Source organism: Oncorhynchus tshawytscha, linkage group LG30 (genome assembly GCF_018296145.1).
Source record: "Oncorhynchus tshawytscha isolate Ot180627B linkage group LG30, Otsh_v2.0, whole genome shotgun sequence".
NCBI classification, from domain to species: domain Eukaryota; kingdom Metazoa; phylum Chordata; class Actinopteri; order Salmoniformes; family Salmonidae; genus Oncorhynchus; species Oncorhynchus tshawytscha.
Genome location: NC_056458.1, coordinates 13,074,908 through 13,219,086, shown reverse-complemented (window position 1 = coordinate 13,219,086; position 144,179 = coordinate 13,074,908). Strand labels below are relative to the sequence as shown.

Below are 144,179 nucleotides of genomic sequence, written 5' to 3'. Positions count from 1 at the left end.
CAGTGAGATACACCTGCTGGAGCGTGTGCTACGGGTGGGTGTTGCCAGTGTGACCAGTGAACTGAGATAAGGCGGAGCTTTACCTAGCAAGGACTTGTAGATGACCTGGAGCCAGTGGGTCTGGCGACGAATATGTAGCGAGGACCAGCCGACTAGAGCATACAGGTCGCAGTGGTGGGTGGTATAAGGTGCTTTAGTAACAAAACGGATGGCACTGTGATAAACTGCATCCAGTTTGCTGAGTAGAGTATTGGAAGCTATTTTGTAGATGACATCGCCGAAGTCGAGGATCGGTAGGATAGTTTGGCGGCGTGAGTGAAGGAGGCTTTGTTGCGGAATAGAAAGTCCACTCTAGATTTGATTTTAGATTGGAGATGTTTGATATGAGTCTGGAAGGAGAGTTTACAGTCTAGCCAGACACCCAGGTACTTATAGATGTCCACATATTCTAGGTCGGAACCATCCAGGGTGGTGATGCTAGTCGGGTGTGCGGGTGCAGGCAGCGAACGGTTGAAAAGCATGCATTTGGTTTTACTAGCGTTTAAGAGCAGTTGGAGGCCACGGAAGGAGTGTTGTATGCCATTGAAGCTCGTTTGGAAGTTAGATAGCACAGTGTCCAAGGAAGGGCCAGAAGTATACAGAATGGTGACGTCTGCGTCGAGGTGGATCAGGCAATCACCCGCAGCAAGAGCAACATCATTGATATTTACAGAGAAAAGAGTCGGCCCGAGAATTGAACCCTGTTATAACCATTTTCAAAAACAAAACCGTTACATTGGGAAGGTCCATACTCTGCTTGCAGTGGAAAATAAAGTTCCTTTAAACTCTGAAATGTGGTTGAAAGGAGGAGCTAGGAAATTGGCTGGTAAAATCAGCATATTAAAGAACACGGTAAGTTAGCGTGTAGGCAGTGGCGGTTCTAGCTTGTCTGGCTCCCTGGGCGAACATATAGCCAATGTTAAGTAAGCTAGTTGGACAGAAAACTAAATATTGTCGCCCCATGTGTAATAACATAGCAAGCAACGTAGGCTAAAACACATAAGTGTTATACTACCCTATTTCATTACATGCATAATATTAATATTATTGCTATATCGTAACTACCTCACCACTATGGCCTATTTTATTGCCTTACCTCCCTTATCTTACCTCACTTGCACACACTGTATATATACTTTTTTCTAATATATTATTGATTGTATGTTTGTTTATTCCATGTGTAACTCTGTGTTGTCGTATATGTTGAACTGCTTTGCTTTATCTTGGCCAGGTCACAGATGCAAATGAGAACTTGTTCTCAACTAGCCTACCTGGTGAAATAAAGGTGAAATAAACAATTTGACTCATAAAGAGATGACATAGCTGCATTCCTTTTATCTTATGCACATTGCTCTTCTTCTTTACTCTTTTTCCTAAACTGGGCACCTGATGGCTTAGACCTTTTCTTATTCATTTGTGTTGATTTGGCACTTGAGCATCAATACATTACCCATCCCCCAATACTGTCAACCAAGAGTCAAGACCAGCAGACTGGTTTTATATTATTCTTAACGATTTCACACAAACCAGAAAAAAATGCAACAATATGGCTGTGAAAACTATATATTCACCGTATTATGAATGAATTGTGGTTTATTTGGTAGCATTTCATAGTGTGACTGATTTTACTAATTGCATTAGTACTGTACAAAGTTAGAGGTGCGCTATTTGATAGATTCCCCCGCTCCCTCTACATCGGGGTTCCAGTGGGGAGACCTGAGGTCAACCTACCCCCCACCCCATCTAGTACTTCTGAGTGGGAGACCTTCTTGCCTAGCTCACAAACTAGAATCAGGGCGCCCACTCCGACAAGGTTAATTGACCAACAGTCCCACACGGTGACGTGACGTTCAAATGGGCGATAGAAAACCGATCGCGCAAATGTCATCATTCCATTTTTTTGGTGCGTGCCATGTTACCTATACCTAAATCCGCCACCGTGTGCAGGTGTATATTTAGCAGCTGTAGGCGTTGATTTGACGTGTGCAGGACAGCTTACAGTCGTTTATTCAGCACGTTAGACCGCCTGCAAGCACATTTGCACGTGTTTATTTGACGCGGGTAGGCGTTAACTTAGTTGAACACGTTAATTTAGCGCCTGCACCTGCTTACTTTACACGCGTAGCATTAAAAAGATTGGTTCTTAAAGAACGTGGTCAAATCGCAAATGGCGTTCCATACATTTGACAGCTAACCTTTTTTGGACAGCCCTGGGTCTCCTCATCTAGCGATCCCACAAAGGATAGCTACAAACTAAAACAAAATGAAAAAGTAATTTGGAAAAAACATACTACACCAGTCTCTAGATATGTTAATACATTTAGATATTTCTTTTTATGGCCTTACTCCCCATCATATCCTTTGAACATATGGCATGGGCAGAGTGACCAGTGGCAGTAACTAAATATAACTGACTGTAAAAGCCCATAACATAACTGAAATACTTTATTGAATTCAGCTCAAACAAATTATGACATAAGCTTCATTTTATTTTTTCAAGGATGAAAACAGAAACTGTGTTCACAGAATGGTAACCACATGCAATACAAAAATATGAATTTTTACATGACATAAAAAACATGAATTGACCCATTCAAAAAGAAATGTACAGTATTTTTACAGTATTTGTACATGAAAAAATATAAAGATATATACATCTGTAATAGGGGAGCAGTACCTATTTCAAAATGCGATGTATTGTACATATAAAATGTTTGTACAAATATTAAAAGTTAATTAGCTGTACATTAAATAATGTATCTACATGTATATCTTACATACCATTGATATCATAAATACATTTACTGCAGTCTTTCACTAAATCAACCCTATATGTTCCAATACAATACAATCACTTACACTCACAAACACACTAATACAAGCACACCAACTGAAGCTGACCATCACTAACGGAATACACACAAGCACATGTGATCATGTTTAAGGAGTAAATTATACGACACTTTTGTGCCAGGTTCCTGGTCTATTTTTTGGGTGCTGTAAATGAATCTACTATACTACTTGACTTGATATACCTCTCTACAGCGCTCCCAGGCTGAGAGAAGGCATCCCTGCTTCTCTGTGGCTCCCTCTTATGCATTTTAATAATCAGGGCACTCGCTTCATTATCAAATACCTTCAGTCCTAAATAACCAACATGATTCCATTCCCAGTGTGTAGTGAGATGAGAGGAAGATCACATTGCATGCTGACACCTCTTAGCTGTGGTTTCAACAGATTCATTCTTCATATATGCAATGAGCTGTTTTCAAATGTATGGTTTCATCAGATTCTACTCAGACAAGCAACACAGAGACATGAGTCAATTCAATCATGCTCTCGCAACTCCTGAGACCTTTGTCCTTTCAAACTTCATGGAACAAAAACATAAACACTGAAAATTATTACTCAAAATAGGAACCAACAACTAAAAGTAAAAGTTTGTATCTTATCATTTTTTCTCCTGTTGAAATAATGTGTACAGGTCATGTGCAGGAGGCAGACAGAGGGCAGCACGGTGACAGTGTCGCAGTGCATGTCATCAAAAAACTGCAGAGAGCTGAAGGGTAAGAGTCAAGAGGCAGTTGGATTACATCACTCAAGCAGCCCGAAGCTTCGAGACCACAATGAGAAAAGAGGAGGGAGTGAATGCAGTGGTCCATTTAGGATAGGAGTTACAAACATTGTTTTGGTCCAGCAAGTGTCTGGGTTGCATCGTCTGGGAGCCCCCAGTAGGAAGAACCACATCACAGCAGCACAGAGAGGAGGCAGAGCAGGGCAGGCTGCAGATGGAGCAGAACACAGCAGAGCAGCCGTCAGCTACCGGGCTCATACCAGAGCACAGCAGAGCAGCCGTCAGCTACCGGGCTCATACCAGAGCACACCGGTCAGTCTCAGAACAGACACCACAAGCCAGTTATTCATAAGCCTCAGATAGTCCAAAAAGCAACAGTAGAAAAAAATGAAGGCAATATGTTTTGAGACGAAGGAAGGAAAGTTGAGGGGAGGTAGCGAAGCACTACCCGTGGCCTCCTCAGTCCAGCACCCTTCTCTCCCACACAACCAGACACTACAGTTTAATAGACATGGAAGATCAGGCTGTGGGTTAGTGGAAGCCATGTCTGTATCAGGCAGAGTCAATGCTTTGATCAATCCTAAAAGTTAAGGATTTCAGGAGCATGCAAGGCAGACCCAGGCTTTGTTTGTTTTGCATTGCTTATATTTCATAGTGACGGCTACAACCTATATTAGGAAGAGAGAAAACAGAGAGAGAGAGAACAAATGAAACATGGAGGTTAGAGGCTGTTAGTGAAAATATAATAACAGGTTAAAATTAAGAGAATGATTTGAGAAGAAGACCGGTGCAGTAGAAGAGACAGGTAAATACTTCAACATGAAACAAGGGCCCAGATTTCTGCACCACAGGAATCTCAAATGAGCCTTCTCATCACAAAAACCTCTTTCAGGATTTACAAGCCCATGCAGTGTCCCAACAGACCATTGCAAACACCATGCAAACTGGTAAGCTCTTCTCTTCCCATTCAAGCACTGGCATGCTATGCAGGCTCAATTTGTTGGGGCATCATTACTGATAGTGTTGGCAAAGGACAGCTTGTTTGAAAACAAACATAAGACCAGTAGCTAGCTCCACTAGCAGAGAGTTGTTAAACTGGTAGGGGCTGTTACTGGACAAGTAGTTCATGTGTAGAGAAGACTCCACCCATGAGCCTTTGAGTGACAGACGTGCAGTATGTAGCGAATGAGGAAGTTACAGAGCACGAGCAGGAGAGAGATGGCAGGAGATGAGTGAAGGTGCAGAGACAAATCTGGACCAGGTACTGTACACCTAACATATGAGAAGAAAGGTGTGGGGAGGTGTATGGGTACAGAGCAGGTCAGGAAAATGTCCAGGAAAGGGAGGGACAATGCTTTTAAACAGAAAAGTGCACTCACAGTCACATCCTGGAGGAGAAAGTTTGGGAAACAGAAGATAAAACAGAAAATTCCCTTAGCGTCACATATAATGGTTAATTTCTAAATGCTTCACCATTAGAAACCACAGTCACTCATATTACAGTGGTCAACATATCTGTAATGGACCGTCAAGAGGGTATGTGGCTCATGACAGTAACCTACGACCAAGAGTCAACTCGGTCATCCCCTGCCTAGTCCCCATCAGTTTGACATCAGTGGCCCTAAAACTGCACAGCAATCTGGGGGCCATCCTTTACATGCCTTCAGCTGAACCTCTTTGTTTCATACACAAGTCCATTCCAGATGAGTCAGAACCCAGTTAGGGGTCAGAGTGCATAGCAGGGCGGGCAGGCATGTCCTACACCTCTAGGATACGTACTCTGCAGACTTCCAGAAGTGTCCAGGGTGGGACAGTCTCCGGTTGAGTTTGGGCAGCTTCTCCAGCATGTCTGCCAGTTGGGTGAAGGTGGGCCGCTCCCTCAGGTCGTAGGCCCAGCAGGCAGACAGGATTTCCTGCACAGACAGGAAGGATTAACGTCATCACTTCATGCCAACACAATGTAGAGATGTATCCTGTAGTCAGCTTTAATTTCTTCTCTACTCTATCAAGGTCATCCCTTAAAAAGATAGCATTAGCATGAGCAAATACCCTCACTTACCCTGCTAGGATTAAGAAAGATGCAATTCCCCCTCCAAAAAAGTATGGGCATAGATTTCTGCATGATTACACCACAATGTGATCTGGCACCAGAGCATGTGAGCGGAGATAAGCGTTTGGAAATCCCGCTCATGCTTTCGGGATACGTGTCTTTTCAGATTCCACAATGATTCTTTAGTTGTGGACACTACATCACCACACTCCCTCTCTTGCTCTTTGTAAGTCACCTTGATTTAGCACCTGTGTGTTCTATCGGTTTCTTTATGAAAATATTTTGTTAACTCCATGACAGTAGCTAAAGCAAGGGGCTATAGCAGCACACAAGTAGACTACAAATGCATGCTGGGCCGGGCGTGCCCTGAGCTCGTGAAGTGAGCGCTACTGGAACGAAATTGGGGCGTGCGAGAAGGCCTATGTTCCAGCCATTGGGAATCTCGCACCGGGCTCCAGTCAAATTGGGCACGCTCCCCTCCAGCTCCGCTCACATAAGTGCTTCCCCCCTCCACTCACCGTGACCTCCTTGCCCAGGTTGATCTCTGCCAGGACCTTCTTGATGCCCTCACCGCTCCCCACCTGCCAGATGGTAGCCTCCACAGGCTGGTTGATGATAGGCCAGTCCCTGGCTTGGAGCTCGTACCAAATGGTGCTAAAAGGGGGCAACCAGCAATATGGTCATTCCCCAGAGCCAGTTAACTGTAAAGTGAAGCAGTCTCAAGGAGAAACTATTCTGCTATTAATGATAAAGAAAAGGTACTTCAGAATCTGCTTAGAGAGCGTACCCAAAGGCATAGACGTCTGCAGCGTTGGAGAAGGGCAGGCGGTCCTCGTTGTTTCCAGGGCTCATCCTGCGTACGATCTCTGGCGCCAGGTAACAGATCCAGCCATGTGGAAGCTTCAGCTCGTTGTCTCGCCTGTGAGAGAAAACACACACACACACAATAAGAAACCACTGTTAGGAGAACACAGACCCACCGAGCATCCACCAGCTGAGATGATAGCTGTAGGAACCAATATGCAGAGTCCATACCTCCCCTCCTGAACCACTCCAGAGATCCCAAACAGGCCGAAGTCTGTAATAATCACTTTATTGGTGTCATGAAAGACGTTCTTTGACTTCAAGTCCTTGTGGACAATGCCTTTGGCATGCAGGTAGCCCATTCCCTGTGTGGATTAAAGTAATAAGGACAAACAGTAAATACATATTACACATACTGTTTTTGTCAACATTACCCATCTACCTGTACAAATCTGAAAGGACCGAACAAGAGTAGAAGTTCACCTTTACAATTTCTTGAGCGATTTGCCTCGTCTTGTTTATATCCAGTGTGTTTTTGGTGTCCCGAACCACAGAGTATAGTGTCCTCCCTTTACAGAAACTGGAGAAAAACTTTTGAATGAACAAATGGAACTAAACAACAGCTATGGTGGACTGAACATGCCAAAGAGATATTCATTTTGGATGTAAGTTAACCCCTCCCCCTACCTGGTGATGATGGCGAGGTGGGGCGGGGCCATGCAGGCCCCCATGAAGAGGACCACGTTCTCGTGACGGGTCTGTCTGTAGTTCATCACCTCCTTCTTAAACAGCTTCAGGTGGTCCTGGTTGTTCCCATCTATCTCCAGCAGCCGGATAGCCACCTCGCCATGCCAACGCCCCTTATGCACCTTTCCCCAACGGCCCTGGAGTGAAGGAGGGAGTGATTTAATGACACTTTCAGAAACAGACATTCAATGGGTTTGAATAGAAAACACTGATAGTTTCATGCATATGTAGCTTGATCATTGAAAATGTTCTCTCCAGTGAAAACAGCGTGTTCTATTGCCCTCTCACCTTCCCAATGAGCTCTCCCAGGTCCAGCTGTTCGAAGGGAATGTCCCACTCCTGCAGGTAGACGCTGGTCTGGCTGGCCTTACGGGAGATGGGGCCTTTCCAGCGACCACCCCGTGAACTGGGCAGGTCATCCAACTCATCACCATCACACTCACCGTCCGAACCACCATTCATCCCACTCCCATCGTCATCGTCATCTTCCTCATCATCATCATCCTCCTCCTCCTCCTCTACTGGATCTGGGTCTATCTCAGGTTCAACCTCCTCTTCCTCCTGTAAGACATTCATGGCCAATGTTTTTGGTTTTGGGCATGTGTCTGCACATATGTTAGTTACTTTACACACACACACAGTTTCTACCTCTCCGTCCTCATCCTCAGCCAGTTCAGCGTGCATGTCATCTGCTGGTTCAGTCTCACTGTTGGGACGGGTCAAACCACAGTCACAATGTCAGAGTGTTCTGAGTGTTGCACCATTAAAACACTATTGATAAATGAAATAGACAGGCGAGCCTTACACTGTGTCTTGGAGGGCTTCAGAGTGCAAAGTAGTGGAACTGGACACATCTGGGAGAAAATAATACAAATATTCAGTATGCAATAAAACTGCTCTTTGCTCTTATAGCCAAACTTGCATCCCTCATGTAGTTTCTTTGCCCACTTATATTGGCCCCTTGCCTTAGCAATGTGTTGACAACCACAACCACTACAATATGATAAGACATGCAATTCTGAAACTCCCCAGCAGGTGGTACAGAGACCCATCTCCACATGAGATACTGCAGTCTAAATATCACACAGCAAAACACATTGTTCCAAGGCATTCACAAATGCACAACTTGGTCATATAATCCACTAAACCCATGAGTACATGCAGGAGATAGACAGAGCTGACAGGGTTGGTTGTGGCTGAGGATGTGGGCAGGAGTGAGTGCCGCCCAACAGTGTCTGGGACTGTACCGTAAACTCACCGGGGAAGATAAACTGCTGTCTATGCTGAAAGTAGCAGGCAGCTTAGGGGAAAGAGAGGGAAGAACCAACAAGCATGGAGAGGAGAGAAGGACTCTGGGTTAGAGTAGGCATTAAAACAACCCTAGTCACACCCACCCACCCACAGGAGTTCCTCTGTGTTAGTGGTATTAATGAAGAGAGGGAGAGAGAGGGAGGTCGACCACTGCTGCCCGGCCATTCCATTCCAAGTCTAGCATTCACTAAACAGAAAATGTGACTCAGGGAGTCATTCTGTGTAATGAAGAACACAATGCAAGCATGCACCTTGATAGTTGGAGAATGCTGGCTTAACTGTGTGCAGTGGACATGCTTCTGTGGCTGTTTATATAGCCGTGTGTGTTTGTGTGTGAGAGTGGTGATTGTGTGTATTCATATAAGGGTGTGAGTGACAGTCAGGGACCTACCTGGGAAGTGGAAGCGGTTTTCCCGGTGGACCTTGGGTGAGGGGTTGGGGGGCGGGGTGGCACTGGGAGGGTTCTGGAAGGGGGCAGGGGAGGAGGGTGTGGAGGAGGTGGTGGAGGACGGGTTACTGCTGGAGTCCAACTGGTTCAGCACAGGAGGGTGATCCTGAGAGAAGGAGAACAAATATACACTGATCAGAGTCAATAACACACTTGTCTGTCCTAACAGCATCATGCACATAATTATCATCAAAGCTGTGATGTAATATCTAAGCAGGTGTGATTGGTTGTACCTTTTTGGTGATGGCCTTTGGTAGTGTGCCAAACTGCGGTGCTTCCAAAGGCCGGTCCACAGGGTTGTTGATGTCAGACGGCACAGACTCAGTCCTCCGGATTTTGGTGACTGGAAAGAAGAAATTGGGGTCATAACCCTCATACTTGTTGAATCTATGTAGGCCCTTTAATAAACTATGGATGAACATTTAGCAGGTTGACGTTTATTGGGATGAGTCTTGTCCTGGTGGTAGAACTAAGTGATTTTCTGTTAGATGTGTCACCTGCAAAGTCAAAATTGTCTATATTGTAAAGATTTATGAAAACAAAATGTAGCTTTTTTTGAGCTTAATTTAAGGTTAGAGGTGGGCATTATTGTTATCATTGCAGTTAAGGTTAGGTTTAAAATCAGATTTATTGACCCGTCTGCAGAGCTGCCTCCAGTAAAGGTGTCATCCCAATAAATACTAACCTGCGAAAATGTGTGGTGTGGAAGGCTTACTTGGCAGAAAGGAGATTCTGCAGGAGGGAGATTCTTTAGTACACTTATTATGGCACTTTAACCTGCAGACAGGAAACAACCAATCAGAGAACAGCAACAGAAAAACGAACCACCAAAAGAGGATGAAGTTGTATTTTACTGCATTGTACAGACACTCAACCGAACTCCAGAACATCTCAGAGAGCCTCCCCCTCCCTATCCTCCTCTCCATGTCTCCTCACTTCACTCACCTGCAGTGTTTACACTTCACCCCAAACATCATGTTCTTCTGACACACCTGACACGTCTGGGACAGCCACGACTTGGTGGAAAACCTGCACACAGAATCATCAATTGCTTAAACCATCAATAGTGTTTTGCTATATCTACTGCAGATTGAAAGTATATTTCATATTTTCATGATGGCAGTCTGAGGCTTAAAAGTGTAGTCAGCAACCTGTGGGTGACGGCCAGGCCTATGTCTCTCCTCACTGCCTGCGGGGAGCCGCGGCGCAACCCCATGTTATCTGGAGAGAGACAGAGATGTCAAACACTAGGAGTGAAACGTAAACCTGACAGAGGAGGACGTGTCTAAACATTGAGTATTAGCGCAAAAACTGCAAATGTTCTATGAAGTTTAGAGGCTAGTATCAAAATGAAATGAGTGGTGGTCAGGGAAATGCTCAATTCTGGTTCTTTTTCCAAACTTTCCAACATTTCCAGAAATCCTGGTTGGAAGACTCCTGGAAGTTCCCAGAATTTTTCAACCCTACCACTTGCTACAGTATGTGCCAAAACCAATGAAAAACATTTACTGTTTATTTTACAAGTTAGAACAAATGTAAGTGAGACCTATTGACGTTGTTTCGGTAGGTGAATCCCCTACACATAAATCAATATGGAAAGATACTGACACAAAAGCACACACACACACTCACTCACCACACACACTGTCAACACACATACTCACTTGGTCAACAGACACACTCACACGGTCAACATACACACACTCACTCACTCACTCACTCACTCAACACCCAACACACTCGCTCAACACCAACACACTCGCTCAACACCAACACACTCGCTCAACACCCAACACACTCGCTCAACACCCAACACACTCGCTCAACACCCAACACACTCGCTCAACACACACACACACTCGCTCAACACACACACATTCACTCGCTCAACACTCACTCACTCACTCACTCACTCACTCACTCACTCACTCACTCACTCACTCACTCTCACTCACTCACTCACTCTCACTCACTCGCTCAACACACACACACAATCACTCACTCAGTCACTCTCAAAGACACAAATTTGTGGGAGTATTAGACTTATCTCTAAGCTGTGAAATGAAGTGGAGAAGTAATGTCATCATTCAGATGGAACAACCCCAGCAATCTACCGACTGAAACACACTGCCTCTGAGCCAAACTGGGACGGCTACTGTGGCCCTACAGCCAGTTACTGGAAAATAAATATATTTCTTTACAAAGAGCACACATAGACAAAGGGTCCATTCTATCAGAGTAGTTCACCATGCACTTACCAATCTACTCAAAGGAAGATTCCTTACATATAGCCTAAATGGAGAACGTAGACATGTGTGTGAACTCACTCTTGAGGTGGGATGAATGCTCCTCCATCAGGGTAGGGGTGCCAGGTAGGGTGTAGGGGGCAGTGGCGGGGGCAGGGGTTGAAGCCCCGGGAGTGCGGGCAGACAGGTGGGGGGAACGGGAGGGTGAGTCCTCACAGCCATTCCCATTGATCTGAACGTTGAGGAACAACTTATTCTGCTTTGCACACCTGAGGGGAAAAAAGAACACACTGGGACGTCAGTACAGTGGCCCACTGCTGCCCTCACACCCTCATCTCAACACAGTCAACACTGGATTACTCAATGACAATCCCAAATGGGCCACCATACAGATCACCAAAGACAATCATTTAATGGCTATCCTGTACCAGCCATGTTATGCAAGTGGCAGAGAGGAGAGGAGCGAGGCAGATGGGGAAGGAGGGCGACATTAGCAGCAGGTCTTGGCACATGGCAGACTCAGCCACAACCTCCACCACAGCAGAGCACAGGCCAAAGGGCTGAACGTCCTCTGCCTGGCACTGGGTCAGGAATGCAGAGTGCTGATCCAGCAGCAGGCAGCCCCACTGCCTTCCTGCCTGTTCTCTCTGGGCTCTATACACAGTGGAAAAGGCCTGTGCCTCGCTATGCCCCCGGTCACACTCATCAGTGTCCTCACATGATAGGTCGGTGGTCATACGGTCTACTTCTATATAAAGTATATAGTCTATGTATGTATCATTAAGCAATATTATCAGTCCTGTTTAAATACATCCATCTAGTCAGGTTCCATTCATTACGGCTGAGCTTTTCATCACTAATGCTACAGTGCCCTGCAAAAATATTCACCCCCTTTGGCATTTTTCCTATTTTGTTGCATTACAACCTGTAATTTATGTAACAGACATACACAAAATAGTCCAAATTGGTGAAGTGAATTTATTTTATTTATAACGAAAAAGTGGTGCGTGCATATGTAGTGGCCAGAAAAAAAGCCATTGCTTAAAGAAAAAAAGAAGCAAACACATTTGGTGTTCGCCAAAAGCATGTGGGAGACTCTCCAAACACATGGAAGAAGGTATTCTGGTTAGATGACACTAAAATGGAGCTTTTTGGCCATCAAGGAAAACTCTATGTCTGGCGCAAATCCAACACTTTTCATCACCCCGAGAACACCATCCCCACAGTGAAGCATGGTGGTGGCAGCATCATGCTGTGGGGATGTTTTTCATCAGCAGGGACTGGGAAAAGGGTCAGATTTGAAGAAATGACAGTTGGCGTTAAATACAGAGAAAGTCTTGAGGGAAACCCGTTTCAGTCTTTGAGACTGGGATGGAGGTTCACCTTCCAGTAGGACAATGACCCTAAGCATACTGCTAAAGCAAAAACTCGAGTGGTTTAAGGGGAAGCATTTCAATGTTTTGCAATGGCCTAGTCAAAGCCCAGACCTCAATCCAATTGAGAATCTGTGTTATAACTTAAAGATTGCAGTACACCAGCGGAACCCATCCAACTTGAAGGAGCTGCAGCAGTTTTGCCTTGAAGAATGGGCAAAACTCCAAGTGGCTAGATGTGCCAAGAGACATACCCCAAGAGACTTGCAGCTGTAATTGCTGCAAAAGGGGGGGGGAATAGTTATGCACGCTCAAGTTTTTTTTCTTTTGTCTTATTTGTTGTTTCTTTCACAATAAAAAATATTTTTCATCTTCAAAGTGGTAGGCATGTTGTGTATATCAAATGATACAACCACCCAAAAATCTATTTTAATTCCAGGTTGTAAGGCAACAAAATAGGAAAAATGCCAAATGGGGGTGAATACTTTCGCAAGCCACTGTACATTTACAAATTAACAGGATATTATGGATATGTGTTAGTACTGTATGCGTATCTATGTCTGTGTGGGAAAAGTGTGTGTGTGTTTCTGTGTCTTGTCCTCTGAGAATCATGCCTTAGAAATGACTTAATCTCAGGGAATCTGTGGGGGATTAGCTCTGGCCTTATACTGAACACATTAAGGCAGCAAGGGGCAGGATGTGGTGTGTGTGTGTGTGTGTGTGTGTGTGTGTGTGTGTGTGTGTGTGTGTGTGTGTGAAAAGCCCTGTGCTTCAGTTGTAACATCATAATAAGGAAGGACAGAAGTGTGTCCCATATACAAACCGGTTCCAAGATTTTGAGCATTGTGGAAAACTGCCCAGACACTGGTCATGATGACCTCACATGCGTTGCCAAGCAAAATAATCTTTCAGAAATCTCTTGTCGAGTGGGCCACTATGATTACTGTCAAATGGACTGGATCAGTTGAAATTCTGTGCCTCCAACAACACTGTCAGACAGCATAACCCTTTACTCTAGGTCATAATGGACTGGAACTCTCACAAAGCATGGGGGGCAGGAAGTGACCTACTTGTTGGTGGGCGGCTCCTCGATGCGGTTCCCCAGCTGGGACTCGTGACTCTTGCTGCGGGTCAGGGTGATGTTGGGCAGGAGGTGCATCACCTTGCGGGAGGGCGGCGGCGGAGTGCATGGGGGCTTCAGCCTGTGGCGCCTCTTGGAGGGCGGGGTGATGGGCGGGGTGGAGGTGTGGCCATAGAGTCGCCCCTGATGGGCAGCGGAGAGGGGGAAGGGGTCTGTGAAGGGGCTGTCAGCGTAAATGTACGCCCCATGGGCCTCGGGACCGGGCATTGCAGACACGGAGCCGAACCGGGTTTGGGCACAGGCGGTGCAGGGGGTGGGGGGAGTGGATGGGGTGGTGGGGGGCCGAGCTAGGGGAGAGGGGCTATGGGGGCGCATCGGACCCCCCATCCCCCCCATCAGCTGGTCGGCAGGCAGCAGCAGAGAGCCACTGTCTCGCCGGGTGGGCTCAGAGAACCAGAGTCCCCCATCCTCTCTCAGCTCCCCATCTGTAGGGGAGACACAGAACAGGGTTACAGACCATTAACACACGCCAATCAGTCTTCCACCCCTCAACCCTCAACCGAGTGTCTTCTGTCCTACAACATAACCTTACCCAGGGTGGCACCCTGTTGCTTCTGATGGGGCTAATAGACCAGAAACAGCCTGGCAGAAACAGCCGAGTCCAACAGTCAGTAAAACCCCACAGCGACCCCAGACTGACATGGCAGATCAGGCAGACTCTCCAGGGTACAGATAGACACCCACCTGATTCAGTGGCACTCTTCAGGCAGGAGAGGGCAGCGGTGAGCCTGGCACACTCCTCTGAAGTGGAGCCCAGTCTCCTCACAGTCTCCTGCACCTGAGAACCTGGCATCTGCAGCAAGGCATCCAGGGACAGTTTCAAGGGCACTGCCTGGAGAGAGGAGAAGAAAGAGACAAGGTCGGGGGGGGTTATTAGTACGTCCAAACAGTATCCAGTCACAACTCTCCATACAGTACAACATGTGACAGAGAAACATACAATCTGTATACATCTTACACGAGTATGCTAGAGTCCAACTCACCTATGCTAGACACAAAGGTCATCATTGTTCCTTCTCATAAACCAAAGCCAGCCAACCCATATGTCTAACTCCAGTTATGTCCACATAGCAGGACAGGCCAGGCCAGGCCAGGCCAGGCCAGGCCAGAACAAGCCAGGGCAGAACAAGTCAGGCCAGGCAATGAGCAGAGACCAGAAAGTACTGACTGACTGGCCAAATCCCCCTGGAGCCTCCCACCCAGAGAAGAGGTCAGACAACAAGCTGCACAATTGTGCTATTTCGCTATTTTTTTGCGTAGCTTATTTTAAAAAAACGTATTGTGTACATTATGTTGCTGCTACCGTCTCTTATGAGCAAAAATAACTTCTGGACATCAGAAAAACGCGGACCGAAAGAAACTTTTTCCTTTAACGTGTCCGACGAAAAGGATATCCTGCTTTCACTGGAACAGGCCCAGATCCACGCCTTTTGCGTTAAGAAAAGACACTGGAAAACGGGCTGCAGATCAGGCATCCTTCTGAAAATCCGGAGGCGAGCGAGTAAACTCCATTCATCTCGCGAATGTGCAATCATTGGACAATAAAATGGATTACCTACGATTAAGATTATCCTACCAACGGGACATTAAAAACTGTAACATCTTACGTTTCACCGAGACGTGGCTGAACGAAGATACGGCTAGCGGGATCTTCTATGCACCGGCAGAACCGAGACGCTACCTCTGGTAAGACGAGGGGTGGGGGTGTTAGTCTTTTTGTCAATAACAGCTGGCGCGCGATATCTAATATTAAAGAAGTCTCGAGGTATTGCTCGCCTGAGGTAGAGTACCTTATTTTTATTTATTTTTTACCTTTATTTAACTAGGCAAGTCAGTTGAGAACAAATTCTTATTTTCAATGATGGCCTAGGGGCAGGGGCAGTACAACAGATTTGTACCTTGCCAGTTCAGGGATTCGATCTTGCAACCTTCCGGTTACTAGTCTAACGCTCTAACCACAAGGCTTCTTAAGCCCCGCACTAGGCTATAAGCCTGCCGCTTATAATAAGATGTAGACCGCGTAGATATTCCAAGAGAGTTCTCATCTGTATTATTCGTAGCCGTCTATTTACCACCACAAAACTAAGCTGACACTAAGACCGCTCTCAAACAACTCTATAAGGCCATTAGCAAAGAAGGAAATGCTCACCCAGAAGCGGCGCTCCTAGTGGCCGGGGACTTTAATGCAGGCAAACTTAAATCCGTATCACCTCATTTCTACCAGCATGGCACATGTGCAACTAGGGAAATAAAATCCTAGACCACCTTTACTCCACACACAGAGATGCATACAAAGCTCTCCCCTGACCTCCATTTGGCAAATCAGACCATAATTACATCCTCCTGATTCCTGCTTACAAGCAAAAACTAAAGCAGGAAGTACCAGTGACTCGCTCAATACGGAAGTGGTCAGATGAAATGGATGCTACACTACAGGACTGTTTTGCTAGCACAGACTGAAATATGTTCTGGGATTCATCCAATGAAATTGAGGAATACACCACCTTAGTCATCGGCTTCATCAATAAGTGCATCGATGACGTCGTCCCCACAGTGACTGTACGTACATTTGCCAACCAGAAGCCATGGATTACATGCAACATCCGCATCAAGCTAAAGGCTAGAGCTGCCGCTGTCAAGGAGCGGGAGACTAATCTGGACGCTTACAAGAAATCCCGCTATGCCCTCAAACGAACCATCAAACAAGCAAAGCGTCAATACAGGATTAACCTCTAGCGTCGAGCAATCCCGTATCCGGGAGCGTAATTATAGCCTCAAGCTCATTACCATAACGCAACGTTAACTATTCATGAAAATCGCAAATGAAATGAAAGAAATATATTCACTCACAAGCTTAGCCTTTTGTTAACAACACTGTCATCTCAGATTTTCAAAATATGCTTTTCAACCATAGCTACACAAGCATTTGTGTAAGAGTATTGATAGCTAGCATAGCATTAAGCCTAGCATTCAGCAGGCAACATTTTCACAAAAACAAGAAAAGCGTTCAAATAAAATCATTTACCTTTGAAGAACTTCGTATGTTTTCAATGAGGAGACTCTCAGTTAGCAAATGTTCATTTTTTCCAAAAAGATTATTCGTGTAGGAGAAATCGCTCTGTTTTGTTCATCACGTTTGGCTAAGAAAAAAATCAGAAAATGCAGTCTCTACAACGCCAAACTTTTTACCAAATTAACTCCATAATATCGACAGAAACATGGCAAACGTTGTTTAGAATCAATCCTCAAGGTGTTTTTCACATATCTATTCGATGATAAATCATTCGTGGCAGCTGTGTTTCTCCTCGAAGCAAACGAAAAATACACGCAGCTGGAGATGACGCAATAATTGCAACGGAGGACACCAAGCGGCCACCTGGTAGATGTAGTCTCTTAAGGTCAATCTTCCAATGATTTGCCTACAAATACGTCACAATGCTGTCGACACCTTGGGGAAACGACAGAAAGTCTAAGCTCATTCGTGACCCATACACAGCCATATAAGGAGACATTGGAACACAGCGCATTCAAAATCTGGGGCACTTCCTGTATGAAATTTCATCTTGGTTTCACCTGTAGCATTAGTTCTGTGGCACTCACAGACAATATATTTGCAGTTTTGGAAACGTCAGAGTGTTTTCTTTCCAAAGCTGTCAATTATATGCATAGTCGAGCATCTTTTCGTGACAAAATATCTTGTTTAAAAACGGGAATGTTTTTTTTATCCATAAATTAAAAGAGCGCCCCCTATATCCAAGAAGTTAAGATTGAATCCATCTACACCGGCTCTGATGCTCGTCGGATGTGGCAGGGCTAGAAAACTATTACGGACTACAAAGGGAAACCCAGATGTGAGCTGCCAACTGACGTGAGCCTACCAGATGAGCTAAATGCCTTTTATGCTCGCTTTCGAGGCAAGCAACACTGAAGCATGCACGAGAGCACCAGCTGTTCTGGATGACTGTGTGATAACGCTCTCGGTAGCCGTGAACAAAACCTTTAAACAGGTTAACATTCACAAAGCCACTGGGCCAGACGGATTACCAGGACGTGTTTTCAAAGCATGCGCGGACCAACTGTCAAGTGTCTTCACTGACATTTTCAACCTCTCCCTGACCAAGTCTGCAATACCTTCATGTTTTAAGCAGACCACCATAGTCCCTGTGCCCAAGGAAGTGAAGGTAACCTGCCTAAATGATTACAGCCGCTTGGCACTCACGTCTGTAGCCATGAAGTGCTTTGAAAGGCTGGTCATGGCTCACATCAATAGCATCCTCCCGGACACCCTAGACCACTCCAATTCGCATACCGCCCCAACAGATCCACAGATGACACAATCACACTCCACACTGCCCTTTCTCACCTGGACAAAAGGAACACCTATGTGAGAATGCTGTTCATTGACTACAGCTCAGTGTTCAACACCATAGTGCCCACAAAGCTCATCACTAGCCTAAGGACTCTGGGACTAAACACCTCCCTCTGCAACTGGATCCTGGACTTCCTGACGGGCCACCCCCAGGTAGTAAGAGTAGGTAACAACACGTCTGCCACGCTGATCCTTAACACTGGGGCCCCTCAGGGGTGTGTACTTAATCCCCTCCTATATTCCCTGTTCACCCACAACTGCGTGGCCAAACACGACCACAACACCATCATTAAGTTTGCTGACGACACAAAAGTGGCCTGATCACAGACAATGATGAGACGGACTATAGGGAGGTGGTCAGAGAATGGGCAGTGTGGTGACAGGACAACAACCTCTCCCTCAATGTGAGAAAGACTAAGGAGCTGATCGTGGACTACAGGAAAAGGCTGGCCGAACAGGCCCCCATTAACATTGACGGGACTGTAGTGGAGCGGGGTCGAGAGTTTCAAGTTCCTTGGTGTCCATATCACCAACGAACTATCATGGTCCAAACATACCAAGACAGTTGTGAAGAGGGCACGACAAAACCTTTTCCCCCTCAGGAGACTGAAAAGACTTGGCATGGATCCCCAGATCCTCAAAAGGTTCTACAGCTGCACCATCGAGAGCATCCTGACCGTTTGCATCACCACCTGTTATGGGTAGTGTGAACAGCCCAATACATCACTGGGTTCAAGCTTCCTGCCATCCAGGACCTATTTAATAGGCGGTGTCAGAGGAAACCCCATAAAATTGTCAGAGACTCCAGTCACCCAAGATATAGACTGTTTTTTCTGCTACCGCACGGCAAGCGGTACCGGAGCGCCAAGTCTAGGACCAAAAGGCTCCTCAACAGCTTCTACCCCTAAGCCATAAGACTGCTGAACAAATCATAAAATCGCCCCCGGACAATTTACATTGACCCCCCTCCCCCCCTTTTGTACACTGTTTGTTTGTTACCTGTGCATAGTCAGTTTGCCCCCACCTACATGTACAGATTGCCTCGACTGACCTGTACCCCTGCACACTGACTCGGTACCGGTGCCCCCTGTATATAGCCTCGTTATTGTTATTCTTATTGTGTTACTTTTATCATTACTTTTCACTTTGGTCTCCTTGGTAAACATTTTCTTCTTCTTGAACTGCACTGTTGGTTAAGGGCTTGTAAGTAAACATTTCACGGTAAAGTCTACACTTGTTGTATTCGGCGCATTCGACAATTTTTTTATTTGATTTGACTTGACTTTTTCCACATTTTGTTACGTTACAGCCTTATTCTAAAAATTATTAAAGAGTATTTTTTTCCCATCAATATACACACAATACACCATAATGACACAGCAAAAACAGGGTTTTCTATTAATTTTTTTAATTAAATATCACATTTACATTAGTATTCAGACCCTTTACTCAGTACTTTGTTGAAGCACCTTTGGCAGCGATTACAGCCTCAAATCTTCTTGGGTATGACGCTACAAGCTTGGCACACCTGTATTTGGGGAGTTTCGCCCATTCTTCTCTGCAGATCCTCTCAAGCTCTGTCCGGTTGGATGGGGAGCATCGCTGCACAGCTATTTTCAGGTCTCGATCAAGTCCGGGCTCTGGCTGGGCCACTCAAGGACATTCAGAGAATTGTCCCGAAGCCACTCCTGTGTTGGCTTGGCTGTGTGCTTAGGGTCATCGTCCTGTTGGAAGGTGAACCTTCATCCCAGTCTGAAGTCCTGAGCGATCTGGTGCAGGTCCTCATCAAGGATCTGTTTGTATATTGCTCCATTCATCTTTCGGGGGGGGTGTATGCCTGCTCCCCGTAAAGTGCTGATGTCAGCCTGGCTAGCCCAGGACAGGTGACTCACTGGCCAGGTCTAACCCCCACTCACAGTTCAACACAGGTGTGATCACTGAGCCAAGAGGAGAGGAGCACCTTGTCCACCCCCTACTGGCCTGAAGCATGTTGTGTTGATGAGAATGAACCCTGTAACCTTAGAGCTTAAACCATTGTCTCACCATCCTCAACAAGCTGAGAAGATTTTTCTGGAAATACTGTATCTAAGTCAAGAACATACTCCAGAAAGCTTCCTTTTCGAGTAACAAAAAACATTCAGTTGCTTACAGATATGTTCGACTATCGTTCCGGTTAACATGCAGCTTGTAGGAGCAGGCTCACCCAGTTAGAAGGCTTGCAGGAGGGCTGTCACAAGGAGGCTTTTTGCATCACTTGCAATTAAGCCCATAAGATACACACAGACCTGCAAGAAGCTCTCAACCTAATATCCACAGATCGGCTGGTTATGTAATATTATGTACATAATGAATACAATGAGACAAGCTCCCTTCTTGGCTGAGTACACCCCCAAACAGTGAGTGTGCAGACATGCAGCACTGGTGGATTCTGGGTCAGCTGTGCCTTCATGGTTCACACCATAGAGATCCTAGTATTGTAAGTCCTAATTCTATGGTTCACACTGTCACTGAAGTGGGTTATAGCACCCAGGATGCAGCAGCAAAACTGCTTGAATGGCTGACTGATGGGAGTTGTACTGTAAAGGGAACTTGTTGGATGGAAGAGGGCATCATAAAGCTCCACTATAAGCACAAAAGCCCACTGGCATCCCTGGTATTTTGTAGGCTGCATTTCTGTCCTATCCTGCTTGCCGTTTGTTCACAGGGAACAGACAGACCACTGGCCAATGAGTAAAAATAGAGCAAATGATGGAGGGAGAGCATGAGAGAGACAACGTAAGAGAGATGAGAGAGAGAGACAACGTAAGAGAGATGAGAGAGACAACGTACGAGAGCATCAGAGAGACAACATGAGAGAGACAGCGTAAGAGAGATGAGAGAGACAACATGAGAGAGACGAGAGAGAGACAACGTAAGAGAGATGAGAGAGAGAGAGACAACGTAAGAGAGAGCATCAGAGAGACAACATGAGAGAGACAGCGTAAGAGAGATGAGAGCGACAACATGAGAGAGACGAGAGAGAGACAACGTAAGAGAGATGAGAGAGAGAGAGACAACGTAAGAGAGAGCACCAGAGATACAACATGAGAGAGACGAGAGAGAGACAACGTAAGAGAGATGAGAGAGAGACAACGTAAGAGATGAGACAACGTAAGAGAGAGCATCAGAGAGACAACATGAGAGAGACATCGTAAGAGAGATGAGAGAGCGAAAACGTAAGAGAGAGCATCAGAGAGACATCGTAAGAGAGATGAGAGAGAGAGACAACGTAAGAGAGAGCATCAGAGAGACATCGTAAGGGAGATGAGAGAGAGAGACAATGCAAGAGAGAGCATCAGAGAGACAACATGAGAGAGAGACTGCACATTATGTACTGGCTAGGCCCCAGCCTAGGCCCCAGCCTAGCCAGTACATAATGTGCGCGCCTGGGGAGACATGCAGATACAGTAAAGCGGCAGCCAACAGTGGTGTGGTTGAGAGAGAGAGAGAGAGTGAGAGCGAGAGAGAGCGCGAGAGAGCGAGAGAGAGAGGAGATGAGGTTGCACGTCCTGTTAAAACTAACACAGCTCAACAACTTAACTTCAACGAATCACGACCCGCCATAGGATATCAACAGTGACACTGGTTGGCTGCTATTTAAATTATCTCGGCCATTTGAGAAAGAAAATAATAGCTGCGTTCTGTGTACACATACTGTCCACATCATGGAAAGTAGCATAAATATAACTTAATTTATCTTAATTTAAGATGATAGTAAATGAAGCAGACTGATTTTTTTCAGTAATCACATACTTTCCACACACACACACACACTTCTAGGACTTACCTCAATGAGCTCAGGTCTCAGGTTGATGGTGCGCAGCCAGTCCCCCAGCCGTGGGTAACTGTCCAAGGCCTGAGGCCTCTCTGTCTCTGGCACTTTCTGCTTACACTGCAGCTGCTTACAGATGTACTTCATCAGCTTCACCTGCAGGGGGCAACAGAAAGGGCCACACAACAGATAAGGGAGGGAGGGGCAGGTTAGTGAGAAGAGAGGAGATGAGCCTGGATAAGCTAGCTGGGAGCAGGCCAGAGCCAGGGCCTGTAGGATATATACTACTCTTCCCTGTGTTGTTGTCGTCAACTGTGTAGTTTAGCGTGACAGGAAAATATAGGTGAATTGAAAAGACCCATGAGCCTAATGGACAGTCGAACATAGCTACAGCAATTATGGCCTGCACAATTTGTATGCGCACTCATTCTTTGCAGAAATAGTACATAGAAAACATTAAATACCAGGGATACATTAATTAGACATTTTAATTACGCTCTGATTATATGTTGCTGAATTCTTCTCTGTGCGTCATACTTCCATAAAAAATGTTCTTGCACATGCAAATAATTTAACAACTGATCAACTAAACAGAAAACCTACAATAGACACTATATTCACTGGTAAATGAAAGCCAGAATAAGACAGCCCCTGACAATGCCAAGCCATGTTTACAGTATGTCTATGCTGGAGTTTTAACAGATCCAAAGCCACTTATCAAATATTGGACAAGGCCAAAAAAATGTAAATCCTATAAAACAAACATGGCTGTCAAACAGACAACGAGGGAATGTGCTTAGGGCTGTTATGGTGATCGCATTACCGCCACACCAGTGGTCACGAGTCATGACGGCAGTCAAATTCCACACGACCGTTTAGTCACGGTAACTTGGCTTCTCAAAGCTGTGATGCTGTTGATGGCCATTAGTAGCCTACCAAACTTGCTAACTACCTGGTACTCAGCACTCTATTCTCATTCTAAATCACTTTGACATCAATGCAAATGTAATTGAAAATCCAATCAAACACTTCATGAGAGTCCATGAGCTCATGTTTTGCAACATTTCTATAGGCTATGCAATTGTATGAGAAAACAGAGTTGATGACCTCTATTAAAAGGAGGATGTTCCCATTAGCTTTTCCCTGGAAAAACGTCCTCCATTCGGTATTTAAGTGCATAGATGACATGTATTTCCCCCCCCCTGCCCCTGTTTTGAGACAGGTGCATGATAATGGTCCATTCTAAATCAAAACACATTTGACACATATTATTTAGTATATGTAAAGACCAGATTAAATCAAGAACATGTAATTGGGCTAATTGGCACAGCGGTCTAAGGCACTGCATCTCAGTGCTAGAGGCATCACTACAGACCCTGGTTCAATTCCAGGCTGTATCACAACCGGCCATGCTTGGGAGTCCCATAGAACACCACACAATTGGCACAGTGTCGTCAGGATTAGGGTTTGGCCGGAGTAGGCTGTCATTGTAAATAAGAATTTGTTCTTAACTGACTTGCCTAGTTAAATTAAAAGGTTCAAAAAAATTATAATCTGATGGGTGACAATATTAGCCTATCACTTGTGAATGATATATTATCACTTGTGAATGATATATTATCACTTGTGAATGATATATTATCACTTGTGAATGATATATTATCACTTGTGAATGATATATTATCACTTGTGAATGATATATTATCACTTGTGAATGATATATTATCACTTGGGAATGATATATTATCACTTGGGAATGATATATTATCACTTGGGAATGATATATTATCACTTGGGAATGATATATTATCACTTGGGAATGATATATTATCACTTGTGAATGATATATTATCACTTGTGAATGATATATTATCACTTGTGAATGATATATTATCACTTGTGAATGATATATTATCACTTGTGAATGATATATTATCACTTGTGAATGATATATTATCACTTGTGAATGATATATTATCACTTGTGAATGATATATTATCACTTGGGAATGATGCTTGTAAGTCAAGAAACAAAGCATGGCTTTTTTAGCGTCTTTTTCTAATCATAGCAGCACACCTCATGTAGCCTAGCCCATAGGCCTATATGTTTCGATAAGGTTTGTATTACAACTAATGTGGCCCAATAAAACTTCTTCAAATTAAGCACAATCCTGGTTTAGAGCACAACTGGCATACATAAGCAGCGGGTGAGTTTCAACTTTGGGGAAGATCATTTACACCATAAAAAATGCACCTTTATAAGAAAAGCATTATATGCATAATCTCATTTGCAGTCACTTTTGAGAATTGATAGCATTTTGGAACATTCGCGCTTATAGTCTACTGTCGTGTACGCATTGCTGCACTTAGGTGAAGAAATAGCCTAATGGTTCATCAACATTTTAAGCTAAGAGTTCTGATGTGTTGTATCAGACTAATTGCTTAAAGAATATTTTTTGATGCTAGCGGTTGTATTAATTTGAGATCTATCGCATTCCACAATCTCCTTGACTATGTTTGGAAGATTTATTTCTCGCACAGAATATGGCAACTTTTGTACTATGGGTGATAGTAAATTGACATAGGCTAGTGCTTTTGCTGTTTGTTAGTCCTGCTCATTTTGTTGGCTGACTTAAAGTAAATGTGGACAGGTCTTCCAACACCTTCAATATGCCCCTCGGAAATTGGATAAGGACGCGAGCAGTTGCGTCCCTGATGTGTCGGTCTTCACTTGTAATCTATGAGAAGGAGCCGATCACGAGACGGGCATTGGCTAATAAGAATTGAGCTAACTGGGAGTGCCATGTGAGTGAGAGGTGCTTCTGAGAACGCAGAAGGGGATTACAATTATTATATTCAGCCCAATGGTCACTGGCCGCAAAAGGCATGGATTTCTTTAGGGGGCATTACAGCATAACAAAGGGGATGACGCTGGGAAATTCGAGGCATTATCAAGTGCTTGTCAAATTGTGAATGAGAGACTGATGACGTGTGTGCAGCCTGCACAAAAAAAACAAAGTTTTACTTTTTGCAAATCATCATTAGTCGCACCATGCAGCCTTAGAAGTTATTAAAAATCTAAACATTTAGCCCAACGTATGTATTTCAACTAAAGTTGAAAGTTCAACACAGAGTAGCCGCATGTGCGCACTCAAATCGTTTGGAGAAAATATACTTTCGATTTTATTCAGCTATGTTCAATTGCATTCTTCCTACTATAAAATAATGCCACGGAATTCTAAGCAAATCTTGTCTGCTAAATGAACTAGTGTAGCCCACAGCCATATGGGATAGCCAGAACAGCACCTAACATAAGGATAACTCAGAGTATGCTATTCTGTTCTTCTGAAATAGACTACATTGTCTTCATATCATGTTTCTTTAGAACTGTCGAATATAATTAATGGATTTATTGTGATGGTGTAGGCTACATGGATATATTGTGATGGTGTCGGCTACATGGATTTATTGTGATGGTGTAGGCTACATGGATTTATTGTGATGGTGTAGGCTACATGGATTTATTGTGATGGTGTAGGCTACATGGATTTATTGTGATGGTGTAGGCTACATGGATTTATTGTGATGGTGTAGGCTACATGGATTTATTGTGATGGTGTAGGCTACATGGATTTTTTGTGATGGTATCGGCTACATGGATTTATTGTGATGGTGTAGGCTACATGGATTTATTGTGATGGTGTAGGCTACATGGATTTATTGTGATGGTGTAGGCTACATGGATTTATTGTGATGGTGTAGGCTACATGGATTTATTGTGATGGTGTAGGCTACATGGATTTATTGTGATGGTGTAGGCTACATGGATTTATTGTGATGGTGTAGGCTACATGGATTTATTGTGATGGTGTCGGCTACATGGATTTATTGTGATGGTGTAGGCTACATGGATTTATTGTGATGGTGTAGGCTACATGGATTTATTGTGATGGTGTAGGCTACATGGATTTATTGTGATGGTGTAGGCTACATGGATTTATTGTGATGGTGTAGGCTACATGGATTTTTTTAGACTTTTTAAACTGTAGATGTTCAAAAAGGTCTGCATCAGTGGCTTGGAGGCTGCGTGGAAGCCAGGAGATGCTAAACGTGTTTATGTTAATTAACGGTAAATTACAGTGAGAACGGCAGTTATTTGCTTGACACATCACCGGCTGACAAAATGTCATGACCGCCACAGCCCTAAGCGGGCTTTACAGTCTTTGATGTTTGGACTGTGGTAGAACACTGGGGAGATTAAGCAGTTTCAGACACATGTATGCACACGCACACACAATCCTTCTCCCATAATGTGAGGAGAGGCCAATCTGAAACATGAATTATTCCAATCACGCAGACACACAATTTATTAATTCTACAACATGGCGTTTCTCCTCCATATATGTTCTCACACAGGCAGTTATCTGACTGGATTTTATTTTACCCTCCCTCTCTCCTTTTTTTGCTTCGCCTCCAGCAAGCAGCGCTGTCAAGTAGATATAAATAGCTGTTATTATATGGAAGGGAACAGCGAGCTGGCCTTCTCATGAGGGTGTCTGCACCGCTGGCATGGCAACCAAGTGTCATTGGAACATTGCAGCCATTGAAGGCAGGGGCATAGTGACATCACAGTCCTGGAAGACGCAAAGTTCACAGCGAGGCTAGCAGACAACCTCACAGCCATCACTGGACTGGCCCCCGACTAAACATACCTCCCCCTCAGTGACCATGTATCAACATGTCAGCCCATGAGCTTTTGTTTTTCTAGGTGCTAACCCAGGTATCACATTGTTCTTTCATCTGTCAAGACCGTGGGATCCATTTTTTTCTATTAAAAGACGTCATAGGCTGTTCACATAATAAACAAAACAGTGAGGATGCTTACATTGCAGAATATGTGAAAGCACTCCACCATGATCGTCTACAAACAAACAGAGCACTGGCTACCACATTCATTTTCCAGCTCTGCAGAGAGGCTGGACACAGACAGGCGGCTAGGGGTGAGAGGATATGCCACCCCCCCCTCTCTCTCCTTCTCTGAGAACAGGTAGTGGCAGCACCTCTGTGTTGTGGTGGATGGTGATGACGCAGGGAGCAGGGCAGTCTAAGGGGAGAGGAGGCGAGGCCTGTACAGCTGACACCGGGGAGGAGGGCTCGCCCGCTGAGACGGCCCTTTCACCAGCACCCAGGGCAGCAGCTTGCTGACGCACAGCAAGCCATGTTACCATTGGGGCGCTGGCCATTAAGCCAGTCATCCTTTTCACCCCCCCAGCCGCCTGTATCTGCTAATCAGCACTTTAATAAGTGAAGCCTCAGTAACTGGCCTAGATGCCATTCAGGGATGCCAAGTCCATCAAGTCCACCTCATCCTTCACCACACACAAACAGACCCCCTCCCCCACACCTAGTGACTGCTAAGATTACATGCCACCCCCCCCTTCACCTGATATCTGATGTACTGATAGACATCACAACATCTCAGGCCCTGCTGTGTACCATCCAAACAGCACACCAGACACCACTGCCCTAATGGTGATTGTGCACATTAACACTGGGATATCAAGAGATGTTGTATGGAACATGACAGTGGAAAAATAAAACAGATGAGACGGAAGCAAAAAAAACTACGATCAGGCTGGACGCTCACGTGGCATGTTAATGACTGAACATAGTGGTCTATGTTAGTGATAGTGATATAAACACCTCAGAAGTTGTCCAGAGGATGTCTGAAACTCGAGCATTACCACTACTTACTGCTGTACTTTAATATAGCAACATTGAGGACCAGGCAGGCTCCACTCCTTGTTTCCGGCCTTCCCAGGTGACTACCGGATGAGTAACTCACAGCTAGCCTGGCCTTCTCAACTCCATGCAGTGCTGGGCTCCAGTATAGTGTGTCTCCTTATCTCCATCTGGGAGTGTCCATTACAGCAGGACGCCTTGGGCTGCAGGCCGCACCGCATGGCCATGAAATGAGCAGCCAGGTATCACTCTACTCCACCCACCAGCGTAGCCGCGGGAAGATGCATTTCACGGTCAAGTCTACACCTGTTGTATTCGGCACATGTAATAAATACAATGTGATGTTTTGAGTTGTGGGTGCTAGGAGGGGTGTGAGGGGGGAGAAAAATCCCCTTTATAGTAAAGCATTGCATGCATCGCAAATCGCATTTGAGTAGTGGCATACAATGGAGCATACATGTATTTGGGGATGTTTTATTTTTGCAGGGTCTGGGCGAAAAAAATAAAAAGGGCCATTGCATTTAATTTAGAAGACAGAGTATTTTTTAATACCACACAAATGCCCAAATGTAGGCTACTGTGCAACTGACTATTCAGATAGGATGCAATTGTGAAACTTTCTTAATTTTTTTGTATTTAGAATCATTTGTTTTATCATCATCATCATTATTATTATTCTAGGCCTACTTATTAATCTAAACCAGTTCTTTAATTATGCAAAAGGTGTTGTTTCATTATGTTGGGACATATTCATTGGTTAAATTAAGTTCGAGCTGTCTTTTTAATTTTGCTCAGCATTTAGTTTAAGACAGGTTATAAGTAGGCCTTTTGTAAAATAAGTAACATTTGCCTATTGCTGTCATTTGTTGGGTACGGTAGGCAATATCCTTCCTTCGTAGGTTTAAACCAGTTCCCAAGTGTTTTGTTTGCTTCTGTTGAGCCATTTTCTTTGGACAAATGAAGTTCCAGCTGTAATGTTGTGTTTGCTGTAATATAATATCTGCTCATATTTTCCAAATAAACGAATGGCTCGACTTACTTTTGATATTAACTTTTGTGATGGTTTGGTGTGGCTATTAGCCTATTATACTGCAGGCCTATGATATGAAGGCAGTGCGCACCTGCACTGCATCGGTCTCTGACAGATGATCTTGAGGTGAGGAAGAATGTTTTAAGCCTACCAGAGTTAATCCTATAATTTAACAATATAATACTTATCTTTATAAAAAATATTGTGATCGAAAAATTGCGAATTAGACTTTCTGTAGGCCTATATCTTTACACAGTAGCATATCTGACAAGGATAAAGAGATGTTGGTGTTGGTATCGTAGCATGCCGCTGGCATATCTCCATCTCTCGCTCTCTCTGGGGCTAGGCCTAAGATTCTCTTCCTTTATCTATATACTTAACAAAAATACAAACACGCAACAATTTCAAAGATTTCACTGAGTAACATTTCATAAGGAAATCGGTACACACACACACACAGTTAAAGTCGGAAGTTTACATACACTTAGGTTGGAGTCATTAAAACTTGTTTTTCAACCACTCCGCAAATTTATTTTTAACAAACTATAGTTTTGGCAAGTCGGTTAGGACATCTACTTTGTGCATGACACAAGTCATTATTCCAACAATTGTTTACAGACAGATTATTTCACTTCATCACAATTCCAGTGGGTCAGAGGTTTACATACTCTAAGTTGACTGTGCATTTAAACAGCTTGGAAAATTCCAGAAAATTATGTTACGGCTTTTTAAGCTTCTGATTCACATCTAATTCACATCATGAGTCAATTGGAGGTGTACCTGTGGATGTATTTCAAGGCCTACCTTCAAACGCAGTGCCTCTTTGCTTGACATCATGGGAAAATCAAAAGAAATCAGACACGACCTCGTAAAAAAAATTGTAGACCCCCACAAGTCTGGTTCATCCTTGGGAGCAATTTCCAAATGCTTGAAGGTACCACGTTCATCTGTACAAACAATAGTACGCAAGAATAAACATGGGACCACGCAGCCATCATACCGCTCAGGAAGGAGACGCGTTCTGTCCCCTAGAGATGAATGTATTTTGGTGCGAAAAGTGTAAATCAATCCCAAAACAACAGCAAAGGACCTTGTGAAGATGCTGGAGGAAACCAGTACAAAAGTATCTATATCCACAGTAAAACAAGTCCTATATCGACATAAGCTGAAAGGCCGCTCAGCAAGAAAGAAGCCACTGCTCCAAAACAGCCATAAAAAAGCCAGACTTCGGTTTGCAACTCCACATGGGGACAAAGATCATACTTTTTGGAGAAATGTCCTCTGGTCTGATGAAACAAAAATAAAACTGTTTGGCCACAATGACCATCATTACGTTTGGAGGAAAAAGGGGGAGGCTTGCAAGCTGAAGAACACCATCCCAATCGTGAAGCACGGGGATGGCAGCATCATGTTGTCAGGGTGCTTTGTTGCAGGAGGGACTGGTGCACTTCACGAAATAGATGGCATCATGAGGCAGGACAATTATGTGGATATATTGAAGAAACATCTCAAGACATCAGTCAGGAAGATAAAGCTTGGGTCTTCCAAATGGACAATGACCCCAAGCATACTTCCAAAGTTGTGGCAAAATGGAGAACAAAGTGAAGGTATTGGAGTGGCCATCACAAGCCCTGATCTCAATCCTATAGAAAATTTGTGGGCAGAACTGAAAAAGCGTGTGCGAGCAAGGAGGCCTACAAACCTGACTCAGTTACACCAGCTCTGTCAGGAGGAATAGGTCAAAATTCACCCAACTTATTGTGGGAATCTTGTGGAAGGCTACCCGAAACGTTTGACCCAAGTTAAACAATTTAAAGGCAATGCTACCAAATACTAACTGAGTGTATGTAAACTTCTGACCCACTGGGAATGTGATGAAATAAATAAAAGCTGAAATAAATCATTCTCTCTACTATTATTCTGACATTTCAAATTCTTAAAATAAAGTGGTGATCCTAACTGACCTAAGACAGGGAATATTTACTAGGATTAAATGTCAGGAATTGTGAAAAACTGAGTTTGAATGTATTTGGCTAAGGTGTATGTAAACTTCTGACTTCAACTGTACACACACACACTAAAAAGTGCGACATGTAAAGTGTTGGTCCCATATTTCATGATCTAAAATAAAAGATCCCAGAATTTTTCCACACACACAAAATGCTGTGCACAAATTTGTTTTACGCTTGAGGTGTCACTACAGACTCCCTGGTTTGGGGCGGTGCCCAATCGGCCCAGCATCGTCCGGGTTTGGAGGGGGTAGGCCGTCATTGTAAATAAGAATTTGTTCTTAACGGAATTGCCTAGTTAAATAAAAGGTTACATTTAAACGTTCAAAGTTAAAAACAGATGAAGTAGATCAACAGATGAAATAGGTCATGACAAACTTCACAGGGTGGTGAAAGTGCACGGTGATCTTGATGCTCCTTTCCAATAAATATCGAGGGTCTTATTCTGGTGACATGATGATCAATGCTTGACCGACGTTTGACAAATAAAAATATTCTCACTCTAATCCATTATAATCTCATCATGTAGACAAGCCTACCCACACAGCCTACCTGCACTGTACCCACACAGCCTACCTGCACTGTACCCACACAGCCTACCTGCACTGTACCCACACAGCCTACCTGCACTGTACCCACACAGCCTACCTGCACTGTACCCACACAGCCTACCTGCACTGTATCTGTGAGCTGTTGGCTAGAGCACACGTGCCAAGACCAGAGTAGACACGTTTGCTATTTAACACAACAGTTTCTGTGACAACTATCGGTACATGAAAACTTAAGCTAAAAAGTAAACTGTGTGCACCAAGTCATCACACAATTTGTTATCCCCAACAAGTCAGTTTGGTGGAAACATATCACTGGTGAAAAAAAAATCTGCATATTTTCTTAAAGTGGATTTTAGAATATTCACATGAAAACCTGTTGCCAATTGGATGGAAACCTAGTTAGTAACACTGACTCAACCAATGATGCAGAGGAAGCATAGGCTACTCATCAGTGATGGCCAATGCGCTCATGCCACTATCTCCAGATAAGCTACATTGAAAAACAGTGCCGTTTACTCAGAATCACTCAAAGGTTGAGAAAAGAAGTGGTTTGCTTCTACAGACAGATCAGTCTTCTCTTTTCAGAAGTAGGTATTTGCTTTCCAAACGGTAGGCCTACGTTTCTCTCGTGATTGTATTTAGATTTTTGTGAAAGGCAAACTGACCGCTGCATCCAAACAGAAAAAGAATCCATAGATGGCAGTTCCTATTCAAGTCAGGACGGGAAGCCATTGCAAGTGTAGCCATTAGTTTAACAGTAAAAGTGCCAGGGTTAGAGGTTCCAAAATCTGTCTATGATTATATCGATGGCCACAACGCAACAAGCTGTCCTATATTTGGTGTATTATTTGGAATAATTGTATTAATGTCTGTTCAGACAATTGTTCTTCTTCTTCGATTACTCCTAAGAACTTTTTTCCCCCTTCAATTTATCAGGGAAAGCACCCCAGCACCCGTACTTTTCACGGCTATGCCCACCAGTCACCTCTCGAGTGCTGGAGATACAATGAGCTAAGCATGCCTTTTCTCAGCTCATTCACTCACACACGTAGTACACACTGTAGAAACATAGACACACTTTGGGCGAGAGAAAGTGCGGCCTTGGGATGAAAGAGACAGCTTGGCTCTGCGGCAGCGGTTAACAAAGGCCTCTCCACTGCAGGCGAGAGGAAAGAGTAGGAGAGAGAGAAGGGAGCATAGAGGAAGAGAGGAAAGGAGAGAGGGCGTCTGGAGGAGGACCTGAGGAGGGGTCAGGTCAACAGCCTGGGCAAAGGGGCCCTCCATAGACCACTCCAGCTCCTCGGCTGCCAGACAAGTACTAATTGTACTGAGGGCATAGATCGCCCTCCTCAATAAAAGCTACATTTTTATTCTTCCCCTGGACGTGTGACTGGGAGAAAGAAACCCAGTCTATTTGAGAAGTGAATAAACTGAAAGTGGGCTAAAGAGAGTTGACTTGAAGAGAACTTGATATGATCTGACATTGCTCGTCCATATATTTATTTATTGTTAATTCCATTCCTTTACTTAGATGTGTGTGTGTGTATTGTTGTGAAATTGTTAGATATAACTGCACTAGAAACACAAGCATTTCACTACACCCGCAATAACAACTGCTAAACACATGGATGTGACAATACAATTTGATTTGAGCAACAAACTCAGACAGAAGGCCAAATATGAATGGGAAGCAGCATTTTCTTTTTGACTAGACCCATTGAAGCCTCAATGGTACGATGTCCACTGAAGGTAATAGTATATTACTGAATCACTTCAAATACAGACTGTCTGACAGGGCTGGTTAAAGGGAGCCCGATCCTATTCATTTAGGCTACCATGCCCACAACTCCTTATATTGACACAATGTGTCTGGACTTTAACCATTGTTCTGGGTGCAGGCATTTGACCTTTGAGGTTAGCCATTGAGAGGCCTCATGCTGTGGGTGGACAAGAGGGCCAGTAAGCTTCTTCTTGCCGACAACAAGCTGTCTTCACTGTATCTCTTCTCTTCTTTTAGTGGAGTGACAGGATGTGAGCTGAAATTGAGAAGATCTACATTACATTTCCCACAGAGCAGGAATGACACTAGATTCATTAGACTTCTGTCTGAAATTCTCTCTGTGTAGTTTAAAGGGTCAGGAGACATTTTAACTGTAAAAACTATTTAACATTTGTAGTAGGCCTACATAGTAACAGCCAACGTGACAATTTCCTCCTCATATTTTGCAACTGTGAGTTGCAGACTGAAAAATACTGTCTCATTTGTGGAACATAATGGTATTGTGTAGTTGGACACCAGAGACATCAGTCACAAGAACCACACACACACAGAGGTAGATGGGGATCATTCAGCAGCACAGTGAACAATACACTGGTGCAAGAGTGTTGTCAGGTTACCTAGCAACCTCACTCCAGAGTCGTCAGCAACATTGTTTAGAGTGGGATTTTCCCATAGACATGTAACAGAAAATCTGAGACCGTACACCTCGATATGGAATATCTGTTAAAAGTACACCTCAGACTAGACACAATTCTGCAGTTCTGCTAAATAAAACACATATCGAATTAGGTAACATTTGAATAACAGCACCTTTTCTATAGAAAGATCCAAATCTGGAGTAGCGTTGTACCATTCCACAGATCCCAGACATGACGTGTGTTTTAAAACACTGAAATCCTCAGTGGGCTTCAAAATGTAACAGAGTCAGATTCACAGATCGATAGATTCTTCAGTCAGCCCTGTGATGATCAGCTAACAACAGGTCTGTGTTAGGTAGAGGATGGAACTCATTGACTCATATAGATGGGAGCCTGGTAGAGGATGGAACTCATTGACTCATATAGATGGGAGCCTGGTAGAGGATGGAACTCATTGACTCATATAGATGGGAGCCTGGTAGAGGATGGAACTCATTGACTCATATAGATGGGAGCCTGGTAGAGGATGGAACTCATTGACTCATATAGATGGGAGCCTGGTAGAGGATGGAACTCATTGACTCATATAGACGGGAGCCTGGTAGAGGATGGAACTCATTGACTCATATAGACGGGAGCCTGGTGGGGGATGGAACTCATTGACTCATATAGATGGGAGCCTGGTGGGGGATGGAACTCATTGACTCATATAGATGGGAGCCTGGTAGAGGATGGAACTCATTGACTCATATAGATGGGAGCCTGGTAGAGGATGGAACTCATTGACTCATATAGACGGGAGCCTGGTAGAGGATGGAACTCATTGACTCATATAGATGGGAGCCTGGTGGGGGATGGAACTCATTGACTCATATAGATGGGAGCCTGGTGGGGGATGGAACTCATTGACTCATATAGATGGGAGCCTGGTAGAGGATGGAACTCATTGACTCATATAGATGGGAGCCTGGTAGAGGATGGAACTCATTGACTCATATAGACGGGAGCCTGGTGGGGGATGGAACTCATTGACTCATATAGATGGGAGCCTGGTGGGGGATGGAACTCATTGACTCATATAGATGGGAGCCTGGTAGAGGATGGAACTCATTGACTCATATAGACGGGAGCCTGGTAGAGGATGGAACTCATTGACTCATATAGATGGGAGCCTGGTAGAGGATGGAACTCATTGACTCATATAGACGGGAGCCTGGTGGGGGATGGAACTCATTGACTCATATAGATGGGAGCCTGGTAGAGGATGGAACTCATTGACTCATATAGACGGGAGCCTGGTGGGGGATGGAACTCATTGACTCATATAGATGGGAGCCTGGTAGAGGATGGAACTCATTGACTCATATAGACGGGAGCCTGGTGGGGGATGGAACTCATTGACTCATATAGATGGGAGCCTGGTAGAGGATGGAACTCATTGACTCATATAGATGGGAGCCTGGTGGGGGATGGAACTCATTGACTCATATAGATGGGAGCCTGGTAGAGGATGGAACTCATTGACTCATATAGATGGGAGCCTGGTGGGGGATGGAACTCATTGACTCATATAGATGGGAGCCTGGTAGAGGATGGAACTCATTGACTCATATAGATGGGAGCCTGGTGGGGGATGGAACTCATTGACTCATATAGATGGGAGCCTGGTAGAGGATGGAACTCATTGACTCATATAGATGGGAGCCTGGTGGGGGATGGAACTCATTGACTCATATAGATGGGAGCCTGGTAGAGGATGGAACTCATTGACTCATATAGATGGGAGCCTGGTAGAGGATGGAACTCATTGACTCATATAGATGGGAGCCTGGTAGAGGATGGAACTCATTGACTCATATAGATGGGAGCCTGGTGGGGGATGGAACTCATTGACTCATATAGATGGGAGCCTGGTGGGGGATGGAACTCATGGACACATATAGATGGGAGCCTGGTGGGGGATGGGGTAGCCTGACAAGCCTCAGATCCCACCTGTTAGTCTGAAAATGGGGGTTGAACAACACCATGGAAACGCTTTAGTGCCTTGAAGAGATGAGTGACAGCCAATACAAACCAAGTCACCAGAGAGGAGCCAGAGAGACACCAGAACGCCTGTCTGACACAAGGGACAAAGTCCTACTGTTCCATTTGTTTCCTCAAGATTCGGCAGAAATAACCGTCTTGTACTCTCAGAAACATTGGATGACAGCCTTACTTTGATGTCTTTGCCAATGACAGCATTGCCTCTCTGCAGGAGAATTATGCAAGACTTCTTTCCCAGGGAAACAGAACGTACACTATGAGGTAATATCAGATTTCTCAAAGATAAAACAATCTGTGGTAATAGAAGCCCCCTTCAAATGTACATGACTCTCTGCAGTTTCTATTGTCACATGTTATGTGCCATTATCCTTTGGTCCCCTCAGAATTGTACAGCAGTTTTTAAAGGCATCTGCCGTCTGTGGTCATATGACCCACATGGATTCTGAATCTGCCCCACAGAAGCCCACAAACTGCACCATTCCCATCTGGTATTATGTGCTGGCTTTTGTCTTCACAATTGTAAATCAAACCATGATCAATGCTCCATTTTCAAGAGCAAAATAAATGTGCCAGTTTGTCCATGAGTGTTTGATGGTTCTCTTCTAAAACATTGTTTTAGTCAGAAAAAAAATAAAGTATAAAAAAATACTACAGGTCTTCGTAACTGGAATAGGTACAAGAACTCATCAGTACACAATAGTATCACCATCAAGCAAACAGGACCCAAGTGACAAGCAGGCAGGACCCAAGTGACAAGCAGGCAGGACCCAAGTGACAAGCAGGCAGGACCCAAGTGACAAGCAGGCAGGACCCAAGTGACAAGCAGGCAGGACCCAAGTGACAAGCAGGCAGGACCAAGTGACAAGGAGGCAGGTGAAAGTGACAAGGAGGCAGGACCAAGTAACAAGGAGGCAGGACCAAGTAACAAGGAGGCAGGACCAAGTAACAAGGAGGCAGGACCAAGTAACAAGGAGGCAGGACCAAGTATACAAGCAGGCAGGACCAAGTATACAAGCAGGCAGGACCAAGTATACAAGCAGGCAGGACCAAGTGACAAGCAGGCAGGACCAAGTATACAAGGAGGCAGGACCAAGTATACAAGGAGGCAGGACCAAGTGACAAGGAGGCAGTACCAAGTGACAAGGATGCAGTACCAAGTGACAAGGATGCAGTACCAAGTGACAAGGATGCAGTACCAAGTGACAAGGAGGCAGGACCAAGTGACAAGCAGGCAGGACCAAGTGACAAGCAGGCAGGACCAAGTGACAAGCAGGCAGGACCATGTGACAAGCAGGCAGGACCAAGTGACAAGCAGGCAGGAGCAGGCAGGACCAAGTGACAAGGAGGCAGGACCAAGTGACAAGGAGGCAGGACCAAGTGACAAGGTGGCAGGACCAAGTGACAAGGAGGCAGGACCAAGTGACAAGGAGACAGGACCATGTGACAAGGAGACAGGACCATGTGACAAGGAGGCAGGACCATGTGACAAGGAGGCAGGACCATGTGACAAGGAGGCTTTGTTGCGTTTTGTCTTTTCGCCTATAGCTTCATCTGCCCTTATCCACTGGCCCCATGCGGTCCAAAGTAGCATTAATAAAATGTGGGCGGCCCCCGTCACAGTCACTGTGTGCACTGGTCTCAGGGCAGCACAGCACTGTGATCTGGCAGATAATGAACATGGCACATTAAGGCCTTTGTGATGGGCCTAAATGTTAACAAACGGCTGTGACGTGATGCTGCATATTAAGCAGCCCCAGGTAACAACATGAATATGCCACAAATCACCACAGCCCACCACCATTGTGGCACGATGTACGGAGGCACAGTGATGCATGGTGCAGGGAGGGAGGAAGGGTCACATGTGCCACGGGCTTTGTGGCAGGGCTGGGCGCCCATCGTCCGTGGGTGACTGTCAGAGACAATGGCCCACTGCACTGACCCCTCCGTCATCGCTGGCTGACCCCACAGGGAGGGGCTGGGGGATTGGCTGGCTGCTGCCACTAATCCTCTGTCCTTATGTTGTTTAAGGTTAGTCCCCGTCTGGTTTGTCCTAGCGACAGCCCCAGCAACACACAGCCCGGCCTTGCCGACACACCATACAAAGCTCAGAAATAGCTTGGAATTTTAAGTGTGTGAACATTACTGCTCATCTTGATAAGCAATAATGACTATGAAATTAATCATTTCAACACTGTTTTATTGTATGCTCAAAAAAAATATATCATACCACCAAGACATACTAACCTCCCGTTATTGGCAATGGTGAGAGGTTAGCATATCTTGGCGGTATGATCTTTGACTCTCTGTAACTTTCTCATTCATCATTAACCACAATTCATTCTGGGTTATCCGTAACCATGGTAGCATCCACATTAACGTAAGTGTTTAGAAACATATTATATTCTTATTTACAATAAAAGTGATTCCAAAATGACACATAACATTATTTACCAGTCATTTCTACTGGGCACAAAATCATTTTGAAACACTGCAAATGCATCCAACAAGTTTGTAGATTGACGAGCTTAATGTAGTAGGAATATGGGACCAAATACTACACTTTTAGCTACTTTATTTCTAAGAATCTTTAGGACTGTCAATTTTGACCCTACCTTTGAGATTTTTATTTATTTATTACGTGTTAAAGAAAATCTCTTTCTCTGAGCAACTATATTAGTATAAAATAATATTTGCCCATTTTTTTGGAGTGCAAAATATAGCTCAGTATTTTTAGTAATTATTTTCCACAGTTCTAATTGCTCATTTTTATCAAACGTGTCAATAATTTCGGACCCCACTTTACTGCTGCCTCAAGACATACAACACAATAGGACAATTTAAGGATTGCAATTGCATCAAGGCCCTGAATCAATTGGTAGATCATTGTTGAGTGTTTTGGGTTACACGTTGACATGAGTCAGAACAGCACGGGGGCAGGCTAATGCGTGTCTTCTCCTGAGTTACAGTTGAAACCAAACATGCATTATTATCTAACCAGGCAATTCCCATAGAACTTAAGAGTAGGTGTTCAAGCTGGTGTTGCATCATTCTCTGAATCTAAATGGTTCTCTAAATCTAAGGCGCTTTCTGTTAGAGAGCAACGCATCATTATTTAGGAATTTAGATTAAACTGAATTCAATTGAGAAACACAAAATGCCTCAAATACATTATTGTGTAACCATGCTGTATATAGAACCCTTCTAACAGGAATGAGGAATAGGCACTATTCCTTATTCCACTTCAGTAATAATAACAAAAAAATGCCCAATTCTGGTACTAAGCAATTACAAAGCTATTGCAGTTTTATTACACAGGTATAGAAGCAAATGTATGTAAAATGTTACCCAAATGTAATATATCCGACCTGGAAATGGAATTATGTCATGGTCCTTGAAGAAAGGAAGAAAAAACAGAAAGGAATGGGTAGGAAGGAAGCTTGCTTGAACAGGGCAACGGAACCTCTTGTTTTTTGCCATGTCATGCAAATCCTCCTTCCCCATTTCACAAATACTGCAGACCTCAAAATGACCAGATGCAGAGAAACACTACATCCTCAACATGTTTAAGAATAGCTCAAAAGCCGCCTGCTGGGGTAAAACGACCATGATTTCCACACAATGCAATCCGACTGCTGGATTGTACCGTTTGTTTTCCCGATACAAAAAGAGGAAACTGAAATAGTGTGGATAATGCTGCAATGATTTGCTTGTTTCTTCTCTGGTGATGGTCATATTCTCCCCAGTCGGTTTCCTCCTAGGCCTCAGACACAGCAGTTGCTATGTTGTAAGAAGCAGCCCAGCTGATTGGCTTTGATCCCCCCTTTCCGCCCTGCTCTCCCCTCTCAGCATAGCCTCTTTGCTCGTCATTTGATTTCCTTATTTAACAACCAACCCTGAAAATGCGTAGGAAGAAAGACGTCTAAATATAGACACAGCCACAATAGCTCACACCACGAGCGGCGCAGCAAAACTCTTTCCAACATCATGAGAAGACAAAACAGATGATGCATTTCTATCTGCTGATTATTAGGATAGGCTCAGGGATGGATTATCTGCACAGATAACATGGTGATGCATTAATCCAAAAGACTCACGGAAGAAAATGTATATCAAGAGACACCTACGCAAGCAAGATTCAAATGAGGAGTCAGAAGTCTGGTTGTTGTGACCGATATAATATAATCTTTATCATGTTATATGTCTATATAGGCTAGGCTACATACAGTGCATTCAGAAAGTATTCATATCCCTCGTCTTATTCCACATTTTGTTGTGTTACAGCCTCAAATTCTAAATGGAATGAATATTTTTTACTCTCTCCACACAATAGCCCAAATTGATGAAGTGAAAACATGATTTTAGACATTTCTGCATTTCTTTCATGAAATCTCATTTATGCCAATACACGATAGAATCACATTTGGCAGCGATTACAGCTGTGCATCTTTCTGGGTAAGTCTAAGAAATTTGCACATCTGGATTGTACAATATTTTGCACACTATTCTTTTAAAAAATTCTTCAAGCTCTGTCAAGTTGGTTGTTGATCATTGCTAGACAGCCATTTTCAAGTCTTGCCATAGATTTTCAAGACGATTCAAGTCAAAACTGTAACTAGGCCACTCGGGAACATTCCATTTCGTCTTGGTAAGCAACTCAAGTGTAAATTTGGCCTTGTGTTTTAGGTTATTGTCCTGCTGAAAAGTGAATGTCTCTGAGCATCTGTTGGAAAGCAGACAACCAGGTTTTCCTCTAGGATTTTTGCCTGTGCTTAGCTTCATTCTGTTTCTTTTTTTAAACAAAAAAAACCTCCCAAGTCCTTGCCGGTGACAAGCATACCCATAACATCATGCAGCCACCACCATGCTTGAAAGTATGGAGAGTGGTACTCAGTGAGGTGTTGGATTTGCCCCAAACATAACACTTTGTATTCAGGATGTAAAGTTAATTTCTTTGACACATTTGTTTCAGTTTTACTTTAGTGCCTTATTGTATACAGGATGCATGTTTTGGAACATCTGTCATTTAGGTTAGTATTGTGGAGTAACTACTAGGGTTGCGAAGGGTTGGAAACTTAACGGTCAATTTACAGAATTTTTCCATGAGAAGTTAAGCCCAGGAATTTGGGGAATTTAGCTTAAATTCATCAAAAAGGTTAGCTTATAACAGTGAACTTTTTTTTTGTGGGATACACATAAGGCAATTCTAGGTCTTGTGGCATATTTTGGTTAAACTATCCCCAATTCAATGGAATTGCAACCCTCTGCATGCACAGTGCATTCTTCCACCACATGTGAAGTTCACTCTTCCATGATATGTACAGCTGATTCTCAAGATCTTGCACACTAATGAGATGCTATTGAGCCCACACTACTACACTGTGAGCCAAGGACTACATGCTTTCTGGTAAGTTATGATTACAATACTGGGTGGTGTGAATATATTTTATGACATACATGATTTTTTGTTAATTAGTGAATAGTAGCCTACAGCAAAGTGTGTTTAAATTATTTCTAACTTGTGACAATTTCTGCTAGTTAATTTTTGCTACCATGTGGGATTTAGCTTGCTTGAGCTGTTAATTCACCTGTTTCCATACATGTTTAATTTTAAAACATATATCTTAAAAGGAGTTTAATCTAACTGCTTAACTATTTATCTGTACATGGAATTGTATATGTTTATTTTTTTATCATTTTTTCCTAATCTGTACAGGAAAATGCCACGGGCACTATCTGATGTGTGGAGACATTTCACTGCAGCTAATGTAGATGGAAAAGCTGTGTACATTTGCAAATACTGTGCCAAATAACTTGAAGAATGCAAAAAAGATGCAGAATCATCTGGACAAGCAGATAAAGTTCCCTCAGCGCTCAAAACAAGCAACCTCTGACAAAAGTCCCTCTACTTCTATTTGAGGTGAAAATGATGAATCAGACACCTTATCGATAGCAACAGGAATCAGAAGTTTTCTTGACTCAATGGAGGAACGGAGTCAGAGAAATGCTGATGAATGTCTTGCTTGAGCTGTGTATGCAACTGGTTCACCTCTGATGCTCACAGGTATTGGAAGAGATTTCTGAATGTTCCAAGCCCAGCATACACCCCTCCAACCAGAAATGCTTTATCTACTCATTTGCTGGATGCATAGTTCAACAGAGTTCAAGTGAAGGTCAAGCAAATCATAGAGAAAGCAGACTGTATTGCAATCATCTCTGATGGGTGGTCGAATGTTCATGAGCAAGGAATAATTGACGACATCATCTCAACCCCTGAACCATTATTCTACAAGAGCACAGACACAAGGGACAACAGACACACCAGTCTCTACATTGCAGATGAGCTGAAGGTTCATCAATGACCATGGACCACAGAAAGTATTTGAACTGGTGACAGACAATGCTGCGAACATGGAGGCAGGTTGGTCTAAGGTGGAGGAGTCCTACCCTCACATCACACCCATTGGCTGTGCTGCTCGTGCATTGAATCTGCTCCTCAAGGACATCATGGCACTGAAAACAATGGATACACTCTACAAGAGAGCCAAGGAAATTGTTAGGTATGTGAAGGGTCATCAAGTTATAGCAGCAAATCTACCTCACCAAGCAAAGTGAGAAGAATAAGAGCACCACATTGAAGCTGCCCAGTAACTCCTGTTGGGGTGGTGTTGTCATCATGTTTGACAGTCTCCTGGAGGGGGAGTCTCTCCAAGAAATGGCCATAACACAGTCTGCCGACATGGACAGCCCCATGAGGAGGATCCTGCTGGATGATGTAAACTCAGCAAAAAAAGAAACATCCTCTCACTGTCAACTGCGTTTATTTTCAGCAAATTTAACACGTGTAAATATTTGTATGAACATAACAAGATTCAACAACAGACATAAACGGAAACAAGTTCCACAGACATGTGACTAACAGAAATGGAATAATGTGTCCCGGAACAAAGGGACAGTCAGTATCTGGTGTGGCCACCAGCTGCATTAAGTACTGCAGTGCATCTCCTCCTCATGGACTGCACCAGATTTGCCAGTTCTTGCTGTGAGATGTTACCCCAATCTAAAACCACGGCACCTGCAAGTTCCCAGACATTTCTGGGGGAAATGGCCCTAGCCCTCACCCTCCGATCCAACAGGTCCCAGACATGCTCAATGGGATTGAGATCCGGGCTCTTCACTGGCCATGGCAGAACAATGACATTCCTGTCTTGCAGGAAATCACGCACAGAACGAGCAGTATGGCTGGTGGCATTGTCATGCTGGAGGGTCATGTCAGGATGAGCCTGCAGGAAGGGTACCACATGAGGGAGGAGGATGTCTTCCCTGTAACACACAGTGTTGAGATTGCCTGCAATGACAACAAGCTCAGTCTGATAATGCTGTGACACACCGCCCAGACCATGACAGACCCTCCACGTCCAAATCAATCTCGCTCCAGAGTACAGGCCTTGATGTAATGCTCACTCATTTGACGATAAATGCGAATCCGACCATCACCCCTGGTGAGACAAAACCACAACTCGTCAGTGAAGAGCACTTTTTGACAGTCCTGTCTGGTCCAGCGATGGTGGGGTTTAGCCCAGAGGAAACATTGTTGCTGGTGATGTGTGGTGAGGACCTGCCTTCCACCTGCCTACAAGCCCTCAGTCCAGCCTCTCTCAGCCTATTGCGGACAGTCTGAGCACTGATGATTGAGGCATTGTGCGTTCCTGGTGTAACTCAGGCAGTTGTTGTTGCCATCCTGTACCGCAGGTGTGATGTTCGAATGTACTGATCCTGTGCAGGTTTTGCTACACGTGGTCTGCCACTGTGAGGACGATCAGCTGTCAGTCCTGTCTCCCTGTAGTGCTGTCTTAGGCGGCTCACAGTATGGACATTGCAATTTATTGCCCTGGCCACATCTGCAGTCCTCATGCCTCCTTGCAGCATGCCTAAGGCAAGTTCAGCCAGATGTGCAGGGACCCTGGGCATCTTTCTTTTAGTGTTTTTCAGAGTCAGTAGAAAGGCCTCTTTAGTGTCCTAAGTCTTCATAACTGTGACCTAAATTGCCTACCGTCTGTAAGCTGTTAGTGTCTTAATGACCGTTCCAGAGGTGCATGTTCATGAATTGTTATTGTTCATTGAACAAGCATGGGAAACAGTGTTTAAACCCTTTACAATGAAGATCTGTGAAGTTATTTGGATTTTTATGAATTATCTTTGAAGGAGTTTATTTTAAGAAAGTGTGGTAAGCAACCTGAAACCTATAGCAGTAGCCATTACACGGATTGAGGGAGACAATGCCATCATGTCTGATGTTCAGACTCTGCTTGCAGATGTAAGAGAAGAAATCCGTACTGCCCTTCCCCCTTCACTGTTGCTCCAAGCAGAGGAAACTGCAGTTCTGAAATACATCAAAAGTGTGAAGACTTCTGCCTTAAGCCCATACACGCCCAGAGTACATGTTGGACACTAAGTATGCTGTCTCGCCACCTTGGCCTGGATTAGAGCAAAGTTCTTGGCAGTCTGGCGAAGTACACTTCCAAGCAAGAACTTTGGAATGGAGATGAAATATGGCAGTGGTGCCAACATATCTCATCAGCCACCTGGTGGAAGGGACCTTGTGTATCTGAGGCTCTTTCCCCTGTTGCTTCCATCATCCTCCAAATCCCACCAACATCAGCCGCCTCAGAGCGAAACTGGTCTTTGTTTGGGAACACAAACCAAAGCACACAACAGGCTGACCAATACAAGGGTTGAACAATTGGTGGCCATCCGGGCGAATGAGGCTTTTTGAGCCTGATAACGTGCCATCCTCAACAAGGTTGGAAAGTGACAGTGAAGATGAGGCCTCAAGAGTCTGATGTTCAAGAGGTGGACATTGTGGTCCAGGGAGAAGACATGGAAGCCTGAGAGGGAGACAACCAAAGCTTTAGTTTCTAGAGTCTCATTTTACAGATGTATGTTGAAATCTTTTTTGAGAGATGGAATGGATCATTGGGGATCATTCAATATTCCCTTTCTTTTGTTGTTCAGTGAAATCATCCTATGTGAAGAGTCAACTCATTTAATTAAAGTTCAATTCGTAAATAAAAAAGCTATTGGAAGGATTTACTCATTTGTAATTGTCTACTTATGATAAGGTAAAAGGTTTATGTTTCTGTCTCCATATATGGTAAATATATCCAATAAAAAAAACATATACATTTAAATTGTATTAATATTCATTTGCATACATTTCCATTGTTTCCCATATATTCCCACAGAAATTTTCCACCTCTGAATATTCCCCAAAATGCGCAACCCTAGACACTACAATGTTGATCCATCCTCAGTTCTACTGTAACAGCCATTAAACTCTGTAAATGTTTTAAAAAGTCACCATTGGCCTCATGGTGAAATCCCTGAGTGGTTTCCTTCCTCTCCGGCAACTTGAGTTACGAATGACGCCTGCATCTTTGTTGTGACTGGGTGTATTGATACACCATCCAAAGTGTAATTAATAACTTCACCATGCTCAAAGGGACATTCACTGTCTGTTTTTTATTTATTTTTCTTTTTTAAAACACATCTACCAATAGGTGCTGTTCTTTGCGAGGCATTGTAAAACCTCCTTGGTCTTTGTGGTTGAATTTGTGTTCAAAATTCACTGCGCGACTAAGGGACCTTACAGATAATTGTATGTGTGGGGTATAGCGATGAGGTTGTCATTCACAGAGTGAGTCCATGCAACTCATTATGCGAATTTGTACTCCTGAACTCTATAACAAAGGGGTTGAATACTTGTTGACTCATGACATTTCAGCTTTTCATGTTATTGAAAAATTCAAAAAGCATAATTCCACTTTGATATTATGTGGTATTGTGTGTAGGCCAGTGACACAAAAGCTCAACTGAATCAATTTTAAATTCAGGCTGTAATAAAATGTAGAAAAAGTCTAGGGGTGTGAACAATTTGAAGGCACTGTATAACCTGTAAGAAAAAAAAAGAAGATGTTCAAGCTCTTTTAGAGTAACCTTCCCTACAAAGTATTTAATCTGTCCCTAGAGGCTGTTTGAATTATTATTGGATATAATCTAGTGTCATTCATTGCTAAAGTGTAACAGACATACTGATTCACAGCCACAGAGACAACGACAGGGAGACATAACAAAGAACAGGCCAACATGGAGACAGAAAGACAGACAGAGGGGGTGTGTGAGAGATGTCAAGAGTCAGACAGGGATTAGTGTGTGAAAACTGAAGCACCACCTTGCAGTACTCCACTTGGAGAGCAAAGCACCATTATCTTTTCACCAGCAAGGCACACAGTAAAAAAACAGCCATGGATGGAGTGCCATAATAAAGCTCTTTCAGTAAGAATATAATGCGAGTTCAAGCCTCTCTTGATTGCGCTCAAGTGCGGGTCTCTGGGAGAGATGCCCCTGTTTTGCAACACAACTGTGACAGACACTATAACCCGTCGTTATTCACTTCTCTCATTCATCACACAAATTAACTGATCAGTTAGGCCATTTAGCTGGATTGACAATTGATATTTTCCACTCTGCTGTTATATATGGGACTCATGAGAACACTTGTGGAGCCCTATGGGAGTGTCAAGCTGACAGGCTTGTCAGATTTCTGCCAGTTAGGATTTTATGGCCAAGCCCAAGACAGATCTGGGCGACTTATGGTTAACATCTCTCTCTGCTCCAATTGTCACTACAATCTTCTCAAACAAACAGATGGGGGTGATTCAACCCAGATGGTTCGGGCTTTTGGACCTGTGAAATACTGTGACTAAAACTAGTGCTTCGGTTTGGTGCTGTAATACTAACTATATTCTTTCCAGCATGCCCACATTTGTCTGGTTCAGGGGGTGTGTGAAGATGGGATCAGGGTATACAGTGGGGCACAAAAGTATTTAGTCAGCCACCAATTGTGCAAGTTCTCCCACTTAAAAAGATGAGAGAGGCCTGTAATTTTCATCATAGGTACACTTCAACTATGACAGATAAAATGAGAAAAAAATCCAGCAAATCACATTGTAGGATTTTTAATGAATTTATTTGCAAATTATGGTGGAAAATAAGTATTTGGTCAATAACAAAAGTTAATCTCAATACTTTGTTATATACCCTTTGTTGGCAATGACAGAGGTCAAACGTTTTCTGTAAGTCTTCACAAGGTTTTCACACACTGTTGCTGGTACTTTGGCCCATTCCTCCATGCAGATCTCCTCTAGAGCAGTGATGTTTTGGGGCTGTTGCTGGGCAACACAGACTTTCAACTCCCTCCAAAGAGTTTCTATGGGGTTGAGATCTGGAGACTGGCTAGGCCACTCCAGGACCTTGAAATGCTTCTTACGAAGCCACTCCTTCGTTGCCCGGGCGGTGTGTTTGGGATCATTGTCATGCTGAAAGACCCAGCCACGTTTCATCTTCAATGCCCTTGCTGATGGAAGGAGTTTTTCACTCAAAATCTCAAGATACATGGCCCCGTTCATTCTTTCCTTTACACGAATCAGTTGTCCTGGTCCCTTTGCAGAAAAACAGCCCCAAAGCATGATGTTTCCACCCCCATGCTTCACAGTAGGTATGGTGTTCTTTGGATGCAACTCAGCATTCTTTGTCCTCCAAACACGACGAGTTGAGTTTTTACCAAAAAGTTATATCTTGGTTTCATCTGACCATATGACATTCTCCCAATCTTCTTCTGGATCATCCAAATGCTCTCTAGCAAACTTCAGACGGGCCTGGATATGTACTGGTTTAAGCAGGGGGACACGGCTGGCACTGCAGGATTTGAGTCCCTGGCGGTGTAGTGTGTTACTGATGGTAGACTTTGTTACTTTGGTCCCAGCTCTCTGCAGGTCATTCACTAGGTCCCCCCGTGTAGTTCTGGGATTTTTGCTCACCGTTCTTGTGATCATTTTGACCCCACGGGGTGAGATCTTGCGTGGAGCCCCAGATCGAGGGAGATTATCAGTGGTCTTGTATGTCTTCCATTTCCTAATAATTGCTCCCACAGTTGATTTCTTCAAACCAAGCTGCTTACCTATTGCAGATTCAGTCTTCCCAGCCTGGTGCAGGTCTACAATTTTGTTTCTGGTGTTCTTTGACAGCTCTTTGGTCTTGGCCATAGTGGAATTTGGAGTGTGACTGTTTGAGGTTGTGGACAGGTGTCTTTTATACTGACAACAAGTTCAAACAGGTGCCATTAATACAGGTAACGAGTGGAGGACAGAGGATCCTCTTAAAGAAGAAGTTACAGGTCTGTGAGAACCAGAAATCTTGCATGTTTGTAGGTGACCAAATACTTATTTTCCACCATAATTTGCAAATAAATTAATTTTCAAAATCCTTTCATTTAAAAAAAAAATCTGGATTTTTTTCCCCCTCATTTTGTCTGTCATAGTTGAAGTGTACCTATGATGAAAATTACAGGCCTCTCTCATATTTTTAAGTGGGAGAACTTGCACAATTGGTGGCTGACTAAATACTTTTTTGTCCCACTGTATGTGCGGCCTGGAGAAACGCAGCTTCTGATTGATCATTGCTGGTTGAATGTCTATAAGGCAGGGTGAGCAGACCATAACGATCCAGTTTTCCTCAGTGATGGACATCCTGAACTAACAAGAAAACCCAGTGTGAAGGAAGAAGTGAAAGTGGCAGTGTGTGTGGTGACGGTAAAAGGCGTAGAGTGAGCCTAGAGCACCCACTCATTGCGTTCTATTTCTGACACACACTTGAAGACTTTCTTTGTCCTGAAACAGGTTTACCATAACTAGTGTTGCAGTTTAATGACCACTCAAGAAGTTCAAACCTTTTCACAACTCAGATGTTGAAGATGCATGAAAGGTAAAGAAAATTCACTCTTCAAAAACCCCTGAAGGGAAGAGTAATAGCCTGTGCTTTCCTCAAATAGAAACCTGACAATCTCATTCAAATGTGATGAGCATGAAAGCATATCAGTAGTATCATTTAATTTGCATAAAGAGTAGGTTATTGATACATCTTTGTGGATGTTGGCGACTGAATGCAGGCTGGACAAATGTCATGACAGCTGAGAATATTCTGAACAAAAATATAAGTGTTGGTTCCAATGTTCATGAGCTGAAATAAAACATCTCAGAAATGTTCCACACACAAAAAAAAACTAAAATGTTGTTCACAAATTTGTTTACATTCATGTTAGTGAGCATTTCTCATTTACCAAAATAATCCATCCACCTGACAGGTGTGGCATATCAAGAAGCTGATTAAACAGCATGATCATTACACAGGTGCACAATAAAATGCCAGATGTCTCAAGTTGAAGGAGCATGCAATTGGCATGCTGACTGCAGGAATGTCCACCATAGCTGTTGCCAGAGAACTGAATGTTAATTTCTCTACCATAAGCCACCTCCAACATCATTTTAGAGAAGTTGGCAGTACATCCAACTGGCCTCATAACCGCAGACCATGCCAGCCCAGGCCTATGGCCCCCCAGGCCAACCCATGGCTGTGCCCCTGGCCCATCATGTGAAATCCATAGATTTGGGCCTAAAGAAATTATTTCAATTGACTGATTTCCTTATTAGGAACTGTAACTCCATAAAATCATCGAACTTGTTGCATACACACACATACATATATATATATATACACACACACACATATATACACACACACACACAAGCGGAGCGCCAAGTCTAGGGCCAAAAGGCTCCTCAACAGCTTCTATCCCCAAGCCATAAGACTGCTGAACAATTAATAAAAATCTCCACCGGACAATTTACATTGACCCCCCCCTCCCTTTTGTACACTGCTGCTACTCACTGTTTATTATCTATGCATAGTCACTTCACCCCCAACTACATGTACAAATGACCTCAACTAACCTGTACCCCTGCATACTGACTCGGTACGGGTGCCCCATGTATTTATATTCGTTATTCTAATGGTGTTACTTTGTTTTTTTTGTTTTTTTACTTTAGTCTGCTTGGTAAATATTTTCTTACCTCTTCTTGAACTGCACTGTTGGTTAAGGGCTTGTTATGTAAGGATTTCACAGTAAAGGTATACACTTGCTATATTTGGCACATGTGACAAAGTTTGATTTGGGATCTTGAGTGTAAAAAAACATTAGGAACACCTGCTCTTTCCATGACAGACTGACTAGGTGAAAGCTATGATTCCTTATTCAGGTCACTTGTTAAATCCACAACAATCAGTGAATATGAAGGGGAGACCAGTTATAGAATTATATTTTAGCTTTGAGACATGGATTGTATGTGTGCGCCATTCAGCATGTGAATTGGCAAGACAAAAGATGTAAGTGCCTTTGAACGGGGTATGGTAGTACGTGCCAGTTGCACCGGTTTGAGTGTGTCAAGAATGGCAACGCTGCCGTTTTTATTTGACGCTAAACAGTTCTCGGTGTATCAAGAATGGTCCACAGCCAAAGGACATCCAGACACCTTGACAACTGTGGGAAGCATTTGAGACATTGTCTAGAATTCTTGTGAAACGCTTTCAACACATGTCCAGACGAATTGAGGCTGTTCTGAGGGCAAAATGGGGTGCAACTCAATATTAGGAAGGTGGTCCTAATGTTCTGTACACGAAGTGTATATGCCCATGAGTATGTGATTGCTCTATAATAGGCTACATTTTCCGTATTATTTTATTACTTTGATATAATATTTTCCAACTAAACACTACCGTATTATGGGCCTAAAGACTGAAGCCGATATGTAGGCCATCACCCGTTGCGCAATTTAAACACTGGTTCCTCAGAACTGTTTGCACACGCTACTCAACTCATCGCAGACACGACTGACATTATTTTGTTCACACAGCCAGGTGCAGGGAACGCATTAAAAAACATATTGGCCTTAAATTGGCTCAGAAATATACTCAGGGAAATTATCAAGATTATTGGCATGAGGAGCATTTACCATTGCCGAGAAATGCTCTGCTATTTCATGTTGCATTTCGTTTTGTCTCCGAACTTGGCTTGTCTGATGCAGAAATGCGGAATCGTGAACAAGAACAGAATTAAAATGTGAGGAATTTGGCCCGTTCCATCAACACGCAATACATTGCTGCAAAAATTCCCGGGTTTCCAGCCAAATATTTCACCTCGAGAAAGAGGTCACAGTAACCAGATCAACGTCAGTGACAATGTCCATTTATAGCTATATCAATAGTAGACAATGTGGGAAGTCACCGTGCATGTTTAAATGTAGGCCTATTCTTTAAATAATCATGTATAGCATCGCGCAATACAGCAAACAACTGCAGTGTATTGTGCAAAACATGAGGAAATTGATGGAGCGCCTAGCTTAGCCACCAAAGAAATGCAGCCCAGGCAGACATACGTATAACCCCGCAGTTTGGACCGCCGTATTTATGCGTTTTCAAGAGTTAATTACCTCTAAAGTACGTATCTCTTGCTGTGTGAGGTCATTGGACGCGGCGCATTTGGTCCGGAGCCCCTGTAAACTGGAGATGGAGATTTCAATCATGTTCTGGATGAGTTCGCATTGGTGTAGCGCGGCCATCGCTGCGCCACCGCCACTACCCCTCTCCGACTGCTCATCACTCTCGACCATCTTTCCACCTTTATCAGACACACTATCCATTCCTCGGCATTGGGCACGGCTTTAGGGGGTAGATGCACTTTAAAATGCACATGCACCAGCTACGCAATGTTATGGAACTTAACAAATGTCCCAGAATTGAGCAGAAAAAAGCGCCAAATTCGGATATAGAAATACAAATGTTCGATATCAATATCCTGGTCCAAAGCAATCCAAAGTCCAACAGTGTTCGAGTTGTGTATTCTCCTTGCCGAGAGACTCTCTCCCCCTGCTGAAAGCTCTCGCCTAGGCTTTTATCATCTGTCAGCTGTTGGAGACATCACGGACCCGTTGCAGTTCGGGAAATGAAGTCTTTTAATATGGCTGGGCATCCGCTGATTTGGGGCTTAATAAATACGTGTCTCAGTTTGGGCATATTGTCCTGACTAAACGTCGCTGGTTCTCTAGCCTGTTTGAGAGGACCAATAAAATATTTTCTTATAAGGTCTTGCCAACAAATTATCCTCACCACACACACCTTGAGCTGAAGTATATTGCTCCATAGAACAAGAAGTGATGATGCCGAGATCTACTGCAGTATACTACCCAGTCATATTAGCACAATAATACTCCACAACCTGTGAACTTGACAATTGCTACTTGACATGCTATAATGTGCAGTATTAGACCCAATCACATTGTGGAGTGAATCAGTGTGAGGGCCAGCAATGTTCACTCTGGATCTGTAAGCACATGTGATGTGTCCCTGGAATTCTCCATCTACATCACTTACCCTCTCCTCTCTTATTTCTGACACAGGACTATAAACAATGCCTTGCTTTCCTTAAACACACTGCCTGCATCCCACCTTAAATGAAATGACCAGGGTACAGGGTTTCCCCATAATGTTAACTCTGAGAGGAACAAAACTGCACATGTATGAGAGTGGGAGGGTGATAGGATCACAAAGGCAATATTTGAGCTGCGAGTCTGGTGAATGAATGTAAGCCCTTATGAGTGAGCCCTGTCCTGGATAAGCACTTGTGGGTGCTGGCTTATGACTCCACACACTTAGACACTACATTGAGAGAGATCAGAGCACAAAATAAGCTATTTTAGTAGGCACTCATCCTAAATGCAGATTACAAGGTAATCCCTTATAAGGTCCCACTGTCACCTTCAGGGTATGTGACCGCTCTCCTCTTGCTTTCTCAGCCCCACATAGCAATGCTGACTAGAGACACACACTGACATCAACCTGTGTCCTGGCTTAGACTCCGGAGACTGCCACCTTTTACATCACCTACACACTCAAAGAGTAAGTCTCGTTTCCAGAAACGTGCTCTCCTTTTTTTGTGTATTGGACTGAGCTTGTTACATTCTTGCCAAGGGTAAGGCACAGAGAGCATCAAGGTAAGCAAAGCAATTTCTCAAAGTTAGAATTCCCCCAAATTCAGCAAGGCCTCATTTACAGAAAAGCTGACAATTTGGTCTGAAAGCAATAGGACGAGTGAGGAAAGGAGGCACTTGTCAGCTTGTTGACATGACTTGCTGAGCTGAGGGTAGACACACACATCCTTTGCCAGCCCACTCGGCCTGGCGGCCTTTTAGGCGGTTTGTACTGCAGCCCCATTGGCCAGCCAGGCTGCTGCATCTTAGCGTAGGGGCAAGCCTCCCAGGGAGCGTTGCATCAGATTCAATTGGATTGTGGACAATCTGATTGCCTGTCCTTTTGTGACGGGGATCTCCTGAGCCAACCCTGCAGGTCTGAGGAGAGAGGATGAGCCCAGGAAGGGCCACAGACACTGGGACTGCTGCTCCATAACAACACGGCCTGCTGCTCCATAACAACACTGCCTGTTGTACAATCTAAATTGTAAAGTCTTGAGTGTGAGGTTCACATGTCTAGTTTAGACACACCGCATATGTAAAAAGGGACATTAAACATCCCAATCCTAACCTCGGACAGGGAGGGGGACACCAGAACCAGGCATGATCTGAGGAGCAGGGTGGACAGTCAGGCTTAGATTAAAGCTCCATCTGCAGTTACCATGCAATTAGCAGCATAAAGGCCTGACAGGCTTAATGACACCAACATGCATGTCACTCAGCCATAGCCAGCCCTGCTTGCCCAGTTGCCACTACAACACATACAGGCTGGAGCCCCCTTCAGGACAGGGGTGGCAATGACTACCGCGGGAGGCCATGCAGAGACAAAGAAAGACTGATGGCAAGGGAGGAATAAAGAATAGAACTACAAAACAGAAGAGCAAGGACAATCAAGATACTGGGGGTAATATGGTAGAGATTAGCATGATAACAAAAGAGAAAAAACACTGATGTGTCATACAGTACTATCGGAAGAAATGCAATGAAAAAACTGCACATGGGATGCAGATGCAATGAAGTTAAATACATTTGTGTAGAGCACCATCTACTGGGCAAAGTAGGTTTGCCGTTAGAGCTCAGTGGGCAAACTCCAAAACCATTAAAGATCCAATGCAGCCGTTTTGATCTCAATATTAAATTATTTATGTAACATTTAAGTACTTTACTGTGATTGTTTTAAATGGAAATTGTAAAAAATAAACCAAAATAGCTTCGTAGCAAAGAGCATTTTCTCAAGGAATAATTTTGCTAGGACAGTCTGAGTGGGGAGAGGAAAACAGAAATCTAGCTGTTATTGGAAGAGAGGTTTGGAACTATTTCTTATTGGTTTATTATCTAATTAACCCCCTGGTGATGTCACCAGGCAGGCCAACACTCCATCCCACCAAAACAGGCAGAAATTTCAGGTGGTCATTTCAAATAGCTAGTACACTAAAAGGGCATTATGATAATTTTCACAATATTGTTCCAACCTCTGTGTGGTAATATATATAAAACACAGAAAAATCACACCTTCTGCACTGGGCCTTTAACTTAGTTGAAAAAGTAGAGGCAGTGAGATTGAATAATTTTACTGAGCAGCATTGATTACTATCACAAATAGTCCTTGTCAAGTCAGGAGATGCATTGGACATGAGAAACTGAATAAAATGGCAACAGTTTACATTAGGCTTATTCCAGAGAAATAACCTGTGTAATTACTTTGTACCAAGCATGAAAGGACAGGTATTTACATAAAACAGAAATAAAAGTGATATGTCTGACATACCATATTTAAAATGGTAAACACCATATTTTTAGGAATTAGAATACTAATTAATCCTAGAAATTTAATAGGATATCTATGGTAAATGCAGACTCAAATAGAGCACTTAGAAGTAAACCTGCAAAAAAAAAAAAAATCAGTGGCAGTTCTCAGTCAGTGTTGATGTCACTTACTTTAAATTAGGCATCTAGATACTTAGGCATGAGGCAACTCTGGCAGATCCTTCATTCACACTTAATGAGGAGCAACAGGAAACAGAGACAATAGAGGGAAGGGAAAGAATGTCCGCTCACAATGTTATATTCTGGGAACTCGTCTTTAAACTACAGAGCATGGGAGCACACACTGGCACATACAACATACATCAGATATAACATGCCCTACTATAGTTCTGTTGATTTAACATCTGTCACACAGAAAAAGACCAAGAACACAGGGTATAACACAACTGTATTATTCACGTAGCAAACAAAAGCAGTATAAGAAAATATTTGTTTATGAAAGTTATCTTGAAAATGCAAAAGAGAGAAGTGTATATTTTCCTATTTTTGAATTAGGTTGAGAAGTAAAGAGATTATACTATACTAGATTAGATCATTTCTCTAGATCTACACCAGCATGTCTCTCACAGATACAAATCAATTGTACAAGTCATAAAAAGCATTAACATCCATTTTTTCTTCAACCTGCATTTGATAACAGGAATTGTAATGTAATTGGCTGATAAGTTTCCAGCATATATGCTTTTTCAAATAGGAAAATAGAGGAATACAGTATAATGCGTACAATAAGAATCACAAATTAGCATTAAATACATTCTGTCTTCTGATTGGGTTGATGGTGAGTCATTCAGGATAACAAGCCCAAAGACCTGCACTCTAAATGGTTCATGTTTTAATCAACATTGGCTCTATACTGTACATTCATGTAACACACAATCCTTTGGAGGGAGCTACAGTAACATGGAAGAAAATATCATTATGCCAAGTCGCAGGTGCCCCCTGACCAACACACAGGACAATAGAATAATTAAACAATCACGCAAACCCAAATAAAAAAATGCTCAGACTGAAATTAAATCCTGGCTTACATAAGAACACGTAACCGTCTAGTTGTGGTATAGCTAGAACATATCCTATTTCAGTGTAACACAATCTATAAAGAGTTGCCAAGTAATCTAGAATTTATAAGTTCACCTTTGTTAAAGTAGAGGGAAGCTACAGCTAGACATGGTGATAATTAGGTTTGTGGTCTGATAAGAAGACATTGTCATCGAAATTGCATTTGCTAAAACAGTATTTTCTTCAGGGTAGGACTGATATTGAAAAGTCTTGCCATTTGTACTGAAATGTATTCCAGAAAAGGCCAACAGAGTTGTATCTTTTCTCTCTTGTATAGCTAGAGAATGCAATAACAAAACCAATTATAAATTGGTACAAAAAAATCCACCCACAAGGACTATACCATACTAGGCTATGGAACACATAGAATATCAGAACATATCAGAATATTTTCAGCTGTGTTTAATCAGTTGGGGTAAATAGCAGAGAAGAGGGTGAAACAAGAAAATTGCAGCGGAGTAAGATTCCCTGAGCATTGATTATTTTCTTGCTACCTACGGCATATCGACATAGTTTATGGTAGTGACATCCCCAAGATCATAAATCGTTTAAACCATTTCAATTTATACATATCTAGCTACATACAGTGCATTCAGAAAGTATTCAGACCCCTTCACTTTTTCCAGAATTTCTTACGTTACATCCTTATTCTAAAAGTGATTAAATACAAAAACTCTATCTACACACAATACCCCATAATGACAAAGCAAAAACGGCTATTTTTATGTATATATATATATATATATATATATATATACACACATACACACACACACACACACACACACACACACATATATATATATATAAATAAAAAGAACAAAGAAATACCTTATTTATATAAGTATTCAGACCCTTTGCTACAAGATTCAAAATTGAGCTCAGGTGCATCCTGTTTCCATTGATCATCCTTCAGATGTCTGTTCAACTTGACTTGACTTGAGTCCACCTGTGGTAAATTCAATTGATTGAACATGATTTGCAAAGGCACACACCTGTCTATATAATGCCCACAGTTGACAGTGTATGTCAGTGCCAAAAGCAAGCCATGAGGTTGAAGGAATTGTCCGTAGAGCTCAGATACAGGATTGTGTCGAGGCACAGATCTGGGGAAGGACACTAAAAACATGTACGCAGCATAGAAGATCCCGAAGAACCCAGTGGCCTCCATTATTCTTAAATGGAAGAAGTTTGTAACCACCAAGACTCTTACTAGAGCTAGCCGCCCGGCTAAACTGAGCAATCGCGGGAGAAGGGCCTTGGTCAGGGAGGTAACCAAGAACCCGATGGACACTGACAGAGCTCCAGAGTTCCTTTGTGAAGATGGGAGAACCTTCCAGAAGGACCACCATCTCTGCAGCACTCCACCAATCAAGCCTTTATGGGAGCCTGCAAGCTGACTACAGTCGCCAGTTGTACAGTGTTTCCTCAGACACATTGGTATGGCTGGCTTACGGGTTAAGCAAGCAGTATGTCAAGAATCAAGGTCAGGGTCAAGAATCAGGGTCGTGTTTCGGAGGACGCATGGCTCTCGACCTTCGCCACTCCCGAGTCCATACGAGAGTTGCAGCGATGGGACAAGACTAACTACCATGCTCCACCAACTGAGCAACATCGGACCTATCACAGCATATTGGAAGAATGTCATTCATATTCCATCCAAGAAAATGGTGCCATCTGGTTTGCTTAATATAAGGAACTTGAAATTATTTATACTTGTTCTTTTGATTACTTACAGTGGGGCAAAAAGGTATTTGGTCAGACACCAATTGTGCAAGTTCTCCCACTCAAAAAGACGAGAGAGGCCTGTAATTTTCATCATAGGTACACTTCAACTATGACAGACAAAATGAGAAAAAAAATCCAGAAAATCACATTGTAGGATTCTTTATGAATTTATTTGCAAATTATGGTGGAAAATAAGTATTTGGTCACCTACAAACAAGCAAGATTTCTGGCTCTCACAGACCTGTAACTTCTTCTTTAAGAGGCTCCTCTGCCCTCCACTCGTTACCTGTATTAATGGCACCTGTTTGAACTTGTTATCAGTATAAAAGACACCTGTCCACCACCTCAAACAGTCACACTCCAAACTCCACTATGGCCAAGACCAAAGAGCTGTCAAAGAACACCAGAAACAAAATTGTAGACCTGCACCAGGCTGGGAAGAATGAATCTGCAATAGGTAAGCAGCTTGGTTTGAAGAAATCAACTGTGGGAGCAATTATTAGGAAATGGAAGACATACAAGACCACTGATAACCTCCCTCGATCTGGGGCTCCATGCAAGATCTCACCCTGTGGGGTCAAAATGATCACAAGAACGGTGAGCAAAAATCCCAGAACCACACGGGGGGACCTAGTGAATGACCTGCAGAGAGCTGGGACTAAAGTAACAAAGCCTACCATCAGTAACACACTACGCCGCCAGGGACTCAAATCCTGCAGTGCCAGACGTGTCCCCCTGCATAAGCCAGTACATGTCCAGGCCCGTCTGAAGTTTGCTGGAGAGCATTTGGATGATCCAGAAGAAGATTGGGAGAATGTCATATGGTCAGATGAAACCAAAATATAACTTTTTGGTAAAAACTCAACTTGTCGTGTTTGGAGGACAAAGAATGCTGAGTTGCATCCAAAGAACACCATACATACTGTGAAGCATGGGGGTGGAAACATCATGCTTTGGGGCTGTTTTTCTGCAAAGGGACCAGGACGACTGATCCGTGTAAAGGAAAGAATGAACGGGGCCATGTATCTTGAGATTTTGAGTGAAAAACTCCTTCCATCAGCAAGGGCATTGAAGATGAAACGTGGCTGGGTCTTTCAGCATGACAATGATCCCAAACACACCGCCCGGGCAACGAAGGAGTGGCTTCGTAAGAAGCATTTCAAGGTCCTGGAGTGGCCTAGCCAGTCTCCAGATCTCAACCCCATAGAAAATCTTTGGAGGGAGTTGAAAGTCCATGTTTCCCAGCAACAGCCCCAAAACATCACTGCTCTAGAGGAGATCTGCATGGAGGAATGGGCCAAAATACCAGCAACAGTGTGTGAAAACCTTATGAAGACTTACAGAAAACGTTTGACCTCTGTCATTGCCAACAAAGGGTATATAACAAAGTATTGAGATAAACTTTTGTTATTGACCAAATACTTATTTTCCACCATAATTTGCAAATAAATTCATAAAAAATCCTACAATGTGATTTTCTGGATTTTTTTCTCCCTCATTTTATCTGTCATAGTTGAAGTGTACCTATGATGAAAATTACAGGCCTCTCTCATCTTTTTAAGTGGGAGAACTTGCACAATTGGTGGCTGACTAAATACTTTTTTGCCCCACTGTAAGTATATTTTAAACCAAATACTTTGAGACTTTTACTCAAGTAGAATTTTACTGGGTGACTGACTTCTACTTGAGTCATATTCTATTACGGTATCTTTACTTTTACTCAAGTATGACAGTTGGGTACTTTTTCCACAACTGCATGACAGCCAACTTGGAGTTTGCCAAAAGGCACCTAAAGGACTCTCAGACCATGAGAAATAAGATTTTCTGGTCTGATGAAACCAAGATTGAACTCTGGCCTGAATGCCAAGCATCACGTTTGGAGGAGACCTGACAACATCCCTACGGTGAAGCATGGTGGTGGTAGCATCATGCTGTGATGTTTTCAGAGGCAGGGACTGGGAGACCAGTCAGGGTCGAGGGAAAGATGAACGGAGCAAAGTACAGAGAGATCCTTGATGAAAACCTGCTCCAGAGTGCTCAGGACCTCAGACTGGGGAAAAAGATTCACCTTCCAACAGGACAATGACCCTAAGCACACAGCAAAGACAACGCAGGAGTGGATTCGGGACAAGTCTCTGAATGTCCTTGTGTGGCCCAGCCAGAGCCCAGACTTGAACCCTATCGAACATCTCTGGAGAGACCTGAAAAAAAGCTGTGCAGTGACACTCCCCATCCAACCTGACAGAACTTGAGCGGATCTGCAGAGAAGAATGGGAGAAACTCCCCAAATACAGGTGTGTCAAGCTCGTAGCGTCATACCCAAGAAAACTCGAGGCTGTAATCGCTGCAAAATGTGCTTCAAGTACTGAGTAAAGGGTCTGAATACTTGTCATATTTCCATTTTTAATTTTGTATAAATTTGCAGGAAAAAAATGTAAATAACTGTTTTTGCTTTGTCATTATGGGTTATTGTGTGTAGATTGATGAGGTGAAAAAAACACAATTTGATCAATTTTTAGATCTTTTAGATCTTTAGGCTACAATGTAACAATGTGGAAAAAAGTCAAGGGGTCTGACTAATTTCTAAATGCACTTAATGAGATGCAGATAAATACAAGTCTAAACCAGCATGAGCAATATCAGGAAGTACTGGTATTGTAAAAAATAAATAAATATGGAAGACAAAATATAAAAACTTCTATCAAGTCTTACTGGTCTCATTTACAGTAGGATCACATAAAGCCATTGGATCATTGTGATAGTCTCGAGCTTCCTTTCCTAAGTAGCTACAAGCAACACAGGAGTAAAACTGTTATCTTCAAATAATAGACATCATTTCTTCTTCTTTAAATAACAAAAACATACCACTTGAGTAAAAGTTCTGAGGTGCAAAAAGGTATACTCTGAGAGACATAGCAGTGATATTCACCAGCAAGAACACATGTGGTTGAAAAAGACAATTCATTAAGAATGAAAATGGTAGAATATGAAAATTGCAAGTAGATTTAACCGTGAAAGTTAAGCCTCAACTCACAATTGAAGGTCTAACTGCTCTTCTGTAAGCAAAACAAGATGTAGGGGCCACAAACAGAAGAAGGAACTTCATAGTGTTTCTAATAATGTACATGAGAAACAGTAAATTCATTATTTTCTAAACTTACTAAATAGGCATAGGCATGCTAAAAGGTGAAAACCCATGGATACTGTTACACTGAAGGTCCAGATTCAGATTCAAACCAGAGCTCGCTGGTTACACTGGAAACAGTATTCCCCTACATTAGTCATCTCTGGGAATATACAGTTAAAGTTGGAAGTTTACATACACCTTAGCCAAATACATTTCAACTCAGTTTTTCACAAATCCTGACATTTAATCCTCGTAAATATTCCCTGTCTTAAGTCAGTTAGGATCACCACTTTATTTTAAGAACATGAAATGTCAGAATAATAGTAGAGATAATGATTTATTTCAGCTTTTATTTATTTCATCACATTCCCAGTGGGTCAGAAGTTTACATTCACTCAATTAGTATTTGGTAGCATTGCATTTCAATTGTTTAACTTGGGTCCAACTTTTTGGGTAGCCTTCCACAAGCTTCCCACAATAACTTAGGTGAATTTTGGCCCATTCCTTCTGACAGAGCTGGTGTAACTGAGTCAGGTTTGGAGGCCTCCTTGCTCGCACACACTTTTTCAGTTCTGCCCACATATCTTCTTTAGGATTGAGGTCAGGGCTTTGTGATGGCCACTCCAATACCTTCACTTTGTTGTCCTTCAGCCATAACTTTGGAAGTATGCTGAGGGTGACTGTCCATTTGGAAGACCCATTTGCGACCAAGCTTTAACTTGGGTGAAAAACTGACTGATGTCTTGAGATGTTGCTTCAATATATCCACATATATCTTCCTCATGATGCCATCCATTTTGTGAAGTGCAACAGTCCCTCCTGCAGCAAAACACTTCCACAACATGATGCTGCCACCCCCGTGCTTCACGGTTGGGATGGTATTCTTCGGCTTGCAAGCCTCCCCATTTTTCCTCCAAACATAACAACGGTCATTATGGCCAAACAATTCTATTTTTGTTTCATCAGACCAGACGACATTTCTCCAAAAAGTATGATTTTTGTCCCCATGTGCAGTTGCAAACCGTAGTCTGGCTTTTTTATTTCAGTTTTGGAGCAGTGGCTTCTTCCTTGCTGAGCGGCCTTTCAGGTTATGTCGATATAGGATTCGTTTTTACTGTGGATATAACTACTTTTGTACCAATTTCCTCCAGCATGACAATTTGACAATTTCCTCCAGCATCTTCACAAGGTCCTTTGCTGTTGTTCTGGGATTGATTTGCACTTTTCGCACGAAAGTACGTTCATCTCTAGGAGACAGAACGCATCTCCACCCTGAGCGGTATGACGGCTGCGTGGTTCCATGGTGTTTATACTTGCGTACTATTGTTTGTACAGATGAACGTGGTATCTTCAGGCGTTTGGAAATTGCTCCCAAGAATGAACCAGACTTATGGAGTTCTACAATTGTTTTTCTGAGGTCTTGGCTGATTTCTTTTGATTTACACCTGATGTCAAGCAAAGAGGCACTGGGTTTGAAGGTAGGCCTTGAAATACATCCACACCTCCAATGGACTCAAATGATGTCAATTAGCCTATCAGAAGCTTCTAAAGCCATGACATAATTTTCTGGAATTTTCCAAGCTGTTTAAATGCACAGTCAACTTAGTGTATGTAAACTTCTGACCCACTGGAATTGTGATACAGTGAATTATAAGTGAAATAATCTCTCTGTAAACAATTGTTGGAAAAATTACTTGTGTCATGCACAAAGTAGATGTCCTAACCGACTTGCCAATACTATAATGTGTTAACAAGAAATTTGTGGAGTAGTTGAAAAACGAGTTTTAAATGACTCCAACCTAAATGTATGTAAACTTTCGACTTCAACTGTACCATTAGATCAATGGAAGGAAATGTTCCTATCTGGACCTTGTTGTTGAACCTTAAGGCAGACAACTTGGTAGAGAGTATAGTCTCAGATTGGGAGAATATAATTACATTGGGGGAAGCATAAACTAGAACATTCGCTGTTGCACACAGAGTAACTCACATGGGGCCAGAAATGAACTGTTTGAATGTTCCGGAGCTAGACATGTTCAAACCCATTCATATGAGAGTAAAATGCACTAGGGTCCTGAGTCCTATCAGAATTACAACTCCAGCTTTCACTGTGCCTTTACTGTATCACCCAGCAATTATCAGGAATAATTTCAATATTTTAAATATAGTTTTTCTAATCATAACATTTTTTAAATATTCACCATCAATAACAATACATTTGACATATAACTTAAATATTTTAAAAAGTACCTAACTAGCTAGTTTGATGATTTCTGAAACATTAAATCAAAAGAGCAATATGCTACCTTCAAATGCTACTCAAGTGGGAAATACGATGTTCCGACTGGGAAATAAGCACTTGAACAACCCTCCCATGTTGGAATTCCAAGAGTGAAAGTCAGAGAAGATAACCAATTTAAGAGTTGTGACGTTTCATCACTGACCTTTCATCAACCATAAGATGATAAAGCAAATTAATGTTTGACGCTGTCAAACTTATCAATGTGGATAATAGCTAGTTTACCATATTGTCAAAGTTAAGCAAGCTAGCTAACTTTATCATTAGCAATGTTAGCTAGCTCATCGCGCTAGATGAAATCTCATTGGTAGGAAGAATTGCTCTGACTTCTAAAACAGGACTTACGACTTCATTAACTGGGAAATTTCATCTGAAGGTAGTAATATTCCAAGGGACTTGGGACAGGCTGGTTCGGGTCAAGAAGAGGGTAGTGTGAGCCATATTGTTCTTCCATTGTCACAGACAAAACTATATGACAACTCTGTCAAATAAATAGTTAAGATAATGGTTAGTTGAGGAAATCCAAAAGATGAAAAATGTCTAGTTTTCAAGGTATAGTAATTAGTATGTTTTTTTGTGTGCAGTGTTACTGCTCTCTCACCATGATAACACTTCCTGTTGGGGCACCTCCTCTTCCTGAGGGCCTGGTCTCTTGAGCATGCTGTCCTCCTCTGTACAGACACATGAGTTAGGTTCATACAAACTAGCATGCGGACTAAATTCACCTCCCTGTTTACAGTTGGACTAGGCCTAAATGAAACAATCGAACAATCATGCCTCATATGATTCAATTAGGTTTCTTGATTAGAATGATATTAAAACAACATGGATAAATGTACCACTCAGGTGTCCAGCTTCTTCATCTTCCAAGAGGTTGGCAGTGGAGGCAGCATTACCCAGTCTGGTAGAGGATGTTAAGGAGAGAGGCAGACGTTTATACACAATACTATGAATGCAAGTTCAGAGTCAAGGCCATGAAAGGACCTCCTAATTCAGCACAGCCCTAACGGTATGAAAATGTATGCACTCACTACTGTAAGTCGCTCTGGATAAGAGCATCTGCTAAATTACTAAAATGTAAATATGATGAAGCCCAGCATATGACCCGCCAACTGGATACTAAATGAGACTTTCCCTGGAACTCAAACCAAATGACATCAACAGTAGAAACAAAGGCAGATATTACAGCCACTCATCAACATGCAGAGAAGTCTCTGAGGGATAGTTAATTACATCTGTACAATGCAAGCACATCTGTTCAGTTCATTTGAACCTCACTGTCACTTCTGGCAAGGACAAAAGATCCATTGGGCAATGACTCCTGAGCATGGAGGCCTGCCAGAGAGAGGATCGTCTTGTAAACCCGACCCTAGGCCAGGATCTGGTTTCAATGATCTACTCTTTTGGCAACTTCAATAAGGGGGGAAAAAATGTCTGGGGTGGGTCCTCTCAACAAATCACAATGCAGACATGCCAGAACGTCACAATTTGAAACCAAATTTTGCAGGCAAAACCTTTGCAAGGGCTTTAATGAAGGTTGTTGATGCAAACTAGCCACTTGCGAAATGCACTCATTAAAAATAACCTCTGTGATCTTTGACTTACTTGCTACTATTTAGCATTTTATTCAAGAAGATAGTATAGTGAGGTAGTTCCTCTATGCCAAAAGAGTCCGTAATTGAAACCAGACCCTAGTCACTATTGCCTAGGGTCGAGTTCTCGAGACTAGGGAAAGGAGGGGGAGGCGATGGGTGGTGGCAGGGACCACTGGTGAAGTGGAAGGATACGAATGATGTTTCATGAGGGCCCTTCTTTTTGTTTTTCTTCTTCGGGTGTTTTCAGAGAAAGCTCTAGCGATTTCAAAAAGCTTCTTTCGCGTAGCTGTGGAGGATTACAGGATCAAATAGAAAGTTTTTTTTAATTGAATATGATTGTTCTGATTTGAAAAAGCATATGTCCATGAATACATCATTATATATTTTAAAAAACATCTTATTAACATCTCATTCAAGTGCAGAGACGGTAGGAAAGTTGGTTTTCCTAGAGCTTTCTGGAGCACAGACTGTGAAAGGGTCATGTCCTTCAGCATCCATCATTTACAGTTCCACGTACTGCTAGAAGCACGTCATGCTAACTGGACATGCCCAATATGGAAAGTTCTAATTACATTTTGAATTTTGAAATGATAGAGACACACACATTGAGAAAATGATTTGGTTATGGCCCAGAGAGCGACAGATTGAGTGTTCTTACATTTGCCCATGTGCTTGAGTTTGTCACGGAACAAGGCGTCATCTGTAACATTGGTGCAGGCCTCCCCAGAGCCTGAGGCACAATTATCTCCTAGAACACAGACAAGCAGCGTGAAATAGACCACGCACAGAGACATGCGAGCACAAGAGAAAGACACACAGGGATGCACACAGAGACACACACAACAACTGAGATGCACAATAAGTCACACTTTCTCTGTGTGCCTTGAAAATAAGGCATTTCACTGCAGGAGCCCGCTGTACACAGGCCCCGCATGAAGAAACCTGGACAGTTTCAGACTGAGCCAGAACGAGAATGGAGCTAAATGCTATGGAGTGCAGATGAACGATATCTACCTGGAGTGGACGTCCCCATGAAAGCTGGTGAATGATGGGACTTGGATGCCTTTGACTCATACTGCAGCCGATCTAAAAACAGAGGGAGCCGATGTCTCAGCATCAATGGAGTTAAAAGCATGGAGGCATGTAGCAGGAGCTGAGAAGCTCTCCTTCATGCACTACTAGAGAAGAGGTGGAGGGAATGAGGAGAAAAGCACTGCCATGACAGAGACCTTCTTTTACTGACTCTTCATAGCTTGATTGCTGGGGATGAAAGCATAGTGATATCATCACTAAGTAGTGTATAAGACCTTTGCAAATGATGAAATTTAAAAAAAACATTTGTATGTGTATGCACACCTCTCTCAAGGGCGATGAGGAACTCGCGGTTGCGCTGCAGCTCCCTCATAAACTCCTCGTTCTGCAGGAAGAGGGCTATGCGCTCATCCTCCAAGTACTGCTTCAGCTTTCTCTCCTGGTCCGTCTCCATGCCAACCTGGCCTGCCCTGGCCGCCGCCCCAGCCCCAGGCTCAACCTGCTGCGTCATGGACAACAGGGAGGAAGAGCAGGAGGGCTGGGTCAGACTAGTCGGCGTTAGGCTGCTGTGAGAGCGCTGCAGGAAGGGAGGGACCAGAGAGAACAATGTTAGACGTGTCAAAGTCCTATGTGGAAATGCTTCAGCTTTGAATAAAATTGTACCATGAATTGTAAAATTATTTTTAAAAATTGGGGGGGTGTGTACCAGGGAATTGAATCTGTATAAATAGTTGAACTGTATTTTTCTTCATGTGCAGTCTGTTGCAAAGGCTGGTAATTATCCAGCCAGTTGGCTATGAGAGCAGAGCGCCCAGGCAGTGGTCTGTAAGTGATGGGAGTGTGGGTTAATGGTCCATTAGGGGCTGACCCATAAATCTACCTACTGGCAGACTGTCCAGCTGCTGAGGCAGGATCCGGAGGAAATCATCAGGGAGGTTGCCTAGTAACGGTGGGTTCCAGTTCCTGTAACTTCCAATCTGCCTTTGACTGGCAGGAGGGTGTGGACCAGGAGGGGGCTGGCAGGGACGGGATTGACTGGCATCAAAGCTGGCACAGAGATGGGAAAGGATATTGTTAGTCCCATCAATGCTATGTTCTATAAGTGTACATATCAATAATGACGTGTTTTGGTCATCTTCAAAGGATCGGTCTAGCATAAACCTGTCTGTTTCTCTTATTTCTTCTCACAGGTTCCCTCCTTGGCACACATAAGATTGTCTACATCTAACAAAAGTGTCACTAGCATTATGTCTACAGATCTACTCAAGTTAGGGCACAGTACAGAACATGGACTTCATAGCTAATGCAGTAGCATTCATTAGACAGCAGGTGGAGCATTCAATGTATCACAAACCTCTTGGCTTTCAAAGCACTCACAACATGAATTGCTGAGCAGCCATATCATGTATTAGATATTGAGAAAGCAACAACGAAGAATATATGCATCTCATCACTCATGTAAATGATGGTATAAGAGAAAATGCATTCATTCATTCACACTATCCCAGCCATCTATCATTCTCCTTTAAGTGATGAAATGAGGTCAGAGCCTCGCAGACAGCCCTGAGCCCTCTCTCCCTCCCTCCCTCCCTCCCTCCCTCCCCTTCTTCTCTTGCCTGGGTGGTGGTGATGCTGTGGGCAGGACCTGATCTGGGTACTTCCTGTCGTAGATGTGCATGTCATAGGAGGGCGGAGAGTAGACCGGCGGGGGCTCCTCGTCAGAGCTGTCCGGCTCCAACGTCCGCTCCAGGATCTACAGGGTCAGAGGTCAGGGGAACCATTGAGAATGTTCTAAAAGGTCTTGAAAATCCCATCAGATGGCACATGTGGACACTTCAAAGAGCAGATTAAATTAATTATGAATCTGTATTATAACTACTCATTGGCAATACAGCACAGCCTCTCTGCCCTAAATTAGAGGCATTGTGAGCGCTTGGTATTGAGCTGTTTATTCAACTAGACCAGCAGCACTCTTTAATCCTGTATTTAATAAACGGTTGATTGAAATTAACTTTACTTTTAAAACAGCCTAGCATGTTAGGTAGAATAGACTGACAGACTGACCAGGTGAATCCAGGTGAAAGCTATGGTCCCTTATTAATGTCATTTGTTCAATCCACTTCAGTCAGTGTAGATGAAGGGGAGGAGACATGTTAAAGAAGGATTTTTAAGCCCTGAGACAATTGAGACTTGGATTGTGTATGTGTGCCAATCAGAGCCTGAATGGGCAAGACAAAATATTGAAGTGCCTTTGAATGGGGTGTTTAGGTGCCAGGCGCACCGGTTTGAGTGTCAAGAACTGCAACGCTGCTGGGTTTTTCACGCTCAACAGTTTCCTGTGTGTATCAAGAATGGTCCACCACCCAAAGGACATCCAGCCAACTTAACACAACAATGGGAAGAATTGGAGTCAACATGGGCCAGCATCCCTGTGGAACACTTTCGACACCTTGGAGAGTCCATACCATGACAAATTGAGGCTGTTCTGAGGGCAAAATGGGAGGTGCAAGTCAATATTAGGAAGCATTCTTAATGTTTTGTACATTCAGTGTAATTTAAGTGCAGCTCTTAATCTTCTCTTTCTCCCTCAAGTCTTTCAGAATGATTGGGGGAAATAAACAAACAGTTCATAACCTGTGTGGTGCATGGTGGAATACAGCCAGAGTGGACAAAGGCTAATAAAAACACTCAATATGGCTGAAACTGAGAGACCTGCTGTAATTTAATCAAATACAAAGTGAACAGCTTGCCAGTCCAATATTGCACTTGATACAATCTTGTTACTACTCAGCAATAGTTTATGTATCAGCACCAAGGGAGTTCCAAAGGAATGGCTGGTCTTGGCTGTCCACAACAGTCACCCCATTGCACGAGAGACCACAAAGTGTGCACCTCTAGCTATTGTCAAGCTTTTGAAGATCGCTTTAGGCAGTTTATCAAAGCTTTCTATCCACAATAGCAGTGCATAATCACATGCCCTCCAGAGAAATGCATGTCACCCACGACAAAAGCATATTAAGAGCAACATTAAAAATACTTTTCCCTCCCCAAGAACAACCATCTGGTTTGAAGAGGCAAAACACAGGGAAATAAGGTGTGTGAATGAATAACTACTATTGGGTGAAAAAGTATCTGACAACCTTGACATACATTTCATGATATGCTATGGTCTCAGACTGTCTTAGGTTGTGTTCATTTAGTTTTATCTGGGCTACTCACAAGTTCTCATACCAGCACCCCTGCCCCCATGCAGACGTACCTCAGGGGGGATGTTGTCCTCTGAGTCGGAGCCGTCATCAGAGCCGTGTCCTTCCAGGCTCATCTGGAGCAGCTGGTCGATAGTGGAGTCCACGGCTCCGTGGTTGGCCCGCAGCACACACTCTATCACCTCCTGCTCCATGCTGGGGAACATAGTCCTGAAGTCCTCCATAGCCTGGTTGAACTCCAGACGCCGCACCGTTCGCCCACCCCCACTGGGATTACCGTTGTTGAGTTCAGCTGGGACTGGGCTGTCGCTGTGTGATGCCACGTCACCATGGTTACCACTGTTGCGGCGGCGGAACAGGCTGGTCATCATCCAGAGTGCCTCCAGCCTCCGCACGGCGCCCCTCCTCCGCGCCGGCCACACCACCCGAGAAATGGTGGCTCCTGGTCCCTGGACGGTGGGTGCCCACTGCCTGCCTGGCTCAACCCTGGCCTGCTGCTTCAACTGTGCCTGTCCACCTCAGGGCCCTCAGTGCTTGGCCCCGTTATCCTCTCATCATCACAGCACCACAGAAAGCCATTCTCTCTTCTCCTCTGGTTTTGACCCAGCTGCATCCAATGCTCTGAGGATGTGGTGGCTGGTCTCCCCAGGCAGGCAGTGTGTGGAAGACACAGCGCTATGTTCTCTCTGAGAAGAGGTGGACTAGATGTGTTCTCTCTGAGCAGAGGTGGACTAGATGTGTTCTCTCTGAGCAGAGGTGGACTAGATGTGTCCTAATACTTCCAACCCACACATCCCTTCAGCACCTGCAGTGTCGGGAACAGGAACAGAATGAAGCAGACAGGCATCAACACAATGAGCAGCGGTACAAATGGAGAAGTTCCACTCGAGCAGTAGTGTGTCCAAGGAGGTTATAAAAAGGCTACACATTTTTTGAAGACACACACACACACACACACACACACAGAAAGAAGGTGGCGTTACAATGGCGAAGGTGCATAAAGATGGCAGCCCCCATGTTCTTATCACAAATGCCTCATTTGCTAAGTTCGCCGTATTGTACAATGCTGTTACTTTATTTTGATTTTTTTGTGTCGGCATTAGCACAGTATACATGATCCCAATACTAGCTCCAAGACGGCGGCAATTAGAAAAAACGAATAAGTAGATTGTGCTAATTTATTGGCACATTAAACCATGTCGAGTGTGTAGTTTCCAAATTCATAGTGCTCAAACAATGTCATCATATTTCAATTTCTCCATCTTTTTTTCTCCAATCAGCTGGGTCCCTCTCAGGCAGAGGCGCTGTCTGAATGCATTACTTTCCCGACCTCGACACCCTAGGCGTCTGCATTCCCACGGCAACGCTTGTGTCCCCAGGCACCAGAATAGAGTCAGCCAGTGCCAGGGAAGGGCAGAGGCACCACCCGCTGCCAACTGCATCGTGACCCAGAGGGCCGATACATGCACCGCCTAAGTAGGTTACAGGAGCTGAATTAATCAGGCTGCCACTGAGTCAACACTCCACACCGCCATGCGGTAGTTTGTTTCCCAGAGACCTGGGCCAGGAGGTGTGACTATGAAGCCAGCCTAGCCCAGCAGGACCTCATCACAGTCAATCAGTAGGCATTAGACAGTGTCAGATTAGGGATAATAAGAGTTCACAGAGGCACTGGATCAAGTTGTTTAAATGCTAGTAGGGTCTGAGACTTGGACCAGGTGGTGGAACTGAACCTGGTACACCGCTGCTGCATTAGAGCACAAGGAGAGCAGGCAGATTGTCCCATAACCCTGCTCTAAATCATACTGCCCTGACAGGGGAGGTCATTTGAAAACATAATGGAGCACTCATAATGAAATAGGGCAGTGGGACGTGAACTTGTGAATCACAGTGCTGCACCAAGGACACACTGCTCTGCACTGGCCTATGGATTGCCTGCTAACAGTTCTAAGAGTTTCTGCTCAAAAAAACATTTCTATGATCTGATACAGAGAAGTGCCACAGTTCAGCAGAGGCCAGACACTGAACATACAAAAATACTATCTTTACATTCCTTTCCTTTCCATTCAGCATAATTTATGTTAGGCTGAACTGACTGAAAGACAGGGTTGACTGGCAGCTACAGATTCACAAGCAGAATCATTGGTCAAGCTCTTCTTCCAGATACTTATCTGGGATAAAATAGGCCTACATCAATTAAAGCCAGTGAGCTGTCTGAATGAAATTCCCACACACCGATTCCTCACTTTTCACTATTCAACACTAATCTGAACCTAGCGCCCAGCTATATTTAGCACCACAATCCACCACAGCTCTTTGTCCTCATGTAGGCTACTGTAGCTGCTTACCGATATGGGAGCCAGGGGAGGACTGCTTTGCTCTTGTGAATTACATGCAGCATAGGGCTTGCTTACATCACCCATAACTAATGCCTGCTGGTTTAGGCCCTGAGCTGATTACAGATAAGGCCTACCGGTAGAAGACAAAGGACTGTTTGATAAATCTCTGTGATGAAAGACAGACACAATGGACAACATGTGGTGATAGGTGGGCCTACACACAAATATTATCTTTGGCTAGCTAGGCCTAGTCTAGATGGTTTTTTTTGGATTTAGCCAATCAATATGAAAAGAGGGGATCTCGAACAGGAACCTCAAAATCCTCCTCCTGAGGTAAGGTATCATTGACAGTGTAGGCTACATGGTATACTTTGTTGGCAGTATGGCCTCATTAGGACTATGATGCTCCCCCTTCCATTCGAATCGTTACACAATCCAGGTGTAGAAAGCTCTTACGAGACGTATCCAGAAAGACTCACAGCTGTAATCACTGCCAAAAGGTGCTTCTACAAAGAATTGACTCATGTGTGTGAATATTATGTACATGAAATAACTGTATAATACATTTGCAAACATTTCTTTGTTTTTATCGTGCATTGTGTGTAGATGGGTGAGAAAATAACATTTTGAACTCAGACTGTAACACAACACAATGTGGAATAAGTCAAGGCGTATGAATACTTTCTGAAGGCACTTATTGAAAATCATACCGTCTGTATATGAAAATAGCCCAGTATACGGTATAAACAGTGTATCAAGCCTAGCACAGTTCACAGTTCCATGATTAGTGAGGATTATTAGGACAGATTCATAGGAATACTGTTAAACAACTACTGTACACTTTACTCACCTTCCAATATTTCATGGGTTACAATTGAATATGGAAACTTTTTTAGATGAATCAAACCACTGTATTTTTATTCACCAATATAGTGTACAAAACATTAGAAAAATGCTAACCTGCCTTGTTATTGTAGTGGTGAGATGTGAGCATGTCTTCGGGGTATGGTATTTGTGCGTCTAACTTTCTCACTCATTTTGTTCACAATTAATTCTGGATTATCCGTAATCATGGTAGCATCCACATGAAATGGATAAGTGTTCAGAAACATCTAACATCTTATTATTATAATAATCATGGTAGCATCCACATGAAATGGATAAGTGTTCAGAAACATCTAACATCTTATTATTATAATAATCATGGTAGCATCCACATTAAATGGATAAGTGTTTAGAAACATCTAACATCTTATTATTATAATAATCATGGTAGCATCCACATGAATGTAAAGTGTTTAGAAACATATTCTATTCTTATTTACAATAAAAGTGACTCCAAAAGGACACAATACAATATTGGGCACGAAAAAATCTGAAACACAACCAAAACAAACAGCATGTGTTTTAAAGTAGTCAAAAATGTAGTGTTTGGTCCCATATTCCTAGCACGCAATGATTTGTTGGATGCATTTAAGTGAATTTGTCCCAATACTTTTGGTCCCCTAAAATGGGGGACTATACACAAAAAGTGCTGTAATTTCTAAACATTTCACATGATATGGATGAAAATGCCCTGCAATTTAACCTCATAGTCATTGTATCATTTCAAATCCAAAGTGCTGGAGTAGAGAGCCAAAAAAAACAACGTGTCACTGTCCCAATACTTTTGGAGCTCACTGTATTTAGTGTGTAAATGCTTTCCAAACTATTTTTTATTTTTATTATTCATATATATTTTCCTTACCCTAAATAATATACATGATCAGTATTTTTTTTATCTACCAATTGGTGCTGAACATTTGATGAATATTAGGGCTGTGACGATACCAGTATCCCAATATTTTTTTCATGGCAAAAATTAAAACACTGGTCCTCTAAAAACCCGCTGTTTGTAAAATATTGTGTGCTATAGGTTGGAAAATAAATACGTGTGACTCTAGATGACAACATCATCCAGAGTCAAGCCCCTCGCCCACAGAGGTTTGCATTGTCTAGATCAGTGGTCGCCAACCGGTCGATGACCAAATATTTCTGTAGAAAAGCCATCAAACGATAAAGGCTTGCGCTCCTTCTTTAAAATCGTGTTGAGCTGTTGCCGGTAAGTGCACTTGATTCAAAAGTCCTGCTCACCGGGTAGAAAGGTGTTCCCATAAGACAACCTACGCCTGCCCGGCGGACCGGCAAATCTGTGACTAAATCGAGTGCACCTACTGCTCTGTCCATTCGGATAGCTCAAATCACCGTGGCTACAGAGCTTCCATGATGAATGAGTAGCCAAGTATCAACAGCCCTGCATTTTATTATTATTAGCATCTTGTCATGTCGATTTTAATATTAAGGAATATTTCACTTTCTCTGGTCATAGGAACAACATGAATTTGTGCATGAGGCAGATGCGGTGCGACTCGAGTTTCGCCATCAGGTGGAAGACGATGTCCCCTCTCTCTGGTCAGTCTCACCAGAGGAAAGGAAGGAGAAAGCAGGGACCGTTGGGAAAAATAGTTTTGAATGGTCATCCAACTCGGAATTCCAAGTCGGAAACTCTGGGATCTTTCTAGGGCTTCGACTTTTCGACCTGAAGATCACTGATGTCGTGATTTGACCTCGTTGACCCTCAGATGCAGGTACCATCAGTCCAGTAAAATAAAAAAGCTAATGATTTCAATTCATGCTCCACTGTGCCTCACAAGTGCTAAACCAACTAATGTATTTTGTTATCAAAGCTTGAGTTTTGAAATATAATATGGTCTGATTAACAATATTGGCAGGCCAATCATATAGCCAATATGCTGTGATAATGTATTAGACCTACTGCCCAAACTTCATTCCTACAAAACTGTGTGAGGTTAATGTAAAAAAAAATATCTGAGCAGTAGATCTCAGCTTGCTTTTTGACTAGGGAAGTGATCTTGAATCAGAAAAGGTTGGTGATCACTGGTCTACATCTTAATGTATGCAGTCTACTGCCAAAAAATAGATGAATTTGCTTGCCCGCCAGAAAGAGAAAACTTCCTAATTACCCAAAAGGACAGAAATCAGAGAGAAGGGGATGTGTACATCTATGTCAGAGCGGACATTAGTTTTGACATGAGAACTGATTTAAACCATGATCGCATGGAAGCAGTTTGGCTAGATATATTTTTTACCTAAGAGCAAACCAATTTTGGTAGCGGCTCTGTATAGACCTCCAGACCAGAGTTACTTTAATGAGATCCTTCAAATATATGTACTGCATATTGTGGCTTTCTTAACTCTGGAGTGATTCTACTGGGTTCTACTCTCAAGGATCTAGGCACTTGCAACAAGCCAAAAACAGTCAAACAGCATTGGACTGAACATCAATGGTACCTTTTGACAGAGCACAGGTGGCTGATCATTTTAATGAATTGTTCACCACGATTGCCAGCAACCATGTTGGCCAACTCCAACCATCCTATTCAAACCTATTATTCAGCCAAGGGCATCTCCGAAGGACAATTTGGATTTTCCCAGGTTTCAACCTCAGATGTTACAAAGACTTAAATACCTTGACAAACAGAAAGCTACAGGACTATATAACATCCAGGCTAGATTTCTGTGTGATGCTGCTGATCATATTGGACCTTATGAAATAAGTGAATCTGTGAACAGATCCTAAAGTACATTGATGACCATAACATTTTATATGACCTTCAGTTTGGTTTAAGACAATCCTATTCTACTGACACGTTTACTATACTTGAATGATTTGATCAAGCAAGAAATTGACATGGGCAACTTCTGTGATATGGTAATGGTTGACCTACAAAAAGCATTTGATACTGTGAACCATGATATTTTGTTGCACAAACTGTAAGCAATTGGTTTTGGCACCAACTCCTTATTATGGGTGAATTCATACCTAACTGATGTGTATGTGGGCGTGCCGCTGTCTGATGCTAATGAGTTAAATTGTGGTGTCCCTCAGGGGAGTGTTTTGGGGCCTTTCCTTTTTTGCTCTACATAAATGACATGGATTATTCTGCCCTATTGGTTTCACATAAGAATAAGGAGACTGTTGAAAAGACACTAAGCAGTGCCACTATGACTATGCTTGCATCTCAAGTAGAGGTCGACCGATTAATGGGAATGGCCGATTATGCTCCACTAACGGGGCGGCAGGGTAGCCTAGTGGTTAGAGCGTTGGACTAGTAACTGGAAGGTTGCAAGTTCAAACCCCTGAGCTGACAAGTCTGTCGTTCTGCCCCTGAACAGGCAGTTAATCCACTGTTCCTAGGCCGTCATTGTAAATAAGAATTTGTTCTTCACTGACTTACCTAGTAAAATAATTAGGGCCGATTTCAAGTTTTCACAACAATCGGAAATCTGTACTTTTGGATGCCGATTTCTTTAAAAAAAAATTTTTTTTTACAACTTTATTTAACTAGGCAAGTCAGTTAAGAACACATTCTGATTTTCAATGACGGCTTAGGAACGGTGGGTTAACTTCCTTGTTCAGTGGCAGAACGACAGATTTTTACCTTGTCAGCTCAGGGATTCAATTACTATTCAATTCTTGCGGTGAACTAGTCCAACGCTCTAACCACCTGCCTCACGAGGAGCCTGCCTGTTACGCGAATGCAGTAAGAAGCCAAGGTAAGTTGCTAGCTAGCATTAAACTTATCTTCTAAAAAACAATCAATCAACCATAATCACTAGTTATAACTACACATGGTTGATGATATTACTAGTTTATCTAGTGTCCTGCGTTGCATATAATCGATGCAGTGCGCATTCGCGAAAAAGGACCGCCGTTGCTCCAATGTGTACCTAACCATAAACATCAATGCCTTTCTTAAAATCAATACACAGAAGTATATATTTTTAAACCTGCATATTTAGCTAAAAGAAATCCAGGGAAGCAGGCAATATTAACCAGGTGAAATTGTGTCACTTCTCTTGCGTTCATTGCACGCAGAGTCAGAGTATATACAACAGTTTGGGCCACCTGGCTCATTGCGGACTAATTTGCCAGAATTTTACGTAATGATGACATAACATTGAAGGTTGTGCAATGTAACAGCAATATTTAGACTTAGGGATGCCATCCGTTAGATAAAATACGGAACGGTTCCGTATTTCACTGAAAGAATAAAAGTTTTGTTTTTGAAATTATCGTTTCCGGATTCGACCATATGAATGAGCTACGGCTCGCATTTCTGTGTGTTATTATGTTATAATTAAGTCTATGATGTGATAGAGCAGTCTGACTGAGCGATGGTTGGCACCAGAAGGCTCGTAAGCATTCATTCAAACAGCACTTTAGTGCGTTTTGCCAGCAGCTCTTCGCAATGCTTCAGGCATTGCGCAGTTTATGACTTCAAGCCTATCAACTTCCAAGATTAGGCTGGTGTAACGATGTGAAATGGCTAGCTAGTTAGCGGGGTGAGCGCTAATAGCGTTTCAAACGTCACTCGCTCTGAGACATGGAGTAGTTGTTCCCTTTGCTCTGCATGGTTGCAAGTACAAATCTCCAAGCTGACAAGGTAAAAAAAAAAAACTGTTGTTCTGCCCCTGAACTAGGCCTTCATTGAAAATAAGAATTTGTTCTTAACTGACTTGCCTGGTAAAATAAATAAAACTAATGAATATTGTGCTGTCATCCTTGCCCTAACAAACACATATTTCTTTCATTGATCCCTAATAGTTTCTATGTGAGAATCGACAGAATAATGGGTCTACACTGGCATGGTGTGATCTTGTGTCCAGAGCCATACTGTAAATATATAGCTCTGGGAAAATTATAAGGCACATTCAAATATGTATTTAGTGCTTTCTGAAACACAATGTATTACAAGAATACAATAGGCGGCGGGAATGACAAATCTGCTAACCAGAGAGAACATGATAAATAGGTGATTATAGCATGCAGATGCACCTGCCATTAAAACATAATTAACCCCGGCCATTGACACCTGAGCCAGGAGACCCTGCGGCCCTCGGTGGGCAAAGGCAGCAGCATAAGATCAAAGACCCCGTGATTGTTCCTGCCGGTGGTGCACCCAGCTATATGGCTAGTGAAACACAGTTAGTACTATCTAGAATCCTTGGGATGACCATACCCTGACCTTAACGCTCTTAAATTTAAACTTCAATGGGACGACGTCAAGAATCCCCGATAGCAATTAGTGCCGTGGACCAGTGAAGTACGCGACTTCTCATCCCCCCGCCTTACCAGACAGGCTAGCTGGTTGGTTATCTTCTAGCTAGCTGACGAGTTGACGGGTAGTATTTTTTTTTTACAGGTTTGCATGTTGCTGCTTGCTATCTATAAGATACCTAACATTGAATAGCGTATTAGTATTTAAAACATAAAGCGACACATTTGAACGTTTGCGCAATTGAAATGTAGCTAGATAGGGTTTGTAAGCTACATCTTTGATGTGTGAAATGTAAACACCCTTACCAGGTGAAGAGCGGACGAACATCTGAAGCTAGAAAACGTTAGCCACCCCGTTCCTATTATCAACATTTAAAAACAATGCTTGGTTTACCCGAGGGTCGTAGGTAAACGTTGACCAAAAGTGCTGTTTTCTCTTGGCGCAAGTTGCGGTTGCGACCGAATGCTGTGCTGTCATCCATTGACTGATGGTCCTGACCGTGACCAGTGTCGTCTCCCTCTTACCTCCTCTCTACGACCGTCTAGCCATCACGCAAATACAGTTGGGCACGGATAGCCTTGCTTGACCATGTATTTGGGCTTCAGACAGATGGCGCAAGAGAGGAGCCTAGCGGAGAAATATGAGAATTGCACATAGGGCAACAAAGATACTTTTATCAGTGGGGGCAGGGTCTTATTTATTACACTTTTGTAAGTAAGTATGTTTGGATAGGGGAAAACAGCAATTATGCAATCTACGTCGTATTTGATTTTATGTATAAAAAATATTTAAAAATCAGAAGCATAGCAAAATTGTAATTGCCATATGTTTGCTGTTTTATGTTATTAACTGGTGTTATGTGTTAATTCATAATAGATTCACTACAAAATAGTTGTATTAATTCTCTTTTGGAGAGGAGACAGACAAAAGGCTCAAAACAAAAAACACCTGCTTCCTTCTTCCCACGCTTGTTTTTCATTTGGGGTACTCCCATTCAATTTAAACTGAGCCTCTAAGAATGGTCACACTTGAATGAAATTGGGTTTTTGGTTGGGTAAGCTATGACAGACTCTCAGATAAATATCAAGAACGTTTACAGCAATAAAACCCTCATTTAATGTTAGCTGTTGGTCAGCGGAGATAGCATAATACTGCAACACTGCAGAAATGTTGGCCTACATGTCAGTCTACTGAATATACTAATCAAATACTGTAGATATTTTCTAAATGAAAACAATATGCAATATTTAAGACTAATCTCCTTTATCTCTTCAAAATTTTACCATTTTAAATAGGGAGCATCATCTAGCAACATTGAACTGTGTACACATCAAAGGAGGATCAGCTGAAAAGGAGTGGGCAATTGACATTGGACCTGAATAAAACAAACAGCACATCAGTAGTAATTTATTCTGCAGAAGGCAATAAAGACTGGAAAGGTCATTCACGCATCATCAGTAACTCAATAGAGCATCAAACCCATCAGGTTTCGCAAACAAACAAACACGCACACAAAGCTCTCTATTGAAAAATGTTGTCTGACTAGGCTTAATCTGTGTCTGGAAACTGGACCGTTTTTTGTTTTATAAAAAAAAAAAAAAAACTTTATTTAACTTGGCAAGTCAGTTAATAACAAATTCTTATTTACAATGACTGCTTATGTCAGCTAAACCCTAACTCGATGCTGGGCCAATTGTGCGCCGCCCTACTGGACTCCCCATCACAGCCGGTTGTGATACAGCCTGGAATCGAAGCACTGAGATGCAGTGCCTCAGACCGCTGCGCCACTCGGCAGCCCCTTGGTGTCTCAAATAACAGAACAGGGCCCCAAATGGCCTAAAAGCCAAAAAAGGCACAAAGCAATCTGACAAGAGGAAATGCGACTGTTGTCAATTAAGTGTGTGAACATCTGTACTACTGTGGGGTATGAGTGTAGAGGCTCTAATGAGTGGAACAGCTAGCCTCCATAGGCTGAATCACCAGGAAATGGCACACAGCCACAAAACCCACCCATCATGTTTTATTTTATTTAGACAATCCAAATAAAAAAGGCACATAAAACATTGAGCATGTTTACGTAACAATTTCAAAAATACATTTTTTTTTAAATGTAGGAATGTATTACCTTTCTGCTAATCAGAAAGCCTAGTCTTCATAGGTATATACAAAATTACCATTGTTAATGTTCTAATACAAAATATTTATAAAAAGGTTCTTTCACATGTCTATTATGACATTCTCAGAACTAAAATAGTTTTGTACAAAGATATACATTCAATGCCTTCACAGAGGTCCAATCATTTCCAAATCAGTTCTTTTGTTTAAAATTATGAAATATTCAATTCAAAATATTAGCTTATTTGAACCTCATAATTGTATCAAATTTGGCAAACAGAACAGGTAATTATAGTTCATCTACTCAATACATAAGAAAATGCTCAATGGATTTTCTTTGAAAGAACTTGTGGGAAAAATGTGCCTGCATCTTGTGTGTGATCTTTCAGGGAATACTAAACCTCACACAGCACAAAAACCTTGCAAAGGTGATATGGCCAAGTAAGAACGTCTTATCTAGTAATCTATGGGTCTCAATGCCTGAGATGTGCTGCCGAGGCCATGTTGGCTCAACTAAATTGTCTGCATCACACTACAACATGATCTAGTAGTACATTACTTTCATACACTTCTCAAAAACCATTAGTGTTTTGTTCTAAATACATCCGTCACCTCATCCATAAATCACCATGACACAGGTGGAGACAATGGATGTTTGATTGAAAGTATAGTTTGCCGACATGATTATTAAAATGGACAGCTATGTTCACAAAATTAAAAAGAGTTCTTAGATCCCTAGTCTTAAGGACTTCTACGTTTTTCTTTTAACAAAAAAAGGTATATGGAGAGTTAAATATTTACAAGGTAACATGGGAAAAGGATCAAGTTTGTTAGATGTGAATTCAATCAAATAAAACAAAAAATAAAGTTTACAGGGCTACTCTCATCGTGTTATGAGCAGAATGTCCATACTATCAGGATCATCAAAACCAATATTAAAAAGGGTATAAAATATTTCTAACGAAACTATAAACCATCACCAACGTGATAATAATCATAAAAGAAATACACATTTGTGAACTTCAGGATCATTTCCTCAATGGCATTTGCAAGCCACTAGATGGCCCTGTTATTATGTAGGCTGGTTACCTAACACTCCAACTTGATCATTGATAATACTGCAGTTAAGTGACACATGGGATGTGTTCAGTGCAATACTCATTCCTCTTTCAGTTTGTGTAAAACAATGTACGTCAACTGATGACCAAACAAAAGAAGCACACCTCTGCCATCCCTAACACAGAGAAAAAAAACTAACTGTACACATATTTAACAGTCAAGAGGGACAATTTCCAGATATCCACTTCAACAAAATACAGATTCAATTATTGATGGTGAGAATACATTAACATGTACCTCAAGAGCATACCTCTTATTTGAAAAACAAAGTTTCACAGCTGTGAAAAAATAACCTTCCGTCCAAATGGAAGTCTTTGTCCCTTTTGTTTGACTGCTCTCCTAAAAATATTAAATACTGATTAGCAGGCTATAGATAAAAACAACATAAGAAACACCCACTGGCTTTGTAAGAGAACCTATGGAACAATAAAACCAGCAATTCATACTTATTGCATTAGTGCTTTTAAAAATGATCTTCCAATTGCAAAGGTATGGGCGTTTAGCGAGACTTGAGGAGTCCTCCCCTCTTGTTTATCCTACCCCGACTAATGTAGGCATCACTGTATAACACTTCATCGACTCACTACATCTAATTTTGAAGTAATTCAGATAAGACAAAACCCAACCTAACTTCTACACAACTGTTCTGGTTCTCTTTTCTGTGATGTAGCATTGTTTGGGTTGGAGCCATGTGACAGGGAGGTTCTCTCCTGCTGCACGGCACAAGTAGGCTAAACTTTCATTTCCAGGTCTGAGGAGTGGGCTGGGGAAAGATGGGGGTAAGGAGGAGGCATCATCATCTCTTGTTTTGCCTAATTCTCTCCACCTTTTTCTTTTTACCAGGGTGGGGACGAAGGCAGGACTTGGGACAGAAAAGGCATACTCTCCATGGACCTCATGGCGATGTTGAGGGGCCCGGACATTGTCATGGCCATTGGGGTGCTGATGGCCAGAGGGTGGGCGATATTCATGTGTGCCGTGGTAGGGATGTTGATCGAGGCGATGTTGATGGGTCCAGTGATGGTGACTGGGTGCTGGAGGCTGACGTTCACCGTGTTGGTGGAAATGTTCATTTGCGACGCTATGGTGACGGGGTTGTTGGAGTTTCCCCGGTTCATTGTGGTGGTGATGGGGGCGGAGCCTGTTACCGGTGTGGCTGAGGCAGAGTTGTGGACATCATTACTGTCTAGAGAACGGGAGAGGATACAGTGTTTAAGATTCACTGCTAAATCAAACAAATACCTGTACACACAGACTTACTGGTTATTCCCCCCCATTAAAACAGAGGGAGGAATGCAGTCTGTACTTGACTATTTTGCATAGATTATTTTTTGCAGTGTACGCCTTCAGCATTCTTCTCTTTACTGCTACTGCCTTGACTCACCTGCAGCACAGCTTAAACTAAAACTGACCATAATAGCAATAACCATTTCACACTTCTTTAAATGTGACAAATGCATGCTTTTCTAAAGAAATACTGAAGCAGGTAAATCATGTATAGGTTAAACAGTAAAAATAAAACTCTAGCGGTCATTCTTGCTGTACATAGTATAGTAAAACAGTTGTAAAAATTAGGGCACATAAATTTCTGTGGAATGTAATGTGGCAATGTTTGTAAATGAAGTGACACACTATCATGCAGCATTTTCCCTATATTCATTTGGCTCTCGGCAGAAATGCACCGCTGCCCCCCTTTTGGGAGTTTACCCACATCCTAACATCGATTTATCCTTGCCTTATACTTGTGTGTGTGATGTGACTGTGTGTAATCTTGGGTTGCAGGCAGGGGGTTTGGGGTAAGGTTTGGTTTTCACACAATGCTACATTATTATTATTATTATTATTATTATTATTACCTTTTTGTCCCCCTGAGGAGTTCCACTGCCAGTCCCCTATTCAGAAAGACACACAGGTGTTATAAAAGGCTGTCTGCAGGCCAGCCAAGGCTGCTGCGCTAGGGCCAGGGTGTCACTCTCTCAGTGCACTCTACAGGCCCCACTTCAGGTGGGCAAGGTTGGTACAAACACCAGAACAGTGGCACACCCTGGCCTACAAGTCCTTAGGGGAAGGAGGGAACGGGCCATAGGTTTACTGTGGTGACAAGCAATATCCTATTTGTAGAGTTCTCTGTGCTGTATATGTCTGCCTTGTGTTGTGGACCCTTGGGAGAAGGGTGGCAGTGCTGGTTCAGATGGCAGCTAATGCAGAGTGCATAAACATAGCAGTTAAGGGATTTCCCTTCAGTGGCCAGGGAAAGGCCTTGTTGCTTCTACTGTCTGAGTAACAAACAGGAATCTGAGAAATGTTGATTATACTTTGTTATTGACTACACCTTTTGAGCAGTGATTCATGTGTAATGCAGTGTTCTCCAGATGGGATGAACACAGTTCATGTTCCACAGCCTCAGGAGAATCACAAACATGTTTGCTAACGGCCTGTATCACCACAACTCAAATACAGCACTTTCACAAATGGAAATTCACAGATTAATAAACAGGAATTAGACACATAGTTACAGTGTGAAGGCTGAGGAAGAAACCAGTTATTGGGCTGTACTTGACAACATTATTATACACTTTATTATACACAATGTACAAACCATTAGGAACACCTTCCTAATATTGAGTTGCACCCCCCATTTTACCCTCAGAATAGCCTCAATTCGTGGGGGCATGGACTCTACAAGGTGTTGAAAGTGTTCCACAGGGATGCTGGCCCATGTTGACTCCAATGCTCCCCACAGTTGTGTCAAGTTGGCTGGATGTCCTTTGGGGGTAGGACCATTCTTGATACACACAGAAAACTGTTGAAAGTGAAAAACCCAGCAGTCTTGCAGTTCTTGACACACTCAAACCGGTGTGCCTGGCACCTACTACCATACCTCATCCAAAGGAAATTCAATATTTTGTCTTGCCCATTCACCCTCTGAATGGAACACACACGCAAGCCATGTCTCAATTGTCTCAAGGCTTAACAATCCTTCTTTAACATGTCTCCTCCCCTTCATCTACACTGATTTAAGTGGATTTAAAAAGTGACATCAATAAGGGATCATAGCTTTCACCTGGTCAGTCTATGTCATGAAAAGAGCAGGTGCTCCTAATGTTTTGTACACTCAATGTATTTAAATGGTTACGGTAGCAGGGATTTTTCTGAATTATTTACTATGCAGTAAAACAAAGTAAACTTGAGTTCATGCCACCAAAGATGTCAATAACACAAACAAAGACCCATGGGAGAGCAATCCTCTGACAAAAACCCTGCCCCCTCTTCTAAATCTGTGAAAGTTGCACAAATCAATCGAGTGGGGAAGCTGTAAGGTTGTTGTGGTGGGATCAGATCTCACTTTGTGTTCCACTTTCCTCTGCGCCTTTGTGCTCAAACACGAGCCAATTGCTGAAAGCGCTTTACATTTAGAACAGATTTTTGCCACAGGCCATCCACTTCTGTCAACCAGAATGTCAGATTACATACCACGTGCAGACAAAACATTTTTTTTTTTTTAAAGTACGTATAGCATAGCATATACATCTCTCCACTCAACGGATTGTAACACCCAATTCATGTTTGAAAACAGAATGTAACTGAAGAGAAATGGGGAAACGTAACTAGCGAGGAGGACATGGTCATCTTGGTAAACGTAAGGTGGGCGCTTCCATGTCCCGTAGCTCTACTACACAGACAATGAAACCTGCCTCAGGATAAAGTCAGCACCAATCAAACATGAGATTTTCACTGTAAGCTGAGATCAACTAGTGACGTTATCCCAAGCACTGGCCTCTGGCACACTGTCTTGGTATGGAGTAAAAGACGACTTTTAGGAAAATGTCAGCGATGGGATGAGAAGTGTGGATGTTCAATACAAAAAAATCAAGAACTTTTGAAGCCCTTTGAAGTAGTGATTTTAAACCGGTTTCCCACATATTTAAATCTATATGTCTGTTTTAAGTACACTATACAGCGCATTCGGAAAGTATTCAGACCCCTTTGCTTTTTCCAGACAAATTCTAAAATGGATTAAATCAAATAAAACTCAATGTACACACATGACAAAGCAAAAACAGGTTAAGATATATCTTTGCAAATGTATTGCAAATAAAAAACAGAAAAACCTTATTTACATTATTCAGACCCTTTGCGAAGAGACTCGAAACTGAGCTCAGATGCATCGTGTTTCCATTGATCATCCTTGATGTTTCTATAGCTTGATTGGAGTCCACCTGTGGTAAATTCTATTGATTGCACATGATATGGAAAGGCGCACACACACACACGTCTATATAAAAAAGGTCCCACATTTGACAGCGCATTTCAGAGCAAAAACCAAGTAATGAGGTCGAAATAATTGTCCGTAGAGCTCAGAGACAAGATTGTGTCGAGGCACAGATCTGGGGCAGGGTACCAAAAAATGTCTGCAGCATTGACGGTCCCCCAGAAAACAGTGCATCATTCTTTAATGGAAGAAGTTTGGAACCACCAAGACTCTTCCTAGAGCTGGCCGTCCGGCCAAACTGAGCAATCGGGGGAGAAGGGCCTTGGTAAGGGAGGTGACCAAGAACCCGATGGACACTGACAGAGCTCCAGAGATCCTCTGTGGAGATGGTTGTCCTTCTGAAAATTTCTCCCATCTCTGCAGCACTCCGCCAATCAGGCCTTTATGGTAGAGTGGCCAGACAGAAGCCTCACGTCTGGAGGAAACCTGGCACCATCCCTACGGTGAAGTATGGTGGTGGCAGAATCATGCTGTGGGGATGTTTTTCAGTGGCAGGAAGACCAGCCAGGATCGAGGGAAAGATGAACAGACCAAAGTACAGAGAGGTCCTTGATGAAGTCCTGAACGCTCTGGAGCAGGTTCTCAGAACGGGGCAAAGGTTCACCTTCCAACAGGACAACAACTAAGCACAGAGCCAAGACAACGTAGGAGTGGCTTCGGGACAAGTCTCGGAATGTCCTTGAGTGGTTGAGCCAGAGCCCAGGCATGAACACGAGCTAACATCTCTGGAGAGATGTGCAGCGACACTCCCCATCCAATCTGACAGAGCTCAAGAGGATCTGCAGAGAAGAATGGGGGGAAAAACTCCCCAAATACAGGTGTCAAGCTTGTAGCGTCATTTTTATTTATTTATTTTATTTCACCTTTATTTAACCAGGTAGGCAAGTTGAGAACAAATTCTCATTTACAATTGCGACCTGGCCAAGATAAAGAAAAGCAGTTCGACACATACAACAACAGAGTTACACATGGAGTAAAACAAACATACAGTCAATAATACAGTAGAAAAATAAGTCTTTATACGATGTGAGCAAATGTGGTGAGATAAGGGAGGTAAAGTTTTGTTTTAAAGGCCATGGTGGCGAAGTAAATACAATATAGCAAGTAAAACACTGGAATGGTAGATTTGCAGTGGAAGAATGTGTAAGGTAGAGAGAAATAATGGGGTGCAAAGGAGCTAAATAAATAAATACAGCAGGGGGAGAGGTTGTTTTTTGGGCTAAATTCTAGATGGGCTATGTACAGGTGCAGTAATCTGTGAGCTGCTCAGACAGCTGCTGCTTAAAGCTAGTGAGGGAGATAAGTGTTTCCAGTTTCAGAGATTTTTGTAGTTCGTTCCAGTCATTGGCAGCAGAGAACTGGAAGGAGAGGCGGCCAAAGGAAGAATTGGTTTTGGGAGTGACCAGAGAGATGTCCACATTTAAGTCAGAACCGTCCAGAGTAGTGATGTTGGACGGGCGGGCAGGTGCAGGCAGCGATTGGTTGAAGCCATGAATTTCGTTTTACTTGTATTTAAGAGCAATTGGAGGCCACGGAAGGAGAGTTGTATGGCATCATACCCAAGAAGACTCAAGGCTGTAATCACTGCCAAAGGTGCTTCAACAAAGTACTGAGTAAAGGGTCTGAATACTTATGTAAATGTGATATTTCAGTTTTGTATTTTTTGATATAAATTTGCAAAACATTCTTTGTCATTATGGGGTACTCTGTGTAGATTGACGAAGGGGGTTGGGGGGGCAATTTAATCCATTTTAGAATAAGGCGGCAACGTAACAAAATGTGGCAAACGTAAAGGGGTCTTGAAAACTTACCAAATGCAATGTATACATAAAAGTATGTGGACACCCCTTCAAATTAGTGGATTTGGCTATTTCAGCCACATCCATTGCTGACAGGTGTATAAAATAGAGCACACAGCCATGCAATCTCCATAGACAAAAGCATTGGCAGTAGAATGACCTTACTGAAAAACTCTGTCATAGGATGCCACCTTTCCAACAAGTCAGCAGTTTGTCAAATTTCTGCCCTGCTATAGCTTCCCCGGTCAACTGTAAGTGCCATTATTGTGAAGTGGAAATTTCTAGGAGCAACAACTGCTCAGGAACGAAGTGATAGGCCACACAACCTCACAGAACGGGAAGCACGTAAAAATGGTCTGTCCTTTGTTGCAACACAGTTCCAAACTGCCTCTGGAAGCAACATTAGAACAAGAACTGTTAGTCGGGAACTTCATGAAATGTGTTTCCATGGCCGAGGAGCCCCATACAAGCCTAAGATCTCCAATGCCAGGCATTGGCTGGAGTGGTAAAATGCTTGAATATGGGTTTAGCGGATGCCAGGAGAACACTACTTGCCCAAATGCATAGTGCCAACTGTAAAGTTTGGTGGAGGCAGAATAATGGTCTGGGGCTGTTTTTCATGGTTCGCGCTAGGCCCCTTAGTTCCAGTGAAAGGAAATCTTCACGCTACAGAATACGACATTCTAGACAATTCTGTGCTTCCAAATTTGTGGCACCAGTTTGGGGAAGACCCTTTCCTGTTTCAGCATGACAATGCCCCCATGCAATGCAAGGTCCATACAGAAATGGTTTGTCAAGATAGGTGTGGAAGAACTTGACTGGCCTGCACAGAGCACTGACCTCAACCCGCTCAAACACTGTTGGGATGAATCGGAACAGACTGCGAGTCAAGCCTAATCACGCAACATCAGTGCCCAACCTCACTAATGCTAGTGGCTGACTGGAAGCAAGTCCTTGGAGCAATGTTCAAACATTTAGTGGAACGCATTCCCAGAAGAGTGGCAGCTGTTATAGCAGCAAAGGGTGGGCCAACTCCATATTAAAGTCCGTGATTTTTGGAATGAGATGTTTGACGAGCAGGTGTCCACATACACTACATGATCAAACGTATGTCTTGTCCATAAGTGAAGTTGTGTTGGCGTTGTCCTGTTTTTTAAATTTTGTGTGTATGTCAGGAGCTGCTGTTCACCTAAAGGGACAATAAAGTATTAAATCAATCAAATCTATTAAATTAGAAAGACAGTTTGAGTTGGGAGGGGGGGGGGGCAGTGGCTGGTGAGATAGGGCTAACGTGACTTACCTTTGTTAGAGGAATTAAAGTTGGTCTGGCCGTGTGTCTTTAGATGGCTGGTGATGTAGGCTGCGCTCAGCATCTTGCCACAGATGTTGCAGGTGACCTTCCCTTCATGTCGGATCATGTGGGAGCGCAGTCTGTCTTTGGTGGCAAAGGCAGAAGTACAGGCCTGGGGGAGGAGAGGAGAACAGGTTCATAAGGTCAGGCCAGAGGCACACTACTATTCATAGTGCCACCCAGCTTTGTGTCAAGTGCAGCTTTAATCATTTATCTAACAGCCAGCTTTCATCATTCAGACTGCAAGGAACATGTCCAACTATAAAGGCTTATAGATCATCATAAATATCTACTGGGGCCACAGGGCAGAGCCTACTGGAGTATGGTGTCATGAACCGACTGCAATTACAGCTCATTTAAAAAGACACTAGTTGGGCACAGTTATCATCATTCCTTTTGATGCTGGAAACTAACAAGTACTGTCAGAGCCGGCAGAGAAGAAAGTGCAAAGTGGGAGAGTTCATGCTAGCTGACAGAAATGCAGTTGTCAATAATGAACGGTTGACAAGTGGCCCTAATAAGGCCACACAGTACAGCTCTCTCTCACCGATACTTGGCATTTGAACGGTCTTTCTGAGGAGTGGACATGCTTCACGTGGCAGCTCAGATGATCTGGCCTGGAGGAGAGAGGTGAAAAAAAGTGAATCTTGCTGTAGAATATTAATAGACACACAACAGTCTGTTTCTTAACTTTTGATCTTTCCAGTGAGACTTCACTGTTCACACATCCCACTCATCGCAGCTCCCATTAGTTTGACTGAAAACCTGGACAACAGCAGACAGGCTAGAAGCTAAATCATTTCATCACTGTCATAAGGAATGGTGTGGAGAACTCCAAAACTAACAGCTGGGCCAAAGTGAGACAGTTTCACACTGGTAGTGGTTTTGTTACAAAGGAGATGAGTCAAGTGGAATCTTTTCAGAGGTGCTGTGAACCAGAATGACTTCTCTTCTTTTCACTGTTAACCAAGGAGGACAGCAGCTTACACACACACACACACAGAGAAGCGCAGGAAGAGAGAGGGAGTGCCTGCAGACCTGGCTGGCTGTCTGACAGTGACTCAGAGTTACGTTATTCTGCTGGCCGGCCTCACTTTTCAATGTGCTGATAAAACTCTGTCACTTTGTTGGAACCAAGCCGGGTTCTTCCCTTAACTGCCCAGCTCTAAGATTCCAGTTTGGACAGAGAGCATAATGTAGGGTGTTCACCCAACCCATAAAATTATTATTTCATTCAATGGTCATAAAGAAATGTTCAGTCAACAGAGAATTGCATTGGAAAAACAATAGTCAAGACCCCATGTCTACCGTATATGGTTAACAAGTTAGACAATTTACTCAGAATTTAGCATGATTAGAGTGAATACAATGTCATTACGGCCATGGTCAAAAAGTGGACGCTGCTCAAAATAAACGAGTCACTGCTCCGCGGGCAGAATGGCGCCAACTTCAAAATGTCAACTGACAAACTAGCTAGTGGCTCCAGGTTAGTGTGATAGGTTTTTTTTCTAAATTAAATTGGCTGTCTACAAAACAAAATTGGGTCTATATATTAATTTACAAAGCTGAGTATAAATATCTACCCTCCCCGAAGACAATCTGTTCCAGTTTTCATGAGTCTTTCCCTTTAAACCGCCATAGAAACGGCCCCGCAACGTTGATTGACCTGGGTTAGAGGAATACAAAACCACAGATCTGTTGATGAAAATGACATGAGTATCAAGTTGATTTTGATTGGTCCAAAGCATGGAAACACCTCCAAATGTTACCAACTCCCAACATCAAAAAATGGAGATACAACCCAGAGCTGCGCAGTTTAAACTAGCAATGGTCACAACAAACGAATGTCTTATTTAATCTAGGGGTGTTAACGTTTCAATGTTAAAACATTTAAAGCTGCAATATATAACTTTTGGGTGATCTGACCAAATTCATATAGAAAAGTACATTATAGATCAGTCACTCTTTTGAAAGCATGTCTGAGTGTGCTATTTCTATGCTTCCCATTCTTAAGTTTAGTTTTTGCGCCTTACTTTCGATAACTAACAAACGAGCTTCAATGCCATACAACACTCCTTCCGTGGCCTCCAATTAAAACATCTCCAATCCAAAAATAAATCATGAATCGGCTTCCTATTTCGCAACAAAGCCTCCAAACATACCTTTGTAAAACTGACTATCCCACCGATCCTAGACTTCGGCGATGTAATTTACAAAATAGCCTCCAACACTACTCAGCAAACTGGATGCAGTTTATCACAGTGCCATCTGGTTTGTCACCAAAGCCCAATACTACCCACCACTGCGACCTGTATGCTCTTGTTGGCTGGCCCTCACTTCATATTCGTCGCCAAACCCACTGGCTCCAGGACATCTATACGTTTTTTCTAGGTAAAGCCCTGCCTTCAAGGCTCACTGGTCACCATAGCAACACCCACCCATAGCACACGCACCAGCAGGTATATTTCACTGGTCATCCCCAAAGCCAACACTTCCTTTGGCTGACTTTCCTTCCAGTTCTCTGCTGCCAATGACTGGAAAAATTGATCACTGTACAAAGCCAATCTGTAAATAGCACACCAAACTACCTCATTCCCATTGTGTTACTTATCCTCTTGCACCCCCAGTATCTCTACTTGTACATCATCATCTGCACATTTATTACTCCAGTGTTAATGCTAAATTGTAATTATTTTGCCTCATTGGCCGATTTATTGCCTTACATCCTTACTCTTTTACATTTGCACACACTGTACGTAGATGTTTCTACTATTATTGACTGTACATTTGTTTGTTTGTAACTCTGTTGTTTTTTGTGGCACTGCTTTGCTTTATCTTGGCCAGGTCACAGTTGTAAATGAGAACTTGTTCTCAACTGGCCTACCTGGTTAAATAAAAGGTGAAATAAAAGGTGAAATACATTTTTATTTTTTATTGTTTTCCTGTGTGAAAAACACATACCTAAGATTAGCTTGCTATTTGATCTAAGTGAGTGGCTGAATTAAGATGACGGGGCATCATATTGTGTTAGCTTTCTGCTGTGTTTGAGAAGTCAAAGCCCTTTGGATGAGTTATTTGTACAGCTGCCACCATCTTGATGCTCTCGTCCTGTTCACCGAGCAGAGCAGGCAGGCCCGTTGCCCTAGCAACTCTACAGACACAACATGTAGCATACACATGCTGCTTCGGAGCCCGTACTGAAATCTTAACTTGCCACATGACTTGTGATTGGACGACAACAAAAAGCTACACACGCCCCTCTCATGAAAAGCAAGTGCAGCAGCATCATAAATTATAAAATTTTCTCTCTCCGCAGGAAGCACGACAGACCATCTGCATTGTGAATTCACATGGAATTGTATTACTTTTTCTTAGCGTTTTAACAGAAATCCAATAAAACAATTTTTCCCCGTAGTTTAATCAGTTAAGTAAAAGCACATTAAGGTTATAATATTGTAGAGAAAAATCTAACGATTAGTTGTATGTGATTAATAAATGTACTCTATTACCCGGTTCCGTTGCAATGCACACCGGGTAGGCGAAGTGTTCTCATTTTGAACCATTTCATGTGTCCACCTCCGCAGCGGGCCCAGAGAGCAAATCAAGTGCACTATAGGCCTACCGCTGGCCAATCGGATGACTCAGATTACCGTGTCTGCAGTAACATAGCAGGCGTAAAAGAAAATTAAAGCAAAGTCGACAGATTTTTAAAAAAAAATAATAATCTGATGAGAGACTCAATGAATACAGCAAAGAACAGCTGTTTTTATGAGTGAGTTCATGTTTAAGTTCTTGCTCAGCACTGTCAGCACTTTTTATTCACCACAATGCCATAAAATGCATATTCTTCCTACTTCCACTCACACTACAACCAACACTGCCGCTGTAATGAATGAATGAGCAGGAAAGTTTATCGATTTGCGTAAATTATTTTATATCGAGGAATATTTCACTTTCTCCGTTCATAGAACTAACATGAATTTGTGCATGAGGCAGAAATAATGCAGCGCGACATGAGTTTCGCCATCAGCTGGAAGACTGATGTCCCTTTTTGGTCAGTGTCAGCGGTGGAAAGAGAGAGCTCAGTCTGCTGCTCTTTCCTTACACTGACCATCAGATGCAGACACCAGGGACGTCTGCTGCTCTTTCCTTACACTGACCATCAGATGCAGACACCATCAGCCCAGCAAACAAACAGGGCAAATAAAGCAAAGCCAATATGCAGCGGTAATGTATTGGGCCTATACTGTAGCCTACTGCACAAACCTCATTGCTACAGTACTGTTTTAAACAAGCTGTAAGAGGAGCCCTTTGCTTCTTGGAAATCAATGTCAATTTGCCATTCACTCATGCCCACAGATTACTAGTGACGCATAGCTGGAAGTAGTGAGTGGATGTTGCAGTAAATGTTGAAAGAGGAAATCTTACAAGGCCACTCTTGGCTATGCCTGGAAAGAACGGAATGAACAGTCATTCCAGGTGGGTTAGACTTAAAACAAACTGGGCCCTGTAAAGGGCACTAAAGACCCTACGCAAACAGAGTGATGGCGCATGGTATACATTTTAGGCGCACAAAAGTACGTAGAACTATAGAAAACAACACCTGTCGCTGCGTTTGAGTAAAGTGTGTAACGGCCTTAAGCAGCAGCACAGGAGCAGAATGGGATCCGCTGTGTGTGTGTGTGTGTGTGTGTGTGTAAAAGAGGAAATCCCAGGCTCCTGCCTCCTAGGTCTGTTTTAAATGGCATTCCCTGGGGAAGGGTTGACGAGCTGGCGGGAACCACAGCATGACGCACAAATCAAAGCCGCCTTTCCCCTCCCCCTGCCTCACTCCTCTCTGCCTGCATGCCTGTCCTCGCAGGGGGGAACTTTTGGACGCTGGAGTTGAACTGCACTCTAAAGCGTGACTGTTTAAACATGCTGGGGACCACAAAGGCACCGAGTCAAGAGCATTCAACGCTACTATAAATCCGTGAGGGCAGCAGCCAAATGGGACGTGCACCACGTTAATGTCACATTGAGCAACTGATGGTCATGCACTGAGATGGAGAGTGTATCTATAAGTGCTTGTCTAACACTCTATAGAATGTGTAGACTAACAACCGTGTACCTACATGAACTGAATTAGTTGAGTTTGTAATATATAGCAAGCACTTATACTTGAAATGTATGGCAGCTAGCGAGTGGTTGTGAATATGCATGATTGGGCCTGGGGCCTACCTGGAGAAGCCTTTCCCACACACGGAACAGACATAGGGCTTGTGGACTCCACCGTCGTGAGAGCGCACGTGGTAGGTCATGCGGTCCTTCCTCTTGAAACGCTGCTGGCAGATGGGGCACTCGTAGGGCTTCTCGTCCGAGTGGGACAGCTTGTGACGGTTCAGGTGGTAGACATCTCGGAAGGCCTTGCCACACATCTCACAGCCGTGGTTCTTCTTCACTGGCTTGGCAGGCCTTTTGGGCTGGCTCTGCTGGGGTATATTGATTATAGAGGCTGGAGACATGATGCTGGAGGCTGAAGACACAGAGGGGGTGGCCGTAGTGAGGATGCCTGCGATGGTGGATATGTAGGAGGGCTGCCCACTATTCTCCCTGGGCAGGGTGGAGATGAGAGGCACCATGGTGGGGGCTGTCTGAGCAGTCTTCTTGGGCCGGGACACCATCTTGACGCCCGTGTGGCAGGATTCGTGGCGACGCAGGTGGTAGCTGTCACGGAAGGCCTTGTTGCAGTAGCCACAGATGAAGGGTGTCTTGCTTTTGTGCTCCTTCTTCACTACGGGCATGGGTCCCCTGCCGCTGCCAGTCCCGCAGGCCACATTGTCTTTGAGGAGCTCGGCGGCACTGGCAGGGGGTTTCTGGTCCAGGAGGATGGGCATTACAGGCTTCTGGTCCACCGGCTCACTCCCAGAGTTGAGCAGCGGCAGCAGGCTGTTCTGGGCCACCTGGTGCTGGTGGTGGAGGGCTTCATTGGCCTGCTGTAGAGACATCACATCAGAGCAAGGTGAAACACAGATCAACATAAGTTCAATTTTCAATCAACACAATATTACAGTATTTAGTAGCCTGAACGTGTAGCAGGTGGCCTCCCTGTTGGAACAGACAGGGTAGAATTACAGGTTGAAACTACCATGGGCCATTCTTGCTGTCTGCTACAGGCTAGCTGTAAGAGATCCCTCACTGAAAGTTCAGGTTTTATTTGTGTTACTCAAAATAGCCACATTCACTTCACATCCTTGTAGCTCTGCCTTTCACCTTTATGTAACCTGACATTTTTAGGAGATTAGCATACATCTTCACATTCCTCCTTTATATAACTGCTCTTGCGGTGGGGATAATAGTTTGGGAGGAAATTAATTTAGCATTAGGCTCTCTTTGTGTTGTGTTGCTGTCTTAGATGGCCTACTGGGAATAGCCTAATCTGGGAGCCATTCACATGCAACAACTATTAGGAACAACAAAATCTCAATGCCATTCAAAGGCTACATCTTAAAACGCTCCAGTGCTGCTGGGGCGGCTTTGCTTCGGTGACTCGTCCACCTCTGCCATAGCTTGGGCCTAGAAGCTACATGAGTTTGCACAACACATGGAGATTGAACACACTCTGTGTGGTGGTTATTCAATTTCACCCTGAGAGCGTGTGCCCTTTGAGTTAGTTCACAGCTCCTCCGCTGAAGTGAGGCTGTAGAGAGTTGGAGAGTTAAAGCGTGGCTGGCTGCGGGTGTAATTGCGAGGCAAAAGCCATTGCATCGGAAGCAACACCAAAATAGACAGTCCTTCTTGGCGCATGTGGCATCGCAGAGTAGACCACAGAGGACAGAACATAGCAGTCGGCACTACCGCCACTCTGCTGAATGACTAATGACATGCAAGAGGGACTTCAGTCAGCTGGACATTGCAGAAAATACAACGGGAGGAAATGTACTGGAAAACATTCAACCAGATAAATCGCCACAACAACCTTGGTCTCTAGTCTAAAACCACAGCAACTAGGAATATCATTTTCCAAAGTCCTTTACTGCACATAGTTGCTATTGTAATCTATTGACATCCAAGTACCTTATAAACAATCACCTTTGTACCAAGCCACAGTATTGATGTCTGGGGCATCTATTCGATGAATCAAGCAAAATAAGCAGGGTCAGTGACTGTTGGTGTTTTACAGGGACAAAAATAGGCCCTGGCTCTGTCATTAGTGAGGAGGCACATTAGCAGCCTGCTGCTGCTACTGCTGTGGAATCCAAACCTGCTAGCATATATGAAAAATGATCCCCCGCCATGATGGTGCACTCTTCATGTGACTAAAAGTAGCCTGCCAAAATACAGCAGCAACCTGGGCATGAGCTCAGCCAGACAAGGCCCTGGTATACTGGGTGATTCGAACCACGGCAGTAGCAAATGGAGTTAGAAAACCGTGATGCATCTGCAACTATTAACGATCAATCTGAAGAGTAAGATGCCTAGTTTATAGCACAGTGTCTTATTTGAAATACATTCTAGTTTCACCTGAATATTGTACATTTTCAACCCTAAATTCTCATTCAATTCAGGTCATTTTATAAACAAAACTTATTTGAATAACATACATGGTGTTTGTCCTTAAATCATAAAACTTGGATACTAGTTGAAGTCTACATTCAATTATAATACGTATTACATGAAAACACTGGAAATGTTTCTCATTACCGTAACACTTGCTATAAAAACTCCAATCATTTTTTAAATAAATGTTTTATTCACCCTTGATTAGGGTTGCACATTTTAGAGAACTTTCCGTGGGAATTAACAGGAATATATGCATATTAATATTTATACAATTTCAAATGTAGATGTTTTTTTGCATTGGATATATTTACCCTATCATATGGAAACAGAAACAAACATTTAACCTTATCATAAGTAGACAATTACAAATGATTAAATCCTTCCAATAGAAAAAAAACTGTTACGAATTTAACTTTAATTCAATTTGACTCATCACATGGGATGTCATTGAACAACAAAAGGGAATATTGAATGATCCATGGCATCTCCCAAAAACAATTTCAACATGCATCTGTAAAATCCGAGTCTAGATACTAAAGCTTTGGTTGTCTTCCTCTCAGGCGTCCATGTCTTCTCCCTGGACCTCCACAATGTCCACCTCTTGAACATCAGACTCTTGAGGCCTCATCTTCACTGTCACTTTCCAACCTTGTTGAGGATGGCTCGTTATCAGGCTCAAAAAGCCTCAAATTCAAATTGGCCACCAATTTTTCAACCCTTGTATTGGTCAGCCTGTTGTGTGCTTTGGTGTGTGTTCCCAAACAAAGACCAGTTGCGCTCTGAGGCGGCTGATGTTGGTGGGATTTGGAGGATGGAAGCAACAGGGGAAAGAGCCTCAGATACACAAGGTCCCTTCCACCAGGTGGCTGATGAGATATGTTGGCACCACTGCCATATTTCATCTCCATTCCAAAGTTCTTGCTTGGAAGTGTACTTCACCAGACTGCCAAGAACCTTGACCTCATCCAGGCCAAGGTGGCGGAGACTAGAGGTCGACCGATGATTTTTCAGAGCCGATACCGATACTGATTATTGGAGGACCAAAAAAGCTGATACCGATTTCAAATCGGCCGATTTAAAAAAAAAAAAAAAAAATGTATTTGTAATAATGACAATTACAACAATACTGAATGAACACTTATTTTAACTTAATATAATACATCAATAAAATCTATTTAGTCTCAAGTAGATAATGAAACATGTTCAATTTGGTTTAAATAATGCAAAAACAAAGTGTTGGAGAAGAAAGTAAAAGTGCAATATGTGCCATGTAAGAAAGCTAACGTTTAAGTTCCTTACTCAGAACATGAGAACATATGAAAGCTGGTGGTTCCTTTTAACATGAGTCTTCAATATTCCCAGGTAAGAAGTTTTAGGTTGTAGTTATTATAGGACTATTTCCCTCTATACCATTTATATTTAATTAACCAATGACTATTGGATGTTCTTATAGGCACTTTAGTATTGCCAGTGTAACAGTATAGCTTCCGTCCCTCTCCTCGCTCCTCCCTGGGCTCGAACCAGCAACACAACGACAATAGCCACCATTGAAGCAGCGTTACCCATGCAGAGCAAGGGAAACAACCACCCCAAGGCTCAGAGCGAGTGAAGTTTGAAACGCTATTACCGCGCGCTAACTAGCCAGCCATTTCACTTCGGTTACACCAGCCTCATCTCGGGAGTTGATAGGCTTGAAGTCATAAACAGCGCAATGCTTGAAGCACAACAAAGAGCTGCTGGCAAAATGCACAAAAGTGCTGTTTGAATGAATGTTTACGCGCCTGCTTCTGCCTACCACCGCTCAGTCAGATACTTGTATGCTGGTATGCTCAGTCAGATTATAACGCAGGACAAGCTAGATAATATCTAGTAATATCAACCATGTGTAGTTAACTAGTGATTATGATTGATTGTTTTTAATAAGATAAATGTAATGCTAGCTAGAAACTTACCCTGGCTTACTACATTTGCGTAACAGGCAGTCTCCTTGTGGAGTACAACGAGAGAGGTATGTCATTATTGCGTTGACTAACTGAGGTTGCAAGATTGGATCCCCCGAGCTGACAAGGTGAAAATCTGTCTTTCTGCCCCTGAACGAGGCAGTTAACCCACCGTTCCTAGGCCGTCATTGAAAATAAGAATGTGTTAACTGACTAGCCTAATTAAACAAAGGTGTAAAAAAAAATCGTCAAAATCGGCACCCAAAAATATCGATTTCCGATTGTTGTGAAAACTTGAAATCGTCCCTCATTAAATCGGCCATTCCGATTACTCCTCAAGCGGAGACAGCATACTTAGTGTCCAACATGTACTCTGGGCGTGTATGGGCTTAAGGCAGAAGTCTTCACACTTTTGATGTATTTCAGAACTGCAGTTTCCTCTGCTTGGAGCAACAGTGAAGGGGGAAGAGCAGTATGGATCTCTTACATCTGTAAGCAGAGTCTGAACATCAGACAGGTTGGCATTGTCTCCCGTGCAATGGCTATTGGCCAAGTGCATCTGCGCTGTCTGTTTAGAAGCGTTCTCTGCTTAGTCTGCCAGCTGCGTGAGTGAGAGGGAGTTGCCCGTGTGCTTCGCTGTTTACGGCAGTTTTCTTGAAGATCACTGCAACACACACAATGCAGCGCTGTCGTTCAGCAGCAGATGATGCGCCATCTGCCAATGACTACGCGTCCCCACTCGCCATCACTCACCGCTGTCATCAAATGGACTCATGCTAGCCACAAGTTCTGACAGAGCTCAATTGTCAGGAACCAAAAAATATACAGTGATGAATTTCTCTTTCATACAAATGTATAACGAGGAGTGCCCACAGTGTGTTTTGTGCGGTGAAGAGTTTAGTAGTAATGAGTCTCTCATAACGAACAAATTAATAAATGACACGTCCTGACCAAACATCCGCAGCATGATGGTAAACCCAGGAAGTTCTTTCAGAACAGGGCAGAATGCTTCAGGAAACAGTGATTTGACAGTGGAAAGGTTAGTCAGCTAGCAAGACATCGTTGTCATTTTATAACAGGTGTTGATAAGCAGAAATAAGGGAGTACTAACAAACTCTCATAGTAGTAGATGTGAGTTTTTCAAACAATCCCCTGGCCTTGTACACAGCTAATCGCTAACATTCACCAAAGCAAAGTAGCTACGGATGTGCAGCCTTAAGTAACAATTCAGATGAAGATGAATAAAAAATATATATATTATTTATTTTTAAAATCGGACCCACTGTACATTTCACTGTAGAAATGATCAGGCCCACTGTACATCTTACTGTAGAAATGATCAGGCCCACTGTACATTTCACTGTAGAAATGGTCAGGCCCACTCCACTGTACATCTTACTGTAGAAATGGTTGAAAACTAGTCTAGGTTGGAATTGTTGCATTAAAAAAAAAAAAAACATTTTTTATTCTTAACTGGAATATACTGATTGAAGCGAGATGCTTTTTGAGGCAAACACTCACACAGTTCTGGGTTGTTCATCTACAGCAGGAAGTAGTCTCCTGCCTGACTGAGGAGGCAGTAGATGTTCTGGTCCAGTTTAAAAAACAAGTACAGAAACTGTTTCAAGGCTGAGCATAACCTCAGTGTTACACTGTCAAAAACAGAGCCCAGAATAGACATGCTCTCATTAGGACTGTGTGTGTGTGTGTGTGTGTGTGTGTTTTCGGGTCCACATCTGTGTGATGTGATTAATCTGTTTATTCCAGTTCAGAATGAAATTATTTATTGTATTTTAACAGTAACAGTTCCAACGTAGACATATGTAAGAGTGTTTTAATACGGGAAAATAAACATTTAATTGTTATTTTTGTCTATATTGCATATGTTTTAGGCTTAAGGGCAATGAAATGTACCAATATTTATGTGTAGTTGCATATTTTCCTAAGATTGGGTCCCAGGAAAACACAGAATTTCTCATTTGGGTCCCAGACTGAAAAAGTTTAAGACTCCTGATCTAAAGGAAGTAGTCCTTGGAGGAGCACAAGTACATTTAATTTCTTCACTTAGAGGCTATAACTCCAGAATAAGGATTGTATTCTCAAACAACCCCTTCACGACACTTGACCTTCTCATTAGCGAAAAGAACAAAAATAACTAAAATTGGGAAAAACTTGAGAGATCCATTAACATACCAACATAGAGGCATGCATAGGGGTGTTGCAGTGACCATATTACTGCCACACCGGATGTCATGAGTCATGACCGCAGTAAAATTCCATGTGACATGGTAATCTCCTTTTATGCACTCTGGACATGCTTTGGTATTACCCAACTTGCTAACTACCATCAGGTCCTAATAGCCTGGTACTCCGGGCTCTGTTTTTCCTCTAACCACTGTTTGCATTGATGTCACAATTGAAAAGCACAGCATACACTTATCATCAAAACAGTAGGCGTCGCTTACTTTTAAAATGTACCTCACTGTAATGATCAATGATCAGAAGTTCAACAGCAGGTTGAAACAGTGTAAAACATGGATGTGGATGTTGTTTCAAGGCCTAACACAACAAAATGGGCAATGCTTTCTAATGTGATGAATTCAAAAACACCTATAGCATATTAGAGCCCAAGCCAGAAAGAAAAGCCTGAATTAAAATGATCATTATGCTGTAATATAATACATAGCCTACCGCATATTACGCACAGCTGGAAAACATGCAAAAACATAGATTTAAGTTGTCTTTGGTGCATAATTGGTCTAGCCTATACTCCAAAATGAAACAAACTCTAGTAAACACATTTGTGTGGACCGTATTATGATGCATACTGGATGGACTGGTTACCTTATGCTACGCTCCAGACTTTCTATCCATGAGTCTGGAAGAGAAAGTACAGTGCACTCGGAAAGTATTCAGACCCCTTCTGCACATTTTGTTTCGTTACAGCCTTATTCTAAAATGGATTAAATACAATTTTAAAAAATCTCCACACAATACCCCATAATGGCAAAGCGAAAAACAGGATTTTAGAAAAGCTTTGACATTTATTTATGAATAAAATATTTTAAAAATAAAAGTATTTAGATAAGTATTCAGACCCTTTGCTATGAGATTCAAAATTGAGCTCAGGTGCATCCAATATCGATTAATCATCCTTGAGATGTTTCTACAACTTGATTGGAGTCTACCTGTTGTAAATGCAATTGACATGGACATGACTTGGAAAGGCACACCACTGTCTATATAAGGTCCCACAGTTGACAGCGCATGTCAGAGCAAAAACCAAGCCATCAGGTTGAAGGAATTGTCCGTAGAACTCAGAGACAGGATTGTGTCGAGGCACAGAGCTGGGGCAGGGTACCAAAAAATTTCTGCAGCATTGAAGGTCCCCAAGAACGCAGTGGTCTCCATCCTTGTTAAATGGAAGAAGTTTGGAACCACCAAGGCTCTTCCTAGAGCTGGCCGCCTGGCCAAACTGAGCAATCGGGTTGAGAAGGGCCTTGGTCAGGGAGGTAACCAAGAACCTGATGGTCACTCTGACAGAGCTCCAGAGTTCCTCTGTGAAGATGAAAGAACCTTCCAGAAGGACAACCATTTCTGAAGCACCACTACTACTTCATAAAAAGTCGCCACAGCCAGTTTAGAGTCCTTTATGTGCCTTTTGGCACTCCTAGACCAAGAGAAACAAGATTCTCTGATCTGATTAAACCAAGATTGAACTCTTTGGCCTGAATGCCAAGCGTCACATCTGGAAGAAACCTGGCACCATCCCTACGGTGAAGCATGGTGGTTGCAAAATCATGCTGGGGATATTTTTTAGCGGCAGGGACTGGGAGGCTAGTCTGGATCAAGGGAAAGTTGAACGGAGCAAAGTACAGAGAGATCCTTGATGAAAACCTGCTCCAGAGCACGCAGGACCTCCGACTGGGTGAAGGTTCACCTTCCAACAGGACAATGACCCTAAGCACACAGCCAAGACAACGCAGGAGTGGCTTCGGGACAAGACTCTGAATGTCCTTGATTGGCCCAGCCAGAGCCCGGACTTGAACATCTCTGGAGAGACCTGAAAATATCTGTGCAGCAATGCTCCGCATCCAACCTGACAGAGCTTGAGAGGATCCTCAGAGAAGAATGGGAGAAACTCCCCAAATACAAGTGTGCCAAGCTTGTAGCGTTATACCCAAGAAGACCCAATGCTGTAATCATTACCAAAGGTGCTTCAACAAAGTACCGAGTAAAGGGTCTGGATACTTATGTTATATTGCTTATGTAACATTTCCAAATGCACTGTATAGCCCTAGGCGATGCTGTTGGTTCATTGATTGTGCAGGGCGGCTTACAGTAAGCCTACAATTAGTACATTTTGATTTTGAATAGCCTAGTAACGGGGCATTGTTAACATTTCCATAATGAATTGGGTGACACTACTTTAAGCTATACAGAATCTCAGCACCATGCGTTTCCAACTGCTCTCTACTTTATTCCTTTCTCGACCACGCTGACAACAGTTTAGAGAAATATGTTTTGTTGCAAAAAACATGGAGCCTATGGCATACAGAGTGCGGATGGAATATCACCTGTCGGGCCAGCGAGATCATGCTCCTCAAACAGTGGTTGATGCTTGTAGAGAATTAAGTGTTCTTAAATTTATTCATCAGCTACTCATATGAAGCACATGCCCTGCTATGGAAAATGATGTAGCCTACAAAACTGACTGGCGGAAAGCGTGTGGCCTCCATTCGCTATTCGAATGCATACAGATCGCATGCATTTCCCCCCCCTGCCCCTTTGATAAATGGGCCATTTAATTCAATACTAATATGTAACATTTGTTAAGATTAGATTCATTTGAGAATAGTCTGATTGGTGAAAATATGATCACTTGATGAGAGAACAGCTGTGAAGCCTGAGGCAAGGAACAGAGCGCAAGGTTTTTTGTTGCTACTTTCTCAAATAGTCAATAGTCACATACAGCCCATACATGTGTTGATTCCTAAGACATTCTAAAGGTTTGTATCATTCACAACTAAAGTTGACAAATAAATCTAGCACATAGGACCTATGATCACTTTTACGCTCGACATACACTTTATATGCCCACTCGCTCTGTAATGGGAAAAATATCCTTTCTATTTGATTCAGCTAAGTTATATTATATTCTTCTTACTATAAAAATCATATTTTAAATAATGGCATGAGACATAAGAATATCTTGTCAGCTAAATTAACAAGCCTATTCTTCTGAAATACATTTTCTTCATACGTTTCTTTCGACCTGACTAAAATAAATAGTGTGCATCTTTACTTTACTTACCTATTGTTCACCGAATACCTTTTTTTGCACTATTGGTTAGGGCCTGTAAGTAAGTATTTTACTGTAAGGTCTACATACACCTGTTGTATTGGGCACACGTGACAAATAAACTTTGATTTGATGGTGTATATTACAAAGCCGTGCATCAGCGGCTTGTACATCACTGGGTGTACGGCACAGTACATCACTGGGACCACGCTTCATGTCATACAGGACCTATATACACTAGGCAATGTCAGAGGAAAGCCCCAAAAATTGTCAAAGGCTCCAGTCACCCAAGTCATAGACTATTCTCTCTGCTACCGCAAGACAAGCGGTATCGGACTGCCAAGTTTAGGACCAAAAGGCCCCTCAACAGCTTCTACCCCCAAGCCATAAGACTGCTGAACAATTCATCAAATGGCCACCCAGACTACTTACATTGACCCCATTTGTTTTTACACAGCTGCTACTCGCTGTTTATTATCTACGCATAGTCACTTCACCTCTACCTACATGTACAAATAACCTCAACTAACCTGTACCTCCGCACATTGACTCGGTACCGGTACCCCCTGTATATAACCTCGTTATTTATTTTTTTACTTTAGTTTATTTCGTAAATATTTTAACTCTTTACTGAACTGCATTGTTGGTTCAGGGCTTGTAAGTAAGCATTTCACGGTAAGATCTACACTTGTTGCATGTGACGAATAAAGTTTGATTTGCATGAGGAGGCCTGTAGATGCTAAACATTTTTATGCCAATTATCGATCAATTATGGGGAGACCGGTAGACTTTTGCATGACAATACCCGGCTGACAATTTCATGACCGCCACAGGCCTAGAAATGAATGGGCTTTAGCGATGAAGTCAATTGTTTGCTGACTCAAGAAATATGGGTGTATAAACACCATTTTAAATTGACTTAAAGCCACAATCTAGAATATATTTCAGCAAAGAGAAATCCCACCTCTTAAAGGAGGATATCTCTCATTGTGACTGTTTTAGCACTTGCCTATATTGTTGTTTGATTTCCCAATACAGTCTTGGTCCATACCTCACATATTTAGATACTTTATAGGCATGTCATGTTATGCCATTTGCCCAAAGGATTCCATTCAATTTAGAAATGCATCTAAAGTACCTTAGAACCAAACATATCCACATCCTAATACACCAATACTACCTGTTAAGACCTTGGAGAAATAACCTTTCCTATTAAAAAAAAGGCACTTTTTATGCTTAAGTCCACATTTGACTTTTGAAAATACACACGCTAAAATAAGTTGTATTTTAGTCAATTGTATTAAGATCAGTGATTTTAGAATTTTGAGAGTAATTTGGGATAAACAAATAACAATTTGATCTATTGGGTTACTGAATCTCTAATAGAGCTCAGTGCAGTTTTTCCAATAGAAAACTACGCAACAGTCCAAAACATGCAGTCTCATCTCTGAAACCAGCTCACCATTACCCAGAATGCACCAATATTAAGGACATTTTCAGAAAAATAAAATGCATAGTTTAGTAATTTTGGCTTAAACTGTGGTGTGTCTCTTGCTCTTTATCCAAATATGTGTACATAAAACTAACATGAAGTGATGACAAAAACAACTATAATCAGAAAAGTTTGTGTTGTGGTAATGAGAAATTACAACATTTTAATGTAATTTTAAAAGGAATTCCTATCAGTCTTCTGTTTAACTCAGGCCTTTACATAAACAATATATGTTTTTACATTTTAAATTGATTTTTTTGGACTTGAGGTAATGAGAATTTTTGCACTGGTAGTAGTGGAAAATATATAATATCTGATCAATAAACACAATAATAAATACAGATCCTAATCTTAGTGATCCAAGAGGAATTATGTTGGAAATGTCTTATTTTTGATGGTACTTTTTGGTGGGTCAAGTTTCCAGTTTCGTGAGAATCCCCCAGCTAGTAGCTCAACGTTACAATGGAATTCATTACAAAAGTGCTCCTCAAAACATTAAACTGTTGAAGAACTGACAGAAAAGTTCAAATTAATAAGAAACTGGTTTTCATTAGACCAGGGCTAACGAACTACCCTCACGTAGATTTTCACTCAAACCCGAGTTGTAACTAACCTGATTCAGTTTATTAACCAGCTAATTATTAGAATCAGGTGCTCTAGATTAGGGTTGGAGCGAGAACCTCTCAGTGGTGTGACTGCGTGGCTTTGGAGATGCGCAGGTCAAGCCACAAGCCTCGTTTCCTTAGCCACCCTTCAGGAAGCAGAGGAGAGACACCAGGTAAGAGTGAGTGCCACAGGAAGCCTCCCATCTAACCACAGCGGTGAATCTCTGTCACATTGCAACAAACACAGAGGAAACCCGCCACCCCAATAGAGAACCGCCACGTCCAGCCACCACCCAAAGCAGCCCAATTAGAAAAGAGCTGGCGGAGAGGGGAGGGGCCTTAATGTGCTGCTGCTGCTAAAATCAGGCAGTTCAGTTATAAGAGCACATGGTTGTACTGCACAGCAGGCCGAGGTCCCCCGCTGTGGGAAAAGGTTAGTGACGTCAAAGCTGGAAGTTACCCACGTCGACTGACATTAATTAATAAAATCACACGCAGCGCTGGAAAACCTAGTCTGTCTGCCTGTCTCCTCAGCTTCAGTGCAAACTAAACAGTAGGCTTGGGCGGTATCCAGATTGTCATACCAGGATATTCAGTAATACCGCCACTGAACACTATTTTCTAACCACACAGCCTCTGTAATCCGAAGGTTAATAATGCTAACAAGTACATGTAAAATCCCATTGAGAATGCTAACTAAATGCTAACGAGCACATAGCAAACATTTCAGTCTGACCTAAACTATTTTCAGAACAGACGACATTCCAGCTTATAAAGTCATACAAGTAACTCAAAATTGCTACTCACAGTCTGCTGCACACACAAATATTAAACAGCAAGGCTCTTGATCCAGAAGGGGATGCTCTACTGTTACCAAGCGAATGCTTGATTTTGGAAGAAGCTAACCACCTAGATAGACAGCGAACTTAGTACTAAAATAGCAAACCCCCAAAAATGTAAACCTTTATTTAACTAGGCAAGTCAGTTAAGAACAAATGATTTTATACAATGACTGCCTACCCTGGCCAGACCCAGACAACACTGTGGGACTCCCAATCACAGATGTGACACCGCCTGGATTCGAACCAGGGACTGTAGTGACTCCTCTAGCACTGAGATGCAGTGCTGTAAGACCGCTGCACCACTCAGGAGCCCCTTGTGTGAGAGCAGAATTTACTATTTACTGAAAAAGTAGCTACAAATATTCAAATTGATAAAAATAAAAAAGCCAAAGAAATAGTTAACAGTATTAAAAAAAACATCCAGTGGCTATTTTCAAATACCCTGGTATACAGTATACCACCCAAGCCTACTAAACAGCTCTCTAAAATCTAGATCAGGCCTTTGCACTACACTTCAGCAGAACACACCAGCACCAGACAGGGGCATGTTTTAAAGAAAATAATGTGTGTGCAAGATCATGGACAACAATTAAACATGTGTATAATAATAATAATGTAATGTGTTTATATGTCTAAATATAGGCTACTAGGCTATTATGGTAATATGCCCCTCGGTTAAATCTATGATTCAATTATGCAGAAACTAGGTCAATGCATTGTCTTCTAGCGTAGTTCAAACAGTCGTGACTGTGGCCAGTGTAACATCTGCAGAGCTGATAGGCCTGTCTGGGTGAATTTAGTATCCATCTCTAGAACATCATCAGCAGACTGGCAAAAAGAGCTGCTGTGTACAAATACAGCCAAACTTGCCTGTAAGGGGTTCATTTTTGCTGTTCAATGGAGCATCTAAAGTGAGGAGGATCACACAAATAGTGACAGTTACATTTAAAAGGCTCTGCTTGTGTCACACACAGTCCATATGAGGCCGCCGATCACATAAATTGGCTTTTAGACTTGCCTACCACTTGACTGTAATCATTCAACAACTTCAGAGGCCAGATTCGGGTCTACAGGCAATTACGCAGCAATGGAATTGCGCAGACTCTCACATAAAATGTATGCAAAACAAAAATCCTTGATTTCAACATTTAACAAACCATACAACTCTATGCACAAGGATTACTTTTAAAAATGTACAAAAACACATTTACTGAAAGAACTGGGCAGAAGTAAAGTTAGTTAAACAACAACAAAAAACACATAGAAATGGTGTGTCCATGTTGTGTCCACATTCCTGAAATTCTGTAGAATATCTGCTCTGAATTAAAAGTCAATGTCTGCAGAAATAATTGATTATTGAACTACAGTAAGTGAAGTGGACTTCCACCCGGTAACGGAATTGCGTTAAAAGGAATTTCATCATGGATTCCTGTTCTGTACTACACAGAAATGCATAATTATGGATATGAATGTAATTCTCTTCATGGTGATGTAATAGGTATAAATATGCACAATCCTCCTTTGCATATTTGGGTATTGTTCTACACACTGGGGTATTATTTTAACCAGTTATGCATTAGGGGGCGCTATTCAAATTTTGGGATGAAAAACGTTCCCGTTTTAAACAAAATATTTTGTCACAAAAAGATGCTCGACTATGCATACAATTGACAGCTTTGGAAAGAAAACACTCTGACGTTTCCAAATCTGCAAAGATATTATCTATGAGTGCCACAGAACTGATGCTACAGGCGAAACCAAGGTGAAATTTCAAACAGGAAATGCCCCAGATTTTGAATGCGCTTTGTTCCAATGTCTCCTTATATGGCTGTAAATGCGCAAGGAATGAGCCTACACTTTCTGTCGTTTCCCCAAGGTGTCTGCAGCATTGTGACGTATTTGTAGGCATATCATTGGAAGATTGACCATAAGAGACTACATTTACCAGGTGTCCGCTTGGTGTCCCGTCGAAATTATTGCGTAATCTCAAGCTGCATGAGTTTTTCCATGTGGTTCACAGGAGAAACCAAACTTCCACGAATGATATATCATCGAATAGATATGTGAAAAACACCTTGAGGATTGATTCTAAACAACGTTTGCCATGTTTCTGTCGATATTATGGAGTTAATTGTGAAAATGTTGCCTGCTGAATGCTAGGCTTAATGCTATGCTAGCTATCAATACTCTTACACAAATGCTTGTTTAGCTATGGTTGAAAAGCATATTTTGAAAATCTGAGATGACAGTGTTGTAACAAAAGGCTAAGCTTGAGAGACAATATATTTATTTCATTTCATTTGCGATTTTCATGAATAGTTAACGTTGCGTTATGCTAATGAGCTTGAGGCTATAATTACGATCCCGGACACGGGATTGCTCATTTCAAGTGAGTTCTGCCCCACAAAAATACTACATTTGGTTGGTCCAGACCAAATCTGTACCAATCAGACGTCTGTTTTACAAGTTTGGACAACAAAGTACAGCAAAATAGAGTACAGTCCAGCACAGTAAATTATAGTGCCTTATTCGAAAATGGATTAAATAAAGAAAGAAAACTCAATCTACACACAATACCCCATAATGACAAACTGAAAACAGGTGTTTAGAAATGTTTGCAAATGTTAAAATAAGAAACACCTTATTTGCATAAGTACTCAGAACCTTTGCTATGAGACTTGAAATTGAGCTCAGGTGCATCTTGTTTCAATTGTTCATCCTCAAGTCCTCCTGTGCTAAATTCAATTGATTGGACATGGTTTGGAAAGGCTATACGGTCCCACAGTTGACAGTGCATGTCAGAGCAAAAACAAAGCTACGAGGTCTAAGGAATTGTCCGTAGAGCGCCGAGACAGGATTGTGTCGAGGCACAGATCTTGGGAATGGCACGAAAACATTTCTGCAATATTGAAGGTCCCCGAGAACACAGTGGCCTCCATCATTCATAAATGGAAGAAGTTTGGAACCACCAAGACTCTTCCTATAGCTGGCACCTGGCAAAACTGAGCAATAGGGGGAGAAGGTCCTTGGTCAGGGAGGTGACCAAGAACCCTATGGTCACTCTGACAGAGCGCCAGAGTTCCTCTGTGGAGATGGGAGAACCTTCAAGAAGGACAGCCATCTCTGCAGCACTCCACCAATCAGGCCTTTATGGTAGAGTGGCCAGAAGGAAGCACCTCAGTAAAAAGGCACATGACCGCCTACTTGGAGTAAACCAAAAGGCACCTGAAGGACTCAGACCATGACAAATAATATTCTCTGGTCTAATGAAACCAAGATTGGGTATGTGACAAATACATTTGATTTGAAGATTGAACTCTGGCCTGTATGCCAAGCTCACGCCTGGAGGAAACCTGGCACCATGCCTACGTTGAAGCATGGTGGCAGCATCATGCTGTGGGGATGATTTTCAGCAGCAGGGACTGGGAGACTAGTAAGGACAGAGGGAAAGAGGAACGGAGAAAAGTACAGAGATCCTTGATGAAAACCTGCTCCAGAGTGCTCAGGACCTCAGACTGGGGTGAAGGTTCACCTTCAAAACAGGACAACGACCTTAAGCACACAGCCAAGACAACGCAGGAGTGGCTTCGGGACAAGTCTCAGAATGTCCTTGAGTGGCCAAGCCAGAGCCCGGACTTGAACATCTCTGGAAAGACCTAAAAAATGTTTGTGCAGCAACGCTCCGCATCCAACTTGACAGAGCTCCAAATATAGATGTGCCAAGCTTGTAGCGTCATACCCAAGAAGACTCAAGGCTGTAATCACTGCCAAAGGGGCTTCAACAAAGTACAGAGTAAAGGGTCTGAATACTTATGCAAATGTGATATTTAAAGAAAAATGTATAATACATTTGCAAACATTTCTAAAAATGTGTTTTGCTTTGTCATTATGGGGTATTGTGTGTAAATTGATGAGAAAAAACAAACAATTTAATCCATTTTAGGATAAGGCTGTAACGTTGCAAAATGTGGAAAAAGATAAGGGGTCTGAATTCTTTCCGAATGCACTGTACATGCATAATGACATGCATGTCATTGTGTCAGTAAGAGGAAAACACTGCATGAAACCTTCTTTATGCTTCAGTTAACACAGAGTCGCTCTCAAACATGCATACACACACACACACTAGTCCCAACTTAAAACGTTAGCACCAAACAGAATTGGCATGCTGACTGCAGGTTTGTCCAACAGAGCTATCGCCAGATAATTGAAGGTTCATTTCTCAACCATAAGCTGCCTCCAACATAGTTTTAGAGAACTTGGCAGTACGTCCAACTGGCCTCACAACCACAGACAACCAGACTGGGTCTGGCTCCCCAAGTGGGTAGGCCTATGCCCTCCAAGGCCCACCCATGGCTGTAACCCTGCCCAGTCATGTGAGAACCATAGATTAGGGACCATTTATTTATTTCAATTGACTGATTTCCTTATATGAACTGTAACTCAGTCAAATCTGAAATTGTTGCATGTTGCGATTATATTTTTGTTCAGAGTAAAATGCGCGCTACTCCCAAAAGAAATTTAAAAAACATTTGGTAATATGGGTCATATGTTTTTAACCATATAGACTAGAGAAGTCGTTGTCTTTACTGTAAAGCTGCAAGCAGGGCTGTCGCGAAGTGGCGCTCCACTTTCCCTATCCGACACCGAGGCTGCATGACAGTGAACTCAAAGTCTACTCAGAATGGTCTGTGCTCTTGGTTACAACAGGTGATGCAATGATACAATACATCAACATAGCTCGCTTTACGGGCTGCTCCAATGTACAAACCTACCTACAGAAGACTCATCAGCATCTGGTTCTACATCCCAGCTAAAATATATATATACTTTTTAACTGATGAGGAATAGACGCGCATGAAGAGCAGGTGAGTGAGGGCTGGTAGGGGATGCGGCTGGCTGATTACAGCTGCTACACCTGATGCGAGTATAAAAGTTAAGTGGATATTGTACCTGTGCATACAAGAGACTAGTAGCTGTTGCTTCAATTCAACATAATTTATAAACAAACTGACAAAAAACATTTTATAACAGGTACCAGCAGGTTCTTTAGAGCAGTAGGGATGAAAATGTCAGAATCATATGAAACTGTACTACGGTATTCTAAAATGTTGGTATCCGTATGACGTTTCGGTATTGTGATATTACCATGGTACCAGTATACCGCGCAACAACTGTGTACTGTACTAGAGCTGGGACGATAAACCGGAAACTACCAACATTGCCTTCCTCTCCCGATGCATTTTGCTTAACTTCTTGGAGACAGGGGGCAGTATTTTCACGTCCGGATGAAATGCATGCCCAAATTCAACTGCCTGCTACTCATCCACAGAAGATAAGATATTCATATTATTAGTAGATTTGGATAGAAAACACTCTGAAGATTCTAAAACTGTTTGTGAAAATGTCTGTGAGAATAGCAGAACTTATATTGCAGGCGAAACCCTGAGGAAAAACCATTCAGATATTTATTTTGAGGTCACCCGCTTTTCAATGAGTTTATTGGGAATCGAGATTTCTAAGGGACCTTCTTGCAGTTCCTACCGCTTCCACTGGATGTCACCAGTCTTTAGAAATTGGTTGAGGTTTTTCCTTTGTGTAATGAAGAAGTAGCCCGGTTCAAAACGCAGTAGTTTGAAATGTTTTGGCAAAGTTTACAGGTAACTTTTGAGATATTTTGTAATCACGTTGCGCAAGTTGGAACCAGTGTTTTTCTGGATAAACGCGCCAAATAAATGGACATTTTGGATATATATCGACGGAATTAATCGAACAAAATGGACCATATCTGATGTTTATAGGACATATTGGAGTGCCAACAGAAGAAGCTTGACAAAGGTACGGCATGCGTTTTGTGTCGCGCTTGCAGGGTTGAAATATGTTTTGTGAAGATGTGCGGTTTTGCTGGCCATGTATATTTTCAGAGGACGCATGACTCGACCTTCGCCTCCTGAGCCTGTTGGGGAGTTGCAGCGTTGAGACGAGATCGAAATTGGGGAGAAAAGGGGTAAAAAAAAAAATGCAATTTAAAAAAAAAAAATGTTGAACAACTTCATCTGCTCATGGTGTATGTGTTCAATTATTTGTGACATTGTGGTTACAATGAATGTTAACAAAATCAAATAAATCCTATTCATAATTAATAAATCAGATGCGTGTTGCAAGCTTGTCATTTTTCCTTAAATTTTTCTGTAAGATTTTTAGTCTTTTTAGACAAAAAAAAACACCCCACCTGCCCAGACCTAACATCTCCAGTGCCCGCATCACTCTCCACCACACAACCTAAAAACCTATGGGTTTAACCTTCTGAATTATTATATTGAAGATCGAATCCATCTCTTAATGAGTTCCGAGATCCGATCCAATACCCAACAAAATAATATCAATTTATTTAGCATAATTGTTTTTACGACTACAGACAGTAGGCTATTATTTCTCTTTTCCTGCATTAATTAAATGGTCTGCATGTCTTTTCATCATTTGGCTAAAAAGAAACCATGCCATGAATTAAGAAAATATATATATATTATCTTTCCACAATGCAATGCAGCACACTGACAACTCAAATTGCTTTAAAGAGTCTAACATTAGACAAATAAATATACTATAACAACTCCAAAAACAGTCCATTCATCACTGGATTTCTTCAAATTGCTGTGCAGGAAAAGGATGTCATCCACCGTGCCTGGTCGCAGGCTCGCAGCGGACTTCTCTCTGAAACCACACATCCATCTCAAGGTGACGCTATATCCTTTGAAACCACACAATTACCAGGTGGACAGTAGGGCTCTTGAAGTGAAAAATCAACCAGATCCACAAGTATTCTTTCACAATAGCTGGCCTTATGTTTTCTGCAGTTTGAGCTGCACTGTAGAACAGCCACTCTTCGTTTATGTAACGGGCTGTAAGGCACAAGTATCCTATTTTCGAAAATCGTCAGTCCACATTCAGGTGTAATTGCGCCACTGTATTTACTCAACTCCGGGACCACCTGCCAACTGATTTTTGTTGTTGCCTGAAGCAGGACTCGTGCGATAGGAGAGACTGACAAACATTCACACCTCCATTAACTTCCAAAAGGACAGTCTAATAGGTTGGCTAGGTGTGAGAAAAAACATGTGCCACAATTTAGACTACAGATAGGTGCTGCAGTCAGAGTTGAGTCCTACTGTAAAGTGTAGCCTAATAACCCGAAAAAGGAAAACTTGCAATGTATTCGATGCTTAAGTACTCTAATGTTGTACACTTCACTCAATATCAGAGACCAGATTTGCCCTAGCAAAAAACACATCAACTCCTACAAACATAAATTTATTATAATCTACATAATTTAAAACAAAATTAGCTGTAGCGAGGAGAGAATGCATGCTAACGACAATCAGAAATAATTTGTCTTTAACTCTGCATTATAATATAACTTATTTTGAACGAAAGCCAGGAATGAGTGAGTCACTCAGCCCTATGCTGTTCCTGCTTCCGTTGCCTATTTGAGTGTTTGTTTAATAAGAATTGCTCATCCTTTGTCACACGCACACACTCGAAAAAAAGAGAAAAAAAAACTGTTTCGCCTTTGTCAGAAAAAGCTGCAACTGGACCGTAGCTTATAACTTACTAAAACTGTTTCAAAAGGTTTTTATTCTAAGATAAACAAAAATGGAATTCTTAAAATATACAGTACCTTTCAAAAGTTTGGACACACCTACTCATTCAAGGATTTTTCTTTATTTTTACTATTTTCTACATTGTAGAATAATTGTGAAGACATTAAAACTATGAAATAACACATATGGAATCATGAAGTAACTTTTTTTTAAAGTGTTAAATAAAAATATATTTGAGATTCTTAAAAAAGGTAGCCACCCTTTGCCTTGATGACAGCTTTGCACACTCTTGGCATTACGCAGATCAAACACACAGCTGGAACACCAACCAAGGCGATTACACATCCTAATAATTTGAAAGATTGCTCAGAAAAGTATTAGTGTGCATGTCGTCATGGCTGAATCAGAAATAGTTAGGTAACATAGATAAATAATATGTTTTATCTTATTCTTGTCATTAGAATGTCTTCTTTTGGACTATACTGTTGGCAGTTGCAGTTATCCCTTCTCAGCTCGGGCTTAGTCACTTGGGGCCCAGAGAGGGGAGAGGTCAGGTTTGTATGTCAATGTATCTGTTAAACCATGTGATGCTATGAAGAATATAAGAAGGGGAGGAGGACAGAATGGAGGCTTGTCTTCTTATGGGAATGTGTCTAACTATTGTATGTCCCCTCTGAGGCTGCCCTGATCTTGACCTAGAGGCTCACTCCTCTCCGTGAGCTTGTCCAGGAGGGTTATATTTGAGATGGGAGTATCTAGAATTGACATATGCCATTGGATGAGGTAATGTTTTGGTCCTAAGTGGTACCAAGAACGAGATTAGAATCTCATCTAAAGAGACCAAACTGAACGGTAATTTATAGCTAATGCTATCTGGATGGGATACTCCTCTTTCAAGTAAAAGGCCCTTTGTAATGTTCCTAAGATCTGTTATTTGTCATGAGAGGGGTGTGTCTTGGCTATAAATGATACTAAGAATTGTTTTGTAAGCACTCTGAGAATTCATTTATAGACACTGAATTGATCTGAGAGTCAAAAAGGGCTATGGTGAAGCTCATATAATTAAAGATGGTCTTTATAATATAACTCTGACTTGTGTGTGGTTTGCTCTCTCAATGTTTAGTAATACAGGAAATTACCACGACAATGTAAACATACTCATTGAAACCCAATAATCTATTGATAAAACGAAATATTAAACAACATGGTATTTTGCATGCCGTGGCCTAATGACAACAGTTCCAAATTATACAGCAAGTAAAGGCCGTTATTGTCACCATAAAAGGTGAATGGTGGATTTAAAATACTCGCTAATGCACGCAGTTTTATGACAGACCGGTCAAATTTATAATGGGAAACATGTATGTATGGCGTGCGCCAAGTTCATAAATCTCTATATTTTGTACATAAACAGATTTCAGAAATGGAAATTGTGTGAAATTTACATAACGTTTATTAATTTAGACCCCAGGACTTCAGAAAGGACTCCCAGAATAGATACAGGCCTGTAGTTACCTTGGTCTACCTTACTACTGGTCTTGCGTAGTCTGATAATCCAAGCAAGGTTCAGTTCAATCGGAACCCGCACTTGTTCTATTGAGAGATTTATGATATGGGTGATGCTGGGGGAAATACGTTGACACTATTTTCTCGGTTGTTTCATCAAAAGAAACATAACTGTCTGGAGACAGACAAACCCACTGAAATAAAAGGGGGCTGCAATTAAGACAACCATGTTCTCTTCCGCAAAGAGCACGAAAGGGCAAGGTTAAATATCCTACCCTTCCCTTTCATGTTCAGTCATCCAGCCAACAAGGCCAGCTAAGAGGGGAGTGGGAACAGATGAGAAACTAAAAACAAATCCCACATTCTCCTCCTTACTTCATCTGCCCTATTGTGGAAGATGCACCCAGTGCCCAACAGGAAGTATTTGTGTGTGCGCATCTTCTCTGATTTGGCTCCTCTATTCATGGGACAGGGGCTGCATTTCTCCACACACACACACACACACACACACACACCTCAGCCCAGACAAGCCTCAGCCCAGACAAGCCTCAGCCCAGACAAGCCTCAGCCCAGACAGCCCAGACAAGCCTCAGCCCAGACAAGCCTCAGCCCAGACAAGCCAGACAGAGCCCAGACCTCAGCCCAGACAAGCCTCAGCCCAGACAAGCCTCAGCCCAGACAAGCCTCAGCCCAGACAAGCCTCAGCCCAGACAAGCCTCAGCCCAGACAAGCCTCAGCCCAGACAAGCCGTCGCGCTCTCAGACCCAGGGGGACCTGGTAGCTCAGGAAGAAAGCCACCGTGCCCACCGGCCCCTATTGTCTGCGCACCTGCTCACGCTCGATACCTTCCAGGATTAGTCATCATTTTCCAGCCCTCTTTCTGTCTGTCTCCGACCCACTGATCCAGACAGCCTGGCCCAAAGAGAGGTCCTTGACCTGCAGCCTGCTGTGCTTTCATGCCGCTCTGACCATTTTGATACAAATGTGCTCTGAAGACTAAGGTCACTCCAACATAAATAACATCAAACTGGAAGGCAGGGAGAATAAAGGATTCTGAAAAAGACTAACAGTACTGATTGGCGACTGGCTTTTAATTCCATGTGAAATATACTGAACAACAATATAAATCGCAACATCCGGCTTCCTCACCTGTGGGATCTTGTGAGATCATGCTGATGAAACTGAGGAGTATTTCTGTCTGTAATAAAGCCCTTTTGTGGGGAAAAACAAATTCTGATTGGCTGGGCCTGGCTCCCAAGTGGGTGGGCCTATGCCTAATAAATGTATTTAAATGTATTGATTTCCTTATACATGTGACCCGTTTCAGGAAAGTAGGAGTAAGTCGCAAGTCACGACTTCACAGGAGAGCCATAAAAAAATGTAAATTAGTATTTTTTGCCCTCTAGAACATACTTTCATGCACCTTAATAACAAACTTGTATGCCATCTGTAAATACAAATAAAATATTTTAATTACGAGCCTTGTTGGTTAAGCCACAGAAAGCGACAGCAACCTTCGCACTAGCCATGACTGGCTGAAATAACGAGTGGGCTAGACATGCAGAGAGAGGAGTTCGGATTGGTATGCCATATAGAAGGCTTCTGTCTATTTGAGCTCGTCAGTCTGTTGGTAATCCTGTCGAATGCAACTTATTTAAAAAAAAAAAATGTATTGTGTAGTGTAGCTGCATAAGTGTTGCTCTCCACTTTCTGGAGGATAAGTTTTGAAATCAATGTAATTAGAGTATGATAGCTAAAGAGACGGAGAAAACACCTGTCTCCAGATGACATCTTCAAACTAAGGGCAACAGTAGCATGGCATCCGTGACAGGGAGATGCGTCCATCATGCATTGATGTATATGGGTAAGTTAGGTAGTTAACGCTAGACTTTCAGACATTACACATTTCAAATTTTAACAGAAAGTTATTTAATTTCAAGCTAAAGTGTACTGCTAGCTAGCTAACATTAGCTGGCTGGCTCACTAGCTAACGTTACAGGTATGACATTATTATTTGTATCCCAGAACCGGTTGGTTAGATCCCAGCAGATTCATGCAGGGTATTAATGACATGATTTGGCACTATGTTCATTGTTGTTTAACTAGCTAACATCAGCTGGCTGGCTCGTTAGCTAACGTTACGTGTGTGTGATCTTACACATTGTCTATCTAGCTAGGTTTCTTGTTTAGCTAGCTAGCTACATGTCTTAAGCTGAAGTGTACACCAGTTGAAAATGGCAGGTGTTAGTAAACGTCGGCAAACAAAAAAATTTGAAGAACATTGATGAATAACCTGCTACTCGCTGTCTATTATCTATGCATAGTCACTTCACCACTACCTACATGTACAAATTACCTCAACTAACCTGTAACCCCACACATCGAGTCAGTACCGGTACCCAATGTATATAGCCTCATTCTTGAGTTACTTAATTTTTACTTTAGTTGGAAAATATTTTCTTACTTCTTCTTGAACTGCCCTGTTGGTTAAGGGCTTGTATGTAAGAATTTCACTGTAAGGTCTACACTTGTTGTATTCGGCGCATGTGACAAATAAAATGATTTATATTTGAATAACCATTGAGCACAAATGTATTGCTCTGACAATGTTCAACGTCAGATTAGTTACCAAGTCTGTACTGAAAACAGAAATTAACGATTATTTCTGGAACATAACCTCCAGGCAGGGATGTATTCTAGTAGGCCATCTAAATGTGGAAGAGTCACTGCTCGGGCAGCTCCAACATTATGCTATGCTATAGGCTATAACTGGAGGTATTTCACAGCTGGTACTTACAGGGCATAGGTGGAGAGAAAGAAAAAACTCCTGAGGCTAACCTATATGAAATGAATACTTGGAGTAGCCTTTTAAAATACTCTAGGGGAGATTGGGTCATATAGGAGAAGGTCATTGTTGCCATTCACTAGCTTTTGCCATGCTACCCTGCTGCCAACATACTTGGGATCAATGAGTGAATGAGGGCTCCAGAGGGGAGAGGTGTTTAGCGTGAGTCATGCAGATGCAGAAGCCAGTGTCACAAAGCCTTTGTCAGGAACAAGGCAGCCTGTGACACAAACAAATCTTGTATTTTGTGCCGTTGCAGGTGAGTAATAAAGGATTATAGTACTTTAGCTCTCTAAGTACTATAGACGACACAACGGACGACACAACAGTGGTAGGCTTGATTACCAACAACGACGAGACGGCCTACAGGGAGGAGGTGAGGGCCCTCGGAGTGTGGTGTCAGGAAAATAACCTCACACTCAACGTCAACAAAACTAAGGAGATGATTGTGGACTTCAGGAAACAGCAGAGGGAACACCCCCCATCCACATCGATGGAACAGTAGTGGAGAGGGTAGCAAGTTTTAAGTTCCTCGGCATACACATCACAGACAAACTGAATTGGTCCACTCACACAGACAGCATCGTGAGGAAGGCGCAGCAGCGCCTCTTCAACCTCAGGAGGTGAATCACCAAAAGCACTCACAAACTTCTACAGATGCACAATCGAGAGCATCCTGGCGGGCTGTATCACCGCCTGGTATGGCAACTGCACCGCCCTCAACCGTAAGGCTTCCAGAGGGTAGTGAGGTCTGCACAACGCATCACCGGGGGCAAACTACCTGCCCTCCAGGACACCTACACCACCCGATGCTACAGGAAGGCCATAAAGATCATCAAGGACATCAACCACCCGAGCCACTGCCTGTTCACCCCGCTGTCATCCAGAAGGCGAGGTCAGTACAGGTGCATCAAAGCTGGGACCGAGAGACTGAAAAACAGCTTCTATCTCAAGGCCATCAGACTGTTAAACAGCCACCACTAACATTGAGTGGCTACTGCCAACACACTGTCAATGACACTGACTCTACTCCAGCCACTTTAATCATGGGAATTGATGGGAAATTATGTAAATATATCACTAGCCACTTTAAACAATGCTACCTTATATAATGTTACTTACCCTACATTGTTCATCTCATATGCATACGTTGATATTAACTATGCCACTTGGTTTACATACTTATCTCATATGTATATTGTGATATCATCTACTGTATCTTGCCTATGCTGCTCTGTACCATCACTCATTCATATATCCTTATGTACATATTCTTTATCCCCTTACACTGTGTATAAGACAAGTTTTTTTTTGGAATTGTTAGTTAGATTACTTGCTCGTTATTACTGCATTGTCGGAACTAGAAGCACAAGCATTTCGCTACACTCGCATTAACATCTGCTAACCATGTGTATGTGACAAATAAAATTTGATTTGATTTGATTTGATTTAAGAGAGCACATTAACCTTACCTTTGTCAAGCACCACTTTAATCATAAAATGGGAAATCAAAATGAAAAGATTTTTCCCATCTGCTCTTCAGTAGTGATGGAGAGTTGAACCCACTGGCCCCCAGCTGCTACCGTTTGACTAAACGGTGGTTCAAAGTCTGATGAAATAGCATAAAAGACAACGCTCACTCAGACAACACAATAAACAGTGCTGCTCCATATGGGCGAAAGAATCTGGTAGGAATAGGATCCAATTAAATGTTATTGGTCGCCTACAGAGTTATTGCATGTGCATCAAAATGCTTATGAATCAATTAAACATAAAAACAACTGACATAGTAATCATATGTTACGCTAAGCAGACAGTATTTGTTTGCTGCACTGTACACAAGATGAGGAAAAAGTCCTTTAATCTCACTGAAGGTGAAAATGACACACACAAGACAATGATTCATGACCACTAGCAGTTGTGTTCAAGAAATCAGCAAGAGTGCTGCATTAACTTTCATCCCATGTGTCACTTCCTAACACCTAATGATCAATGACTGTTTACATTAGCATAATCACATTTGTTTGTTCTATTCACTGCTTTAGCACACTCTGCCAACCCAGATGTTCTAGCTGTGTCTGAATCCTGGCTTAGGAAGACCACCAAAAATTCAGACATTTTCATTCCAAACTACAACATTTTCAGACAGGATAGAACTGCCAAAGGGGGCGGTGTTGCAATCTACTGCAAAGATAGCCTGCAGAGTTCTGTCCTACTATCCAGGTCTGTACCCAAACAATTTGAACTTCTACTTTTAAAAATCCACCTCTCTAAATACAAGTCTCTCACTGTTGCCGCCTGCTATAGACCACCCTCTGCCCCCAGCTGTGCTCTGGACACCATATGTGAACTGATTGCCCCCCATCTATCTTCAGAGTTCGTGCTGCTAGGCGACCTAAACTGGAACATGCTTAACACCCCAGCCATCCTACAATCTAAACTTGATGCCCTCAATCTCACACAAATTATCAATGAACCTACCAGGTACCTCCCCAAAGCCTTAAACACGGGCACCCTCATAGATATCATCCTAACCAACTTCCCCTCTAAATACACCTCTGCTGTCTTCAACCAAGATCTCAGCGATCACTGCCTCATTGCCTGCATCCGTAATGGGTCAGCGGTCAAACGACCTCCACTCATCACTGTAAAACGCTCCCTGAAACACTTCAGCGAGCAGGCCTTTCTAATCGACCTGGCTGGGGTATCCTGGAAGGATATTGATCTCATCCCGTCAGTAGAGAATGCCTGGATATTTTTTTTAAATGCCTTCCTAACCATCTTAAATAAACATGCCCCATTCAAGAAATTTAGAACCAGGAACAGATATAGCCCTTGGTTCTCCCCAGACCTGACTGCCCTTAACCAACACAAAAACATCCTATGGCGTTCTGCATTAGCATCGAACAGCCCCGTGATATGCAGCTGTTCAGGGAAGCTAGAAACCATTATACACAGGCAGTTAGAAAAGCCAAGGCTAGCTTTTTCAAGCAGAAATTTGCTTCCTGCAACACTAACTCAAAAAGTTCTGGGACACTGTAAAGTCCATGGAGAATAAGAACACCTCCTCCCAGCTGCCCACTGCACTGAAGATAGGAAACACTGTCACCACTGATAAATCCACCATAATTGAGAATTTCAATAAGCATTTTTCTACGGCTGGCCATGCTTTCCACCTGGCTACTCCTACCCCGGTCAACAGCACTGCACCCCCAACAGCAACTCGCCCAAGCCCTCCCCATTTCTCCTTCTCCCAAATCCATTCAGCTGATGTTCTGAAAGAGCTGCAAAATCTGGACCCCTACAAATCAGCCGGGCTAGACAATCTGGACCCTTTCTAAAATTATCTGCCGAAATTGTTGCCACCCCTATTACTAGCCTGTTCAACCTCTCTTTCGTGTCGTCTGAGATTCCCAAAGATTGGAAAGCAGCTGCGGTCATCCCCCTCTTCAAAGGGGGGGACACTCTTGACCCAAACTGCTACAGACCTATATCTATCCTACCATGCCTTTCTAAGGTCTTCGAAAGCCAAGTCAACAAACAGATTACCGACCATTTCGAATCTCACCATAGCTTCTCTGCTATGCAATCTGGTTTCAGAGGTGGTCATGGGTGCACCTCCGCCACGCTCAAGGTCCTAAACGATATCTTAACCGCCATCGATAAGAAACATTACTGTGCAGCCGTATTCATTGATCTGGCCAAGGCTTTCGACTCTGTCAATCACCACATCCTCATCGGCAGACTCGACAGCCTTGGTTTCTCAAATGATTGCCTCGCCTGGTTCACCAACTACTTCTCTGATAGAGTTCAGTGTGTCAAATCGGAGGGTCTGCTGTCCGGACCTCTGGCAGTCTCTATGGGGGTGCCACAGGGTTCAATTCTTGGACCGACTCTCTTCTCTGTATACATCAATGAGGTCGCTCTTGCTGCTGGTGAGTCTCTGATCCACCTCTACGCAGACGACACCATTCTGTATACTTCCGGCCCTTCTTTGGACACTGTTAACAACCCTCCAGGCAAGCTTCAATGCCATACAACTCTCCTTCCGTGGCCTCCAATTGCTCTTAAATACAAGTAAAACTAAATGCATGCTCTTCAACCGATCGCTACCTGCACCTACCCGCCTGTCCAACATCACTACTCTGGACGGCTCTGACTTAGAATACGTGGACAACTACAAATACTTAGGTGTCTGGTTAGACTGTAAACTCTCCTTCCAGACCCATATCAAACATCTCCAATCCAAAGTTAAATCTAGAACTGGCTTCCTATTTCGCAACAAAGCATCCTTCACTCATGCTGCCAAACATACCCTTGTAAAACTGACCATCCTACCAATCCTCGACTTTGGCGATGTCATTTACAAAATAGCCTCCAATACCCTACTCAACAAATTGGATGCAGTCTATCACAGTGCAATCTGTTTTGTCACCAAAGCCCCATATACTACCCACCATTGCGACCTGTACGCTCTCGTTGGCTGGCCCTCGCTTCATACTCGTCGCCAAACCCACTGGCTCCATGTCATCTACAAGACCCTGCTAGGTAAAGTCGCCCCTCATCTCAGCTCGCTGGTCACCATAGCATCTCCCACCTGTAGCACACGCTCCAGCAGGTATATCTCTCTAGTCACCCCCAAAACCAATTCTTTCTTTGGCCGCCTCTCCTTCCAGTTCTCCTCTGCCAATGACTGTAACGAACTACAAAAATCTCTGAAACTGGAAACACTTCTCCCTCACTAGCTTTAAGCACCAACTGTCAGAGCAGCTCACAGATTACTGCACCTGTACATAGCCCACCTATAATTTAGCCCAAACAACTACCTCTTTCCCAACTGTATTTAATTAATTTATTTATTTTGCTCCTTTGCACCCCATTATTTTTATTTCTACTGTGCACATTCTTCCATTGCAAAACTACCATTCCAGTGTTTTACTTGCTATATTGTATTTACTTTGCCACCATGGCCTTTTTTGCCTTTACCTCCGTTCTCACCTCATTTGCTCACATTGTATATAGACTTGTTTATACTGTATTATTGACTATTGTGCTGTTGTATCTGTCGAACTGCTTTGCTTTATCTTGGCCAGGTCGCAATTGTAAATGAGAACTTGTTCTCAACTTGCCTACCTGGTTAAATAAAAAGGTAAAATAAAAAATAAATAAACATCACACAAGCACCATCCCTCCCTCAGCAAAATGGCTGCACTGTACTCAGTATTTGGAGACAAACTGTCACTTAGCCTCGACAGGCTCTGGGCCCATTACAATTAGCAAGCAACAGCTACACATGTCGAAACGTTGGAAATAGAAGTTAGCTGGGACAATTACAGTAATAACTTCAAAGCAGAAACAGGGCTAAGAGCTTGCCCAGAGAGAAAATATTTGAATCACTCCAATAATCTGAGCTCCCATTCAAAATAATGTATTTTTCAAGATGGAGCCATTTGCCACTGGGGGAGATCAACTGCAAGGAATGTTTATAATCGAAAGTATAAAATGTGTGATACCATAACGAGGACATACAGTTGAAGTCGGAAGTTTACATACACCTTAGCCAAGTACATTTGAACTCTGTTTCACAATTCCTGACATTTAATCCTCGTAAAAATTACCAGTTTTAGTTCAGTTAGGATCCCCACTTTATATTTAGAATGTGAAATGTCAGAATAATAGAAGAGAATGATTTATTTCAGCTTTTACTTCTTTTATCACATTCTCAGTGGGTCAGAAGTTTAAATACACTCAATTAGTATTTGGTAGCATTGCCTTTCAATTGTTTAACTTGGGTCAAACGTTTCAGGTAGCCTTCCACAAGCTTCCTACAATAAGTTGGGCGAATTTTGGTCCATTCCTCCTGACAGAGCTGGTGTAACTGACTCTGGTTCATAGACCTCCTTGCTCGCACACACTTTTTCAGTTCTGCCCACAAATGTTCTATAGGATTGAGGTCAGGGCATTGTGATGGTCACTCCAATACCTTGACTTTGTTGTCCTTAGCCATTTTTCCACATCTTTGGAAGTATGCTTGGGGTCATTGTCCATTTGGAAGACCCATTTGCCACCAAGCTTTATCTTCCTGACTGATGCCTGACTGATGTTTCTTCAATATATCCACATAATTGTCCTGCCTCATGATGCCATCTATTTTGTGAAGTGCACCAGTCCCTCCTGCAGCAAAGCCCCCCCACAACATGATGCTCCCACCCCCGTGCTTCACGGTTGGGATGTTGTTCTTCAGCTTGCAAGCCTCCCCATTTTTCCTCCAAACATAACAATGGTCATTATGGCCAAACAGTTCTGTTTCTGTTTCATCAAACCAGAGGACATTTCTCCAAAAAGTACAAATCTTTGTCCCCATATGCAGTTGCAAACCGTAGTCTGGCTTTTTTATAGCGATTTTGGAGCAGTGGCTTCTTCCATGCTGAGCGGCCTTTCAGGTTATGTCGATATAGGACTCGTTTTACTGTGGATATAGATAATTTGTACTGGTTTCCTCCAGCATCTTCACACGGTCCTTTGCTGTTGTTCTGGGATTGATTTGCACTTTTTGCACCAAAGTACGTTCATCTCTAGGAGACAGAAAGTGTCTCCTTCCTGAGCGGTATGACGGCTGCGTGGTCCCATGGTGTTTATACTTGCGTACTGTTGTTTGTACAGATGAACGGGGTACCTTCAGGCATTTGGAAATTGTTCCCAAGGATGAACCAGACTTGTGGAGGTCTATAAAAAAATGTCTGGGGTCTTGGCTGATTTCTTTGATTTTCCCATGATGTCAAGCAAAGAGGCACTAATGAGCCTATCAGAAGCTTCTAAAGCCATGACATCATTTTCTGGAATTTTGCAAGCTGTTTAGGGCACAGTCAACTTAGTGTATGTAAACTTTTGACCCACTGGAATTGTGATACAGTGAATTATAAGTGAAACAATTGTAAACAATTGAAAATGACTTGTGTCATGCACAAAGTAGATGCCCTAACAGACTTGCCAAAACTATAGTTTTTTTAACAAGAAATTTGCAGAGTGGTTGAAATGCGAGTTTTAAATGACTCCAAACTAAGTGTAAACTTCCGATTTCAACTGTATATCAGCCATCTGGAATGTTATATTCAGGTTGAAAGCAGTTTGAACACCATTACTTGAAATGCCACATTGTAGGCCCATATCTGTGTAGGCCAATTGGGTTGAATAGTTGTTGTTGTGGAGCTTGCCACAACTCTCCTTAAGGATCCAATCAGACAAAACACAAGAAGCCAGCTAATGTATAACATCCAAGGCTATGATGTTTCCTTGACCTAATCAAAATCTAATCATTCCACCACATACTAGGGCTGCTACGTGCCACTGACCTCACGAAACGATATCACAATACTTCAGTGCCTATATGATATGTATCATGATTTGACAGTGAATTTATTGCAATTCCATGTTCCAAACATATTGCAGAGGGACAAGAGAGCCATTAGAAAACGTTTCCAAAATAAGTGATGAAAACACATTTGCTCCCTATTTAAATAGAAAATAGAGAAAAAGTTGAAGGAAAAATTCTGGAATTTTGGTGCAGGCACAGCAAACTAGTGCAACAATTATATTACGAAATATCCAACAGTTTTGACTATCATTAAAAATAATATCCCGATGTATCTATCGATTTTTTTACCCCTTTACTACCACAGTTGTAGGCTATGCCTGTGTTTATAGCTTCTTGCCAAAACACGCTGTAGCTGTATAAAGTAAACAGGGGACAACATTTGACTGAATGCACACATGGGCTAATAAGAATATGTCCTATTTTATGATAAACCAAATACGATACAAGTTGGTGCAGCGAGTATGATGTAGACTAGTAATGGAAACTGGTAAGATACGTAATTTGCTTGAATGCAGGCCAAAGACAAAAACAGACAAATGTGACCAGTTACCCATGTTGAATAATTTAGTTGAACTTCTAACGGTAGTTCGTCCAGCTATATCGGAGATATGTATACAGTGACGTTATAGATTGAAATCTCCATCACTTAATCAGGATGTCGCACACTGAAATAAATGGGGCAAAAACAATGCTTTCATGCGTGCATAGTTTGAATTCTCTCTCTACCAGCAGTCACAATGTTTAGCTAGCTAAGCTAGTTAGTTAACTAGTTGGCTATTTCGACTTGAGGTGGTAAGGGAAAAGTTCAACGCTGACTAGCGAAATAGTAATGAAGTACAAGTCAATCGGACGAATATTTTAGCTATACGGAGACGTGGTTTATGAAGTAAATTCCCACCATCAAACAGCAAAAAAACGCATCAATGGTTCGGGGCAACAACAAAAAACAAGAGACTCAGACTGGCTCGTAACGGTGGCGTTCTTGGAGCCTGCGAGTGATCCCTCGTGTTTGCCGGCGTTGATCTAACAAGCTAACTTAAATAAGAATGAAGTTATTTAGATCATTAAGCTAAACAAATGTTTACTACCATAGTAACACAAAAAAATGAAAGCGAAAATAACTGATTTATCTTAGCGTCATGCCCTAGCTACCTCACAGCTGGAAGCCTGGATGTTATTTACTATTGTTTTGCTTGGGTAGCTTTACTTAAAATTATACATTTGAAAAACGTCAAACCATAAATGTCTTGAGTTTGCTAGTTATTCCGTCAATTGTCGTACTTTTCGGGTATCAAAATGTACTTACTTGAAATAGAAATGTACTCCAGCTCGGTTCCATTGCAACACTTTAAAAAAAATCTGCAGGAAACCTTCAAGAAACCTGAACAAAGCAGCCAAACATGGCAGCTGCTACAACTTCCTGTAACCCTTGGACTGTTCCACTTCTAAAGCATTTTTTTTTTGCGGGGGGTAGTACTGTAGTTGTCATATCAAAGTGTATCACTTATTTTTAGCACAACAAAGGATTCACATAAATATTACTTATATAGAATGAATATCCAACATATATCAAATACAATATATAACTACGTGAGGGGACATTCAATAAATGGTAGAGTTGATCAGTGAGGGTATTCGACTAACTGGTACGGGCTACCTTGCCTGGTTACACAAACACCTTGCTCCGGTCAAACGCTACGCTACATCGACGGACGTTAGTTTATTCTCGGCAATGAAAGTATGTAGCGAACGGCAAAGCAGCGGAATAATTTTAGCGGGAGTCGTCAGACTACGGGTTACATACATTTTTTGAACCGGGCTACCTCCCAGGCATGAGCCAGGTGCCCCGTTCAAAGTCCATGGCGAAGTCGGTTCAAAACAAAAGTGAAGTAGCCTAGGCCATATTAAGCATGCAATGAGTATGATTCTATGTTCTCACATGCACAAGTAATTGCTTTTGATAAAAACACTTTAAACATTTTTTTAACCAGGCAAGTCAGTTAAGAACAAATTCTTATTTACAATGGCGGCCTACAGGGGAACAATGGGCAGAACGACAGATGTTTACCTCGTCAGCTCCTGGATTCGATCCAGTAACCTGGCCCAACCTCTGTCAAATTGTTTGTTGATAATTGCTAGACAGTCATTTTCAGGTCTTTCCTTAGTTGTTAAAGCAGATTTAAGTCAAAACTGTAACTCGGCCACTCAGGAACATTCACTGTCCTCTTGGCAAGCAACTCCAGTGTAAATTTGGCCTTGTGTTTTAGATCATTGTCCTGCTGAAAGGTGAATTCATCTCCCAGTGTCTGGTGGATAGCAGACTGAAACAGGGTTTTTTGTAGGATTTTGCCTGTGCTTAGCTCCATTTTGTACATTTTATTATCCTGAAAATCTCCCCAATCCCGAACGATTACAAGCATACCCATAATATGATGCAGCCACCACTATGCTTGAAAATACGGAGAGTTGTCCTCAGTAATATGTTTTGGGAAAATCCAATACAACATAACACTTTGTATTCAGGACAAAACGTTAATTGCTTTGACACATTTGTTGTAGCATTACTTTAGTGCCTTGTTGTAAACAGGATGCATGTTTTGTACAGGCTTCCATCTTTTCGTAACTATGTTGTTGATCCAGCCTCAGTTTTCTCCTATCACAGCCATTAAACTCTGTAACTGTTTTAATGTCACCGTGGGCCTCATGGTGAAATCCCTGAGCAGTTTCCTCCCTCTCCAGCAACTGAGTTAAAATGACATAAAATAACATGTAAGAGATGTGTGTGTCACTGGCTGCCTTGTTCCTGACAGTAAAGGCTTTGTGACACTGGCTTCTGCATCTGCATGACTCACACTAAACACCTCTCCCCTCTGGAGCCCACATTCACTCATTGATCCCAAGTATGTTGGCAGCAGGGTAGCATGGCAATGAGCTAGTGAATGGCAACAATGACCTTCTCCTATATGACACAATCTCCCCTAGAGTATTTTAAAAGGCTACCCCAAGTATTCATTTCATATAGGTTAGCCTCAGTTAGGAGTTTTTTCTTTCTCTCCACCTATGCCCTGTAAGTACCAGCTGTGAAATACCTCCAGTTATAGCCTATAGCATAGCATAATGTTGGAGCTGCCCGAGCAGTGACTCTTCCACATTTAGATGGCCTACTAGAATACATCCCTGCCTGGAGGTTATGTTCCAGAAATAATCGTTAATTTCTGTTTTCAGTACAGACTTGGTAACTAATCTGACGTTGAACATTGTCAGAGCAATACATTTGTGCTCAATGGTTATTCAAATTAAATTAAATGTTATTTTGTGCCGAATACAACAAGTGTAGAATTACCGTGAAATGCTTACTTACAAGCCCTTAACCAAACATGTAGTTTAAAAAAAATAAGAGTTAAGAAAATATGAACTAAATAAACTAAAGTAAAAAATAAAGGTAACACAATAAAATAACGAGACTATATACAGGGGGTACCGGTATTGAGTCAATGTACGAGGGTACAGGTTAGTCGAGGAAATTGAGGTAATATGTACATGCAGGTAGGGGTAAAGTGACTATGCATAAATAATAAACTGAGTAGCAGCAGCGTAAAAAAAATAGGTGTGGTCAATGGAAAATAGTCCAGGTAGCCATTTGATTAACTGTTCAGCAGTCTTATGGCTCGGGGGTAAAAGTTGTTAAAGGAGCCTTTTGGACCTTGACTTGGCGCTCTGGTACCGTTGGCCGTGCGGTAGCAGAGATAAGTCTATGTCTAGGGTGACTGGAGTCTTTGACACTGCCTGGTATAGATGTCCTGGATGGCAGGAAGCTTGGCCCCAGTGATGTACTGGGCCGTACACACTACCCTCTGTAGCGCCGTGCGTTTGGATGCTGAGCAGTTGCCATACCAGGCGATGATGCAACCAGCCAGGATGCCCTCGATGGTGCAGCTGTAGAACTTTTTGAGGATCTGAGGACCCATGCCAAATCTTTTCAGTCTCCTGAGGGGAAATAGGCCCTCTTGCCGTCTTCATGACTGTGTTGGTGTGTTTGGACCATGGTAATTTGTTGGTGATGTGGACACTAATGAGCTTGAAGCTCTCAACCTGCTCCACTACAGCCCCGTCGATGTGAATGGGGGCATGCTCGCCCCTCCTTTTCCTGTAGTCCACGATCAGATCATTTGTCTTGATCACGTTGAAGGAGAGGTTGTTGTCCTGGTGTAACAGAAAAACTTTAGAACGTCCCCTCGCCCATACCCGGGCGCGAACCAGGGACCCTCTGCACACATCAACAACAGTCACCCACGAAGCATCATTACCCATCGCTCCACAAAAGCCACGGCCCTTGCAGAGCAAGGGGAACTACTACTTCAAGGTCTCAGAGCAAGTGACGTCACCGATTGAAACGCTATTTAGCGCGAACCACCGCTAACTAAGCTAGCTGTTTCACATCCGTTACACTCACCCCCCTTTTGACCTCCTCCTTTTTCCGCAGCAACCAGTGATCCAGGTCAACAGCATCAATGTAACAGTATAACTTTAAACCGTCCCCTCGCCCATACCTGGGCGTGAACCAGGGACCCTCTGCACACATCAACAACAGTCACCCACGAAGCATCATTACCCATCGCTCCACAAAAGCCACGGCCCTTGCAGAGCAAGGGGAACTACAACTTAAGGTCTCAGAGCAAGTGACGTCACCGATTGAAACGCTATTTAGCGTGTACCACCGCTAACTAAGCTAGCCGTTTCACATCCGTTACACTGGCACCACACCGCCAGGTCTCGGACCTCCTCCCTATAGGCTATCTCATCGTTGTCGGTGATCAGACCTACCACCATTGTGTTGTCAGCAAACTTAATGATGGTGTTAAAGTCATGGTTGGCTTCATAGTAGTGGGTGAACAGGGAACACAGGAGGGGACTAAGCACACACCCCTGAGGGGCCCTGTTATGGTTTTCTTCCGTCGAAGGAGTGGCGGACCAAAATGCAGCGTGGTTATTTCGATACATGTTTAATGAAAGATAAACACGAACAATACAAAACAATAAACGTGGAAAACCTAAACAGCCTTATCTGGTGCAAACAAACACAGAGACAGGAACAAACACCCACAAACACACAGTGAAACCCAGGCTAACAACTAATGACACCTGCCTCTGATTGAGAACCATACTAGGCCGAAACATAGAAATCCCCAAATCATAGAAAAACAAACATAGACTGCCCACCCCAATTTACCCCCTGACCATACTAAATAATGACAAATCAAAGGAAATAAAGGTCAGAACGTGACAGGCCCCTTTGTTGAGGATCAGCGTGGCAGATGTGTTTTTGCCTACCCTTACCACCTGGGGACGGCCCATCAGGAAGTCCAGGATCCAGTTGCAGAGGGAGGTGTTTAGTCTCAGGGTCCTTAGTTTAGTGATGAGCTTTGAGGGCACTATGGTGTTGAACGCTGAGCTGTAGTCAATGAATAGCATTCTCACGTAGGTGTTCCTTTTGTCCGGGTGCGATCATGCAATAGAGATGGCGTCATCTATGGATCTGTTGTTATGCAAATTAGGGTGGGTCTAGGGTTTCTGGGATGATGATGTTGATGTGAGCCATGACCAGCCTTTCAAAGCACTTAATGGCTACAGATGTGAGTTCTACGGTTCAGGAGTAATTTAGGCAGGTTATCTTAGCGTTCTTGGTCACTGGGACTATGGTGGTCTGCTTGAAACATGTAGGTATTACAGAGTCGGTCAGGGACAGTTTAAAAATGTCAATGAAGACTCTTGCCAGTTGGTCAGCGCATGCTCTGAGTACACATTCTGGTAATCTGTCTGGCCCCACGGCCTTGTGAATGTTGACCTGTTTAAAGGTCTTACTCACATCGGCTACGGAGAGTGTGATCACACAGTTGTCCGGAACAGCTGGTGCTCTCATGCATGCTTCAGTGTTGCTTGCCTCAAATTGTGCATAGAAGTAATTTAGCTTGTCTGCAAGGAAGGATGCCTGTATCTTTGTAGTGACTGAGTGTATTTATACACTATCCAACATGTAATTAATAACTTCACCATGCTCAAAGGGATGTTCAATGTCAGATTTTTTATTCCAATAGGTGCTCTTCTTTGCAAAGCATTGGAAAACTTCCCTGGTCTTCGTGGTTGAATCTGTGTTTGAAATTCACTGCTCGATTGAAGGACCTTACAGATAATTGTATGCATGGGATACAGAGATGAGGTAGTCATTCAAAAATCATGTTAAACAGTGTGAGCCCATGCAACTTATTATGTTACTTGATAAGCAAAGTTTTACTCCTGAACTTATTTAGACTTGCCATGAAAGGGGTTGAATACTTATTGATTCAAGACATTTCAGCTTTTCATTTTTAATTCATTTAAATTAACCCACTTCATCTGTCAAAATAAATTTCCCCCACAAGTCTGTTTAACAATACGATTCTTTTTGGTCTCAAATCCCTCTGCAATAACAACCAAATGTCCTGCCCACCAGCACTGTAGGTAGAAATAGAATAGTATTTAACTTCTGCCTTCCCGTGGACTGTTTTTGTGCAACCCAAACAATTAAAAGCAACACTAGAGTATGTAAATACACCCACGTTGCTAAGAGCAGCTATAGTACCTGGATGAAAGACCAAAAGGTAGCTTTACATAGATATGTTCTCCAGTAGGAGATGATGCCTAGCCAATTGTTTTTTTGTTTTCTGATAGTGGTTATACAGTAACTTTGAAAATCTGCTGTTGTTTTAAAGGTACAAATTCATATTTTACACAGGGTTTGTCTATGTTGAAATGTAGTTACCATGATGACATAATCCTGTGGTTGAAATGTCATGCTCAAAACAACAGTTGATTACTTTTTGATGACTTTTTTCAAATCAAAATGTATTTTCAATGTAGATTTGAATTCAGAATACATTGGCAAATTACGTCGAGACTTGGTTGATTCAACCAGTTTGTGCACGTCGTGTTATAATGTTTTGAAGCTTCCTGAAATTAAAACCATAGAAAGGTTCTTTGGGGTATGACGTTTGGCATACAGTTGAAGTGGGAAGTTTACATACACCTTAGCCAAATACATTAAAACTCAGTTTTTCACAATTCATGACATTTAATCCTAGTAAACATTCCCCATTTTAGGTCAGTTAGGATCACCACTTTGTTTTAAGAATGTGAAATGTCAGAATAATAGTAGAGAAAATGATTTATTTCAGCTTTTATTTCTTTCATCACATTCCCAGTGGGTCAGAAGTTTACATACACTCAAATGGTATTTGGTAGCATTGCCTTTCAATTGTTTAACTTGGGTCAAACTTTTCGGGTAGCCTTCCACAAGCTTCCCACAATAAGTTGGGTGAATTTTGGCCTATTCCTCCTGACAGAGCTGGTGTAACTGAGTCAGGTTTGTAGGCCTCCTTGCTTGCACACACTTTTTCAGTTGTGCCCACATATTTTCTATAGGATTAAGGTCAGGGCTTTGTGATGGCCACTCCAATACCTTGTCCTTCAGCCATTTTGCAGCAACTTTGGTAGTCTGCTTGGGGTCATTGTCCATTTGGAAGACCCATTTGCAACCAAGCTTTAACTTCCTGACTGATGTCTTGAGATGTTGCTTCAATATATCCACATCATTGTCCTTCCTCACGATGCCATCTATTTTGTGAAGGGCACCAGTGCCTCCTGCAGCAAAACACCCCCACAACATGATGCTGCCACCCCTGTGGTTGGGATGGTGTTCCTTTCGGCTTGAAAACCTCCCCCTTTTCCCTCCAATGGACATTATGGCCAAACAGTTCTATTTTTGTTTCATCAGACCAGAGGACATTTCTCCAAAAAGTACGATATTTGTCCCCATGTGCAGTTGCAAACCGTAGTCTGGCTTTTTTATGGCGGTTTTGGAGCAGTGGCTTCTTCCATGCTGAGCGGCCTTTCAGGTTATGTCGATATAGGACTGTTTTACTGTGGATATAGATACTTTTGTACTGGTTTCCTCCAGCATCTTCACAAGGTCCTTTGCTGTTGTTCTGGGATTGATTTGCACTTTTTGCACCAAAGTATGTTATTCTCTAGGAGACAGAACGCATCTCCTTCCTGAGCGGTATGACAGCTGTGTGGTCCCATGGTGTTTATACTTGCATACTATTGTTTGTACAGATGAACGTGGTACCTTCAGGCATTTGGAAATTGCTCCCAAGGATGAACCAGACTTATGGAGGTCTACAATTTTTTTTCTGAGGTCTTGGCTGATTTATTTTGATTTTCCCATGATGTTGAGCAAAGAGGCACTGAGTGTGAAGATAGGCCTTGAAATACATCCACAGGTACACCTACAATGGACTCAAATGATGTCAAATAGCCTATCAGAAGCTTCTAAAGCCATGACATCATTTTCTGGAATTTTCCAAGCTGTTTAAAGGCACAGTCAACCTAGTGTATGTAAACCTCTGACCCACTGGAATTGTGATAAGTGAAATAATCTCTCTGTAAACAATTGTTGGAAAAATTACTTGTGTCATGCACAAAGTAGATGTCCTAACCGACTTGCCAAAACTATAGTTTGTTAACAAGAAATTTGTGGAGTGCTTGAAAAACTTGAAAAACCAAAAAGTTTTAATGACTCCATCCTATGTTTATGTAACTTCTGACTTCAACTGTACCTTTGAAGTCTGTATCCAAAAGTGTTATTGAGAAATAATTGAATAAAGTTGGGGAATTTAAAATATTTTGGTCTTACCCAGGCCTTCTTTAAGACACTACAATGATGAGTCCAATATACTCTACAAGTACATTACATTTCCAGTGTGGGGCTCTCTGCTACTTCTGAAGTTATATATGTTTTGAGCACCACCAACACAGTGAATGGGCAAATGGATTCAAAGGGATCTCCCTCTGCTGGTAATTTGCTGAATATGTCATCCAATTTATATGTATAAAATGGCAGTGGAGGAAAAAGTACTAAATTCTCATACTTGAGTTAAAGGAAAGATACCTCAATAGAAAATGACTCAAGTAAAAGTGAAAAGCACCCAGTAAAATACTACTTGAGTCAAATTCTAAAAGTATTTGTTTTTAAATATACTTAAGTATCAAAATGTAGTTGCTAAAATATACTTAAGTATCAAAAGTAAAAGTATGAATAATTAAAAATTCCTTATATTAAGCAAACGAGATGATACAATTCTCTTGTTTTTTAATTTACAGATTGCCACGGTCACACTCCAACACTCACTCCAACACTTTGTGAGTCCGCCAGATCAGAGGCAGTAGGGATGACCAGGAATGTTCTCTTGATAAGTGTGTGATTTGGACCATTTTCTGTCCTGCTAAGCATTCAAAATGTAATGAGCACTTTTGGTTGTCAGGGTTTATATGCATTGAGATATCAACTTGGATATGACCCATTTTTGCATGGACATAGCCATGCAGCACAGTAGTCAACTGGGTGGGGATTACAATGGGTTGGGAGCAGGGGAGAACGACTGCCCCCTCTCAAGAGATAAAGCCTTTCTTGAAGACAATCATGGTACTAATAATAGTTTCTAATACTCCAGATGTATGTCTTTGAACTGATTATTTAAAAATCTCATAAAGAAGAAGTTAAGGATAAATTCATTGAGTCTTCATATAGGAATGAATGGTGTCAATGGCGTTGTCCATTCATATATACAGTAATTAGTTGGGAGCAATCAGACAATGATCAGAGCAATGTCTTGCTATGATTTGTAAATGGCTTTAAACTATATCACCGCCATCTAGTGGCCACAATAAATGAATGACACGTATGATCTGGTTCAGGACTCCAGCACTGCAGGTGGCGGTACATCACCAATATTAGCTTTAAACTTCTTTCAAACACAAAAGAAGAAGAATCGGACTACTTTAAAATGGTTGTCACTCGTTACCAAAGCCACAAAGTCTATCGTAAAAATTAATAAAGACTAAAATGAGCTTTTTGGTCTTAATTTAAGGTTGGGGTTAGGCATAAGATTAGCTGTGTGGTTATGGTTAAGGCTAGGGTTTGGTTTAAAATCAGATTTAAAAAAGTAAATTTTAGAAAGAGGTGGGGTTTAGACATAATTATGAATTTGTGTCTGTGGTAACTAGTGAAGACCTGGAGATAGCTCCAATGGCGCTTCCCATGCTGTCACAGTCGCCATAATGGCACAGATACAAAGTTGAGACCTCTTTCCATCTCTAAGTTGGTTATAGGTCATTGGTCACAGGTCTACAGGTGACCAGGAAGTGTTATCACAGGTGAGAGGAGAGAGTGTGCTTCTTACCGTCAGACTAAACCATATGGAATGCGCCTCTCTTTAAGAACAAGCAAAAACAGATGTTTAGACATTTTTACAAACGTATACAAACAGAAAGAGAAATACCTTATTTAAATAAGTATTCAGACCCTTTGCTATGAGACTCGAAATGTGCTCACGTGCATAATGTTTCCATTGATCATTTTTAAATGGTTGAAGTTTGGAACCACCAAGACTCTTCCTAGACCTGGTCACCCGACCAAACTAAGCAATCGTGGTAAAGGGCCTTGGTCAAGGATTTGACCAAAAACCTGATGGTCACTCTGACAGAGCTCAAGAGTTCCTCTGTGGAGAACCTTCCAGAAGGACAACCATCTCTGCAGCACTCCACCAATCAGGATTTTATAGTACAGTGGCCACTCCTCAGTAAAAGGCACAAGGCAGCTCACTTGAAGTTTGCCAAGGCACTTAAAAGGACTCAGACCATGAGAAACAAGATTCTCTGGCCTGATGAAACCAAGATGGAACTGGCCTAAATGCATAAATGCCATGCGTCACATCTGGAGGAAACCTGGCACCATCCCTACGGTGTAGCATGGTGGTGGCAGCATCATGCTGTGGGGAGGTTTTTCATCGGCATGGATTGGGAGACTAGTCAGGATTGAGGGCAAGATGAACAGAGCAAAGTACAGAGAGATCCTTGATGAAAACCTGCTTCAGAGCACTCAGGACCTCAGACTGGGGTGAAGGTTCACCTTCACCAACAGGACAATGACCCCAAGCACAAAGTGACTTCGGGACAAGTCTCTGAATGTCCTTGAGTGGCACAGCCAGAGTCCAGACTTGAACCTGATCGAACATCTCTGGAGAGACCTGAAAAGAGCTATTCAGCGACGCTCCCCATCCAACCAGACAGAGCTTGAGAGGATCTGCAGAGAAGAATGGGAGAAACTCCCCAAATACAGGTGTGTCAAGCTGTTAGCATAATTTCCAAGAAGAATCAAGGCTCTAGTCACTGCCAAAGGTTCTTCAACAAAGTACTGAGCAAAGGGTCTGAATACTTATGTAAATGTGATATTTAACTTTTTATGAAAACCAGTTTTTGCTTTGTTATTATGTGGTATTGTGTGTAGATTGATGAGGGAAGAAACTATTTCATCCATTTTAAAATAAGGCTATAATGTAGCAAAACGGGTCAAAAATCAAGGGTTCTGTATACTTTCCAAATGCACTGTACACCAAATTGACCCAAACCCAGCCTCATTAATAACAGTGTCATTAATAACATTAATAATAATTCTTAGTTTTATTGGTTAATTTGTGATTATTGCATGTATGATAGATGAGGTAAATATTATACTGTTACAGTATTACATAACCTTTTAAAGTAAATAAGAGTAAAAGTAGGTATGGGTGTATAAGCAGTCGCACATGATTTATTTTTATTCCAATTCCTCAGCTCTACCTTTTAAAGGCAAACAAATATCTATTTACGAATTAGTATTGTTGACAATTTTTCCAGCACGTTCTTTGAACTCTGTGCTTGACTGAACGGCTGTTTAGAAAAGGTGCCCCCCATTGTGCATTTAAATCTTTGTCCCACTGTACATTGAACGCCTTTGTTCACATACAGTACAATGAGTGTTTCAGATGGAGTTAGGGAATATGTGTGGTCAGCCCATTCTCTCCTCATCCAGCTCAATAGACTCCATAACGTCCAACGACCAGCTCCCACTTCAAAGATAGTTATGCAGATTGCTTGCTTTGGCATTTTTCCAGATTTGGATCGGAAAGAAATACATTTTCCCAAGGTAAGTTCCTCCAGTAATCACTCATTAGGATTTTATTTTTGGACAATGACAGTCTGCAGTCAGTGTTTTCCTTTTCACTATGGACTGTTATTGAATAGGTTGAGTGGAGGGGTAGGCTACATTTACAAATGATTGAGATTTATAATTATTAAAATTACAATTATTGAGGTATTGTTCTTATTAGTTCATGATGTACTGTAGTTTGTGTGTCTGTCAGGAATAATGTAGAGCGGTGTCTGTCAGGAATGATGTAGAGCGGTGTCTGTCAGGGATAATGTAGAGCGGTGTCTGTCAGGGATAATGAAGACCGGTGTCCATCAGGGATAATGTAGAGCGGTGTCTGTCAGGGATAAAGAAGACCAGTGTCTATCAGGGATAATGTAGAGCGGTGTCTGTCAGGGATAATGTAGAGCGGTGTCTGTCAGGGATAATGAAGAGCGGTGTCTGTCAGGGATAATGTAGAGTGTTGTCTGTCAGGGATAATGAAGAGCGGTGTCTGTCAGGGATAATGTAGAGCGGTGTCTGTCAGGGATAATGTAGAGATGTGCCTGTCAGGGATAATGAAGAGCGGTGTCTGTCAGGAATAATGTAGAGCTGTGTCTGTCAGGGATAATGTAGAGCGGTGTCTGTCAGGGATAATGTAGGGTGGTGTCTGTCAGGGATAATGAAGTGGGGTGTCTGTCAGGGATAATGTAGGGCGGTGTCTGTCAGGGATAATGAAGAAGGGTGTCTGTCAGGGATAATGAAGTGTGGTGTCTGTCAGGGATAATGTAGAGCGGTGTCTGTCAGGGATCATGTAGAGCGGTGTCTGTCAGGGATAATGTAGAGGGGTGTCTTTCAGAGATAATGAAGAACGGAGTCTGTCAGGGATAATGAAGATTTGTGTTGGTATTATGGAGAATAATCTATATTTAATTTTCTCTTTCTACATAATCATTTCATGTATCAAATTAAGCATTTTCTCATATTATTTAGAATATTCCAGATCCCTAATTTAAACAACACATACTGTATATTGAGCCAAGTACATCTACATAACACATAGAGACATGTTCCAACATAGTCTACAGTATACTGTGTCTTAAGTATGTTGTGTGACATTGTGAAAGTATTGTGAGGCCTCTCTTGGAGGATGTTGGATGACATATTATGTGTTGACCTGTTTTATGGCTTCATGGTTCTGCTGACTTAGCATGTGCCCCTCCCGCAATAGACACTTCATATTCAGTAGTGAGACTAAACTGTGCTGATGGCTCACTCATTAAAGACCTTGATAAATTACAAGGAAATACATCAGCGCTGCAGATGTGCAGGTTCCATCCATGTTTCACTCCTTCAAAGACTGTAGCACTAATGTTGATTTGCCTGTGGGGCATAATATTGTAGTGTGGTGGGTTCAACACACCATAGGCCTCTGCTGTTTGTTTTTCATCTGTGTTTCCCCAGGTTAAGAAATGGGAGACTGGTCCATTCTTGGTCGCTTCTTAACGGAGGTTCAGAACCACTCCACGGTGATCGGCAAGATCTGGCTGACCATGCTCCTCATCTTCCGCATCCTGCTGGTGACCCTGGTGGGGGACGCGGTGTACAGCGATGAGCAGTCCAAGTTCACCTGCAACACCCTGCAGCCTGGTTGCAACAACGTCTGCTACGACACCTTCGCCCCAGTCTCACACCTGCGTTTCTGGGTCTTCCAGATAGTGCTCGTCTCCACACCGTCTATCTTCTACATTGTCTATGTGTTGCACAAGATAGCCAAGGATGAGAAGTTAGAGCCTGAGAAGATCCATGAGGTCGCCAAGCCTCCTCTTGCACGTGAAAGTCTCAAACATGTAGGGGTGGAGGATGGGGAATCCCTGGAGGCCAGCAACCGCTACTTTAACCCCTGCTATGAGAAGGAGTGGGGCGCCCGGGAGGGGGGGTGTGTGGAGCAGAGCCTGCTGGAGGAGGACTTGAGGGAGGTGGGGAAGGATCCCACCGAGCTGTCCAGCCAAGTGCTGCTGACCTACATCATCCACGTGGTGCTGCGCTCCATCATGGAGATAGCCTTCCTAGTGGGCCAGTACTACCTGTTTGGCTTTGAAGTGCCTCAACTGTTCCGCTGTGAGACCTACCCCTGTCCTAACTGGACTGACTGTTTTGTGTCTCGTGCCACTGAGAAGACCATCTTCCTCAACTTCATGTTCAGCATCAGCCTGGGATGCTTCATCCTGAACATTGTGGAGCTGCACTACCTGGGCTGGGTCTATATTTTCCGTGTGCTGTGCTCTGCCTGCTCTACATGCTGCGAGCCAGAGAGGGACCCTGTGGAACTTGTGGACCTGTATCACAACCACAACCCTCTGCTGCTGCAGCTCAAACACTCCCTACGAGGCAGGGTGGTCCTGCAGACCTCCCCTCCCATGTCCCAGGAGAAGAGCAGTGGTGGGTTGCCCACCCACACCCCAGCCATCTCCTTCGAAACTGACTCCACAGTAGAGTGCACATCCAAGAGAAGCCCAGATGAGAAAGAACGCACTAAGGCCAAACTGGCCAACATAACTAAAATAGGCAGAGGCAAGAAATCCTGGCTGTGAACTGTCAAACGGTGTATTTTTTCTTTCCGTTGAATATTCTTCTTTTGCTGCTTCTTCCAATCAACTGAAGATGGATTACAGTTGTTTACAGTAAGACTGCAAAAGTAATAGTCCTTTGAGTCTTTTGCAGTGAATCTTTATAAATTCCATAGGAGTACCCATAGCCCGCAAAAGCAGTGAACACTGTATGTGCTCACATTTCTGTGTGTACATGGGTAGAAATGATCAACTTTAATATGCAACCACTTTGGTGACTTGGTCGTTCCACCAATTAGGTGCCGTTTGAGTATTGAAAACAAATAACAAGTTTTATTTCACCTCATTTTAACATTCTATCATAAAGAGCACATGTACAGCTTAATGAAAAACACATTTGCCCATTTCAGTAGGTTACATAAAACAAATGACTATAGTATCTGCCTAATAAGTGCCAAATAAAGTAACAAGGTTGACCGTAACAGGATTGATGATTTAATCTTAAATCAGCGATAAATCCCCTTGTGACAGGGGGAATGCAAGCTTGTTGTGTGCAACAGGGAGGGGCAATTGAATGCAAGCTTCACCAAAAATGTTTAATTGTTAAATCATTTCTGGCCTATCTAGGGGTAATAGGATTGATGTGTTATGCTGGACCTGCTTGATTTTCCACCACAAAACACCAGAAAATGGTCATAAAGAGTAGAACTGGCATTTACACAATGATTTGACTATGAGATCATGTTCAGTGTCTCTTTTGAATAGTTTAACCATAACAGGGTTGACCTAAAAAAATATAATCTTAAAATGAATCACTAATGACATAAAATAAATAATACTCTTCAGAAATGACTTTTCCAAAATAACCAGGGCTTTATAATGATGGTGAAAACTTGGAGAAATGTTGTGGTTAAGTGGGTTAAAAATCTTCCTAAAAGTCACAGAGGATGCACAGAGGCACTTTAGTAAGTCTTGAATTCATATACAAAATCTGATTGATTGAATTTTCCATGTGGTCTATATTACAGGGCACTTCATTAAATATAACAGGCTTTTATTTGTGCAAAACCTTTACTTACCGTAACTTTAACAAGGTATCTTGAGAGCTGTCATCAAGGCAAAGGGTGGCTATTTGAAGAATGTGTTATTTCATCGTTTTGATGTCTTCACTATTATTCTACAATGTAGAAAATAGTAAAAAGAAAGAAAAACCCTTGAATGAGTAGGTGTGTCCACACTTTTGACTGGTACTGTATATAAAAACATTTTCCTTAAAGTATATTTTTAAGAGGGGTATACAGAATATTTGGTAAAAGATGAAGTCCATATAATGGCAACAACAGCTCAAATAAGAAAATTAAAACAATGCATCATTACTTTAAGATCAGGTCAGTTAAGATGGAACATTTCAAGAACTTTGAAAGTTTCTTCAAATTCAGTCGCAAAAACCATCAAGCGCTATGATGAAACTGGCTCTCACGGGGACCGCCACAAGAATGGAAGACCCAGAGTTACCTCTGCTGCAGAGGATACGTTTAATACATTTAAATGCACCTCAGATTGCAGCCCAAATAAATGCGTCACAGAGTTCAAGTAACAGGCACATCTCAACATCAACTGTTCAGAGGCGACTGCATGAATCAGGCCTTCACGGTCGAATTGCTGCAAAGAAACCACTACTAAAGGACACCAATAATAAGAAGAGACTTGTTGGGGCAGAAACATGAGCAATGGACAGTAGACCGGTGGAAATTTGTCCTTTGGTCTGGAGTCTGTTCTGGAGTCCAAATTTGAGATTTTTGGTTCCAACTGCCGTGTTTTGTGAGACGTTGTGTGGGTGAACTGATGATCTCTGCATGTGTATTTCCCACCATAAAGCATGGAGGAGGAGGTGTTATGATGTGGGCTGCTTTGCTGGTGACACTGTCTGTGATTTATTTAGAATTCAAGGCACACTTAACCAGCATGGCTACCACAGCATTCTGCAGTGATGCACCATCCCATCTGGTTTGCGCTTAGTGGGACTATCATTTGTTTTTCAACAGGACAATGACCCATCACACCTCCAGGCTGTGTAAGGGCTATTTTACCAAGAAGGAGAGTGATGGAGTGCTGCATCAGATGACTTTGCCTCCACAATCACCCAACCTCAACTAAATTGAGATAGTTTGGGAAAGAGTTCAACCGCAGAGTAAAGGAAAAGCAGCCAACAAGTGCTCAGCATATGTGGGAACTCCTTCAAGGCTGTCGGAAAAGCATTCCAGGTGAAGCTGGTTGAGAGAATGCCAAGAGTGTGCAAATCTGTCATCAAGGCAAAGGGTGGCTATTTGAAGAATCTCAAATATAACATATATTTAGATTTGTTTAACACTTCTTTGGTTACTACATTTCATAGTTTTGATGTCTTCATTATTATTCTACAATGTAGAAAATAGTAAAAAATAAGAAAAACCCTTGAATGAGTAGGTGTTCTACATTTTTTGACTGGTAGTGTATATGACTTGTTATACCTGTACTGTACCTGTAACCCCCCTTCTGAAAAAATGAAATAAAAAGTTGGTCACAAAAAAAATATATATGCCTTGTAGAACTGGGAGCTCATTTCATAATCAAACACTGGCTTGGTAAATTCAATCTCCAGGATTTATTTTGTCATACATTTTTTTGGGGTGTCATGAAGATGTTCTGTTTGGTGTTAATTGATGTCATTGACTTTTAAATACTGTGTACCAGGCATCTTTCATCCCTGCCATTAATCAATGCTGTATAAAATCGCTACTGAGCTGATTTGAGCTGTGTTTTTTGCTTATCTTACTGACTTTCACAACAGATTCAGCCCTACTGACTGAGCTGAAACAATGCAATGTTATCATGATTGAGTAGATTATGGAATAAAATAATTCCAGGATAAACAGTGGATACCATTGTGTTTTGTTCCATGTATGAAAACACAAATATAATCAAAACAGGCAAAGAACAAAGAAGGATATAGGCTACACCTACATGTGAACTTAATAATGGTCATTTGGATATGAGGAACCAAATGCCATTCAACTTCATTAGTCAGCCACCAATTGTGCAAGTTCTCCCACTTAAAAAGATGAGAGAGGCCTGTAATTTTCATCATAAGTACACTTCAACTATGACAGACAAAATGAGATTTCTTTTCTCCAAAAAATCACATTGTAGGAATTTTTAATGAATGTTTTTGCAAATTATGGTGGAAAACAACCCCACCACCTGGAGCCAGACACTAGTGTGGGTCGAATACGCCCATAACACCCTTCCTTGCTCTGCCATGGGTCTATCGCCCCTTGTCCCCACTCTTCCCTGAGCAGGAGGAAGATGTTGGCATACCTTAGGTCCAGATGTCTTTCCGCCGCTGTCGTCATACCTGGAAGAGAGGCCGGTCGGCCCTCCCCTCTAGGGACATCCTGGACCCAGGCGTAGCAGATGTCCAACGCTGGCATCCCGGTCAACCAGGTATGTGACCAGGTAGGATGCCAGGGCAGGGGGGGGGGGTATACTTGAATAAAAATGTATTCACCCTGGACATGAGACTTGCATTTACTTTACACCTTTTGAATCATAAGCTCTAAGTGTTGTCTTTGTGTTTCAGATACCATAGAAGTTAGTGACAAACATGACTTACTGCCAGGATGCACCATGTTCCTGCTGGTAGCATGGCTCAACCTGGATGCAGAGAAATGTCCTGCCTTGTGGTATGGTTGCATCCATCTCCACCAGGCTCCAGAAATCAGATGACAAATCTGCAGAGCTTAACAAAAGAAAATGGTACCTGTATTTAGGATTCAAGTATCAGTTTGCCTATTTCACATTTATGTCTTTAAATGACAGCAATAGATCTGATTAAAAGTATCCAAGCCATTTTGTTATAATGGCTATGACATATTTACTCTTATCCAGGGTGACTTACAGTTACTGCATACAACCACGTATCTCAGGCATAGTAAGTACACTTTGGCTCAAAAAAGTAGTTATCAGCAAATGACATTGCATACAAGTGAATTTACAACTCTCATCTCAGTAACAATTGCTAAGGCGAACATTAGTTATGTATTCCATCACGAAAACATGCTCCTTTTTATTTAACTATAGTTAGCTAGCTGCTAGCTTATTAATTAAGTGTCTACTATTGTTTAATAAGTGATCTGTCTCCAGTTCGGTCGTTCTGCTGCTCCAGTTTCAACTGTCCTGCCTCCGGCTATGGAACCCTGACCTGTTCACCGGACGTGCTACCTTGTCCCGGACCTGCTGTTTTTGACTCTCTCTCTACAGCACCTGCTGTCTGAATGCTCTGCTATGAAAAGCCAACTGACATTTACTCCTGAGGTGCTGACCTGTTGCACCCTCTACAACCACTGTGATTATTATTATTTGACCCTTCTGGTCATTTATGAACGTTTGAACATCTTGAAGAACAATCTGGCCTTAATGGCCATGTACTCTTATAATCTCCACCAGGCACAGCCAGAAGAGGACTGGCCACCCTTCAGAGCCTGGTTCCTCTCTAGGTTTATTCCTAGGAACCTGCCTGTCTAGGGAGTTTTTCTAAGTCATGTGCTTCTACATCTGCATTGCTTGCTGTTTGGGGTTTTAGGCTGGGTTTCTGTATAGCACTTTGTGACATCGGCTGATGTAAAAAAGGCTTTACAAATACATTTGATTGATTGATTGATCTAGCTAATGTGAGCTAGTCAACATGTATTGCTTCTGACATGCCACAATCCTGCTTGCTTTACATCTGACAGATATTTAGGTCCGTAGCTAGCTAGATAATAATGGTTTATGACAATTGCAATTTAGTTAATTATCTAACTAGCTACCTAAGTGTAAAACTGAGAGTCTGGCTGTAAAAAGCAGCTAGCTAGCCAACTCGACAT

The 144,179-nt window shown here is 42.5% G+C and overlaps 4 protein-coding genes across 6 annotated transcripts; 1 reads left to right on the top strand and 3 right to left on the bottom strand.

Moving 5' to 3' along the window:
• Window positions 1–2,510: 2,510 nt before the first annotated feature.
• LOC112250276 (kinase suppressor of Ras 1-like) lies at window positions 2,511–51,555 on the bottom strand. Its single transcript, XM_024420290.2, is given in 22 exon segments — window positions 2,511–3,821; window positions 5,393–5,526; window positions 6,182–6,317; window positions 6,451–6,582; window positions 6,699–6,832; window positions 6,951–7,047; window positions 7,155–7,351; window positions 7,503–7,775; window positions 7,863–7,920; window positions 8,020–8,068; window positions 8,473–8,514; window positions 8,917–9,079; window positions 9,207–9,316; window positions 9,689–9,750; window positions 9,919–10,002; window positions 10,125–10,194; window positions 11,301–11,488; window positions 13,663–14,158; window positions 14,418–14,565; window positions 21,929–22,069; window positions 51,086–51,307; window positions 51,309–51,555. Coding segments are annotated over 22 exon segments (3,159 nt in total). The 5' UTR covers window positions 51,348–51,555; the 3' UTR covers window positions 2,511–3,637.
• A 10,576-nt stretch (window positions 51,556–62,131) lies between these two features.
• Window positions 62,132–77,567, bottom strand: LOC112251728 (CUE domain-containing protein 1-like). The gene is made up of 11 exons (XM_024422681.2): window positions 77,349–77,567; window positions 68,548–69,299; window positions 66,934–67,041; window positions 66,173–66,304; window positions 65,613–65,865; window positions 65,271–65,342; window positions 64,915–65,004; window positions 64,449–64,542; window positions 63,501–63,562; window positions 63,263–63,332; window positions 62,132–63,142 (listed from the first exon to the last, which is right to left on the bottom strand). Coding segments are annotated over exons 2-11 (1,200 nt in total). The 5' UTR covers window positions 68,866–69,299; window positions 77,349–77,567; the 3' UTR covers window positions 62,132–63,141.
• A 1,386-nt stretch (window positions 77,568–78,953) lies between these two features.
• Window positions 78,954–126,085, bottom strand: LOC112250277 (vascular endothelial zinc finger 1-like). Of its 3 annotated transcripts, XM_024420295.2 has the most exons (6): window positions 125,969–126,085; window positions 92,833–93,587; window positions 88,160–88,229; window positions 87,562–87,724; window positions 82,046–82,081; window positions 78,954–81,375 (listed from the first exon to the last, which is right to left on the bottom strand). In XM_024420295.2, the coding sequence occupies exons 1-6, from the start codon at window positions 125,999–126,001 to the stop codon at window positions 81,026–81,028; spliced, it is 1,407 nt and encodes a 468-aa protein (XP_024276063.1). In that variant the 5' UTR covers window positions 126,002–126,085; the 3' UTR covers window positions 78,954–81,025. The 3 variants fall into 3 exon arrangements, with proteins under 3 accessions (XP_024276063.1, XP_024276064.1, XP_024276066.1); XM_024420296.2 differs by lacking the exon at window positions 82,046–82,081; XM_024420298.2 differs by lacking the exons at window positions 78,954–81,375; window positions 82,046–82,081 and adding an exon at window positions 87,024–87,450.
• Window positions 126,086–136,622: 10,537 nt separating this feature from the next.
• LOC112251729 (gap junction delta-2 protein-like) lies at window positions 136,623–140,413 on the top strand. The gene is made up of 2 exons (XM_024422683.1): window positions 136,623–136,723; window positions 138,170–140,413. Exon 2 carries the CDS (start codon window positions 138,178–138,180, stop codon window positions 139,297–139,299), a length of 1,122 nt encoding a protein of 373 aa, XP_024278451.1. The 5' UTR covers window positions 136,623–136,723; window positions 138,170–138,177; the 3' UTR covers window positions 139,300–140,413.
• Window positions 140,414–144,179: the final 3,766 nt, after the last annotated feature.

Bases quoted from the DNA above. Each gene is read 5' to 3' on its own strand.
- LOC112251728 (XM_024422681.2), bottom strand. From the start codon at position 68,865: ATGATGACCAGCCTGTTCCGCCGCCGCAACAGTGGTAACCATGGTGAC. The intron at 65,866-66,172 runs GTAGGTAGATTT...CCCTTCCTGCAG, and splicing joins AGCAGCTGGACAGTCTGCCA to CGCTCTCACAGCAGCCTAAC. The intron at 63,333-63,500 runs GTACATTTATCC...GTGTCTGTACAG, and splicing joins AGAAGCTGGACACCTGAGTG to AGGAGGACAGCATGCTCAAG.
- LOC112250277 (XM_024420295.2), bottom strand. From the start codon at position 126,001: ATGGAACCGAGCTGGAGTACATTTCTATTTCAA. The intron at 93,588-125,968 runs GTAAGTACATTT...ATGTCTCTACAG, and splicing joins GGAGTACATTTCTATTTCAA to CAGGCCAATGAAGCCCTCCA. The intron at 81,376-82,045 runs GTAATAATAATA...CCCGTTCTCTAG, and splicing joins CTCCTCAGGGGGACAAAAAG to ACAGTAATGATGTCCACAAC.
- LOC112251729 (XM_024422683.1), top strand. From the start codon at position 138,178: ATGGGAGACTGGTCCATTCTTGGTCGCTTCTTAACGGAGGTTCAGAAC.